The sequence below is a fragment of the Cryptomeria japonica genome, chromosome 3, assembly GCF_030272615.1.
Source record: "Cryptomeria japonica chromosome 3, Sugi_1.0, whole genome shotgun sequence".
Taxonomy (NCBI): domain Eukaryota; kingdom Viridiplantae; phylum Streptophyta; class Pinopsida; order Cupressales; family Cupressaceae; genus Cryptomeria; species Cryptomeria japonica.
Window position 1 is genome coordinate 417,440,063 of NC_081407.1, and position 144,179 is coordinate 417,584,241.

A 144,179-nucleotide genomic window follows, 5' to 3' on the forward strand; every position below is an offset into this window, starting at 1 on the left:
TCTCTCTCATGTTGACTCAAAAGACACGTGTTCCCTTCTTCTAGGTGACCTTCCTTGATTGGGGAATGAAGAACAATTATGCATACATACATATGATATATATATACATGACTTATCATACAGCATACTGACCCCGAGGAAAGCGAAGTCACCTCGTGCTTTGTGTTTGTGTTCATTATCCTTAGGTTTATCTCACACTTGGGGGCTAAATCCTTGCGATAACGTGCTCCTTTTTCCTTTCTCATTTCTTATGTGTATCACTACGTTAAAACAATCACCCCCGTTGAGGCGTGTGCGATCGCTTTAACGTAGGGGGGCATACACCCTGTCTATCCTTTCAAAGATACTTGAAAATTTCTTGGCAAACTTAGCTTTGTCTTGAAGATTTTTGGTATTTCTTTTGCATGACTCATAGCGAGGGAACCTTACTACTGACAGTCATGGTTCTTCCTCGTGATCTTCCCTTTTACTTTGTCAATCGAAGTTGTAAGATCCTTAGTCCACTGGGGGCTTGGTGTATCTTGCCTCCTTGATGTGGTGAAAGTCTTTCAACGTTGTTTCCTTGTACTTTACCGGAAGTATGAGCATACATACTACCGCTAAAGTGGGGGCTAAATGTAGTGTCCTAAAATTGCGACACTTGCAATTTCGACTGCATTTCGGTCTTCACGATGGCGACGCAACACGCAACCTGAATGGAGACCCCAAAACTCGCTCACGACACTGAAAACTGCATTTTTCAAGCACCCTGGCCTGAACCTCCTTGCACCCTGATGTCCCGGGAGGTGGGACTAGAGCGCCCAGCGCCCTGGTCCCTCAGGACCAGGGCGCCCAGCGCCCTGGTCCCTGGGTCCTATTTTGGGCCCGGTTCCCTAAGTGGTATCGGGTCTTTTCGTTTGCAATTTGGAAATATACTTCCCTGGTCGGCCTAAGGTCGGGAAAATCAGTCTATCAGCCCTAAATGACAAGTATATAAATTACATTTTCCTCTTTCATTCGATATGATGGAAAAAGCGTGGAAATTATACTCAAGCATTCAAGCATTCAAGCAATTGATCATTCCAAGTCTCCATTCAAGGCTAAGTGTTGCATTCAAGACAAGGATTCAACCATTGAAGAGGAGATCACATACTTCATGCTACAACATACTACAACATACAACATCTAAACCTTCGCACATAAGGATACCAACATCCTTAGAACAAGGTATTAGTACTTGTTTATCATTACAGTCATTTACATTTACAGCTCTTGCTCATTTCTTGGTTAATTCCAAAACCGGGGTTTGACCTAAAGGCAAACCCCTAATCCCTAACCCCCCAATCGTCTTCGCTTTTCTGTGTGTAGGTTGCAGGTACGCGGCTGAGATTGAAGATCTGGAATCCTTGTGCAGAGACGAACAGATCCCCCTTCGTTTCGCAGATTTTTCAGAGGACCGTGGCGCCGAGCGCCATCATCCCGACAACTTTTGCTCAAATTTGCAGGACAGCGCCGTATCGACATTTTACTACTAATTCCAGGTCCGCAACTTCATCCTATAACCCGAACTCAGTTTATAAGCGAATCTTTATGACTTTCTATGCATCCTTAGCTTAATTTCCTTAATCAACATTCTTTACAAAAGAGGGTAGCCTTGCTTTCCTAACCCTTGAAATTCATTTAGCATCCAATCTTGCATTACGTGGGATTGGATCTTATGAGTTTCAACCCCTCTTTTGAATGTAAAGTCTTCCCCCTAAGTGAAAACCCATCGAATCCTAGCGAACCTCCCTTCTCTCTCCTCGAAGTTAGAAGAGGGGAGACCAACTAGGGTTCGACCGCGATTTTCCGCTTTACAAGAACTATGCTTCTTTTTCTGGTCAAAAGGTAAATGTTGATAAGTCAAAGATTTTCTTCCTTAATACATCACCTCTCGTTCAACATAGATTACAGTCTTTTTGGGGGTTTGAATCTGGAAATCTTCCATGTACTTACCTTGGTATTCCCTTTTTTATTAAGCAGGATAAGTTTGATTTTTGGAATAAGCTTATTTCGTTTATTTCTAAGAGAATTTTGTCATGGAATCATAGGTGGTTAACTTTGGCTGGTAAAATTGTTTTAATCAAGTCTGTTTTGAATGTTGTTCCCATTTATCTTATGTCTGTTTTGAAGGCTCCAAAAAAGGCTATTGTTAATTTGCAAGATACTCTTAGAGCTTTCCTTTGGAATAATAATAAAAAGATGGAAAGAAAAAACTCCCATTAGTAGCTTGGGATAAGGTATGTGCCTAAGGAATTGGGGGGTTCAGGTATTAGGAGCTTGGAAAATCAAGATTTAGCCTTAGGTACTAAGTTGGCTTGGAAATTATATGACAAACCTAGTTCCTTGTGGGCACAACTTATGTTTGCTAAATACTTAAATAATGGACCAAGAGAATATATTTTTAAAGTTTCAAGTTTGCCTTCTGGTTCTGCTATTTGGAATTTCCTATGTAAGTGTAGATCTGTTATTTTGCCTCATCTTTCATGGCTGGTCCATAATGGTATGAAAACTAGATTTTGAGATGAAGTATGGAATGGACACACTCCTTTGGTAAATATCATAGATTGGTCTCCTCTAAACACTATTCTTTCTTCCCTATGGGGTGTATTTGTGGTAGATTATTTTGAGATTGTGTCTACTGGACATCTTAAGATAGCTAGATGGAAGTCTATTGAATTTTTAGATTTTGATCAAACTGTGAAGTCAGAATATGAGCAGTTGTTGGGAGAGAGAGTGGTAATCCTTTCTGATTTTGAGGATGAACTTATTTGGACAAGGAATATCTCTGGTAAATATTCGGTTAGAGAGGGGTACAAGTCTCTTATAGTTGCTAAAAATCTATCTTCTTGGCCATACAAGTTATTATGGCATGTGGCTTGTCTCCCAAAAGCTGGGGCTTTTGCTTGGTTGGTTGTTCAGGATAGGGTTCTTATGGGTATGAGATTGGATAGGCTTGGTATTAAGGTAGTATTCCCTTGTGTCCTTTGTAACAAAAATTTAGAATCTTCCTCGCACTTGTTTCTTCATTGTGACTTTTCTTTTGAGTATTGGCATTGGTTGTTTGAAAAGTTAAATTTATCCTTTGGTATTAGTAAGGATCTTATCTCCCATTTCCGATATTGGCCCCTTTTGCTTGCTTCTATTGTAATTTGGAATATTTGGTTAGAATGAAACAACAGGATTTTCAAAAAAACAAGCTCTCTTGTGGAGGATGTTTTATTGAGAATTGAATCTTCTATTTCTGAAGTTGCATTGTCTTATATTTACAAGAATCTAGAAAATCTTACCTCTTTTTCACATTGGGATAGTAGGGTAACTAGGATCTGGAAGATGTTGTCAGTCTTACCTGCGCATGGTTCAATTTTGAGTAAAAACTATGCTACATGTAAGAGAAATTCAGCTTGTTGGAAACCTCCTCCGCAAGGTCATTTTAAATTGAATTTTGATGGAGCCTCTTGTGGGAATCCTAGTCGGGATGGGGTAGGTATGGTGATTTTTTATCATAACTCAAGATTTATTCAGGCTCGGTGTCATGCAATTGGTTTTAAGACTATTAATTTTGCAGAGTTTCATGCTTTATCTTTTGGTTTGGATTTGGCAATATCTTTGGGAATCAAAGATTTAGTAATAGAAGGAGATTCCATGGTTATAATCCAATGTGTCGTGAAGAAGAAATTGAATTGTTGGCAATTACAGTATATTCTTGATCTCATTTTACAGAAGCTTGATTTTTTTGATTCCTTTTTTATTTCTCACTGTTATAGGGAGGTGAATAAAGTTGCTGATTTCCTGGCTAATCTAGCCATTGATAGTAATGCTAATCTACGAGAGGTATGCCTTGAGGAAATTCCATTGGGGGTCTTGGATTTCTGATTTTTATAGTTTTAATCTCGCTTTCCCCTTTCTTTGTAGGTAGTCATGTTCACCGACCTACGTGGAGGTGTTCAGTGTGCATTTTAAATGATGCCTATGTCCATCTTTTAAGATGTACGGTTTGCACCTGCCGATGGCAGTATGGATGGGTATCTGCAATGATTAGGGGTGGCAGCTTGGTATCGTAGTCATTGGGGTTTGTCTTGTCATTCCTACCTCGCACACTTGGTATTATTGCTTTGGTTTGAGGTAAGTGATGGGAGCTATCATTTTTTGATAAGGTCGGGATCCTTGGTATGTATTTGGGATTTTTTTCTATTGCTATGATGTTGGGTTATTTTTGATGTACTTTTAATCAATGGTTGGTATGTTGCTGGCATTATTGTGTTGGATATTGGCAATATTTGGTTTTTATCAATCGTCATTCTATGTTTTACATCATGGCTTGAGGTGCCTTCTTTAAAAGTTTTTAGTTTTTTACACGAACTAGTTATTTAGTGCTCTGGAAGGGTGGTTTTATCATGATTATTTGGATGGAGCATTTTGGGTCTATAGTTTTGTTGATTGTAGTTTTCCTTTGTTCTTTTTTTTCATCTGCATTGGCGGGGTCTTCTTGAGGTTCTGGTCTGCATCATAGGTAATTATTATTCATGTTGATAACTCAATGATGAACCAATAGTACCAAACCGGTACTGAGAGGGGGGGTGAATCAGTAGAAACAAAAATACAGTCCAAAACTGATTTGACAGCAAATACTCCAAATGACTGGCAAGCGGTGATACTGGCTGGAATAGAGTGCAACCGGTAAGACCCAGAATAACTAAAACAATCATAAACTAGTCACTCACTGAGCTTTCCTCTTAGCTTAATACTATAGTACCATTACACTCTCATGCATGAACAGATAAACTATCATCTAATCTTCACAATAGTTAGTTCAGTATGTTTTATAGACAGGCATAAAACACGGAACCATCATATGTTCAACAGGTAATAACAAAGCATCACAAGACAAAAGCATCACACTGTGGGGATGAATACCCACAATCTTCTTTTGAACTCTTTAGAAGTCTGCTCTGTTAGGAGCCTTGTCTAGTTAAAGACATTACAATAGGTTCTGCTAGGAACCGATCCTGTTAGGGATCACCCGGTTAAGGGATGGCTACAATACCCGGTTAAGGGTTAAACCCGGTTGGGGTTACCTTGTTAGAGGATTTCAAGAACTCAATAGCTAAAGGATCTCCAGAGCTCTATAGCTACCCAGAACTCATTAACTTCGAGTTACCCGGTTAAGGGATTTGAATCAAGCCGGTTAAAGCTACCCTGTTAGGGGATTTGTATCAAGCCAGTTAAGGCTACCCTATTAAAGGATTTCACAACTGTTGAAGTGGTTATAGATCAAAAGGAATTACAATGATTTGGTAACAGCACTCAATGCTAATGCAAATCCATTTTGGCTCCTCTTCACCTTTTGCACATTCACTTTGCAGGTATCTCTTCTCTTCTTTGGTCTGGCAAGAATCACGTATCACTTTCCTTGGATACACACTCACAACTTTATCCAACAACCTTAGAAAGAAACACAACATCGACCTTATAGGAAACATACAGGTCGGTAGCAAAAACCCTAAACCCTAAACCTGTTAGGTTAAGCAATTCAGGCGGTTCAATCCTGACCGTTGAATCATACTGCATTAAATGAAGCAATCTTGAATCAATCTCAATACATTATCCATCGTCCATTATCCGCCGATTTCATGGCGGCTAATAACCCATCACGTGTTATCACCGTTTGACAAACTTCGCACATTCCCGAGGTAGATAGGAATAGTCTTCTTCATGCAAGATCCTTCATGCACACAGAGCTTACGTGGCAACTCGACCTATTCTCCATTATACCGCTAACTCATCACATAAAGATCACCGATTGAGTCACACATGCTTGAGGTACTCCAACCGGAAATCCTGAAGTGGAAACTACCTACCAACCTGTAGTCACACAGTGCTTCCATGTGCTGGTTCATCTTGAACAAATATACTGCTTCACTTTGGCATATATGTCGGTTCACACATATGTCAGTTCTCTGTTCTCACATATCACATATGCCGGTTCACTTCATATCACATATTGACATCAATGACAACATACAATATCATTATGTCCTTATACCGGTTCACATAATGCCAACACATGTCTTCTTCATTATCTGGGTATTGCATTGGTTTTGTGTCTCCATTGGCAGAGGTAGTGGATGATTATAGGTATTGTTCTGAAAAACTTGCAAGAGTTTTTGTTTTGTATTCTGCGGAATCGAAGTCTGAAATTCGTAAGGTGGTGGGGAATCGTTGGTTGTGTTCTCATGCTTATATCTCTTTATCTGAAGTTGTGTCTAGATTTCTCACTATATGTTTTGATATGTTATTGGATAAAGTATTGGTCCGCCTTCTGGCAGCTAAACTCTTGGCTCCTACGTTTCATAATTTGGATATTATTGAGTCAGCTTTGGATAATTACATGTTTGATATGGGTTCTTTCCCTTATGGTGGTTTTCTTTCTGGTCAATATTTATTGGATAATGGGTGGTGTGGGGAGTTTCTCTTTGAAATTAGAATGGGTTTAATTTGTGACATCATTGATGATTCTTTGAAGGCTTTGGAAATGTTGAGAGTGTTTGTTCCTTCTCAGATTGTGAACAGGGCTCTTGTTGTGCTAAAGGCATTACATGTTTTGGTTAATTTCTGTTTTGTTACATCTGCCTCTCCTCTTCCTGCAGCTCCACTATAGGTTATTGTTCCTTATGTAGGTACAGGCATTCCTCCGGAGGAGAGCTCGAGCTCTTGGCATTTGGCATAATGTTATATTGGTGTTTTTCTCCATGTGTTTTTTGATATTCTCTTTTGCAGGACAGAGGATAATATTTAGTTTATGCTATTTGGAATGCTTTTTGTTTCTTTCGGTTGGTATCCGCTATGGGGTCTTCATTCAGATATGTATGGGCAATTTTGTTTCTACATTCCTTTTTGTCGAGCCAGGCTAAAGTATTGGTTAAAGCATGTGGGCTTCTTGGTGTCTTGGTATGATTTTCACGAGGAGTTTTTTGTTGGCATCCTGCTCTTCATTTTGTAGCCAGTTGAGCTTATGTTTTGATGGATATAATCATGATGTTCTATGTATCCTGAAAAGTCCTATGGGACCTTATTGTATATTCAAAAGATTGGGTTTGGATGGGTTATATGAACAATTGGCTATGTAAGGGTAGAATAGATTGGTTTATTTTGGGCGACAACCGGAAGTTTTCTTACGGGTTCTTTCCTGCCAGTATGCCCTTTGAACCCGTTGTAAACATTATTATAAATAATAATAAAAATAAAAATAAAATTTAGTGGCTTGTCCACTTTTATTGTATATATATATATATAATTTTAGAATGTTTATTATAAAAATATAAATATATTTAAAATCTTTTAGGATGGTAGCATAGAGTTGTTTCTAATTTTATAATATTTTAATATGATTTTTAAGTATTATTTTCTTACATGAATTTAGAAACTTAATCAATTTATTTATTTTAAATATTTTTTATATGAATATAAAAACTTGTCATCATAATTTTTTTTTTTTTTTTTAAGTACTACTAGTAGGGGGTAGTTCCCTATATTAATAAAATGAGGAAATACAGTATTGAGCATGTGCATGAATACATCTATAACATGACATCTCAAGTCATACAATTATATGTGAAAGCCAACCCATGATCGATGGAAAGAAGCCGATTTCACCATTAACAGGCATCCAATTGTCATCAGAGGCCAAAATTGTAGAAAATGCACCAAGATCATTTCACAAAACCCCTGTGAGCAATTCACATGCATTCTTCCTTGGAGACAAATCAGTTTTCTTTAAATGCGGACTAGTAGAGGATCCTTTTCCATCAACTCCCACAACCTTTTTCTCAGTAGTTTATAGGTCGCAGCCCATCTTGAAGTACACCCTGAGATAACTTGCCCACTTTCCATGTTCAATCCCCAAAATGGCATTATAGATAGCAGCGTGATTGTTGTCCACAATAAGTTTCTCCATCAACTCATATGCTCTATCCTTACATCCAAGGATATCAACTACATATTATGGTTTCATAAAAGAACCCATCACACCAATGACAATTCAAGCCCAGCCTGGCCTCAAGAACCGTGCATAGTGCTCTCTCTATGTCAGGGTCATTGGTGTTAAACCACCTCTCCCAGTGATCAAAGAGGGAATCATCCTACATAAGTAGCTAACTCCAAATCTGAGCACTATGAGGTAGTATGCATCTTGACATCCAAAATTATATAGTTTCTAAGTTCACTATATGGTATCGAGGCATAAATCCAATCTCCATAAGATCTTTGCTTCCACAGCCTCCAAAATGGTAATGACCAATTTATCCCCTATCCGGGCAACAGAGGAGGCATATCAATGATTGGAGGTCAATAATTCTGAGGACTAGGATAAATAGTTCCGATTCAATCCACAAGGTAATCGTACAGTCCAATTCCACTATGAGATATCAATCGACAATCCAGTCTTAGTCAAATCTAATCCCGAATCATAGATATTCTGTCAGGGACGCCAGTTGTTATTATCAACAATGCAAGCCTCCACAAGTGAAGGCCAGTACTCAATTCTGTCACTTCTTATGGTTTCACAATCTTGCATGACACCATGATTTGCTAAAATGTCCGCAGCAGTATTCACCTCATGGTAAACATGTTTGATAGAGTAATCATCAAAGTATGTGAGTAGATCTTTTTCCTTCTCCAGCCACCATTCCAGTTTCCAATTGGGAGTGGAGCCTCTAATTATTGCCAAGATTACGACCTGTCAGTCGCCCTCTATATCGACACATTTCACCTCCTTCACTTTACAGAGTTGCAATCCTGTTTTAAGTGCTATGAATTCGGATTCATTATCGGTTGTAATCCCAATGTTTTTTGAAACCGCCCCGATGCATGTTCCATTAGAATCCCTTAGTATACATCCTGCACCAGCAGCTCCCCGATTCCCCTTAGCAACACCGTCAAAGTTAAGTTTCCATCTCCCCGGGTTTGGAGGTTCACATTTTGCCGAATCTTGTTCTGACTTCTTTGTAGGAATAGTGGGCCTAATGAGCTCTGTCCATTTTCACTGGATATGTTCATCCCACATCGTGAATTTGGTTTTCCTCTTGTATTTCACCTTAGCTGAAAGATCCCTAATGGATCTTTTAAGCTAACAGGTTGTAATTTTTTAATTATTTGTTTTAAAATAAATTCTTCCTGTTTATTAAATGATCTTTCAGAAAGAGACAGAAGTTGCAGATAGGTTGTGTCTTTTGTTTTTGTTTGTATTTTTTCAGATATAGGTAAACAATGAATAACAATAGCAGCAAATATGAAATAGGCTGGAAAATAATGTGCAATAATATAATATTCCGCCAACCCAGAATAGCTACAAATCGTACTAGGCAAAATACATAAATGATATGCCAGCAAAGTATCTACCAACCAAAATAATGTTGCCGGCTGCAAGAAAGACCATCCACGCACAAAAAACGAGATGGCTGATGAATACCAATCAGTAACCCACATGCCAGCTGGAAGGAGGCCATACGGCTGCTGCAGTCACGTCCAGGCAGCCAAGGAACTCCCACATGCCAAGCAATATACCCAACGTCCAAATCCAAAGCTCTTCCAATGCTAAACTTGCACTCCAATCAAAGTTTGAAACCAAATGAAGCTATTGAAACCTTCTATTGGGGTTTGTGTCCCAATATCTAAGCCCTGGGGTTTGCGTCCCAGTTCTCCAGAAATCGCTCCTCAGAGCAAATTCACAAATGCCAAGTTTGAAGATGTAAAAAGATAATAAAAAATGAGCCAACATCTCCTTTTATCTCCCTCTCAAAGCTATTCGAACCCTAAAGGGAGAATATGCTTTTACCTTTATTAAATAATGGCATATTCTTAATTAAAAAGGCCTTTATGTATAGGAAAAACACCCCTTTCGTCAAATAACAAAACTCAAGGTGCCAAAAGGTCTCCGAATGATGAAAATAAGTTATAATAATTCAAGACCTTTCCAACGAGCTATAACACATATGCCTGCCTGACCAGAAGAAGCCAAAATCCCCTTATTACTCCAATTAGCTATATAAATAGCTTTATTTAATTAATAAGACGCTAACTTAGGAAATATTAAAAATATATCCCAAATAGTCGTATAATGCTCATCTGACTCCAAAAGTTTGAAACGGAGCCTGCCATTTGTCTGTGACTGTTGTCGGAAATCATGGATCCTCGAGCAATCTTGTCCCTAAAATCTAGGGATGCTCCTAGAAGCTAGGAAACATACCCATATCTCCTAAAACTAAACCCAAGGAAGAGTCTCATGGTAACCCAACCCTGGGTACTGTCAAATTCTCCTAAATAGTAGGAATAGCCTCCACAAAAGAAGGAAATGCCTCCTAAAATTAAGGAACTGCTCCAAACTAGTCCACTACTACCAGAATACCAAATCCCAAACACTGAATATCCTCACTAAGTCTCTATCCACCACTATCAGCCTACAACACCCCAAAATAAGCTGACTCACATGTCTCTGCTAGATAGAGCTAAAGAGGGGACATGACAGTCCTCCCCTCTCGGAGATGCTTGCCCACAAGCAACTACAAAGCTAGATGCTGCAAATTAGACTCACCCTCCCAAGTGGCATCCTCTATGGGAAGACCTCTCCAGCATACCAAATACTCCCAAATCACCCGGTTTCTCAGCCGTCGTTCCCTCACCTCAAGAATCTCCTCAGGAACCAGAGTCAATTTACCTTTCTCATCCGTGGGAGGCAAATCGGGTGATGTTGTAATATGTTGTCCAAAGGCCTTCTTTAGGCATGACACGTGAAACACATTATGAATTTTACTGTCAGGTGGTAACTCAACCTCATAAGCAGCCTCTCCAGCTCGCCTGAATACTCTATATGGTCTATAAAAATGAGGTTTGAGCTTTTCAGCTCCCCATAAGCTATTGTTATAACTTAGACCAGCATCATGAATGAGGTTGTAAATGTTATTATACCAATGCCAACCAAGGATATCAATCCCGATCTCAATGTCCATCAAGTAGTCATATCTCTTCACACTCCCATGCAACTCAAGAGCTGATGTAGACCATGATAAATCTGCAAGTGCATGGGAAATCGCAGTAGGATAGCCACTAACTACCGGAGAGTCAAGGAAGATTGAATCACCAACCAACAAACACATAGCTGCCATATCACATGAAATTTGTGACACATCCAAAGAAAGAATTGTAGATGCCCTTATCACCAAACAAAATTGTTTCTTGGGTGGTTGTTCCACTATGAATGATATCCATAAAGTCATTGTGCTCATCCATGATTGCATATCCTTCAAATTTGTGATCATCATGAAAATCCAATGATGCAATATGTGACTCCTCTAAAATTGGTTTGCAATCAACATACTTAGTTTGCTTATGCTCAATCTCTAAGTCTTCTTTTCTTGGAAGAAAGTGTGATTGAAGATATGCAACTCTTTGTTGTCTTGCCTGATTTAAACGTTTGTGGCACTCCTTGATTTGTTGTAAGTGCTGCCTTGTTTGAACAAAAAACAACTTAACCTACCATCCTCTTTCTAGACCCCCTTCATTCAACCTTCTAGACTGTTCTATCTGAGCTGCTCCAAAGCGCATAAAATCAGTCCCATGGTGAGATACATGATCAAGCTTATCGCACAACATGAATTCACCTTGTGTAACACCCATGGTAGAATCTCTAGCACTCATCTCTTCATGCTTAGAATTTGCATTAACTTGAAAAAGAAAAGGTATTTTACTGCTGTTATAAAAATCAGAATGACTGTCAAGCATTTGTGTCATGTCATCAACTCTTACGAGTACCTCTTTATTGAAAATAACACAATCATTTTGAGTGCTATCACTTATAGAATATCCTTCATTTGTTATTCCATGTATCATGGTGGAAAACTCTCGAGAATGAGAATGTACACAACTGTTGTCTCTAATCAGAATTTTGGGCTCCTCCTTTATACTTTCTTTCAAATCATCAAACATCACCAACTCTTGACTTGTCCCATGTCTATCTTCCCAAAATTGAATGCCAGCATTAGATGACTCGATAACATTGTCTTCTACATGAGTATGGGCTGCTAGCTCACTGTTATTACCTTGTGTTTCCTTTGAAGTCTTCAACACTAAATTGTACCTGCACACTCTTGGCTGCCACATCTTCAATAATAACCATTAGCTTCCTTGGCTCTTTGTTCACTGTTGATATGCCTATTGTCGATGTGTTATTGATTTTTCTTGTCTCAACTGAAGTACTGCTGTCAACATCAACTACAAACTTAGCATAAGATAAGTCTTGCTCCTCATTATGTATGGAGTAGTGTACGTCACAAACTTCTTCAGATTGATTTAATATTGTTGTTTTGATATAAACAAATCCAGTCCTCTTGGAAGAGACATCATCAAAATAACCATGCTTAACCAATGTATCATGTATACCAACATTTGCAAATTCAATTTCACTACTTGCTCCATGAATAGGAGCTGCAAATTCATGTAATTGAAAGAGGATGATGTTGTTGTCCTTAATCATAGACTTAGGAATGATTCTAGCCTTTCTTCCATTACCTTGGAAAACTTCAATGCAAGAGTACACTTGCATACACTTGGCAGTCCAATCAAGTAGCATATCAAGACTTGAGATTAGGATATCCTTACACTCAAGCCAAGTGTCAACATCATAAAGGTGAGACATCAACACACAATCTGATTTGTGTTCTTCTCTAACTGCTATTATAAAATCAGATTGTGGGCAAATAGAAGCCCCCACCACAACCTCATGCTTATTTATCATTTCATAAATGTCAACCATGCTATAGTTGTCTTCACTATCCTTCTTGGATTTGTGCCCATATGAAGTCAAAATATTTATGTCCCAATTTAGGAAATCATAATTATGTTCAAACCTTCCCAAGGTGTCTTCATTGCCATTCCTTGTATTGTTCTTGAGGGTAGGGACCCGGCTACAAGTAACATGGATTTATAGCTTCCATAGCTGCCTTTAATATAATCCATACCTTCACCTCCATGATTGCTATGCTTTTCCTTACCAATTGTCTCCAAGGTGTAGTATGCAAAACAAACCAAACATTATCAAAATGCAAGATCTTCTTAGTAGACAATCTCTTGGACTCCATAATAAGCTTTTTAAGATAAAATGCCTCATGTGACCTTAATAACTGTCCTTTCATTGTAGATGATGCATGATTAGCCAATTTCAAATGAAATATGTTCCATTCCACACAAATGGATATGTCACTTGTGGCTAGTCCATCAAGTGTGTAAATATCAGCATTAATGTTTTGAGTCTTCAAGGGGCTCTCTAAAAGAGGGAAGTCATAGACTTCATAAGGCAAACTAGACCAAACTGAATTTCTTGAATCATACCTCCTTTCTTCTTCACATAATGTAACATGCTCTTCTTGTGGGCTTACCTCAAGAAGCTTTTCCCTTGTAAGCTCTTCATCTACACATTCTTCCCTTGGAAGAAATAACAATCTAATGTATGACTCTCTTTGTCTTCTTGCATTATCAAGCTGATTGCATCTTTCCTTGAACTCTTGCAAGTGTTGTCTTGCTTGGGTAGCAAGCATCTTTGCTTGCATAGCTCTATCTAACCAATCTTCATTCAACCTTTGGCAATGCTCTATATCTGCTACCCCAAAGTACACAAAATCTGATTTATGATGGGTTGTTTCATTCATGCTAACCTCTGATTTTTCTTCATGTATGGAATTGGTCTCAATATTAGAGTCAACTAATTCACTAGAGAATGCATCTGTTTCATGTAACTCAACATTTATTCCTTCAGAGTTGTTTCTACTGTCATACTCTCCAACGGAATCCACCTGTAAGACACCTTGCAAGGATGTAGAAGTCTCATATGAATTATTCCCTAATGTTGAGATTTTATTTTCACCAATCAAATCTGCCTGGCTATCAAAGTCATCAACTAATTTTCTGCCAATCTCATTTGCAGACATCATTTCCTTTGCTCCTCCACTACTTCCTTGGTTCTCAAATGATTCATGTTGCCTCCTTGGTTGATGATGTGGACTCGAAAGCATCAAGTCCTCTTCATCGGGTATTCCCATGAATTGTGTGAAGGAAAAATAGTCACGTATCTTTTTTGGAAGGGAACAATACTTGTCATAGTTGATCATAACTGTATCATTCAATGTCTTTGCAGGAGACCTCCTCTTTGTACTAGTTGATGAAGTCATACCCTTAGAGTGTCTGGAACTCCCTGAAGGTGTTTGTTCAAATTTTTTCCCTGTTTGTTTATTCTTAGACAACCCTGTCATGATGACCAATTTGGTTTGCAACCAAGCTTCAATATAAAATCAAACTACTAATCTTCACCCAAAAGGCTGGCAAGATCAAGGCTCTGATACCACTGAAAGATCCCTGATGGATCTTTTAAGCTGACAGGCTGTAATTTTTTAATTATTTGTTTTAAAATAAATTATTCTTGTTTATTAAACGATCTTTCAGAGAGAGACAGAAGTTGCAGAAAGGTTGTGTCTTTTGTTTTTGTTTGTATTTTTCCAGATATAGGTAAACAATGAATAACAATAGCAGCAAATATGAAATAGGCTGGAAAATAATGTGCAATAATATAATATTCCGCCAACCCAGAATAGCTACAAATCATACCAGGCAAAATACATAAATGATATGCCAGCAAAGTATCTACCAACCAAAATAATGTTGTTGGCTGCAAGAAAGACCATCCACGCACAAAAAAAGAGATGGTTGATGAATACCAATCAACAACCCACATGCCAGCTGGAAGGAGGTCGTACGGCTGCTGCAGTCACGTCTCGACAGCCAGGGAACTCCCACGTGCCAAGCAATATACCCAACGTCCAAAGCCAAAGCTCTTCCAATGTTGAACTTGCACTCCAATCAAAGTCTGAAACTAAATGAAGTTGCTGAAACCTTCTATTGGGGTTTGTGTCCCAATATCTAAGCCCTGGGATTTGCATCCCAGTTCTCCAGAAATCGCTCCTCAGAGCAAATTCACAAATGCCAAGTTTGAAGATATAAAAATATTTTAAAAAATGAGCCAACATCTCCTTTTATCTCCCTCTCAAAGCTACTCGAACCCTAAAGGGAGAATATGCTTTTACCTTTATTAAATAATGGCAAGGGAGAATATGCTTTTACCTTTATTAAATAATGGCATGTTCTTAATTAAAAAGGCCTTTATGTATAGGAAAAACACCCCTTTCATCAAATAACAAAACTCAAGGTGTCAGAAGGTCTCCGGATGATGAAAATAAGTTATAATAATTCAAGACCTTTCCAACGAGCTATAACACATATGCCTGCCTGACCAGAAGAAGCCAAAATCCCCTTATTACTCCAATTAGCTATATAAATAGCTTTATTTAATTAATAAGACCCTAACTTAGGAAATATTAAAAATATATCCCAAATAGCCATATAATGTTCATCTGACTCCATAAGTCTAAAACAGAGCCTGCCACCTGTCTGTGACTATTGTCGGAAATCATGGATCCTCGAGCAATCTTGTCCCTAAAATCTAGGGATGCTCCTAGAAGCTAGGAAACATACCCAAATCTCCTGAAACTGAACCAAAGGAATAGTCTCATGGTAACCCAACCCTGGGTACCGTCAAATCCTCCTAAATAGTAGGAATAGCCTCCACAAAAGAAGGAAATGCCTCCTAAAATTAAGGAACTGCTCCAAACTAGTCCACTACTGCCAGAATACCAAATTCCAAACACTGAATATCCTCACTGAGTCTCTATCCACCACTGTCAGCCTACAAGACCCCAAAATAAGCTAACTCACATGTCTCTGCTAGACAGAGCTAAAGAGGGGACATGACATTAGCATTTGCCAACTCAATGATTTCGGTTTTAACTTTCTTGATAAACATACTCACATCTATCTCAATTCTTGAATATGCGCTTGTTTCTTTCTTTCCAAATGCACCATATGAGTTGGGCAGGAGCCAAGGTCCATATATCACCCCATAGTGAATTTTTGTGAGCACTTGGCCAGCTACTCAGAAATTTCAATAAGCAGTCCTGTCTAGCTCTAACCCAAGAGAATTCGTTAAGTAACCAATTCCAACAAGAGGAAGCCTACTCACAATTCAAGAATAAATGATCTGTTATTTCCGAATCATTTTTGCAAAGAACGCATCTCGAAGGAACTGCAATGCCAATTGTATTGAGTTTGTCCCCTGTCAAGCATCTTTTGTGTAGTGCAACCCAAAGGAATGTACGAGCTTTGGGTAGTATATCATGATCCCAACATAATCTAGGCAACCAATTACCATTTTCCTCAAGCTGCACCTGAATTTGGTATCCCATTCTTGTTGAATATTCTCTAGATTTATCACCACACAAGATAATTTCATCCTCCCTATTAGAAAGAATGATTCTTCTACGATCCAGTACTTCCTTGAGAATATTCCAAACATCCATTGGCAGCCCATACTCTGATAAGTTGATCCATTTCAATTTATCATCCCAAGTATTTTCTTTGATCACATAATCTGCAACTTTGGTGCCAACTTTCCTTCTCAAATCCTCCAAATAAGGCGAGATGGCATCGAACTTATCAAGTTTTTAATGGTCGTTCCAAGAGTCTACCCAGAAGTCTGCAGGCTTTCCATTATTGATCCACCATGTTAAATGATTAATAATCAATTTCCTGGCCTCCCACAAAAATCTGCAGGCCACCGAACCCCCATGAGAATTATCTATCATGAGTATGCGCTTTGGATCATCCACATCTAGGTAATTATGCTAAAAAATTCTACACCATAATCTTTCTGGGTGCCTATACATTTTCCAAGATAGCTTTGCATGCAAGGAAAAGTTTTGTCTGCATACCTTCCTAAGGCTAGCACCACCCTCTGATCTATGTTTGCACACCTCCTCCCATCTAATTAAAGGTATTTTCTTTTCCTATTTAGATCCCTCCCACAAGAAGCATTTGAAAATGCTTTCCAAATCTTTTTCCACTTTGTGAGTAATCTACATGCATGACATTGTGTATATCGATATAGCTGAAAGTATGACTCTAACCATTGTGATTCTACCCGCAAGTGTGAGCCAACGAGTTTTCCATGAGGTTTCCTTAAGTGTGCATCTATCCACAACTTCCACCCAATGTTTCAATTTGCATATACCATCAATAATAGGAGCCCCCAAATTTTTAGCAGGGAGAGAGCCAATTTTAATACCCAAGATTCTTGAAATTCTCCTTTGCATGCAAGGCTTAGTGTTGAAGAAATAAATAGAGGACTTTTCCATGTTCATGAGTTGGCCTGACATAGATTCATAGCTACGTATTGTTTTTTTAATCTTCTCTGCTTTGGTAGTCCTTGATGTGCCAAAGAGCGTAGTATCGTCAATGAACTGGGCATGCGTAATAGTTTCATTTGCAACCCTGATACCTTTCCAAACACCCTTGTTACTGGAAGCGTTGATTTCTCACCCCAGAGCCTCAACCATTATGACAAATAATGCAGGAGAAAGAGGGTCACCTTGGCGTATTCCATTTGTACCATTGAAAAATCCAAATAACGCTCCATTTGTGGATATCGAAAATCGAGCAGCTGAAATACAAAATTTGATCATATCTATCCACCCATGACAGAATCCAAATTTTTCCATGACTGATAGTAAGAATTTCCACACAACTCTCCCATATGCCTTCGAAACATCCAATTTAATCAGCATACCACTAATCCTTTCCGATTTCATTGTGTGGACAACCTCATTGATCAATATGATACAATCCGCAATCTCCCTCCCTCGGACAAATCCATATTGTTCCTCGGACACAATCATATGTAATATTTTCTTTAGTCTATTTGCAAGGACCTTGGAAATTAGTTTGTAGATAGTATTACATAATGAAATTGGACGGTAGTCACTAAATGAAGAACACGCTTGTTTTTTTGGAATCAACACAATGGTCGTGTTATTCAAATCTTTCACAAATTTCTTATGTTTGACAAAATCATCCACCAACTTCCAGAGGTCCTTCCCCATGAAATGCCAACAATTCTGTTTGGACCTGGAGCCTTGTCCAGTTGCATTTGAAAAAGAGCAGATTTTACCTCCACAATGGACACCGGCTCGCACAACATTTTGTTTTCTTCCTCCGATACCAAATTAGGAATATGTTCCAGTGACATGTGATAATCCAGAGAAGCATTATTGTTTCCTAGAATACATTTGTAGTATTCTACAACAGATTCACCAATCTTCTCAAGGCCTGAAATCTCCACCTCGTTGGAATCCACGATCCTCTCAATTTTTTTAATTTTTTTTGTATTAATAATAGCGAATAAACTGAGGTACAAAAATGAGAGTTGTAGATTTATCAGTATATCATTACTGTGTAAAATAAGATCTTCTTGTACATGCTACATCAAAACAAGTTCTCTACACAAAATACATGTCAGACTAATGATTGGGTTATGGACAACGGTTGTCTACTTATAAAACTAGGGATGTCTAATTACAAAAAAGATTGTCCATGATAAATGCCTGAACTAAATCCAGGTGATCCATCCTGTAGGTCCTTCCATCCATACTAGTCTGCGATCATCCAGCATCCTGGCAGATTGGATCATCTGTTGTCACACCAGATGGCCATTTCCTCTTATTTATTCCATGAGAGCATCTAGGGCATTCACAAATGGAGTTCTCTCAGGATTGGTTCTTCCCCATGTGTAACCATGTGATAGCTCGAAGATGAATACTGTAGTGTGTCCATCTGATAGGAATCTCTAGAACTTCTCTTTGTTTAGTCTAAAAACCATGGTGACCTACGAGCAGACAAAGTGGAGGGTGAGACTTCAAAAAGACTCAGTAAGGGCCCTTTCTTACCCTTGAAAATTTTCTAAATTCTTAACTTTCCATAAATACCAAAGGATATCACTAGAAAGTAAATTCCAGAACATATTAGTATCTTTCTTAAGGCCTTTAATGCACCCAATAACAACATCAAGAATACAACTATACAATGGAAGAGTAAAACCATTAAATATAAGCCAAATTTCCTTAGCAATAATGCAGTCAAAAAAGATGTGTCTACTGAATTCCTTCACTTTACAAATAAAGCACAGATCCTCTTTCGTATAATTAGATCTAACAGGGAGCTTATCAAGTAGTAAAAGCCATCTAAAGGTTTTCTTCCTAGGAGCCAGTGGAGAATCCTAGAAAGTCTTAAGAATATTGCTCCATTGAGCATGCGAGAGGTCAAAATAACAAATAGAGTTGAGATGGTTAAGGATGTTGAAGTTAGAGGAGAGGGTTTTATAAATGGAGATAGGTTTTAGGTTCCCAATCGGGCTTCCATCAATCCAAACAAAGGAGATAAAATGGTCATCATTAATAGTACAAGTTTTCGGAAGTTGAAGGAGATTAAAAGCATTGCACAAAATGTTATGTCCTCTTATTAGATAAAGGCAGCTTAAATTTACTAGAGAGATCATCCCATGGGATTAGATTGTTGTTAGCTATGATATCTTTAAGACAACAAATACCTTTGCTGGCCCACTTTTTGGCTATGCACCCTTGAGTAAGGGAGAGAGGCTTACCGTTATGGGTTAAGTTCCACCAGATTGACCTTTCCCCAAAGACTTGATTATCACGACTGATCCAACCATTGCCAACACTAGACCTAATGACTTTCCATGCTTTCCAAATGGTTTTAAAAATAGCAGAGCCTATGGTAGAGACTGGAAAGGATCCAGGTAGCAGATCACTAATGGGGAGGAACTTCCAAGATTTAGCTTTCTTAGGAACCCCCAATCTAATATTATTGCATATGAGAACTTTCCACTGTTCATTACCTTCAAGTGCATGAAAAATCCATTTGGCAACCAATGCAGTCCCTTGGATTTTCAGATCCTTAAGACCCGGACCTCCAATAGATTTATCCATACAACACCATTCCCACTTGACAAAATGAGTTTTCCTATGGCCTCTACCATCTGACCACAGAAAGTCCCGGATGGTTTTATGTATCTCATTGATCTGATAGTTGTTAAACATCCATACAAACGCATAATAGATACTGTAGGAGGAAAGGATCTTTCGGCACACTTGCATTCTTCCTGCCAATGAAAGATAGTGTTTATTCCATTTGGTAAGTTTGGATTCAATCTTCCCCTTAATCCATGCCCACATATCCTTAAGGCAAGGAGAGATAGCAAAGGGGAGACCCAGATATCTAACAATTGTGTCTGGACCTCCCCATTGATACCCATAGGTAGAGAGCCAGTCTGGAGGTTTCTCAGTCCATCCGAGCATGGTAGATTTGGATTGTGAGATCTTATCCCTTGAGGCATCACAAAAGAGAGAGATCTTGGATGATAGAGCATTCAAGTTCTCCTTTGATAATTCAAACAATAGAGTAGTATCATTTGCAAATTGAATGTTGATCAGCTTTGAGTCATCTAGGAGGGAGATTCCCCTAACCTTAGTGGAGAGAGAGTTATCTCTAAGAAGATAAAATAGAGCATCATAGGCTATCACAAAGAGAGCAGGGGCTAGAGGGCATCCCTGACAAATAGATCTATTGAGATCGAAGGGCTGAGAAATCAGACCATTTACTTCTACCTGGGCATGAGCATCTCTAAGAAGGACCTTAACAAACTGGCAATAAATATCAGGAAACCCAAAGGCTTGGATCATAGTGGATATAAAACCCCATTCAATCCTATCATAGGCCTTTTCAAAGTCCAACAAGAACATGGCCACCTTTTGATCCAAGACTCTAGCCCATTCCATGACCTTCCAGCTTGTAATAAGATTTTCCAAAATGTATCTCCCCTTAATCAATCTGGTTTGGGTGGAGTAGATAAATTTAGGTAAGATATTTTCGAGCCTTAAGGCAAGCATCTTAGCAAGAATCTTATAAGAAACATTGAGTAGAGTAATAGGGCGCCAGTTCTTGATTAGAGCCTTGTCTCCTTCTTTGGGAATAAGCTTGATCAACCCTCTATTGATGTTAATTCCCAGAGACCTTGTCCTGATGGCTTCATTATAGACCTCAAGAAGATCATCAGCAACCCATGTGATATTAGCCTTATAGAATTCAATGGTAAGCCCATCCAGCCCTAGGGCTTTGTCATTATGAAGGGAGTTAATGGCTTTAATAATTTCCTCAAATGAGAAGGGTTTACTAAGAGAATTAACCTCATCAGGTGATACAATCTTAGGAATAAGAGCCCCACATTTGACCCTAGCAGCCCTGGATGAAGGAGAGTCCTCAAAGGAGAATAGTAGCTTGTAGAATTTGAGGAACCCACTCATTATTTCCTCGTCAATAGATTTTTCCATGTCGTCCACCCAAAGCTTGTCAATCCTTTCCTTACATTGTTTTTGTTTCAGAAGGTTGAAGAAGAATTTAGAACTTTTATCTCCTTGAGAGAGCCAGAGAATCCTAGCTCTGGTCTGGGCACCTAGTGCTTTATGATCATCTCTAGCCACTACCACCAAGTGGGTAAGATGAGAGTTGCTTGGATCATTTTAAATGACTTGTTCCGTATTGTGCATATTAGAAGATAAGACAAACTCAACCTTCCTGGCATCCTTGGCCTTCTTTTTGCCAATGGTGCTAAGGATCTTCTACCAACTTTTAACCGAGGTATCCCATTTATTGATATAGGAGCCATTAGTGGGATTCCATTTATTAAAAATCCTCACAGTATGGATAGCAGCAAGAACGTCTTAGTCTTTAAGGAGATTGTTGTTAAGAATGAATTTACCACCAATCTTGCTATGGGGTTTGTTCATGCTCGTAGTGACAATCTCAGCAAAAATGGGGTGATGGTCAGAGAGGGAGGAGGGTTTAACCACCACCGGACAATCTTGGTGATCTGGGATAAAGGAGAAGGAATCTTTATTGGTGTAAAATCTATCCAATCTGGAGTAGATTGTGTTACCATCTTTCTAAAAGTTGCACCAAGTAAACCAAATGCCCTTATGAACATGTTTTAATCCCTCCAATGGGTCAAACAACCTCTTAATTTTTTTCATTCTATCCCAGTGAGGCTTTTCCCCTCCTTTCCACTCAATAGTGGCACCTCCTGATTTGTCTTCCTTATGCTCAACCATATTGAAATCTCCCCCCATAATCCATGGAATATCACGAAGAGAAGCAATCCACTTCCACAAATCAGATCTATCTCTATAGTCATTGGGGGTGTAGATGGTGCATAGCCCAAAGGAAGAGTCTCCATGTTGGAAGGTTACCCAAACAACTCTATTGCAAGCGGAGACTCATGAGCAAAGGATCGAGCTTCGCCAGTTAGGGTTAATAAGAATGGTAGCTCCTCCTTTGCCTTTCTCATGCTCAGTGAAGAATTTGAGTGAGTCCCTCCAAATAAAGTTCAGATTGACCTCCAATGCAAAGTTAATTGCTTTAACCTCCTGAAGCAGGACAAAATCCAATTCCTTATAATTATTAAGAAATCTTCTCACCATATATTTCCTGTCAAGGGATTCTGGCCCCCAGATATTCTAGAATAGGCATTTCATGGAGAACAAGCAGTTATTTATCATTCTTGTCAGCCTTAAAGTTGTTAAAGCATTTAGGGATACTCACCTTTCAATTAGATTTTGTATGCATGGGAGAGAGTTTATTTTTAGAGCCTAACGACCTCCCTCTTTTCCTTCTGGTGAGTGCTTCACCCTCAGATACTTCCTCATTTGGGTTGTCTGTATCCTTCAAATCCTCACCATTAATGGTTGACAAGTTGGATCTCAATTTAGTTTCCACCTCAGACTCATGAATGTCCACTGAGGAGGCATCTTTCGAGGAATCACCCTTAGACATTCCTGTCTCAGTAGAGAAAAAGGTTCTAGGGTTGTCAATCGTTGGAGCAGTCAGGATAATCTCATAAAGGACATTATCATCATCAATCAAGGAATTTACTTTCACAGGAACAAAGGTCAGGGAGGTAATGAGGATATATAGAATGAGGGGAGCAACCCTCATGTCTTGGGGGATCCAAAGAGTCATTCTGTACTAATGTCAGGTCAAATGAATTATCCCAAGCTTGGGATTGATTAGTTGCAAGAACCGATTGAGGATCGCAGAGGGCAGGGGGGTTGCAGCCCTACTCCTATTAGCATCACCCCCACAATCAATTCCTTCAAATTTCCTAACTATTGACTTGACATGAGAGTCCTTGCCAAGGCTAGTCATTGCCAAAGTCTCCGGAGGGGTTCTAGATCCGTCTACCTCTATGCCTGTGTCAACAGTATGAGATTTTTGGTGTCCTCTGGCCCTGATTTTTTTCATGGCCAATTGTTGGGCATTCTTCTTTTTAGACCTCTTATTTTTCCTTGAGACCACTTGAAAGCCAGAGTCTTTGATTCCATCCATCTGGGGGATGGTTGCAGAAACCGTCGAGTTGGGGGGGGGGGGGGGGGTTCCGCATTAAAGGACAGAAGTCGGTATTACTTTCAAAGTTAGGGGGATTGACAGGTTGAACCATAGGGAAACTAGCCATTGGATTATTGATGGCCTTGCTGAGAAAGTCCAATTTATATTTAATAGACGATTCTTCTGAAGGTTTAGAGGACGAATTGGGTGGAGCAGGGCCACCTTTATTAGAGATGGTTCTAGGTGGGTTAAAAGTGGGTTTAGAAAAGTCAAGCAGGTGAAGGATTCATCACGAAGTTTGATATCGAGAAATATAGGGATGTCAATTCCTGGGTTGATAGAAATCAAAACTCTGGCATCCAAGTTGGGGACAAGATTTGTAGAGTGATCAATTCTAACCACTTTTCCTATCGATTCAAGAACTTGCGGAATGCAATTCCAAAAAATGGGAGGTAAATTTTTAATTAGAAGCCACCGAGGGCAAGAAATAGCCAGAATTTCTTCATTAATCGCATCAAAGGACCATTTGAGGGCCTTGAAGGTGGTTTGGCCAACGACCCATAATTGTTTATGCAGAACCTCTATCTGAAATTTATTATCTTTAAAGAAAATAACAAATAAACCTTTCTGAATCATTCTATAGAAGGAAAAATTGAACCCTAGCTTTCTAACCCACACATTTTTCATCCAATCATCAAGATATTTCCTAGCCGAACACTTATCCAAATTAGTTGCTGCAAAGAAAATGGCAATGTCTTGGAGTCTTTTATTTTCAATCTCAAGGGCTTCAATCATGGTGTCGTTAGGAGAGATAGAGAAAGTACAAGACGCCAAGGCAGGGTCCTTACCTCGTCCTCCATCTCCACCACTGAAGCCTGCAGATGAAGCACTTAACAGAGAAAATTTGGCCTCTCACGAGACCTGCACGACGTCACCAACGATGGCATCTCAGAATGATTTACCATAAATCTCTTCCTCCATGGTTTTTTAAAAGGGCACATGGGTCGTGTCCAGCCCATTAACTTCCGCCTCCATCGAGCATTAATTGCTCCTGCCTCCACTCGTACCTATAATTACTACAACAAAGAGCCTCGGAAATAGGTCAGTAACAAAACAAGAAAAGTAGGAGAAAGGCTTACCACAGTGGAGGAGGTCTTACCCCTCCTCCACACGCGGGAGCGGGAAGCCCGATGCGAGGTGCGCGATGGGTCCACGTCAACCCTAGTTGCAGAGCCCCTCTGATACTTATTAGATCTTCGAAACAACGAAATCCTCTCAATTTTGTTGATAGCCCTGCGCTCATTGGAGGTAGCGTGAAAGAAATTAGTGTTGGCATCACCCTCTTTAAGCCAACATTGCCTGGACTTGTCCCTCCAATATAGCTCCTCCCTCTTGAGCAATTCTACTAGATTCTCCTTCAACAACTTTTCCTTGTTGAAGTCCTCCTTAAACATGCCATATTGTATAATCTTGTCATTAAGCGCCTTGAGCTCTTGTACATTTAAAATATTTTCTGTAAAAAATATTTCTGAATACATTTCTATTCCAATCCTTAAGCTTCAATTTGATATACTGTAATTTTTTGTGAATTTGAAAGCTAATTGAGCCCCCAAATTTTGCCTCCCGCCACCATAATTCCAGTTGTGATATTAAGTTGTGGTCTTTCCACCACATACTCTCAAATTTAAAGCATGTCTTAATGTTGTGAAAATGCCCATCAATATGCAATTCGATTGGAAAATGATTAGAGATGGAACATGGCAAAAATTTTGCCCTGACAGAGAAGTCGTCTTGTATCCATACTGGGGAAATCGGAAACCTATCCAATCTTTCAGAGATGTTCAGAAAATCTCTTCTTCGGTTGGTCCATGTGTAAATGCCATTTTCAATGTAGATATCCATAAGTCCTGAATTCTGAATGAAGTTTCTAAAATCCACCATTCCTTGAGTAGTGCAATTGTTGCCTCCCAACTTCTTAGCCACATCCAAAATTGAATTGAAATCTCCTCCAAGGATCAACATCCCCTGCTTCTGAAGATTTAAGAAGTCAGTAATTTGGCCCCAAATTCTTTGTTTCTCTTTGGTTTTAGTAGGCCCATAGATGCAAATCCCAATGAAGTGCACATTCAAGGACATGCTAAATGCCTTCACAGCCAACCAATTCTGGTGATTCTCGACTAAGGAGACTGAGAATTCACATTCCCTCCATAAGATGCCAATACCTCCATCCGAGCCCATTGCTTGCACAAACAAACCCTTCCATCCTTTGCAGTAAGTCAAAAAGTGTTCACCCTCAGCTTTAGACAGCTTAGTTTCCTGTAGGCAAACCATATCCCCAGTAAAAATTTATAGTTGACATTTCACCATATGTCACTTGTCAGGGGCCCCTAAACCTGTGACATTTCATGACAACAACTGCATTGTTTCCCAAGGGAGGCCATACCCCTTGTCATCATAATTGAAATAATATTTTATTATTAATTTTTAGAATAGTTTCTATTTTAGCTATAAACAAGATTTTTGAGTATGAATTTAGAAACTTGCATAGTAAATTTAATATTTTTCATATATTACAAGGATTTTCATTTCTTTTCATTTAAATCATCATCTTTTTTAAATTAAACTTTAACCAGAATTAAAAACTTTAAAATTATCATTAAATTCTTTATGAGAGAAAATAAAAAATAAATATTTTGTCTAAATTAAATATTTTTTTGACAATTACCATTTTTCTTAAAACGTCAAATGAAAGGCATTGCAGTGATGAGACCGTCATAAAAAAATCGTATGACAAGGAGGGGTGGCTGTCAAATTCCAGACCTGATTTTGACCATCAAATTTCAGGCCTGGCACCCACCAAGCTTTCTATCATTTTAATGACTAAACATAAGATAATTTTAAAATAAGTTAAAGACTTAAAAACAACTTCTTTTATTATTTATTAAATGAAAAAAAAACGTTTTTAAATCTAAATTTTAAAGAAACCTTTTTTTAGCATGAAAATCATTTCATATTATAAAATAAGATTAAATTCTAAATATTATATTTTTAAATCTAAATTTAAAAGAAACTTCTTGATGCTCTGCAAAAAGGATTAGAAAATCTGTTTGATGGCAACACACACAAGAGCACAAGAAACAAACGTTAGTGTTAGCAACAAAAGATTATCCTAAACAGGCATATCAAGAGAGATATTAAGCATGAAATAGAAAGCATATAAACATAGAATGAAATAGCTAATCAGGATGCTCATAGTTGCTCCTCCCTTGTTCCTCTCCTCTCCAAGTCCCAAATGAGTGTAGCTCTCAGCTTTTAGCACTAGCCATGGATGCCATATGGAGATTCAAGATGGTTGAATATGATAAGCAAATACTATGCAAGAGTAGATAGTGATGCTATGAAAAAGCTCTATGCTAATGCCAGTATAACAACAATACTCTAAATGCTTCTCCTTTTGCTTGAGGAGAAGGGTTCTATTTATAGAAGAAATAGGGAAATGAAGGGTTAAGATTGAATGGTTTAATCAAGGGCCAAGTTTGAAAGTTGGGGATCCATGTGCACAATTGGCACCAATAAAATGGTGACAAGTGTCAACATAGGATTGGGTTAAGAGAAGAGGTTGGAGGCATTAAAGGCCTGAGAAGACCTCATGGTTATCTAGAAGGTAAGGGTCAAGTCTAAATTAAGATTACCCATTGGATTAAGAGTTAATCCAAGGATAAACCTTTGTGCAAATGATTAAGAGATAATCATGGTCAAAGCATTAAAGGCTTGATGAGACCTTTGGGTTGGGTAGAGGTTGAGTCAAAACAAATGTTTTAACCATGTGGGAGGGTTTGAGGTAACCATTAATGGCTATTGGAGACTTTGGGGATTAAGTGGTTGAAGGTTGAAAGCCTTCAATGGTTATCAAAGACTTTGAGCCATTTAGTGGTTGAAGGTTGGAAGCTTTCAAAGGTTATCCAAGACTTTTAGGCTTTGAGAAGTGACTCCATTTTGCTTAGGAATGTGACAATAATTAGGGGATGGATTAAGCTAATTAGGAAGGGTTTAGAAGAATCTAGAAGGGGTTTAGGCATACAAGTGGATTTTGTAGGAAAATGCAAGTGGGAGAAATTTTGGTATTTTCAATTAAAATAAAATCATTTATTTCAATTAAATGGTGTAATTTGCATTTGGATAAATATTCAAATAAATATTAATTTATTTAAATGAAAAAAATGAAGATAAAGCATTAAAATGCTTGAAGACTTTGAGGGAAACCATTAAAGGCTTGAAGACTTTAAGGAAAACCATTAAAGTCTTAAGAAGATTATAGAAGGAAGCCATCAAGTTTGAAGACTTTAAAGCCATCAAGTTTGAATACTTTAAGGGAAACCATTAAAGGTTTCAAGTGGGTGAGGATAAATAGGATTTTAAATAAATAATTTATTTAAAATAGTTGTGCAACTTGCTTTTGTAGGAAAATACAAGTGGGTGGAGGATAAAGGTGATTTAAATAAATTATTTATTTAAAATAATTGTGCAACTTGTATTTGTAGGAAAATGCAAGTGGGTGGAGGATAAAGGTGATTTTAAATAAATGATAATTTATTTAAATGTGAGAGGTGGGATTTTGGGGGATTTAAATAAATATTAATTTATTTAAATGTGAGAGAATATTTAATTAAATAAATATGATTTATTTATTTAATTAATGGTCTGAATTTGGTTAAGTGAATTAAATCAAATAAATTGAATAATTTATTTAATTAATAGGAAAATAGGGTTAAGATGAATTAATTAAATATTAATTTAATTAATTATTAATTGATGGTTAAATAATCAAATAAATACTAAGTATTCATTTAATTAAGTGGACAGATTTATGTGACTACACTTCTAATTTAAAAAATTATGTTTATTACATCTAGATTTAAAAGAAGCTTCTATTTTTTTACATGCAAATTATTTATTTTTTCTAAATTAAGACTAAATTCTAATAAATATTAACCATATAAAAATAATTAAAATATCTTAAATGTAATTTTTTTTGAAATAATGTTAAATATCACTAAATATTCATAACTTATAATATTGTATATACATGTACATCTTAATTTAAGTTTCAAGTATATGATTCTATGAATATTGTGTATTGTCCAATGAATCATTATCAATGACTTGATTGTATTTTGGAATAAAACTTTGACTCCCTCACCTTTTTTTTTATAAAAGTTTTAAATTGTGATTAGGAAAGACAAGTTTCAATGACTCATTAGTCAATTGTGGATTCTAAGCATAGCTTGTCATAATGTCATCTCAAATTCTCAAGTACACATAATGTCAATGAGAGAATTTAGTGATAGTATTGATGTTTAGTTCTTACAAATTATGTGGATGGTTGGGGTATTGTGTATTTGTGGTATATATTGTAGTTCACAAGGTCTAGTAAACATTTATAATTGGTGTACTAGTCATTTGTTTTTGTATAAGATGAAATTATAGAATATTTTTTCCAACAAGTAAATGAGAGACGAAGTGTCTCATAAATTATAATTTAGATTGAATGGCACAATCTTTCTATAGTGGTTTTCATGTTAGTTGCGGTATTTTGAGCTATTATTAGATATCACATTCCAGATCAATTAAAGAAGCATTTGTTTTCTATATTATGCCATGGATATGTTGTAGGATGTCAACATTGTAAAGATGTTGGTTGAGGAATTTATGCATAAGAACTATATATTGAGAGTGGTTACTAAAAAAGATGAGTACAACATATAGATAATCAATGAAGATATTGGTGGCATCTTTCTTGTAGCTAAAATGACAACAAATGAAAGAATTATGGAGCATATAAAATCTAGATGGGAAGTGTTACTTGTTGGAAGAACAAACTTATTTTTGAAACTTAAAGAAAAAAAAGGGATGCCTATTCATGTATAAATTTGAGCAATTGAAACATATTATGTGAGGCCTTAGTTATCTTATCAAGTGTGCCCTTTCTCATAGTGGATACAACTCTCCCTCTAGTAGTGATGCGGATTAGACTTCAAAACAAATATCTAATTTTAGGTAAGTGATCTTTCATACAGTCAATTGTTCCATGCCATTTTATTTTTCTAGCATGCATACCAAAAGTTTTTATTTCTAAGGGCCTACATTCCATCTATAAAGTATTATCAAAGGTGATACAATAAAATGTTTTATTACTTAATAGAATGGGAGTGTACTATGTCATTAATAGGCAGAGGTTATCATAAAGCTATTTTTTAGATTTCTTTACTAATGCAAATGTGTTATAATGTGCATTCATTGTATTACTTCAGTTTCTTGAATCTTGATTGGTTAGTAAACAATGAAGTCACTTTGTAGATTTTAAATTCTATAATAAAAAAAAAATTTAAAAATTTAAAAAAAATTGAATAAAATTATAGTAATATGAAAAACTAAACTTATATTAAAAATAAAATTACATTACGAAAGAGTGTTCAAGAGACCAAGAATTATGAATCAAAACTTCCATTCCATTAGGAATATACAACCAGCTTTCATTTCATTTATAATACATATTCTTGAAACTTATTTCTCAAAGATCACTTATGTTTCTATGATCTTATAGAATCCATTTTCACAAATAATTATCTATAATCTAAAATTGACCTATTTATTGACAACGTTTGGGAGATATACTCCACCATATACTATGGCATAATGGTACATTTTTAGTCAAATATATGTGCTTTGTCCATATAGTAAAACTCAACTTTTGAATAATACAGAGGCCAATAAAAGAGTATTATGTGGACTAGCTCAATTTTTTAATCAAATATAATATAAAATATAGTTTAACCTTTGATTCTAATAATCAATTCTATAAAAAAAAATTGTTTTTTTTTTTGGCTACTAAGAGTAATTGTCCATTCATGATACCATCCATCTTTGTTTAAAATCGACAACATCAACTCCTAAAAGATGTTATTTGACTCTAACAATGATTTTAGTTTTTGTTCTTGTGTCTTACAAATAGAAATCATGATACACACTATAAATGATGCTAACATTTAAGATAGAAATTAAAATTATTTTGTATTACCATTTGCTTTCAACTATTTAACAAAAACAAAAATCAATTATTGCATTTAAAACATAAGATGTTTGTGTATACATCTTTAACTCTAAACTTAAAAAATATACCTCGTGCACTTAGATGTAGTCATACACACTATTTTTTCTATTTTTAATTTTATTCTATTCTCTTCTACTAAAACTATTAAAATGAGTGAATTTTTAAAATAATTCTCCAAAATGTTGTTTAGAATATAGGGACAGGCACATTATGTCACCATTGGATTTTTTGAACTTTCTAATTCATATTGTTTAAAGATTTAAGATTGATAACTAAAGTTCTATTTCAAGGCCCAAATCTATTAGGTTAACATTTTGTGGAAATTTTTTGAGAATCGACTATTACTAATTCAATCTGTTCAAATCAACAATGAGGTTTTTATGAGAAATAATATGTAATAGTTTCCATATTTTAACAAAGGTAATGACAATCATTTTGTTTGAATCAAGAAACACTGAGAGGGGGGGATGAATCAGTGTTCTGCAATCTTTAACTTTATTAAACTGTTCTTTCAACCACTTAATGCATATGAACAAAAGAAAGATGCAAGAACATAAAGCAAATAACCACAACACCAAGATTTTTGTATGTGGAAACCCGGTTAAGAGAAAAATCACAGTGGGGATGAGCCCATAATACAAGTATACTCTGCAGAAGTATAGAAATATTACAATAGGGAATGCACATGCATTCAAGCACAATGCCTAGAGCTCACTGCTCAAAAGACAGAGGCTCATTGTCTACAACTCAAATACAAAGATTACAAATCATTTGAATTGATGAACAACAACTACAAATGCCAAAGTACAGTTCCGGTTAAGCTCATTATACAGATTTCATACTCTGCTCACACTCCATCTTATACTGCTTTGTTTCATTGCACTATCATTGATCTAGAGCACTAGTCTCCAACCTGTACACGTGGAACTGCGCACAATCGATTAGTTCCAACCTTCGCATCATGAAAATGACCAAAACCATCGCTCTTATGTATTTGCAACAAGAAATCATATCGTCTATATGTCAGCTCAAGAACATTTAATTATTTTATGAACCGTGTACAAACTGGTGGCAAAATCCGAAAAATGTTAATGTGGACCAAAACAATCGAACACACGCTACCGCGTATGTGGACTGAACATCTTTGATCACAAAAACAATCGCCAAAGTTGCTCCACTTAATCCACATAAGGATTTATCATCCTAGTCAGGCATATTGGACTGTCAAACCAAAACCCGATACACTGGATCTTCTAACTCGCACATCAATCATCACCGGAGGTTAAAATCCTGAGATAAGGTACTCCAGACATCTATCAATCTTCCCTTAGATCCACAACACAAAATATTAACCCGAAACAAAATACCAAACATTGTTAAATGCTCTGTTCAAAACTTGCCAGACTTAAACCAATCTTCAATCTGACTTTCGGTATGAGCAAATCATCCACTACAAATGGGGACAATGACTTGGGTTGCCATCAATGACAACACCAGATAATCTATGCAATGTCTCTTGCCAACACATTTTCTAATGCTTACATTAATATGATAGTATGAGTTTATATTTGGTGTCGTTGGATGAACAATGATCACCGACTACCATTCAATTTAGGAATGCAAATATAACAATGAAAATATTTAGAAAACAACTTTTGGAATCATTTATTGATTTAGAACAACATTTAGATTTGTTGAAACTGAGCATGAAAGCCCCATCCTTCCAATCACATTAGTATTTATGAACATTGAAGTTTGAATAATTAAACATTACATGTCCATATACATAAAAATAATTACATTTTATTAGCGGCATCATTGAATAAAATAGAATTTCAAGCCATCATTATTTCCTTCCCAAAGTTGATTCCTCTCTTAATTTTAAGTTTTGTCATGTGTAGGCTGAATAATTGTAGCACTTGCCTCCAATAGAGATTGGTTTTCTTAGTATGAATAATTTTATGGAGGTAAGGTATACTTGGGTGATGATTCCCATTAAATTTGTTTTGTCCACGGTAGACTAAAAAATAATTTTTTTGATAGTAGAGTTATAAGAATTGGTGGTATTTCATATCCCTAGGTTAGCACAAATAATTTTATCTATGCGAAAATTAATAGAAATATGTGTACATGTTAAATATTTTTTGATGTAAAATGCAAGATTGTTAGAGGTGATATGGTGATTGCTAGAGAAGTTAGACTTGTTTCAGCTTGATGCATTCGTGGTTCAATGTAATAATACTTTCTATTAAAATCGAATCTTCATCTCTTATGTTGCATAAAAGAGTGAGATGCTCTTCAATGGAAGGTCATTTTTTTTTGGATATCTAAGGATGCTCTTTCTATAGAATCTAAGTTATTGGATAAAAAAAAGTTATAGCACCAAAGATTAGGCCACATTGGAGGTTGTATATTGTATAGACCATGAAAAATAAAAACCATGTTGAAGGTTCGTCTAATTGTATTGAGTTTATTTGTTTTGAACACACGCATATGGTGAACAAAAATTTGTTCAATTTTATTTGAGTTCCCATAACTCATCTAGGATTTTGAATATTGTTTATTTAGATGTGTTTGATCACAGTGATGTTCCTTCAATTATAGTTTAGTGATTATAGTACGATGTGGATTTTTTTTAAGTAAATCAAAACTTTTCAATCATTTTAAAGAGTTATAAGTTATGGAAAAAACTCAAACTAAAAAGAATTAGATATTTAAGGACTAACAGTGGTGGTGATTATTGTTCTACAGATTTCAATTTCTACATAGATTGTGGCATTCATAAGCCAATGAAAATTGTGTATTCGCCATAATAGGATGGAGTTGCATAAGACACTGATGGAGAAGGTTAGGAATAGGCATAGTGGAGTTATCTTGGAACAAAGGTTTCGTCCTTTGCTTGCTACCTAATTAACATGTCTCCTACACCAACTCATGTTAATAAAATGCTTATAGAGCATGGTTAGAAAAAAAGTCATCATTGAGTCATCTTTGTGTTTTTATTTGAGGCATATGCACATGTACCAAGGAAGAAGCCATCTAAATTGAAGAACAATGTTGTCAAATGTGTTTTCATTATAAAATATTTATGCTTTAAAAAGGTATAAGCTTTGGGATCCTATTGCATAGAACATATTATATGGTAGAAGTGTTATTTTTAGATAGATTCGACCTTCTTGTCTTATAGTGTAGCTATAACAAAGTGAAAAGAGAGATGTGATCCAACTTCATCCTATGTTAGAGAAAGTTGAATCGATGGCCCAAGTGAGGCCAAAAGTTGAGGAGAGATCATGAACATCCACTTTTGTGGTTATGTTAGTGGCAACATGACAAAATTATTGATGGTGAATCCATATCAACATCTAAATCAAATTCACAATCATGGACAATGGAACTTTAAGTTATAACAGATCAAATGTTTGTGATGTCTAAGGTTGTGAATTGAGTTGGAATACATCAAATCTTAGTAATGTGCGAACCTCACATATCTTCTACACTTTAAACAAGGAAATATATAATTTAAATTAAAATGAATGACCAATGATCTAGTTGTTGCAAATGTGAAGTTGATTGGTGTATTAGTATGGTTGTCATTCATGTCAACATATTGACTCAGTTTCAATGTTTAGTTTTTGCTCTGGGTGTTCTGACTTATTGTAGATATATTCTTGATATGTTGGCATGTTGTTGGATATTACTTTGAGATTCTTCTTTTGTTGTTTGGTGGTCTGGAAGGTGTGCTTTGGAAGTCTATGCAGTGATGATAATGATTGTTTGATAGAGTTTGCAGAGCACCGCATTGCTTTACATTTTCAGTTCTATTGTTGCATTTCTAGATTCATGCTTCTCATACATGTATCTTTGTTATTCTAATCCAGCACGCGTTGATGTGCTCCAGAATTGTGTTTTTGGCCATGTTCTTACCTGGTCCGGCTAAGTCTGATTAACCCCAAATGCTCTGTTTTCTTTGGTTTGGTGATTGCGGCGTTTGCATAATGTGTTGTTGCATTGTGATGTGGTCCACTTCTCATTCCTTTCCACCGCGAGAACGCTTAGTGAAGACCTATTTTGAATTGTGTTTTATTCTCTCCTTGGCCAACCCGGAAAATCTATTCTAGAGATCAATATATATATAGTATGTTGTAATGAAATATTATAAGAAGGATTCATAGAAGGAAGTTGATTGTAAAAGGAAGATCCATCTTTGGTGATGCAAAGTGGTTGATGAGTGTGGCTATTTGTTGATATTAGTTGATGTCGGTGCCAGTGAGCCTAAGGTTTCATTCGGCATTGCAGTGGTTTGGCAATTGTGTCTTTATGGTGGATTCTTTCTTTCTTCCTCCGAGCAGTGAGCCCTCCTTTTTCAAGTGGTTTTATCCAGGTAGTGAGCCCACCTACAGTGAGCCATCTTTATAAAAATCACCTTAACCAGTGTCACCCTAACAGGTATTTTCATATTGAGAACTAACATTCTTTGTGGTTTTTCCCTTCTTGGGTTTTCCACATCATATCTGGTGTTTCTTGTGTGTGTTCATTCATACTCTTATATGTTCATGGTTAAGTAATCTGAATTTAATATGTACCAAATCTGTTTCTGTGGGAAAAGTGATATAATTTTAATATACAACTGATTCACCCCCCTCTTAGCTGTTATGAAATATACAAGTAGACTTTACACAGAAATCTTATACTGATGCAGATTGGGCAAGTAGTGTTGATGATAGCAAGAGTGCAAGTGGTAGAGAATTTTTCCTTGGCTCTCGGTTAGTTGCATGGTTAAATAAGAAGTAGGATTATGTATCTTTATCAACCACAGAAGCTGAGTACATTGCAGATGCTTCATGTTGCATTCAAGTACATTGGATGAAATAAACATTAAAGGATATTGGTGTATTGTTTGATGAACCTATCTCAATCATGTGATAATACAAGTGCGATCAATATCTCTAAGAACCCGGTTTTGCATTCCAGAACAAAACATATTTCTATTCGATATCATTTCTTGAGAGAAAAAGTTTTGGACGATGAAGTAAAACTTGAATATGTACCTACAAAAGAGCAAGTTGCATATATCTTTACGAAGGCGTTGTGCAAAGATACTTTTGAGCATCTCCGACAGATGTTAGGGGTCATACCCCTTCCTAGTTTAAACTAAGTGCATTTGGTAGTGCATTAGTCTAGGATATTTCATGCATATTTCAGTCTAGATTAATGTTTGGGCTTCCTCTTAAGGAGAGCTATGTGGTTTTTGAGTTGAGTTGTTGTTACTCACCTTTGTCCTTGATGTCAAAGGGGGAGAAGTTTGAGGTTGAGTTTGAGAAGTTTGGAGAGGTTTTTGGGAAGTCTTGTTGAACATGTTGTTGGAGAAATTGTTTGTCATCAATGAATGTTGCCATCAATAACAAAAGGGGAGATTGTTGCAAATGTGAAGTTGATTGATGTATCAATATGGTTGTCATTGATGTCGACATACTGACTATGTTTCAGTGTTTGGTTTTTGCTCCGGATGTTTAGACTTATTGCGAATATATTCTTGATATGGCGGCATGTTGTTGGATATTAATTTGAGATTCTTCTTTTGTTGTTTGGTGGTTCGGAAGGTGTACTCTGAAAGTTTGTGCGGTGATGATAATGATTGTTTGACAAAGTTTGCAGAGCTTTGTATTGCTTTACATTTTCAATTCTCCTATTGCATTTCTGGATTCATGCTTCTCATGCATGTATCTTTGTTATTCTAATCTAGCATGTGTAGATGTGCTCCGTAATTATGCTTTTATCCATGTTCTTACTTGGTGTGGTTAACCCCAACTGCTCTATTTTCTTTGGTTTGATGATTGAAACGTTTGGATAACGTGTTGTTGTATTGTGGTCTAGTCCACTTCTCATTCCTTTCCACCGCGGGAATGCTTCGTGAAGACCTATTTTGAATTGTTCTCTATTTCTCCTTGGCTGACCTGGAAAATCTATTATGGAGATCAGTATATACATATTATGGTTGTAATAAAATATTATAAGGATTCATAAAAGGAAATTGATTGTAAAAGGAAGATCCATCTTTGGTGATGCGAAGTGGTTGATCAGTGTGGTTATTTGTTGATGTTGTTTGATGTTGATGGCAGTGAGCCTAAGGTTTCATTCGGCATTGCAGCAAGTTAGCAGTTGTGCCTTTTATGGTGGATTCTTTCTTTCTTCCTCCAGGCAATGAGCCCTCCTTTTTTTGGCAGTTTTAGTCGGACAGTGAGCCCACCTGCAGTGAGCAATTCTAGCAGTGAGCCATCTTTGTAAAAAACACCTTAACCAGTGTCACCCTAACGGGTGTTTTTATATTAAGAACTAACATTCTTTGTGGTTTTTCCCTTCTTAGATTTTCCACGTCATATCTGGTGTTTCCTGTGTGTATTCTTTCATGCTCTTATTTGTTCATGGTTAAGTAATATGAATTTAATTTGTACTAGATATGTTTCTGTGGAAAAAGTGATATAATTTTGATATACAACTAATTCATCCCCCTCCCTGTCAATTAATCTGAAATATTCAACACTAGTAAACTTCACTATTTCCAACATGATATCATTTCAAGCTATACAGTCATGGCATTGTCTTATTAATCTTGCTAATGTACGATTCATAGTTTTTCCCTTCTTAAGTGTAGCCACTACTATTCTCCCTTTATTCACCTCCTAAGAAACCTGGGTACTTTGGCAATTTTTATATTGAAATGTAAAATCTCTTATAACATTGAAATAGCAATCAATATTTTTGCATCTTCATAGGCTGCTCACTAATGTGAATATTATTTTAGTAATTCACAATACCTCGACAATTATTGAAACCTTAAAAGGTTTAAGAGAATGCATTCACTGATGTATATACACAAGAACTCCTTGTTTGAAATGCCCAAGCATTGTTCAAGCAAATTTGATATACATCTAGTTTGTGAAATTCCGAACTCGCAACTTTAGCAACACTCTTGTAGGTTATAATTTTGTGTATTTTTCATTTGTGATGTCTGTGATTCCTGCCCAGGCATTTTCAAACAGCCCTCGTGCCCTTGCCGTTGCGAATGGTGCAACTGTTGGGGATGTTGTTGTTGTTGTGGGTAGCGATGGGGGCTCCTCTGCGCCCATTACCGTTGCCTCCCCTCTCCTTTTTGTTGAGTGTTCTGTGCGAGATGCTCTCCTGGTGGTGAGTTGTGTTGGTTCCCCCACGGCTGGTGTCCCTGATCTAGTTTTGGATTTGGACGCCCTTGTTGGTGTTGTTGATGCTCGGGTTAATAGGGACTCTCCTCATACGGGTGGTGCTCCTGACGACCCTCCTGCGGCTGCTAATGCTCTGCCCAAGCCTTCTTTTGCTGGGAACCATAGATTTTCTCATGTGGCCAGATCTATTGCCCATCCTTCCAAGGGGTTTCGTCCTCTTCCTTGTGCCAAGACTTCCCCTGTTGTGGTCTGTGGCCACGAGGTTGTGGAGAATATCAATTTCTACCAACACATTGCTTTGGTCTGCAGATTTGCTGGGTTTTGGCCTTCCTTTCCAGACCTTCATCATTGGGTGAGTGATTCTTGGAAGCCTTTAGTTGCTTATGGCATTGAGCTTTTCCCGTGTGCTAAAGGTTTTTTCATTGATTCTTTTACCTCCACTCTTGACTGTGATTTAGTTTTGGGAAAGTTGTGGTCTTGGGGGGATCACTCTCTCTCCATTAAGCCCTGGTCTTCTTCGTTCAACCCCCTTACTGAATCTCTATCTATTCGTCTGGTTTGGGTCTTCCTCCCCAATCTCCCCCTCCATTTTTGGGAGCCTTCTTGCTTTGAGGCCATCGGTAACTCCATTGGCAGTTTTTTGAAGGTTGACGATGCCACGACCTCCATGGGTCACTCTACCTTTGCTCGCCTATTAATTGATGTTGACATATCTCTGGCCCTCCCTAGGGATGTGGTTCTTATGGTTGGGGATAAGCCATGGGCTCAACCGCTGGATTATGAGGGCCTCCCCTTTCGCTGTCGAAGGTGCTTCTCAATGGGCCACTTAGCTTCAAACTGCTCTCTCTCCCGCTGCAGAGGTGCTGCTACTTGGTGGAAGGACACTACTGAAGATCACTTGACAATTAATGCTTCTGACTCTATCTTGATTGAATCCTCTCGAGATGAGGTGCCCCTTACTGCTGATGATGTCTTTGCTAAGGTTACTACTGTTGTAGACTCTTATGTCCCCTTGGCTCCATCATCCGTTGCTCCTGATCCTCAGCTTCGCTCTTCTCCTACCAATGTTGCTCTTCTTCAGCAGTAGTCTACTGTGTTTCTGCAACAACAGTCTGTTGGTGTTCTGTTGCAATAGTCTAGCAGTGTCTCTACAGGGTCTCCCCCGCCTGATTTGTCTTTGAATATTCCTAATGATAGTGTTGCCTAGACGGTTGTTTGTCGCAGGTGGAAAGGAAAATCTACCCCCCTTCCCCAGCCCCCCCTTCGTCAAGTTGTGGATTCTCCCCACTCTTGAGTGAAAAATAAATTGAATGAATGATTCAATAATCGAATGATTACATTGAACGATAGACACACGTATATATAGAGGTTACAAGATGATGTTCTATAATTAGAACATAATGTTGAAGTAAAAGATTAAAGAGCTAAACATTAAATTAAGCATGAAAGCTAAATTAAGTGTGAAAGCCAAATTAAGCTTAAAAGCTAATTAACTAAAAAGAAAAAGCTAAATGCTAAATAAATCTTAAAAGCTAATTAACTAAAAAGCTAAATGAGTCGACAACTAAAAATAGAAGATGACCACTAAAAATAGAAGATGACCATTATAGAATATATTAATATTATTTTAACACCCTCCCTAATGGTCATCGTACTCAATACCCTACAGAAAACATTGCAGGTGTTATCATCACACATGCAAAGAACACTTTGCTGCTACGAAGACCCTCCCAGGATCTGCAGAATGTAAATGGCCAAGAGTACCAAAAGCCATCCAAGCAAATGTAGCCTTCACATGTGAATTAGAGATCTGGCACACGCAAATTACAGAAGCCTAAAACAATGATTTTGAGGAAAAAATCAGCAAACCCTTTTGCAGAAGAGTACCAACTCCAAAACTAATTGCAAGATACCAAGGTTGCAGATGTTCGCCCTGACAGGTGCGACCCAAACTGACTGCAACAAAGCTCGATTTTTTAGGAGAAAAATTGATCAAAACCAGAGAACTTCCGGAATCATAAATTTCACATAAACTTCGTGTATTACAAATGATTTTTGAGGAAAAAACCGTAAAAACCAGCAAACAATTTTTGAAGAAAAAATCATGAAAACCTAGAAATCCCACACAAGCTTTGTGGATGAGAGATAACTAAAATCTTACGCAAATATCGCGGAATACAGATGAGATAATTTTTAAGAGAAAATTATAAACCCTGCGAACAATTTTTGAGGAAAAAATCACGAAAACCCTCCCATGATTTTTTGTGGAAAAAAAAAGAAAACCGACAGACAATTTTTCAGAAAAAAAATCATGAAAACCCTGGGACCTGTAAGACGAGGTCTGGCCTAAATCAATCTGATAAAGGTAACGATATTCAGATATTGTGAACATGCATTGTTTCCAAGTGTTGTGGTTGAGGCCACTAAACTTCTAACTGTGTTCCAACATGATGTTGGTCAAAGATGCCATCATGAAAATGGAGGTTGAACGAGGTCAACCTAGTGAAAGCATGAGACAGAAGAATCTGACTCAAAATCAGAATTGAAGCAGTTGCTGAAAAAATTGAAACCTTTGGAGGAGAATTCTGGCACAAATTCTCGGGCACAAATTTCGAGGTTTGCAAGAAACCTAGAAAATAAGAAAAAAAATGCAAACTTAAAACAACATAAACGGTGCCTAGAAAACGGCAAAATTCCCAACGTCCACAAAATTAGCTGAAATTGCAAACTGTTTTTAAATTCCAAGGAAAATTCGTTGGCACAAAATTTGAGGCACAGAAAACGAGGCACCCATAAAAATCTGAGACCAACCCAAAAAAGCTCTCGAAAAACCCACCAAGAATCTGAAAACAGAAAGTAGATCCGACGGCTCAAAAATTGAGGCATGAAAAACGATGCACCCAGAAAAATATGACAATGACCCAATTGAGGTCTCAAAAAACCCACCAAGAATCTGCAACCAGAACAAAATTTCGACTTGAACTAAAGGGTCAAAACCCTAGTCAAAAATTGCAGAAACCCTAGGAAAATTTTCAACCCTGCAAAAAAAAACCTCCAGGTTGCAGGCCCGAAAATCTCCAGAACCCTAAAAAAACATGAACTGCTGCCCAGCACAAATAAATTCGCCCACGAACCAAAAACCCTCAAAACCCTCAAAAAGCCTTCAAAAAAGCAAAACCGTTTTTTTATAAAAAAACAATAAAAAAAAAAATCTGAAAAATATTCTAGAAAGAAGGCCATGAATTTTTATTAAAAAATTCACCAAACTTTAAAGAATCCCATTGACCCGCTCTGATACCATGAAAAATAAATTGAATGAATGATTCAATAATCGGATGATTACATTGAATGATCTACACGTATATATAGAGGTTACAAGACGATGTTTTATAATTAGAACATAACGTTGAAGTAAAAGATTAAAGAGCTAAACGCTAAATTAAGCGTGAAAGTCAAATTAACTAAAAAGAAAAAGCTAAATGTTAAATAAAGCTTAAAAGTTAATTAACTAAAAAGCTAAATGAGTCGACAACTAAAAATAGAAGATGACCATTATAGAAGATATTAATATTATTTTAACATTGAGTTGGGTTGGTTTGTTGATGGTTTGACGGGTGGGTTTGTTTGACCTGTCTAATTTTGTTTGTTTGGGGTTTACACCCTTGCTTGGTCTGTTTATTTCAGTTAGCCTGTTAGCTTTGTAAAGGCTCAGCACCCTTGTTATCGTCGTTTTATTTATCAAAAACACCCTTGTAGGTTCCAAAATGGAAGATTTGGAAGAGTGTGGAGACACATCAAACATGAAGCAAATTTTGTTAGATTTTCTTGTGTTCTAAACTAAGGAATTGCATGTGAAGTAGATGTGATAGTAAGTAAAATAGGAAATTTGAACACTTTTTTGTTTCTCTTAACACTAAAAATACCAATGAATATGAATTTTATATAAAGATTAGGCAATGATAGTCAAAATGTAAAGGGTGAATAACATGATATCCCCCAATGTGACCCAAAAGATGTATTACTCTAAGCTCATGGTCAAATTATAATAATTAAATAAGCATAGCCCTTAATATCTTATCGAATTGTGAAATAAGCAATATGGGTATCATACTATCACGTCATTTGGCATAAATGATAAAACCAATGATAAATTGACATGTGATCTTAAAATATGTCAATGAGTATAGATAGGTGTCATGGATCCATTTGTAATAATGTCCATAGATAAGTATGAAGGTATAAATAAGTTATATCTAAGGATGTAATTATTAAAGTTAGATAATGGTGCAATAAAGATTATAAATAATGTGGGCAAGGTGTGATGACTCCTAGTGTAAGATATAGCAATAAAGACATAAGACTCGTGATGCTCTCAAGTGTAATAGAAAAATGGGAGTGCTTAGCTTAGTGCCTCCAAATGAGATTGAGGGGGAGGTAATAAGCACAATGCCCCATGCAAATGCAATAAGAACACATAAGACATGAGGTTTAAGGCATTATGAACCCCAAGTGGAAGGAAGTGGCAATGAAAGTAAAACATGTCCGAGAAGACATGATGCCTCCTAGTGTAAAGATATGGCAAAGCAAGCTTAATGGTCTTGCCTATAAGTTTGGGCATGTTTCTTTTCAATTTTGAGGCATTAATATGAACAAAGGGCTACACATTAGTGACTCTTGGGAACCAATCATTCACATGCTCTAGGTTCATAATGAAAATAATTAGTAAGCACATACCAATAATTAATATGTTAATAAAATTTGCTTGTTAAAGTTAACTAGGCATTAGTTATTGGATTTTGATATCATAATATGTTTTGTTCCAACTTATCTGTAAGAGGAACCCTTGCTATAATCTTATCATTCATCTTGACATGTCTTAAAAAACATTCCATAATGCTCTTGGAAGTAAGTTAATGATATTATGAATTATGTATGTTTGAAGTCTCTAATGAAGATTTTGCAACAATATTATGTTATGGCATATATTAGTCTTCGTATTAGAATTTCATGTTTGTAATATTTATTTAGTAAATTCATTGTTATTCCCAATCAAAGCATGAATCCTATTTTCCAAATGCACTAGAATCATTTTTCACATCATCATTAACTAGTGGATTGAACAGTGTTATACATATGTGTTTCAAAACAATGATACAATTCTCATTATTGTTTATATGCTTATGATTATGTGTCCAACCACCTAAGAATAATTAGGACTAAAGCAGCGAATCACCTACCTAACAAGGATGTGGATTGAGTAGGAAAGAAACTATAATAATTTATACCTACATTGCTAATCACATAGCAAGGACGAATTATTCAAAATCGCTTCAAACTTCTCGTGCGTCATCTACCCTCATTGCTCAATCAGTGGGCTATGTGGAGATTCTTGCCACTAAACAAGTGGTGAATTATGTGCTACTTATGACTTCCTTGCGTGAAATTTCTTCATCATCGCTTGAGAAGAATTAGGACGAAGCAGTGATGGAAGGACATTTGCCTCTCTCCATGTTTGGTAGAGTTTGAAAAAAATGTTTTTGGGACAATTGTTCAAAGGAAAAAGAGATCTTCCTAAATCTGCTTCAAAATCCCATACCCAAGTTAAGGGTGTGAAGATTACAAGAAAGGTGTCAGGCATTGTGTAGGTTATTTCTTTGTTGGTGGTTTCCCCTTCTGATGCTTGGCTATAATTGTGTTATTTAGTTTTGTGTCTTGTTTTGGGTTAGCTAGTGTTCTACTAACATTTTGTTGTAATTGAGGTTCCAATAAAAGCTTTTTACCAATTAAAGTTGTGGGATGTTGTGGGGCAGCTTGGTTGTGATTTTACTATTGTATATAGTGTATGTGTTGGTTGACAATTGTTTTTAAGGGTTCCAAGGCCCTTTTAAAACCTATTTTACCCATATAATAAAAAACAATTCATACCTCCTATAATGGGGTGAAAAGTGAATGATGGAGAGATCAAGAGGAAAGCTTTTCTTCCCTCTGAGGAGAGATGAAAGTTACAGTGCAAATTTCCCTTCAAACACTTTATCCACATTACATTTAAAAGAGGGGGGGAATTCACTAGATCCAATCTAGGAGAGAGATTGAATACTAAATGAATTGATAATGGTGTGAAATGACAAGTTAACCCCTCTTTTGTAATGAGTAATGGTTGAATTATGTGTTTTGAGACTAAGTGTAAAAGTAGTAAGAACTGATTATAACTTGAAATGGAAGTGTGGGATGAAAATGTGCACCTAGATCTGGCTATAATATGTCGAGACGAATCTGCCCTGCGAATTTGAGGAAAAGTTGTGGGGACCGTGATGAAAGTGCACACGATCCTCCGAAAAAATCCGTGAAACAAAAAAAGGGTTTTTCCGCCTCTGTAAATGGAGTCCAAATTTGCAAATACAACTGCGCACCTGCAACCTACACACAGAAAATAGAGGAAAAGGGGGTTGGTATTGTGGGTTTGCCTTCTACTTGCAAGTAAATGTAAATGGAAGACTGGAATGTAAATCACCTCAAGGGAGGTTGTAGATAGAATTGCTTGTGTGAAATTGAATGTTGAAAGGGATCTCCTCTTCAATAGTTGAATCCTTGACTTGAATGCAACACATAGCCTTGGAGGGAGACTTGAGAATGCTCAATGCTTGAATGCTCTTGTATGCTTGATTGCTTGAACTTATGCCCACTTTTCGCTTATTGAACTCATGCCAATGAGAGGAAAAATGTGACACATATATTCGTCAATTAGGGTTAATTGATTGATTTTTTGTCATAGGCCAAAATAGGGAAAGTTTTCCTAGTGAAAATGCAAAGATAGGACAGAGGAGGCCCCAAAATAGGGCAGGGATGGGCGCCACACCCCTATCTTGCCCTTATCTCAGGACAGGAAGCAGGTTCAAGTAGTGCGGGGGGCAGAAAAAGTGCAGTTTTCGAGGATTGAGCAAGTCTTGGGTCTCCTATCAGGCTTGGGAATTTGATTCACCAACGTGAAGACCCTAATGTGGTCGAAAATTGCAAGGGTCACAATTTTATGACACTACATTTAGCCCCCAACTTAGCGGGAGTATAAGCGTACGCCAATACTATCGGTAAAGTACAAGGAAACAAGATTGAAAGACTTCCATCACATCAAAGAGGCAAGATGCACCAAGCCCCCAATAGACTAGGTATCTTACGACATCGATTGACAAAGTAAAAGGGAAAATCAAGAGAGAGAACCATGACAGCAAGTAGCAAGGTTCCCCTCACTATGAGTCATGACAAGCAAGGATACAAAAAAATTACAAAGCAAAGCCCAATTCACTAAGTAACTTTAAGTATCAAGAAGGAAAATATGAGCGGAATGTATGCCCCCACGTTAAAGCGATTGTGCACGCCTTATCGGGAGCGATTGTTTTAAGGTAGGATACACCCAAGAGAAAAACAGAAAGAGGGAGCACGTTATTGCAAGGATTTAACCCCCAATCGAGTAATAAACCCAAGGATAATGAACACAAAACACGAGGTAGTTTCGCTTTCCTCGAGGTCAGTATGTTGTATGATAACTCATGTATATCATATATGTATGTGCATATGATAATTGTCATTCCCCAAAGAAAGGACACTACCTTGGAAGAAAGGGAATAGAGGATGTCTTTTGAGTCAACATGAAAGAGACCAAAAGAGATCTCAATGCTTTGTATCGTCCGCAAGTAGACACTAAGGGAAAAATAGAAGAACGGGGATACACAAAAGAATAGTTACAAAAAGCAAGAGAGGAGAGAAGGAGAAGATCTACAATGCTAATGTTGCTAATCTAGCATGTCATCCACCTCTCAATCTTCTTAATCATTATTTCAGGAAGGCGAGCAACACGCCAGAGGAGTAACATCGAGCATAACAGATGGAGCTATCACAAGATCCAAACAAGGACTATGCTCATGTGCTAAGTAACTTTGTTCGATTCTAGGATCTAGGATTAGGGTTTTTGAAAATTCAGCTGATAAATGCTTGTCCACATCAACATATTCATAGTCACTATTAGAAGCATTAGGAGTTGTATTGCCATTATGAATAATATTTTCACTCATTTCTTCATCAAGATTTATAGAAAGAGGAGCACGAACACGAATAGGAGTAAAACCATCACATGTTTTTGCAATTTATGATTTGGAGATGTAGGTTCAACATCTTGCTTAGGAGAAAAGGGAATCATGTCAATTGCTGGAGTCTTGGGAGATTGGATGTTTTGAGGAACGGCTTCACCAGTTCGAGCACGACGCCTTCGTCAACGCTCTCTCGCACAACGATTTCGTTGAGTCTTAGTGAAAGACTGAGAAGGAGGAGCATTTGTTGAAGGAAGAATAGTATCCTCTTTGATAATTGAAGGTTTAGGTTGAGGTCTTTTAGGTTGGACAAGAGGAGAGGCGGGCCTCTTCTCTCTATAAGAGGAAGGAGGTGGAATTGCACCATATAAAGGAGGAATATTAGGTGTAGGAAAGAGATCTGGTCCATCATGGGGAGGTTGTACAGGTCTAACCTTAGAAGAAATATTGTTGTTCATTTGAGAAGGCATAGTTACATCCATAGGAATAAATTGAGAAAGATTAGTCCTATTCGTTAGGGGAAGGATTTCATCTTCAAGAAGGATGGGAATGTCAATTGTTGGGGATCTAGGTTGACTTAAGGATAAGATCATATCTTTCTTCCATTTTTGATAAGATTGGAAAAGAGCAACGCTCCTTTGTGACGCTCCTTTTGTGGAAGAGATTTAAATTGCTTAGGCCAAAAGAAATCAATAGGAACACTAGGGCTTATTTCGAATGGTCTAAATAAGTTATGGTTAACAGTTATGATTTCTGCATTGTGGAGAAATCTCAAACACTTATGAATTGGAGAAGCAATAGCCTTCATGGAAGATAGCCAAGGATAACCCAACTTCACACGAAATTGCTTAGAAGGAATGATCACAAAGTTGGCATCCATAGATTTAGTATGAGCTTCAATAGGGAGGGTGATAGAACCAATGGTAGGACGAGAGAATCCATCAAATAACTTCACAACCACATCAGAGGCATCATAAATTGGTTTATGCAATCGTAAAGTGAAAAGATACTCCTCAGTGATGACATTACCCATGCAGGAGGGATCAACAAGAGCACCACGGCAAGGTATGTCCTTAACCTTCACAACTATGTATAGAGGCCCATCAAGTGCTCTAATGGTCTCACTAGGGTCAAATGTGATACATAAGTCCTTAGATTTCCTTTATTTCTCTACCATATTCAACAAATTCTGAACTGTAGTAGTCATATCAGAAGGAGAGAAAGAGGTACGTTCAGTTTTGTGTCTTGTTTTGGGTCAGCTAGTGTTCTACTAACATTTTGTTTTAATTGAGTTTGCAGTTCCAATAAAACCTATTTACCCACTAAGGTTGTGGCTGTTGTTGTGGGGCAGCTTGGTTGTGATTTTGCTATTGTCTATAGCTTTTGTGTTGGTTGACATTTGCTGAGCCTATTTTACCCATATTATTAAAAACAATTCATAGCTCCATGCAAGGCAGCTTTCTTAGTAATCTATAAAATGAAGAATTGGGTAAAGGTGACTATACAAAAGAAAGGATTGCATGCTCTACAAGGAGAAAGGAGATGAATAAGGAGATTATTTGGAGGTAAACTACTTTTTGTAAAGGTGTTCAAAAACATAATCATGTCAATCGTTTTCAAAACCTATTATTCATTCCATTTGTATTGTCTCCAAAAGGTTCCCAAATTGTGGCCTTTGAAGGGCTGCCCTTTAGATGCTTTGGGTGAAATAAAATTGGGCATAAGGTTGTTGAGTGTCATTCCCTTAAGATAGTTGTATCTTCTTGTTTTCATTTACATAAATGGATTCCAGAAGCTGTTATATCAAATGAAGACATTGTGTGGAGGAATGATACATGTTTTATGGGAAGACATAAAAAGGACTGTTGAATCCGTTTCAGCCTCTTTCTAGAATTTCTCAGGGAGATTTGGCTGAGGGCTATTCATATTTTTAGTAGATGCAGGGCATCTTGGAACACATGTCATTAAGGTGCAATAGCCCTTCCCTTGGATAAAGGTGGTTTGTCTCTAGCAGATCTTCAAACCGCTTCAAGTTTTTGGGAGTTCCTACGGGGTTTCAATTTAGGAGCTTATATTTTCAGAAAACCCCAAGAAGTGTAGAGGCTGGAAATCTCAAATAGAGAAACTACAGTAGAGAGCTATGAAGACAACTAGCACATCTCAATGGACTATGGAGTATCTCTTAACCTGCAAGGGTAGGTGATCATTGATTGTTGCCTCCTGAGTTGATTTTTTATATTTAGATGGATATTTCCTATCTTCCTTGTAACTATTTAGTAAGTTCTAATCTTGTTTGAGTTTGTGAGACCTTTTGTTGTCTCCTTTGAACTTCAAATTTCTAGATTTTGTCTTTTTAGGATTGGTTATTTGGCAAATTCTAGCTTTTCTTACGTATATCCCTAGATGGTTTGTTTCCAGTAGCATGGGCAGTTCTTGACTCAACTAAAGGATCAGAGCCTCAATAGTCTGTTTCCCTGTGAGAGTTTCAGGATGCTGCTACCAAAGACACATACAAAGAACTTCAGTATAACACATGATAGCGTCTCCCCCTTGGCTCTAGCTTGATACTATTGCTTATATCCGAATCTGCTCTGTTGCCACATACAGATCCAATTTTGGGCTTATATGTGAATAGATCTAGCAGCATGCTAGTCTTTACTTTCTATGCTTCGATGGCAGATAAACAGATTTACAGTTTGTAAGCTTATAAAATCACTAATAAGACGATGGTTTTATAAATAGAATCTGAGGGTTGTTAATTCACTCTAAATTTCAAATTATGATTTCACTTCTTTGTTTTTATATAAACAACTTGTTCATAGAAACAAGTAACTATGATTCTCCCATGGTTTACAGTAGTTGCAACCTGTGAGCTATCTGGCTTTACAATTTACTCTTTATAGTTAGAAGATAGTTTTTCTTTTCAATTTAACTAGAATAAATTAGTTACAAGGGCAACATATTGTCGTCACTAATCCTTTTAATTTATGTATATAATATATGATCTTATCTAAGATAAGCAATCTATTATTTTCACTTCTGTAATTAGTCATTTATAAATCCTGTTGAAAACTTGTTCATAATATCCGAGTAAATACACATTTTGTGCCTGTTTATTAGTCAAACTCAATTCAACAAATTAATTACTAGACATTTTAGCTTTACCAGATAATTAGGCACTTTATCAAAGCTTAATCAAGCGCTGTACTTGAAAGGAATAAAAATGGTAGTAAGAGTCGTATTACTCCACACACCTAGATTACAATGAATTTGAAGATAGTCAACACAGGTTGAAGTTTAACTGTAGTACAAAGAATAATATGGTCGCAATGTCAGACCAAACCATTCATTTGGAAATTTGAAATACAAATCCCATTTTCCTTTTACCTTTCTTCACAGATTCTTCAATGATAAAAGCAAAAATACACCAACCCGTTGGCTAGTGTGGTAACAATTTTTTTACAAAGCAAAAACCTTTGCGTATAAAGAAGAAAAGAAAGATTAAATAATGTAGCAAATGGAACCACTATGATTGAACATCTGCAATCCCATTGTCAAAGCTAATGAGATTAAGGCTGGAACGCTACAAAGTGAACATGTGGAAGCCATAATATTTGTACATGCTATAATACAAAATATGTTTTATTTGGTACCTCATCCTGGGAAGATACAGAGCACTTAATGTTGTTGCTAGTACCTCTCCACAAACTCATTTAATATTTTCTTCAGGTTCTGTGCACAAATAAAAAATATTTCCAGATTTCTTGATCAATTTGCGATTCCAAATATGCACAAAGGTATATATGAAAAACAATTTTAAAACATTTGTGATATAAAATAGAGTAGTTCAAATCAAGCTTCTGAAATTCCATATAGAACTTACTTCCAATTCTTCATGGAGCACAGTGAATACCTTCTTCATCCTCTTATGCCTCTGCACACAGAAAGTTTATGTGGTATCTATGTCATTAAAACATCAAAATTTTAAATAACTCCTGCATCACACTTTAAAGAATAAGATTGAAATGTCCATGATTTATGTGTGGGTTCCCAAATTTCAAATGAAAAGAAATTCAAAAGTTTCAATTTTAATTTTAAAATGTGAAGTTATGTTTTTGATTAAAAAAGCAGCAATAACTAGGGCGCCGACCCTTTACATAGTCAGAGACTATCAAAAAATACAAATGCAACAACAAAACCTCACAACTCAAGGAGGGGTAGGGACACCCGCACCAGGAGGGGTTTGGGGGGGCGAGGAAAATTTCCCCCTTCGCCTGCAACAAACAACAGTCCAGGCAATATTGTCCTTGGGACCATCAAGAGGGTGATCAAGTGGTAAGGTCCCTGCTTACCACAAAAATGTGAAGTTATGTTACAAATTATGTAAACTATTTAGGTATTAAAACCAGTAATGGCATTGTTTGCTTTTTGTTTATCCCCAAACTCAAAAAATTTAGGCAACTTAGGCAAGTATAGATGCAACTGTATACACCATAAATAAGCATATACTCTTTTTGTTGCAAGGACACATAAACTTCCCATTGATCTTGGCTAAGCCTGAGATCAAGGCATAACAAACTTGGAGACCTAGAGCCTATTTGGGGTCTTAGAATTCTTTTAGGACTTTGCCCCCCCTGCCCTTCATTTCATCAATTCATGAAGTCACATGTCAATTTGGTCCATATTGAACTACCATTTGACTCACTATGACCCACTGGACATATTCGTAGAGTGACATACATGTCATTAAACCTTATGTATAGCCAACATTTCCATCAAATGAGATACATCATCCCTAACCACAATTTAAGGGCATATTGTAGGAGTTGATAGGTGACTTCCCAACACCCCCAAGATCCTTGCAAGAACGAAATAACTTCCACAAGAGAATGGCAAGATATCTTGTATAACAATACATAGATTGATAATGGTTGAATATGAATACAAATGTACATAGGCCTTGCTTATATAGGCAAGCGCATGACGTAGGAGTACACAAGATCTTGACATGTGTCTTAATCTTATGTGACGAAACAACTACCCTTGATACAAACATTAAATGCATGATGCAATATTAAATGACCTATTTGCAAAAAAAAATAATGAGGCATCGCCCCATTATAACTAACTTCTAGAAATGCCACCTAGGATAACTTAGGATGATGCAACCTAACTTAAATGCAAGCTAGGACCTAAGTAAATTTAACATGTGAATAGGTTCTAACTAAGAACTAGCTATAGGATATAACCACATTCACACCAACACCCCCCCTTAAGTGCAACCTAGCGAGTGAAATTATTATACAAATGATGCAAGATGATGATGCACTATACAACATGATGCAAGATGATGATGTACTATGCAACATGATGCAAGACAGTTCCCAGACTCGGACTCGGCTCGGACTCGGCTCGGACTCGGCAAGGCTGACTCAGCAAAAAAAAAAACCCTTGAAATTAAGAGATTTTTAACAATTTAAAACTTGTTTCATACACCCATTATTGAATAAAGCCCAATTATAATGTGTGCTAGCTTGTTATGCCATGAAAAGCATGCTTGTAGAGTATCTACTTGTTTGGGGCTTTTGTTTAGTATTTTCTTCGGCCAAATTGAAATTCTGGGAGCACCAACATGAGGCATCATGAACATCTTCACTTGGAAACTGTAATGAGTGCTTGTGTATGGTAGCATTAAATAGAGTGCTTGTTGAACTTAGGTTTTACCTTGGGACTATAGTTGACCTTGGTATTTCTTGGACCTCTTAGTTTTTAAGCTATATATATGTTGGATGGAAGGGGGAATTGTGAGGCCAAAAGGGTTTGAAAATATGCTCCTCAGAGACATGTCCCTTGCCAAAAATAACCTTGTGCCCCATGGGGGGATTTTTTGGGATGTGGGGACAGGTAGGAAATGTCCCCAACTCACCCCCTTTTTTCAAAATTTTAAGAAACATCCCCGTTGTGAGGTACTCACACATCGCCCCATTGCAAATGAAGACCCCCACTTTTTGCTTTCTAGGGTTAGCTCTTTTAGTTTCTTTGTTGGTTGTTTTATTGTCTTAGCCTTTGCATTGAAGGGATTGAGTTTCTCAAAGGTCATCAAGTCAGGTGGATCTCCTCAAGGTGGAGTGAAGGAGGTTAGGTCAATTGAGTGATTAGGGGTTATTTAGATCATTCCTAGGGTTTTTGTGTATTATCCGGTCACGCTTCAAGTTGCTAAATCAAACCTTGGTTGAATGCAGAGTGTCCTCCTAGGTCCAATCCCTTACATCAAGGTCAGAGTGAACTCGCCTTAAAAGTCTGGAATGTCATCCTGATCCTGAAATGGCCTGAAATTTGACTAAGTCTGGAAATTTGAAGGATCCTCCAAAAACTAGATTTTGCATTATAACTCATGGAGATCCGAAACCACTCTCAAACATCCTAACAATATATATGGAATATACCTTAAAGTATAAGATAGAGAAAAGACCTAAGGAAATGCCACTTATACTTAAATGTTATATTCCATATATGAATCCTGATGAAGAGACTAACTTGTCAATTTTGTTTTTTGCAAGTCAAAACATTGACCTGTCGTGGCCGAGTCTTGCAGCTCGGACTCGGCAAGTTTTGCCATAACTCGCCTAACTCGCGAGTCAGGCGAGTTGTGGTCAAAACTCACCGAGTCCAAGTCTCGAGTCAGCAAAACTCACCGAGCTTGGCTCGACTCACCTGACTCGCGGCGAGTTTGGGAACTCTGATGCAAGATGATGATGCACTATGTACAAAGCAAATGATCTCTCACAAACGGAGAAAAGGAGAAAACCTTGTGGGACAAAACTCCTCTCCAAAAAAACGATAACGCAAATAAAATCACATGATAAAATGAGTGATGTATGGAGGCCTTAATATTAATACCCCCCAACAACTACATCCATCACAAAGATACAATCGATAGCCCCCCCATAGGAGGTAAAGAGAGAGACTATATAGACCCCCATAATGAATACTCTCCTAGAAAATAGTGTCTAAAAACATGATGCCATGCATACAAACAACTTGTCACCCAACAGAAGAAAAAAAACCAAGAATGAATACAAGGATGCTCCCCAATCCGGATAGGAATTAGTAGGAAGCTAAATCCAAATGTAGGATCATGATGTCTCTAAACAACACTCATTTCTCCTTGTCCATGTTGATGAGGCCACAATCTAATCGGGTACATGCCCAATCAATGAAGACAGTGACAACCTGGAACGATGCGAAAATGGATATAGAACAAGCTCCAAAGACAAATAGGACAACTAGATCGGTCATCAAAGAGGAGGGATATCTCCTCAAATATGAATGTCCTCCATCACATATATGAAAGACAAATATATCCATCTCAAGTTCAATCAATCTCCCTTCATACAAAGGACACTACAAGCACTCTATGGAGTAAACTCTGGAACCCTCAAATCTCAGCAATCAAAGGACCGGATACATCTATCTGAAAACACTCAAGAACTCTTGATCAGGGAGTCTCAAAGGAATCATGATATGCAATTAGAACTAGTCCTTCTGTAAGGATCAACTAGAAAATTCTCAATCTAGCACAACCCTGGAATCTATGATGCAACACGTGATTTACTAATGATCTAAAACTGAAATGACGTGCAAAGATCAAAATAGCACCTTCTCAAGTGACAAGATATGCAAGTAACACATCTAGGACCCATTGGGTGATATCTAATACTAAAATGTACTTGGGGCTGAATCTGGAAAAAGTGCATGGATAGAATGATAGAGCTCCTCAATGCCTTTCTAACACTGCAAGAATCACGAAAATCATGGCAAAAAGCCATGAGCTCGAGAGTTCAAAATGAAGATCTAACTTCAACTGATAAAAAAAGGCAACAAAAAAAACCTAGCAAAATAACATGATCCATCGCAAAGGTGGCGAAACCAACTTTCCAACGATATCTTGTTTGTGAAAAACTAACGCCATATGCCCAAGTAATGCTGATTTTCCCATTGAGAATCAACTGCACAAATACGAAAAAAAAATTAACACCTAGGAGTCGGCCCCCTAGGTGCCCATATGACCATGTCGCTAGTAGAGGCAAAAAAATAGCCTGCCACCAGTGACAAGGGGTGTCGTCGAGGCAAGCAGCACTAATAGAGGCAATTGGGTGGCAAGCCATATAGGTCATGCCACCTCAAGCTATAAGCTCATGCATATGCATGAAACCCTAGTAATAATATATGTCAGCCATTACAAAAAAACATTATAAAATGTATTTTGTACCGCCCAATGAAAACCGCCAGCCAAGCAAGCACACTGCTCAAACAAGGCATAAAATGCACCATGCAAGAGGAAAGTTCGCGGGTCGACCCAAAAAACCACACCAAGTATGCGTGCAGCCAAGAAAAACTCCAATGCAAGCCTCAGATATGGAATGTGCCCTTCATATGAATGGTCACAAGCAACTCCACATGGGCCAATAAAAAATGGACTTGTGAAATAAACATCAACCAAGGCACAAATCATGGAGACCAATTTGTGGTACAGGCTCAGCAGACAGCTGATGCTCCATCCACTCAGCAATGAAAGCCTACAACTCCCAAACAGTGATGACCAAACACATGCGAGCAAATAAAGCATCGTCGAGCAAATCAATCGCGCCAGATCTGACCACACAAAATATAAACCAAAGCCAAAATAGCATCTGTCACAAGTAATAAGAAGAAGCCCACCAATCATAAAAGAAATCGACCAATAACCAAGAAGTTGTTGCAGTCTGCAATCAACCAATGGATCCACCACACATAAACTCTGATCCCGATAAGACAGACAGGCTTGCAGACAACCATGGCGGAGAAGAATTGCCCCCCGAGCTAGGAAAGATCAAATCCAAGTTAGTTGTGGAAACGGGAGCATAGGTTTAGCAATTAGCACCACAAAGCAAACATGCAGCCAGGTAGACATAGCCACGAACAAAATGTACTGTTGAAAAGGGGACACTCGTATTAAAATTACCCCAAAAAGGTACAAATCCACAGACCAAAGACAGTGCAGATAGGACTCCAGTGAGGTACAATGACATCAGCCAATTGTAGAATATGACAAAAAACAAGAGAATATATGACTGGGGGGCATTTTTCTGCGGCAATCTACCTAGAGACATGAGGATTCAAGTACCACTATTGTTGAGACATGGACCAGCTAGGACTCGAACCTAGGACCTTCCATACGCTGCTGGAGTGCTCTACCACTGAGCTACTGGCCCCTGTTGGACCAGTCCATCGTCGGTCCGGGTGTGGCTTATTTCCAACACCAACACCCCCCCTTAAGCCACACCTCTCGTGTGCTTGGGGCTCCTAGCCTGGACCTGGCTCTAATACCATGTTGAGACATGGACCAGCTAGGACTTGAACCTAGGACCTTCCATACGCTGCTGGAGTGCTCTACCACTGAGCTACTGGCCCCTCTTGGACCAGTCCATCGTCGGTGTGGGTGTGGCTTATTTCCAACACCAACAACTATGGCTAGAGACACCATTAAAATTTGGAGAAATGAGTAAATGAATAAGGATACTATATTTTAAGTAAAATTTTGTAATGCCCCCCTTTTGACATTAATGGATCATGGGTCCACTCCCCTAATTGGTAGCTTTGAGTAAGTGGATATCAACATAGGATTAGTAGATAGATATATAAATTATAACTTGCAAGTGTTGTTTAATATAAATATAAAAATTACAAAAAAATTGTTCTTGGAGTATTTCTGTGTTTAGTACTTGTGCATTTAGTTGAGGTTCTTATAGTGCCATCAACGCCCATACCTAGATAATTTGAGGAAGTTATAAGAAAAAGGTTACTATATGTTAGTGAGTATAGAGAAACCAAATATCAACTAAGGCAACAATGGAAATGAAGTCACAAGAAGATAAGGAACTAAAGATTTTCAACATGATGAGATCCTTGAAGGTTGGCCAGCAACAGCTCATCAATATTTTTGCTTGGGGAATGCAGATGCACAGGCCAAACAATGCCAGCATGCACTCACGAATACCAAACCTACTGAGAGCCACTTTCTTGCAGAGAAAAGCCATACCACAGGAAGAGGATATGGACAACCAATAGGAGGATAACTTGGATGCTCTCCATGTTTGAATATGAGGCAAAAAGAATTGGGTTTTAAACAAACATCTGCTTCGTGAACTTTTGTGCATTGAGGCCAAAAAACAAAACCAAGAATGAAAGGAGAAACATCTCAAACCAACCTCACAAAGATCTACAGGGCAAATTGGGGAAGCTCACCAACCCCTCATTTGATGGATCCAACAAAGATTCAATCCAAGCTTCGATCAAAAGTTGAAAATCCACTTCTAACTGAGTCCAATTATTACTGAAAATGAGCAAGATAAATCTAGAGACCAAAAAAAAAGATTAGAAATGAGTCAACAAGACGAGAAGAAGATGAACTACAATTGTAATTCAAATTCGAAGCTGAGGAAAGAAAGTTTAAGGAAACATTGGATTTACAAAGAAAATTTGAAGAGGCAAATCAAAAGTGCCTTGCAGAAATAAGTAAAAAGCAAGTGGAAGAAGAAAGACAATGGTGTTTGATGAAAGAGTCCAATTCAAGTATTACAAAACCTTATCTCAATATACAGGAGATAACAAATATTGTAAATGAGTCCATGGATAGCTATTCTTATCAGCAGAAAATGTTAGTGGATGCCAACTCTATGCCACCAGGGAAAAAAATATTTTCTTTTGGAAGTTATCCCAGAGTAGCATCTACGTTTATAGAGGGAGAGTCTAAGAGTTATTCTAGACATCACGAGAAATGTGTAAGTGTTGGAAAAGATAAAATTTTATATTGGTTCCTTTAGGCAACAAAACGACCAGGCAATGAAGATATCTGATCACATTGATAAGGGTTCATTGAGGGACAACAAGAGCAGATTGACATGAACACAGACAACAAAATTTCAGGGGAGGTTGTATTCCTTGAAAGCATGCTGGTGAAACAAAGAATCAAGAGGCACAGATTGTGGAACTTTAATTAGCATTCTTATCCTAGGAGTGGTGGAAATAATTCCCCATAGGAAACAAAATGTGACAGATTCTCTTCAATTGGGTAAAAGGCACGAGGGCACAGAAGTAGGCAAAAGCTTGTCATTCAACTACTAAAACATGGCACATATACATACATCCCTAAGGTCTCTTCAAAACATGTAAATAGTTAAGTTACTAAGAATAGTGTAACAAAAATGCCAAATTCACATCCACATAATCCTTTACCTATACCTATCTCCAATAGACACAAGGTAGACAAACTAATGCAACATAGGCAATAATAGCCTTAAAGCAATGTGTGATGCTTAATGAGAAATCTAGGGTTGCTTCAAGACTTCAAGTAAAACCCAGTTGACGACACTAAGACAGCTTAATGTTAAAGAAGAGGACAAAGAACATTTTCAAGTGGACCTTGAGCAAGCAATTTACCAAAGCCTTGATGCCTATAATACCAAGCACAATTCTTACAAGCTTTTGCTTTTCCTAATTCATCTGAATTTCATATTCGGATCTTTTTTTCTACCTTTTTCTTGGCAAGTTTCTTTCCCTATTCAGTGCATAGACTGACTTCAAATTCTTTACCTCTAATCTTTAGTCATTGCTTTATTCCTTCTCTTCACCCTTTTGAGTGAGTGCTAACCAGAAACATCCCTTCCCAACGCAGGAAACGGATAGGAAACGCTCAGGGTACAGCAAAATAATGTCCCCGTTTCGTCCCCGGTACAGGAACGGGGGTACCAAGGCCAGGGATGCATCCCTGTAGAACATAGCCTATCACTGATGGCATTGTCCGGGGGTACCAAGGCCGGGGATGCATCCCTGTAGAACATAGCCTATCACTGATGGCATTGTCCAAAATGCAAGTGGTTTGCCTCTAAAAGTACTGATTGAAGTGGAAACTTTTGAGAAGGGTTCGCAGAATGAAGCTAGTACAATTGTTTCTTGTATGTTAGCATACAGACACACTATGACACATACTAAGATTTTGGAAGGAGTTTCTTGCACTGTCAAACTCCCAAATGTCCATGTGGGTGATCCTTGTTTTGTCTGTGCACATATTTTTGTCACTTTTAGCTCACTGACCATAGAAGCAACCTAGGAAGCTGTTGCATTTCTTTGAGAATTGCTCTCAATACACATTACCTTGAAAGTAATTTATTTTAGTGTGCATAGATAAATGATGCATCTGAAGTACTGACTGCAAATTTCAAATTTTTAACTACCTGCATCATGCATTGCACAACTTCAAATTGGGAGACGGTTGACATCATAGATAACATTGCCTTGTCTTGCTTGAGGGGAAGCAAATTTGGGGAGGGGGTACTTGCAATATCCACTTTTGACATAAATGGAACATGGGGTCCACTCCTATAATCTGTAGCATTGAGTTAGTAGCTGGCAGCATAGGAATAGCAAATAGATAGGTTGCAGTTACTTTGGTTAGGAAAAAATTTAATTAATGGATAAGATGGTTGAGATAGAGTGTGCACTCCTTGCTAGAACTGACTGTTATATGGGTCAAGTTTGGTTATCTCAGACTTGTCAGTTAACTGAATTGCCTATGATTGAGAAATGGATTGAATTTAGTTATCTCAGATGTCAATTTGAATTAACTAAATGCGATCACTGATGATTGAGGAATGGAATGAGAAAAGGATGAAATATAAGAACCATTGAAGGAAAAGAGAGAGACATATCAGATTAAAAATAGAATTAAAAAACAATTTTATTCTCAGAAGAGTTAGGGCTGTGTACAGCAAATCAAGTTTCAGAGTGTCATCAGGATTATCAAAGGTGTTATCAGATTTGCATGTAGATGTGCATAGTGATTTGTAACAGAGTGAATATTTGCACACGTTTCCTGAAGTAAATATAAAAAATACAAAATAAAATATTGCTGGCATATTTCTTGGTTTATTATTTGTGCATTAAGTTGAGGTTCTTACAAATGTAGTTACCAAAATTTACAGGTACGGGACAGGGATGATGTCCTCATTCATATACTGGAGTTTCTGATAGGTACGTCAATCACGTATGTGGATTTACAATGGTATGCATCCAGTAGGTGCTAAAAACTCGTATTATCATGTCTGTCAGATCCATAGTCAAGCTAGAGTTGCTGTGCAATGGCTGCTATAGGAATCAAGAAGTTTATCTTTCCATGCTATAGCAGTTACTGATTTTTGAAGGCATTCATTCAACATCAGAACACCTACAATGAATAAGGAGGACCAGAAGATATCTGACCTTTTATAAATTATATATTTGTGTTCTCCCAAGAAAAATGTCAGTTACTCCCCATGAAACCAGAGACTCATAATGTAGAGCATATGTTTCAGACATAAATAAACATCTTAGAGACAAGGAGACATCTCTCACAGGCAAGAAAGCAAATATTCATCTTGGAGATGAAGAGGCTTGCAGTAGACAACTATAGCAGGCAAGAATTTAACCTAACATCTCCTTACATGTCAAAAGACATCTAATGCTACAGAAAATGACTATATAAAATTACCCCAATCCCTTGAAGTTCAAAAGAAAACAGCCCTCCATTTCTCACAACTTCAAACAAAGAACTAATAGAGTTTGTGAACATGCAAAACATGTCGATAGGATTTTAGAAATAGGAGAGTGAGTTATATAAAAAATTCAGAGTTGGACCAAAGAATATTAAGAAAGTTGAGAGAAACACACTCATTTAAATCATAATTTTATTTTATTTTTGACATTTGTCAATGTGTAGTATAGACACACATGCACATATACACCCCCTTGCACACTTTGTATGAAAAAGGCATCTTCGTCCTTGTCACTGTTGTCATTTTATGACACCCTTGGTCCATCGGTAAGATCCGATCAAAGATATGTTCCATGGACCAGCGCTGCCCCAGTTGATCAAAGAGAAAAGCAGTGGAATTAGTAAGTGTGAAGTGTTGTCTTGTTTGGAGGAAGTTCTTTCCTTAGCTTTTCTTTCCTCTCCCTCGGAACTCCGGAACCCCGAGGTTTCGAAGTTCCTTCCCTTTGCCTTCGCTTTCTTCCCTTCCCCAGAACTCCAAAACCCCAAGGTTCCAAAGTTCCTTCCTTTGCTTCTTTTTCCCTCTTCCCCGGAACTCCAGAACCCCGAGGCTCCGAAGTTCCTTTCTTAGCCCCTTTTTTTTCCAGTTTCCCAGAACTCCAGAACCCTGAGGTTCCGAAGTTCCTTTCCCTTGCCCTTTTCTTTTCCCGGAACTCCGGAACCCCGAGGTTCCGAAGTTCCTTGCTGCCTCTCCTTCCCTTCCCCAGAACTCCAGAACCCCGTGGTTCCGAAGTTCCTTTCCTTAGCCTTTTCCTTTCCTTGTCTCTTCTTCTGTTCCCCGGAACTCCGAAACCCCGAGGTTCTGAAGTCCCTTTCCTTTGCTTCCCTTCCTCTTTCCCGAAACTCCGGAACCCCATGGTTCCGAAGTTCCCTCCTTGCCTTTTTCCAGTTCCCCGAAACTCTGGAACCCTGAGGTTCCGAAGTTCCTTTCTTGCCTTCTCTCCAGTTTTTCTGAACTCTGAAACCCCGAAGTTCCGAAGTTCTTTTCTCTTAGTCTCCTTCCTCTTCCCTGGAACCCCGAGGTTCCGAGGTTCCTTCCCTTGTCTCCTTCTCTCTTTCACGGAACTCTGGAACCCCGAGGTTCCAAAGTTCCTTCCTTAGTCTTCCCCGCTTCAGGAACCTAAGTTTCCGAAGTCTTCTGACTTCCTTCCGGCTTGCAACACTTCCGGATGGCGTGATCAACACTCAAAGCTTTAAATGCTCTGACGACTCTTGTAACTTGTGCACCTTCTTTTGTGGAGCTACAGGGGTGCATTTAATGATTTTTGCAGGATTTCCATCAAGAGAGGTACAAGGCCATGCTTATTGTGGTTACTTGTGTCATGCCTGCATGCTCTGACTTTGGAATGTCAATCAATCCACTTTCTATAAGTACCTTTCTTCTTAGGATTGCATTTTCAGGGTATGGCCAAGTTGCTTGCACGTACACAATGTCAAGTGCATGCACTTCCTTGCATTCCCCAACTAACATTTCCCTGCACACACAAGGGTGTTGACATGTCTGAAATCGCATTGTTGCAAGCTCCATACGGCCAACACAAAATAGAATGTGCTCGCTGAGTATCCTATCCTCTCTTGAGATAAAGAAATCCCTAGTGATGTTTCTCACGTTTGATCAAAAGGGACAACCTCAAGGTTTCGTTTGTCAAGTCTTGACTGCAGGATTACTCAGTGGTTTGATGTGTTTTTGCTGCAAACACAAGGGGACTTACAGTGAAATAGGCAATTGTTGGATGAGTTCCCTAGAACTTTAATAGTCTTGCTTATCAAATGGTTTAAGTTGGGTTGATATTGTTTTCAGCAAGACTGTGGATTCTCTTGGTAAAAAGGAAAAAGGGGGGATAGAGAGAGAGACAGACAGACAGAAAATATGAATTATTTAACTAAGATAGCAGATTCGGTAAACAAACAAACACCTCCAAATAACTAGATTAAGCATTACTAGCCATTTAAGCACAATACTTGCATTAGTCTAGTGCGATCTTCAAGGGAAAATTGAATTTTCATGCTATTAAATACAACATCAGAACTTTGACATTCATTCAGTGAGCATTCAATAACCGAACTAAGCATATGAAAGGTTCAGATTAACCATGCAGAAGGAAAGACAATCAGCCATTCCCTAATGGTATGAACAGCGAGGATTCTATCAGATGTTTACTTAGAAAATGCTATATAAAGGAAAGAAAAATAACTGAAAATTCTAGATTAATGAAGAAGGAGACCATGCACTCACAAGGAAACTTGAAACAGTCTTAACTTTGCATTAAATCCTGTAAATTTCGCCAAAGCTTCAGCAACAATCTATGAACTTCTTACAAAATGAGGGAAAACCAGTCCCTTAAATAGGCTTCAAAAATGGATGAATGGCCAAGATCTAATCTAAACAAATGGCCCAGATTCATCCTTAAAAAGAGAACCCATACCCATAAATGAAGGGTAAATATCAGCAACTACCCCAAAGGGAGTAATAACTACCCAAAAAAGGTAATTAAAACTTATCCAAAATAATCCAAAAAAGTGCACACACATAAAGTTTACATTTAGTTGACTTGGAAGTCAAATATGACCCTTTGGCCAAAAAGTGCACTTTTCAAAATCAAAAGGAAAAAGGCACTTTAGGAGAGCACTTTTTCTTTTTCAGCTTCACATCCCTTTTCCGGGAATTCATCCTCGTCGTGCAAATATTCTTGCCAAAGGTCCCGACCTGCTGTACATTCCTCATTAACATATTCCTAGAACCTGAGGCACAATTGGAATAGCAAACTGAATGGAGGCATAGGAGGATGACGAATTTTATACTGCATGCCTTCAAGGTATTGGTCTACGTGCTTCAAACCATCTTTCCAGCTGGAACGATTACGCTCGAAGCACAACATGTCTGACTGGAATTGACCAGCAAAACTCAGGTCGTCGTGATCAAAGCATTTCCTTGGAAAATGCTCTTATAGGCCATAGGAGGCTAGCTCCGCAAAGGATTCCTCCACCTGAGATGGGGTCTTTAGATGGACATCTTGGTTGCCTATAATCATGGGGAATGCGAATCTAGCCTGCTTGCTGTCTCTAAGTAAGCTACCAGTCGGACGTGACTGTCTTGCGACCTCCATAAGAACTATCTTGTCAGTTGGGTACCGTGGAAGCCGGAGAGGGGCACCATCAAAGCCAGTTATCCGGATATAGGAGAACCTTGGGAACTGGATGAACCAGGCTTCGTATCTCTGTACTAAAATAGTAGCTTGCTCCGAGAGCCTTATGTGTAATCCTCCTTGCATAAGCCTGACCATGCGCGTCATTGACGCACTCATACTGGCCAACTGCATAAGTCGGGCTATTCTTTTCTCTCTGAGCTATATCCTAATAGTGAAGCTGTGGGTAACAATCATATACCTTTACCTGATCAGGTCCATTCCCAATTTCACCTTTCATTATTAAACCTGGCAGTGGCTGGTTCCTGACGAACATATAGACCAAATAGGAGGTCATAGTGAAATACTTCTTTGTCTCGAGTTCGATTAGCTGGGTGTGGATGTTGTCGCTTATGATCTGGGCCTAGTCAAACTTGGACTTCCCAGCGAAGACTTGCTCTGTGAAATAAAACATCCACTCTTCAAAGTAGTTGGATTTGGGAAGTCCCATAACCCTGCTGAGCAATGTGACCATGTCCCCATGCTCATTGTGAAAGTCACTTCTTGGGGTCTTTTTCCCAATTCTAATGCTTGGAGATCTTCTCTCCTTGTACCACTCTTCATTGATTAGTGTTCTGCATCTGACAGGATTCATACCATATGCCCCCTACGCTTCATCTATAGTTGTGGATGTGGGATTGTTTGGGAAGGGAATGTCGAATGCGTCACCAATGGCTTCAAGAGTGAAGTTAGCGAGGACCATGTCCTCGAGGAGCACCAATCTGGAACCTGGTTGGTAATGTCGGGCGGCCTCCACTACTAACTCATAGTTTTGCACTGCTGGGGGAAATCCTGCTGCTTGGGCGATGCCACTTTCCATCATCTGCCTAGGCCTGACGTAGGCATTAGGGGAGAAGACTCGGCTCTTGAAATCTTGGATATCGATATGGCCTAGGTCAATATCACCGACATTGTCCCAGACACTCTGAACTTTTGACTCCCTCAATCCCCCTCTTTGATACTGGTACTTCATCCTTTCGACTTGGCGAGGGATATCTGATTTGGATGCTCGCGATGTCTCGGCTGTAGCAAGCGTCTTTAATGATTCTACCGCCGATTTAGGCATTTATCCTGCACAGTCGGGCGCGGATTATGAGGTGATAAAAGGAAGTAAAGCGGGTTAGATAAAGAATATGCTAGCGTTCAAGGATCAATTCAAAAACCGAATCAAAAGAACAGCATGATTTCGTTAGCTAAAAGCTTGATTGATTTAAACATAAATATTTATGAAGCTTTTCGATTGCGGATTTACACTCGGGCATTAATTTCAAAATGGACAAAGCTTGTGAAATTTTCCTAAGTTTTGAAAATGCATTTTCCAACTGATTCTTTGGAGTAAGTTTTGATTTCAACCGCTTTGCATGACGCCTTACAAACGTAAAAAGATGCGATTTTGAAGACTTAAGCATTTTAATCAATTTTTTGCACAGACATCCATCCAATTTGTAAATATTTCGAATGATTTCAAGAGAGGTGAAGCGGACTTACCTAGCGAAAATGGATGGCACGAATCTGCACAACTTGCAAATTTGAATGGAAGAGTTCTGCAATTTGAATTTCAACGATTAACTTTTAAATCCAAATTCGCGCCTATGGTTTGAAAAGAATTTGCAATTTTATACAATCTTAGTGATTTCATCACCTTGGTGATTTTGGTGGTTTATTTAAGCGTGATTTTACTTTGCGTGTTTTCCCTTTATGGCTTCAAACTTGGGCGATTTGTGAAAGCTCCTACCTCCACACTTCTACGTTGCTGCTTCTTGGTGAGATTTTCGCGGATGGAAAGGGGAGGTTTCCGCAATTTTGAATTTTACGCCTCTTCAATCTAAAAAAACGCGACTCATGCCCTATTGGAAAATTCGGGGTTTTAGAACCTTTTGCAAGTTTTACAAATTTATAACTTCGCCATAGCTGTCGAACTTCGGCATTCCTAGAGGATATGAAAACTTCAAAACCCTAACACTTCGCAATAATTGCGATCCACGGAGCTTTCATACGATTTGCAAAGTTTACCTAAATCGCGACTTCTCCTTGGTATGTAAACTTCGAACTTCCAATTGCCTTTGCGAGCTTAAACTTTGAACTATCTACCACTGCCTCCCCAAATCGCTCATTTTACCTCTAAATAGCGAACTTCGGGCCTTGCAAGGAGTTTGCAAACTGAAAAGAAAACTTTCAACTTACCCCAAAGCTCCGAATTTCGGCGATTGGGGACACTTTGTCAACTTCCCATTCTTTCGCGTTTTTACTCCTTATGCGATTTTCGGTGGTTTGGGATTTTTTTGCCAAGTTCAGACCTTTGGGGGCCTTTGTCGATTTCCACTCTTTCGCGTTGTTTACCAGAAAGTGCGAACTTCGGCACTTTTAGCCTTTTCACCAACTTCGGACTTCTTAGGCACTTTGCAAACTTTCACATTTTCTAACATTTCAACTTAGAGGTCCAAAATTCAGCCCTTTTGGTCATTTTCCCAACTTCCCAATTTTCTAACATTTTGGCTTAAAGGTCCGAGTTTCGGCCCTTTTGGTCATTTTTCCAACTTTCTTCTTTTCTTGCATTTTGGCTTAAAGGTCCGAATTTCGGCCCTTTTGGTCATTTTGCCAGCTTTCTTCTTTTCTTGCATTTTCACCAAGGAGTGCAAGCTTCAGCACTTGGGTGAGTTTTGTCGATTTTGGCACCTTGAGGCACTTTAATGATTTCGCCCCTCTTTTACCTCTCAGCTGGCGAAAATCGCCGTTCATACAAATCCCGCAAACTTGTAAAAAAATACCACATAATCTCTCCCATTATTCTTATGCGAAAATCGGCGTCTTTGGGTCCTCATGCGACCTTCAGACGCATTGTCCTTTACTTGTCGGATTTCGCCAATCTCTAACATCCCACGCCTATTTAAGGTGATTTTACAAGCTTAAACAATCTCTTGGAATTCGTGCCCGAGGGCTCGACTGACCCAATGGAATCACCGGCTCCTTCGTTCAACATCATCATCTCATGGAAATACCTAACACCTGGATACTTTGAATTATATAAAATGAGGATGGCTTCGCGTTCGCGGGAGGTTGCAAGTTTCGAGCTAGGGCATCCGAGCCCTAGCTCGTGAGTGCGGTTTCTCTGTCTGTGCGCGGTGGGGAGGGCAGTGTGGTTGATTGCAAGGTGGGGTGGTTCCTTTGGCCGTTGTGGCTAGTGCTGGTGGCTGCGGGGTGGCTCGTGCTAGTGGCTCGTGCTGGTGCTGGGGTGGCTTATGCTGGTGGCTGGTGCTAGTGGCTGCAGGGTGGTTGGTGCAGGTGGCTGCGGGGTGGCTCGTGGGAGGAGTGCTGGTGCTGGGCGCGGCTGGGGTTGGCTTTGCGGCAGCGTTGGGGGGAGCCTGTGGGACGAGAGGGGTTTTTATCCCATTCATTTTTGTGGTTGCGTTTGGGAGGGGGAGGGTGTTCGGTGTTTGTTGCGGTGGGGGATCAGTGCTTGCCGTGGTGGGAGATCTCGTTGCCCTCTTTTGTTAGGCGTGTGGTTTTGCAGTTGGGTACGATCTTTGTTGCTGGCGGTGATGCCTCAAGGGTTTCTCCCGGTATGGATTTTCCAGTAGCGTTGGGCTCAAAATTCCCATCCAAAGGTACTAAGACCTTTGTTAATAAACTTTTTGATTCAGATCCGCATATCGCTAGTGCAAGTATGTCCAATGGTTCTCGGATTTAGAAGATTAATGGTTGTCTTGAGAGATGCAAAGAGAGGCCAAAACTGGTGATTCCGCTTGAGATGATTGCTGATGATGTTGAATATTTTTCAAAGCACTCGCTTTACTGCAAATTTTTGGGGATGAAGGTTTCTCTACAGTTTCTGGAGAATTGGGCTCAGAGGACTTGGGCACCAGAAGGGGAAATGGATATTATGTTGTTGGCCAACAATTATTTCATGGTTACATTCAATTGCATGGAGGATCGCAATAGGATCTTTGAGGGAGGCTCGTATTTTCATAACCAGGTGGGGTTGTTCATCAAACCGTGGCATGCGGGATTTAACCCTTCAAAGGAGCTTCTGAATCATGTCCCAGTGTGGGTTCGATAGATTTCCGGTGGAATGTTGTCTGGAGGATGTGTTGCGAATGTTAGCTTCGTTGCTTGGGAAGCTTGTTGGATCCTCAACGCAAACCTTGGGGAGAAAGGTAATGACTTTTGCTCGCATCTATGTTGAAATTGATCTTAGTAAGCCTTTGCCAGATGCTATAGATATGTGTGTGGACTCTTATTCTTGGGTCCAACAACTTGATTATGAGACTTTACCCTTCTGGTGTCGTCTATGTCATGAGTATGGTCATCTGCAGCGCAAGTGCCCTAGGTCCAAACCGACAGTGCATCAACCTCAACAACCCTCCTGTAACCTTGATGGGGCTGATAAAGGAAAAGCCTCCATGTCTGATGAGGTTGTTGGTGCAGATGGTTTCATCCCAGCTAGGACAAGGAACAGGAACCGAGGTCAAAAGAGGACTTTGCAGGAGAGGCAGGAGGAGGATACTTTTAACAGATTTGAAGCTTTGGATGATCTTAGCCAGCAAGAGGTGAATCTGAGAATGCTTCTTTTGGATCAAAGTATGGTGGGATTGGTTCCTGATAGTGCAAACTTGGATACTCCCCAGGCCCAGCAAGAGGTTGGCAGTCAACATATGGATACAGATCAGCGGCTAGTGGCTCAAGAGAGACACATCTCTAGTAATGAAGAGAAGAGGGTTCTTGGGGAAGTTCTCTTGTAGCACAGAATTTGGGCTCTGTTGGGGTTAAAAGTAATAGGATTTCTTCGCATCTTGGCCTTCTTCAGAAGGACATCAAAAAAAGACCTGCAGGGAAGATATCGAAGGCTGGCAGAAAGGACTTAGATAAGATCAAATTGATGGGGGAGAATTTAATTGAGTCAGGGTCAATAAAGACTCTGGATTCTCATTTTTCTAATCCCCCGAAATGATTGTTCTTCATGCAATGTTAGGGGCTTGAACAGTGGCCCTAGACAAAAAGTTGTTCGAGAGTTGATAAGGAGTCATTCTCCTGATGTTATTTTCCTGCAGGAAACTAAATTATTTGTGGAGAGTATGTTTGGTCTGGTGCCAAAGTTGTGGGGGAGAGGCGAATGCCAGTGTATTGGGGCATATGGCTCCTCTGGAGGTGTGGCTTGCCTTTGGAACCCCTTGAGGATTCGGTCTATATGGTGGGTTTCTTCCAAATCATCCTTATCCGGGATTGCTTCTAGTCTTGAGACTGGGGAGTACGTCTTGCTTACTAATATGTATGCCCCCACTGATCTTCATGGTAAGCAGAAGTTGTGGTCTCATATTACCTTTATGTGTAGGTTAGTTCCTTTCCATCCGTGGATTATGGTGGGTGATTTCAATGCTATCTTAGAGCAGTGTGAGAAGAAGGGTGGTGTTAAGCGATTGGAAATTGATGGGGGAGTATTTAATTGAGTCGAGGTCAGTAAAGACTCTAGATTGTCATTTTTCTAATCCCCCGAAATGATTGTTCTTCATGGAATGTTAGGGGCTTGAACAGTGGCCCTAGACAAAAAGTTGTTCGAGAGTTGGTAAGGAGTCATTCTCCTGATGTTATTTTCCTGCAGGAAACTAAATTATTTGTGGAGAGTATGTTTGGTCTGGTGCCAAAGTTGTGGGGGAGAGGCGAATGCCAGTGTATTGGGGCATATGGCTCCTCTGGAGGTGTGGCTTGCCTTTGGAACCCCTTGAGGATTCGGCCTATATGGTGGGTTTCTTCCAAATCATCCTTATCCGGGATTGCTTCTAGTCCTGAGACTGGGCAGTACATCTTGCTTACTAAATTGTATGCCCCCACTGATCTTCATGGTAAGCAAAAGTTGTGGTCTCATATTACCTTTATGCGTAGGTTAGTTCCTTTCCATCCGTGGATTATGGTGGGTGATTTCAATGCTATCTTAGAGCAGTGTGAGAAGAAGGGTGGTGTTAAGCGATTGGAGCCTTCTTCCATCCTTCTTGGGGATAGTATATCAGACTTGAATCTTGTTGACATCAAGCCCACTAATGGTTTATTCACTTGGAACAACCGGAGGATAGGGGAGGATTGGATTGCAGAGAGATTGGATCGCTTCTTGGTTTTGGGTTTTTGGGTTGGTGGGGGATGGTCCACATGCTCTGAGATCCTAGATTGGAGAGGATCGAACCACTGCCCCATTAAACTAGTGTCTTCTTCTGCTCGAGTGGCTCATGCTCCTTCATGCAAATTCCAAATTATGTGGCTGCGTGACTCTTCTTTGCAGGAACTTGTTGTAGAATGCTGGAGAAAAGGGAGGCCAGCCTATGGCACTGCTATGTACACTTTTGCTAAACAGCTGCAATTTGTTAAGTTTCAGCTTAAACGGTGGAATCGTCAGAGCTTTGGTAATATTTTTCATGCTAAGGCTGCTGCTCAACTTGAGTTAGATGGCATCACGAGAGAGATAAGAGAGCATGGATTGTCTGATGCCTTACTTAGGAAGGAAGACAGGGCAGTTAAGGATCTAGAGGAGTGGGAGCTTAGGAAGGAGATCTACTAGAAACAGAGAGCTCGAATTGATTGGCTTCAAGGAGATAAGAATATTGCATTCTTCTTCAATTCCGTGAAAGCAAGAAGACATGGTAATGCCATTCCTAATCTTGTTAATGATAGAGGTGAGCAATGTTTATCTTTGCATGAGATTTCTAGGGAGTCTATGTAGTACTTTCAATCCTTATTTAGGGAGGACTCTCAGGGGGAATTTGAAGAGGAAGCTCAGGTTCTGGCGTGTATTCCTTCTTTAGTTACTCGGGAGATGAATGGGCATCTTATGGGTCCTATTTTGTTGGATGAAATTGAGAGGATTGTTTTTCATATGAAGAAGGGGAAGGCTCCAAGACCGGATGGGTTTCTGATTGAATTCTATCAAGAATTCTGGGATATTATCAAATTGGATTTATTAAAGGTAGTCCAAGAGTCCCAGAGGAATAAATAGATGCTTTGGGCGTTGAATGCGACTTTCATTACTCCCATCCCCAAGTGTGATGGGGCTGATCGGTTAAGTCAATTCCACCCTATATCTCTCTGTAATGTGATTTACAAGATAATCTCTAAGTTGATAGCGGAAAGGCTGAAGAAATGGCTTGGGGGTCTCATTTCTGAGGAGCAGAGTGGTTTTGTTGAGGGTCGTCAAATCTTGGATGGAGTGGTCATTGCTACTGAGACCATTCACTCTATGGCTACTTCTAAAGAAAAAGCTATGTTTATCAAGCTGGACATGGCAAAGGCTTATGATAGAGTCCGATGGTCCTTCCTTCAGAAGATCCTTAGGGCCTTTGGTTTTGTTGTTGAATGGATCCATTGGGTGATGAGTTGTGTTTCATCTACCTCGTTCTCTGTGTTAATCAATGGAGACCATACTGAGTTGCTTGGTGCTTCCAGGGGTCTTCGACAGGGGGACCCTCTTTCCCCGTACTTATTTATCCTTCTGGCTGAGGGTCTGGGGAGATTGATTAAGTATAATGTGGACATGGTTATTATTCACAGTTGGAGTTGGGGTAATGATATTCCTCCTCAGTCTCACTTTCAATTTGTGGATAATATGGCACTGATGGGAGTGGCTAGGATTAGTTAAGCCATAAATTTGTGTAAAGTCTTGGATGTCTATCTTACTGCTTCTGGCCAGCTGATCAATGAAGATAAATCTTCCATCTTCTTCAACACACCGGGGCCTATTCAGTTGAGGATTGCTCACATCTTGAGATTTCAGGTTGGCTCTCTTCCTTTGACTTACTTGGGTATTCCTATCTCTACTAGCAATCCTCCCAAGGAATCTTGGCAATGTATTCTAGACAAATTTCGCATGAAGGTTGAGCATTGGACGCACATATGGCTATCCTTCGCTGGACGGGTTCAATTGATCAAGTTGGTGGTTCAAGCTCTCCCAATTTATAGGGGTATACTTCAAGTGGCACCAATGTGGTTTGTGAAGGAATTGGATTCCTTGGCAAGGCAATTTTTATGGGTAGGCATCTTGTCCTCCTCTAAATGGTGTCTTATCAAGTGGGACTTGGTGTGTAGCTCGAAACAGTTGGGTGGGCTTGGCTTAAGGCAATCTTCATTATTTGGGGTGGCTTTGGCGGCCAAATTGTATTGGAGGTGGTGTGTGGAACAGGACCAATGTTGGGCTAGGATTTCATCTTGGAGCACACTTAAGAAAGGGGCTACTCTGATAAAGGAAGGTTTATTTTGGATCTGTAAGAAGGGGGAAGAGGCGCTTTTTTGGTCAGATTCTTGGGATGGCTACACTTCCATTATTAATCAGTTCCCTAATTTAATGAATCTTTGCCAGAGGTTCCTTGAGGCAAGGTGGTCTAAAGTGAGTGACTTTAAATCGGGTTATAGGTGTGGACAATTGGAGATGGTGCGATGGAAGGTGCCTGATGAGTGGTCGGTTGTTGGTTTGGAGGAAGACTGCACTGAGCTGCATGGCATTTTGGCTAGTAGACACTGCAGCCCTCTCAAGGATAGGGATAGACTTGCGTGGTCCCCGAATCCTAAGGGTGTTTTTACTATTGCCAGTGGATACCAGGAGTTGTTGACCTGTAGAATGGAGGGGAGGGAAGTACACTAGTGGAAATATGTCTGGAATAAATTCTCTTGGCCGAAGTGCAGTTGTTTTGCTTGGACTTTGGCTTTGAATAGATGTCTAACCTGGGACAATATTCGCAAGCAGCGCTTTCATGGTCCCTCCATCTGTGTTTTGTGTGGTAATGGGGAGGAGGATTCTTCACACTTGTTCTTCAAATGCCCCTTTTCGATGCAGATCTGGCATTACTGGTGGGGGGTGTGGAAACACCCTTGTATTCAAGCAGATTCTTTGGTGGATTTTTGGAGCAGTATGGGTAAGCCTCCTACTTTGTCCTCTTTTCTCTAGACTGTGTAGCACATAGCCCCCATTTTCATACTTTGGCAAATCTGGTTAGAGAGGAACCGAAGGATTTTTCAGGAAGTCTGGCTCATAGTTCAGCAAGTGTGGTATAGAATAATAGAAATGATCCAAGAGACGATGGAAGCTAAATGTGAGGTGAAGTTTCCTCTGGAAAGAGGAGAGGCTGAAATTGTGAGTAGGATGGGTTTGCAGGAGTTGTCTCCAGCTTTTGCTTGTGTCAGGAGAGGCAAACGCGCAATGAGAAGGTTCAAAGGGTGGGAAGATGGTTGCCACCCCAGGATGATTCCTTAAAGATCAACACTGATGGCTCCTCTCGAGGTAATCCAGGTCTTGTTGGGATTGGAGGTGTTGGTAGGGACCGGTGGGGGGAGGTGGTTCTCTTCTTTTCAATGCACAAAGGACAGCAGGCTAATAATTTTATGAAGGGATTAACAATTCTCTATGCTCTAGAGCGATCTTATGCGTTGGGGTGGCGTAAGGATATATGCGAATCGGACTCATAGATTATTGTTAATTTGCTAATTGAGCAGAAGGTGGTTGGGATTAATTGGCAGCTAGAAGGGATTGTTCACCAAATCTTGCAGGTTAGTGCCATGATGGATAAGGTGTCTTTCATCCACATTCCTCGTGAATGGAATAGAGCGGCTGATTGTTTGGCTAAGTGGGCTTTAGAACATGATGATGAATGGAAAGTTAAGGGTTGCGGGCATCTTTCCCAAGAATACTGTCAAGATTTGCATAGGATCCTTGCTGAGCATATGGTTAGTTATGAAGTTGGATGACGACTTTATTTGCTTGTAGTTCTTCCCTGGATCCTGGGGACTCTGGCCTTCTTTTGTAATGCTTGCTTCTGATTATTAATAAAGTTTTTACCCCTTTATTCAGAAAAAAACAAAAAAAAATTATATAAAATGAGGAATATAGATCACTAATGGTAGATGCTAAAAAAATCATCTTTTACATTTGCGGTCCCCAATTGTATGCCATTAATTAAAAGGATTTGTAAATTTCAATTGAGTAATTTGTCTAGACCACGGTGCTGAAGAATTACAGATTGTAAGATGTAAGGACGCATAAAGCTGATGAGCAACCACAGACCACTCGTTACAGAGCTGCTTATAAAAGGAACATCATTAAGAGATGACAGTTAATCGATTCATAATATTACCATTTACTATTCCGTTCATCTTTAATCATATAGAATTTATTTTTCCTAAATCACTAGAATAAATGGTTGGCATATTAGAAGATGATGGAGATATACTCTTTACTGCACATGCATTCAAACAGACTCCATATATTTAATAAGTAGCAAGAATAAGCATTCAATCTATCTAGAGTAATTCGGTTGGATGGGGAATGCCATGATTGCAGATCCAATTAAAAATATAGAAATGTGTTTTACTACTTTGTTCATATGACACACAACCAAAATGCCCAACCACTTGATATAAGTTCAGAGGCACTGAACTAGGAAAGCATGAAATTTTGAAATCCCAGTGCTCACAAGATTGGTGCAGGGTCATGATACAAAAGGATAGGATTGCAGAATTGGCCCTTCAAAATTTTTAGTCAAAGAGTTTACATAGTCCAAAAGGAAGCATATCTATATTCTCTGTACAAAATGAGATTGACAGAGAGAACAGACAAATCAAATCCAATATATGTTAATCATAAATGTCACATAATAAATGGAAGTAACATACTGAATGTATATTTTTATAGGCTTCAAAGACTAGTGAAAAAATTAAATAGTTAAAGGCTAAAGGTGGCAACAAAAAACTCATAGTAACACAAGTAAAATTGGAGAAATCTTTCATCCACTGACTATTTTATTTATAAAATTTACTTTAAGTAGTAATCAAGCTCCCTCTTAACAAACTTGCCTTAGAAATAAGGCACTAGACACTTGTTAACATAGTTGCAGTAGTAGTCTCTGGAATATATCTTAACTAGTGTGCCTCAGGGATCTGTCACCAGGATTTTTTAAACATACCCGTCTGGGGATATTTTGGGGACAGGGAGATGCAGACAGAACATGCCTTCCCTATCACCATTCTTTTTGCATTCTCTCTGGGACGTTTCATCAATTTGGGGGCCATTCCCTGGGATGTCCCTCCTCTGTAGAGGACTTTTGAGGACAGCAAGCTGTCCCCAATATCCTTGTGACATGCCAGGGTCATCAGAACATCGCCCACCCATCACATAATGCTACTAATAAAAAGAAAAAATAAATAAAAGAACCTAAACATTTGTTATTTGACATCCAACCGAGGTACTCACTACTAGCCATGAAGGTCCATGTAGCCTCAAAAGCCTTAAGTTGGATATGGCAGCAGAAGTGGATGCAGGGGTTCCACCTCTTCACCCCATCCTATATCACTAAAGGGAACGCACTGAAGGCGCTATCGCTAGATCTCACAAGGGCACTTCCCTGCAATGTGGCTGCCATTTCCAGACCTCAACTCTGGTTTTAATAAACAAAAAATAAGAATTATTCAGTGAAGCACCAGATGGAAAAGCGACATTTTTTCCCAAATAATTGAACTCTACTTCTACTTTTGGTTTGCCAAGTCAATCCCAATTTAGAGTAACGCTGCTGTGATACAAAGTTATAACCCTTTTGATTTATCTTTAACATTTATGATTTGACAATTGACATTGAATTATCAATTATTGGCTGAGATCTGAACTGTCTTTAATTCTGTACATTTTGTGCAAATTATGGTTATTTTTGTATACCTGTAATATAATATATTAGCTATTGCCACCCCACCATCCCCAAAATCTACAAAAAGATTTGCTCTCCTCGGAACCCCATTCCAAAAAATTAGACAAACACTGATCTTCACAAAAGTTGCATTCTTAGTAGCTAACAACCATATACCTAATAATTAATTTAATAAACAGCATGAAGAAAATAAAGGGATAAACATTACCGAACTACACTGACTGAAAATTTTCTTCACTTTTTCTGAAATAGTAGCATATGATTTTGTATCACCCCTATCTTTTGCTGACTGCAAATCTCTCCCCAGTTTTTGAAAGTCCTCTCTGAAATGCAAGGTTGAATATCAGAAACGCAAATAAGAACATCAGCAAATGCAATATAGTATTAGAATTCTATTCCTTTCAAATCAATGAACTTCATGATAAGTTTACTGATTTCACAGTTCCATGCACCTGAAACGCCATCTTTACAAAACAGATAATAAAGTGAAGACCAACATAAAAGACCTTGTATATATGAAATTTCCTGAACAATTTCCCCAATCTGAGATCAATAATAATAAGTTATCGGTAGAGCATTGTAAATCTTACTTATCACTCTCAAGGGATGTGTTGAGACTCCGATAGCAACTATATTTCTCTTTAAACTCCTGGGTGTATTCATTGAACCTGGGATTCAAATTTCGTAAGAGAAAAATATATATATATGTCATTCAGAAGAGAAAAATATATATATGACATGCTGATGGATTTGATAGAACCAGAAAAGAGGGTAACTCACTGTGAAATGTTCTTGATGGGACCTCTTAGGTCAGCTTTAGCCTTCTCATACTTCGCATAGAAAGGTTGCTCTTCATCGGATGAAACAGATTTTTTTCTCACTGGTACCAGGTTGTTGTCTTTAGTATTTTCTTTACGTTTTTCATCTATTTTGGTAATCCCCCTGTCCTCATTATTCTCAAGTGTTGCTGCCTCTTGCACTCTTTCTTTATATTCTGGCTTCTGCAAGATGTTGGTAGGACTCTTTCTGTAAGCAGTACTGCATTGAACTTCCACACTTTGATGTGGACTTGTCTTTGTTATCTCAGCATGTGTAGCTTTCACTGGCATTTCTGCCATTTTCTCTACTCTTGTCAAAGGATCCAAATCTGTATGCTCTGAAGGTGGGGATTTTCGAGATTTCTTAGAAGGCCTTATCAAATTGGGTATTCCCGTCCGTCCATCATGTTTACTGAAGTCATCAATTGGCTCAGAAGTTGATGATTTTTTTGATTCAGGAGCTTCTTTTCCAATGACACGCCCCTTGGTAATGTTAGGACTTACACTTCTCCTTTTACCTCCATTCTTTACTTTAGTATCTATAGGACCTCTACCAGCTTGTAATTTATCAAGTCTAGCTTTCAATTCTTGAGGTTCTTCTTCAGACAAGGGTTCTCTGAACTCTCCCAACTCCAAATCTGAATACTCTCTTTTCAGGACACTCTCCCTACCAGAAGGTAATTGATACTTGTCAAACTCAGTTTTCTTGGTGTCCTTTGGCGCATTGACCATCAATAATTGCCCTGATGGTCCTACATCTCTTGATTGCCACCCACTCTGATCTCCAGCTCTTTTACATTGTGACTCAGAGATCCTGGAGTATTTCTCTGCATTTTCAATTTCCTTTGAAATTTTAGAGGAATGGTTGGATTTATCTTTAGTCAATTCAAAATCCTCAGATGCAGTCCTTAAAGCTGCTTCATGCTTGGACTTTTTTTCTTCAAAAACTGAGCTTTTGGCAGCCGAAACATCACTTTCATTAGCTATTCTTGATGCTCTGTTGTGTGGCTTAATTTTATGATCCATATACGTTCCAGGCCTCTGCATTACATCTGGAGCCTTTGATCTTGAATCAGGATCAGAGTACCTCTGATATGACTGCTGCCCATCAGAATATTGGTCGAGTCTTTCATCATCCAAATCTTTTGTCGGAGCAATCTGGCTAGCTGCACTAGACTGACCTCCAGACCTTCCAAGATGGGTTGCATTTTCAATGGATCTCTCAGAAATGGTGTCTGTGAACCTCGATTTATTAATTTCTTTTGAAACCTGTCTTGCCTCAAAATCTTTTATACTAGGGCTAATTTCAGGCCTAGCTGGAGATTCAAAGCAGGATTGAGATGCCAAATCTCTAATTTTTTTTATATCTGGATCCAGCTCCTCTTTCTTTTCTATTTGTGCTCTATTTTCCTGTTTATACCTATCTTTATCAGATCCACTTTGACCTTGTTTCCTACCATGTCCTTGCTTAGGAATTCTTTTATGCAACCTTTCAGTCTTATGTAGACTTTCCTCAATTTGGTTCTTCTTTGATTCAATTTTCCTGTCGTCAGGTGTGTGAAGGAATCCACCAGTGGCATTGGGGCTATGATTATTTTCTTCTTTACCATTCTTTGTAAAAATAGTTGTTTTTTCTTCAGGTGTTCTGATTTCACCCTCACAATTGATCACATCAACATCTACGGCCATTTCAGTGTCATCCTCAGCATCAGATGTTAAATTCCCAACATAATGCTTGGCAATATTGCTGATAGCTTCACCCTCACCTATATCATCACAAATATCAACATCTTCTGAGTTCCTAGAAGAAATTGGAAGTTTATCATCATCCTTTTCTTTTTCTATGCCCTTTTGCTCGTAGCTTTCACCAGAACCATCTCCGTCAACTTGTGATGGGGTTCGCTTGGAATCTTTGAGTTTTTGCTCTATTTCTTCTTCATTGATAGACTTATCATCATCACTCATTATGTCCACATGCTCATCAGACCCTTCATTGTTGCTAGAACTAGCCTCACTCTCAGTATCACTGCTACTGCCACTATCACTTCCACTATCACTGCTTCCAGTGTCACTCTCACTGTCACTTCCACTATCACTTGAACTGCTGGAACCACTACCATCACTATTAATTGTGTTCTTCTGATTGGCAGCTGGACCTGGAGATTCATGCAGATGCTCATGTATTTCATCAACAATATTCAAGTATGAATCCTGTGTTGGAGTAGAATGCATCCGCTGTTCGTCACTTGGCTGTCCAGCTTTTTCTGACATCGGTGATGAGTCCACAATTGGAGACTCGTTAGGATGGCATTCAGGAGAGCTGCAAGGTAAATTTAAAATAGAATAAGAAGTCTAGAGAATTAAGAGCCTATTACAAGCAATTGATTCCTAATGACAAGCAAAACAATATGTAAATCAAAGAGCCATCAAGTTCATCTTATAAAGGGATGGTGTTGGAAGGTTTAAATTCTCTAAAATGCAAGATCTTACATAGGAAGGTTCCCAAAAATTCATAATTGACAATATAAGATGATGCAATATTAAAAGCAAGGGTATTCAAGAAAAATTTACAATAGAATCTTAATTATCAAAATGACAACTAAAGTTTTTTGAAAAAAAAAACAAGTAGAAATACAATTGATTTCCATGAGCCATTGTAGAAAAGCCTGTGTTCCAAAAATCCAAGAGTAAAGCAGAACCAAGTGTACCCTCACAAGCAGAATGTGGGAATCAAAACCCTGAAAAGTCTCAGATATGTAAAACACATTAAGGCTGAGAAACAACAATGGTTCTCTCACCTCCTATTCCCAGGTGAGAGTCTCATAGAGCTTTCTTTCTCCGCCCCTGGCTTCAAAATGTATCTACCTGGAGCCTGGTATGTGGCAATCTGAAACCAAAATAATGTCACATCTGTGAGTTTTTACATTTAAAAAATCAAATAAGCATCTTACACCTCTCCTCATCCTCAAAAAACAAGGACAACTAAAAGTATTGCATAGTACTCACAGTCTTAATCAGTGGCTCAATCCTTTTTCCAGGGACTCCAATTGCTTTCTCAATAGCCTATTGTTAGACAATAATTACAAAACAATTGAGAAAGCAATCAAAACTAATATTTCTGGAAGGAAACTTGTTATACATTCTCTAATATAAAATGCTGCAAAATTGTATTTCACAACTTTGTTAGAATAAAAACAATTAAATAAAGTTTTTCAAATGATTAGCTTTTCATATGCAATTTTAATAGCCCTGAATGGGCAGTTCATTGATGAAATTAGAAAAATAAAAGTGTGGGGGCTATACTTTCTATGATTACCATCTATTATACTAAAAGGAGAACAAAATTTAACTAGCTTACCTTTATTGTCAATCCCTTAGGATTTTCTGTAAGTTGTGTAATTAAAAGGTTGCGCAACTCTGCTGTTGTAAGCCCTGCAACAGATTTCTGGTTCCCAGCTTCAGAGATTGGTGTTGAGGCCATATCTGGGGCCTTATCTTTACGTTTGCCAACATCTGGCTTACTGGAATGGTGATGAGTAACAGCTTCATCTGTAACAGAAAGCCCCTTTGAAGAGTGCCCACCGGCAGGTTTCTGCATTAATGTAGGTTGTGGTAGAGTAACTAGCTGCTCAGATTGAGATGGAACAGGTGAATTGGCAGATTTAATGTTCTCAGCAGCAGTAAGGATAGATTGAGAAGCAGCTGGCTTAGCAACTGCATCAGAAGCCATTGAAGCTGCAGCTGCAAAGAAAAATGACTGGCAAACAGTTTAGAACAAACAAAAAGATTAAATATTTTGCATATTATGTGAACAATAACCAATAAATACTTCAACCAAATATGACAATAATGTTTAGTCATCTTTGCACTCATCATTTAGTATAAAATATCAATTTTAATTTTGCTTTACAGCTGTTGTGTCCATGTATGGTATAGATGTCACTAAGATTTATGAACACAATGACCATTATAAAACCTAGAGTTGGACCAACAGTAAATAAACTAAGCCTCTGACAACAAAACCCATTATTGTTTGTTAAGGTGACTATCAGGTTTTTTATTAGTAGTTCAATGAATATATAAACCAGTGTTCCATGGAGACACATTCCCTGGAACTGAGTAACATCCCAAACCCCTTAAAGACATCATCAATTTTTTGGTATTTTTGGAGCCTTCCTGATGTCCCCTGCCTGTTCCCTAGCCATCCCAAAGACTTTTAGAGTGTCCCCCAAATCAAATGCGAAAAAACAAAAAAGAACAAAAATAAAAACATTATAAAATGAACTAAACACTAAAAGGAGGGCCCACCAAAGCCCCCAACCTCAAAAAACTTTTAAAACCCATGGTCATTGCTGATTTGCATTCACCAAAAGAGAGGACAAGGAGCACATTGAGCTATCAATCACATGATGACTCTGATTTTTGAGCTTGTTGCTCAATGTACCTGTGTACCATGCATGTATCAACATTTCTTTTTTTGGCATGCATTGATAATGTTTCATATTATGCCTATGATTATCAGTCTTATCAGATCAATTATGGAATCGGTGATTTTTTTTCCTGCTTGAAGGAACACTTTCTGAGATATCAATCAATGATCACTCTGATTTCTGGGTTTCTTGCTCAATGTAGCTACGTGCTATGCATGATGCACCAGTTCTTTTATTGGCATTACTCAATTTAAATTTTAAATCATGTTTCATATTATGCCTATAGTTATCGGTCAATCAAATGGACCATGGAATTGGTGAATTGTTTTTCTTCCTTTGTTAAGTATGGATTCCATTAGCGCCCACTCCCTTAGAGAAAAGCTTACAAAGAAAACCCCAGATGATTCATAAAAGCAAGATTAACATAAAGGCTGCCAACAAGGCAACATTAAGATTAAAAAAAAAAACTTTCTACATCAACCTGCAACTGCAAACGAAAGAGAAACTATCAAAATGCACACCATGCTAACAAAGGAAACCAGAAAATCAGATTACGGCCTGGGCTCAAACATGACCAGCCTTAAACCACACACATTAAGCAACATATTGAGCCTTAACACTTTTAAGCCTAGAAGTCAAAGCTTAATGTGTGTGATTTAAGCTGTCTGCTCAAACACAGCTTTGTGGTCAACTTTGACTGCAAGCTCCAAAAAGCGGTGGTACTTTGTTTTGACCAAACCACTAATGGAAAGCAATAGGAGGGTGAAGGCAATCAAAATTTCCAGCCCTACATCTCTCATGCAGACCATCAAATTTTCTCCACATAATGCCAAGTCCTAGCAAAAAAGAACCAAATTCAAGTGCTTTTTCAACAATAAGTGAGAGACAAAGCTAAGTTGGCAAAATTCCACCAACGTCTTGCACGAGGACTTCTTCCTTAACACAGCTCATAATCCAGAGTAAAGCAGCAGCATGAGTCTTTTCTCAAAGGCTGCAACCATTGAAGCCCGTGTATGTAGGGACCCAGAATTTGTAGTTCCCTCCTGATCCAAAAGAGTCTTTATGAAATGCATTTTAGAGGCAGCACTTGGATACTGACCCAACATATGGGGAATCCTAACTTGAGGTGCCACAAAGTAGAAAAGTTGTTTTGAATCTGTCACCCAAGCCTTCCTACAAAACACAACTCTGAGAAGATTAAAAGAATGGCCAATAATGTGTAATTTCCCCTTTTGGGATATACCTGATTTTGTCCAAAAATAACAATTTCAACAAATGCTATGTTAGGAAATAAGGTTTACATTCAATAATCTAATTTGTTTGTAGTTAGGTTAGTTGGGAAGTTCATTCCCATAAGTTAGTTTTGTATGGGAAAATAATGGCTTTATGAAGCCAATACATTGGATGTAATGGTTGAACCAAATTAATCTATTGAATATCAATTTCAGATTATTGATTTTTTCTGTACACTGGTTTGATCTTTAATTGCAGTATGTTCACCATTCTAACATAGGTATCAGAGCGAATGGATCATGTACTGTGATATTAGAAATGAAGGTCTTGTTGGTGCCTAGTGTTCCATAGAGCAACAAGTTGCAGGAAAGGTCAATGTCAATCTGCTAAAGGAAAGTTTTACCATTGTCTCCTTCAAAATTTTGTGTGGCCATTCATATTCATATCTTGTGATACATAGTGTAGCATTTGAAAAATGGTGTCAGCCGGATTCAAGCCCATCATTTTTGTGCCTTCAAAATCACATGGAGGGGAATGTTGGTTGTTGCAGTGGGAGATTAAAGCGAAGATATTTTGAAGGCATTGCAATATGTGGAAAATATATAGGCCTTCCACCCACCGTGTGGATGCCTCTATTGTTACACTTGGGAAGCCACAGTTGCCAACCATTTTTCCCCGTGATCGCTGGACTTACACTTGTTCAATCTGGAATAAAGACATGATCAAGTTATGTTTTGGGTTCTTTTGTTCTGCGTGCATTTCATATTCATTAAAATAAATAGAAGAAATAATTGCCTGCATAAAAGAAGCAGTTAACTACCATCCTTAAGTGCGTGTAGGATGTGTAAGTTCATTGTCTCATTTTGATGCTGAAGTTTTTATTTAATTGTGCATTAGCTAGTATACTTAATGGTAGAGTGGATGGCTGTACAAAGGAAAAAGTTGCACATAAACCCTAAATTTTAATCAAAAGCCTATTTTGGGTAAATTTTATGGTGTTTTATAATTCATGAGTTGAAGTGGGGTTATAAGGTGTGAAAAGGGGAATTAATGCTCAAGGTTTATGCAGAAGTTTCTCATCACAAGACAGAGAATGGTCATCCCAGCGACACTAATTTTTTTTTTTGTAATGGATGCATTATTGGTATAATCCAACATCCCTCCATATGTTCACTTATTTAAAGAAGCCCTATTGGAGGTTGGAGGAAATGGAGGCAAGAGAATATCTATCATCTCAAGCTAGTTTCTTGCTCAAGGAAGATTAATTGCATGAGAAGCAATAGCAGTTTTATTGTTTGAATCCCTTCATTTAGAAAGAGGGTGGAACCTAAACTTTTCTGTCTAGGCAATTATCTTAATCATCCAACAATACCAGTGAATTGAGACATACTCCATTATCCACAAGCATACCACTCCTCCATTTCTACAAATCAAGGAGTTTGGATTTATGTGATCCAAGTTGCCTAGACCACAAAGTTTAGGTTGATGCTGATGAAGAGTTGGAGATCCAAGACATTTGCCTGGACCAAGAAGTTTAGGTTAATGCTGATAAGAGTTGGAGATTCCAAACATTTGCCTCGACCAGGAAATTTAGGCCAATGCTAATACAATTTTTTTTTCTTGTTTTTCTTCATAATGTAAACCTTAAAGGGGGGTTTTGTTAGGAAATGAGGTTTACATTCAATAATCTAATTAATTTGTAATTAGGTTAGTTGGGAAGTTCATTCCTACAAGTAAGTTTTGTATGGGAAAATAATGGCTTTATGAAACCAATACATTGGATGTAATGATTGAACCAAATGAATCTATTGAATAAGAATTTCAGTTTATTGTTTTTTCTGTATGATGGTTCGATCTTTACTTGTAGTATGTTCACCATTATAATGCTATTCATCTACAAATAGAATTTCTATAAAATTGCATAGTTGTAATGCTAATTTAGAGAAAATCCTAATTTTGGTCTTATAAAGAATATTAATTAACATCAAAGCATTTAAATACTTGTTTACAAATAATTTCTATTAAAATCAAGTATCCTAAAATCATTCATATCTGTTTCGTATCTTATAGTTATTACTTATTTTCCATAGTCAATGATATTAGGAATCTGTAGAAAAGCTTGATAGGACGTCAGGTGACTGTCTTCCTCAACCAAGCCCAAGGGCACAGAATGAACCTCCAAGTCATTCGGCCCCTTGTCCCACAAGTATGGCAAGACCTTCAGTCCATCCATCTAGGGGTGACATGCTTGATGAGGTAAGAACGGTAGTGCTGCATCTTCCTGTGTTTTGTGTTAATAATAAATTAAAGGAGCAGTTGGAAAGATGCTCATATAATCAACACATAGAGCAGCACAAAGTTTTGTATATGATAATATGCACATGCTTGGTGGCTGTGATAGCTTTGAGCTTTTCTTAGTAGTATCAGTGGACAAAAAGGTTGGTGTAGTCTATATATTATGTGATTTTTTTCCTTTTCAGAGTCAGTTATGCGCAAAGTAAAGAATGTACCCATAATTTTTTTTAAATGTCACAACAACAATTGCTATAGACTATAAGTATATTTCAATTTTCAAGTCTGAATAACCAATAGCATAACTGACTCCTCTAATAATGATATAAAAGAGTTTTCACCCTCCACATGGCTACTGTTCATTTGTTTTGAGCATGTATTGAAGAAATTAATTTAAAAAATGAATGATAAGTATACATGATCAACACTTTTTTTACTAAGGCTGTAATTTCTAACCTCGAGTAATCACATTGCTTGGGAAATTAGATACATCACAGAAAGGACACAATATAACAGATACCTGAACTTCCTTCAATCTTCCGTTTTTTAGGCGGAGGCTCTTTCTTAGTTTTCAGCAGTAGCTTACGTGCATTGGCTGCAAAACAAAAGTTATTAATATACATTTTGACAAAAGGTAAAAAAATATGCACAAATGTTCAACAGATTTGCATTATAGACTGAGGCTCTCAAATTTTGAACAGAGCAATTGTGCAATAATTTATATAACATTTCACCTGAAAAACATTAAGCTTTAGCCTGAAAATAATCTCACATATGATGGCTACAAGAGAACTTCCCATTACAGCTGAAATTTGGTTAAGTTGATTACACATCTGTGGATCTTGGTGAAGATATGAAATTCTAGCATACAAAATATAACCCACAGGTCCGGGGATCGAAACCTGGCTCTGATACCAATTCTAATGTCCCCTTTTTGTAAATGCCCTAATTTTTACCCTAAAATCATAATTTCAGTTGAAATAAGAAATGCAATATAGTTATCAACATAAATCCTGGTTTAGGTCCTGAAAACATGTTAGGTAATCACTGAAACATAATCCATAAAATAGATCTTTCCTACTAGAAACATTATCTTAATCAAAAGCATAGGTCTTTCCTACTAGGGTTAGGAACATTATCTTAATCATAAGATATATCTAATTCATTAATGGAATTCAATCATAGGAGAGTTAAGGAGGCATGATAACTAAAATGATCCTCTACCTGTGTAATGTCCCTACTTTGAAATATAATTTAATAATAACTAATAATTAAATTAAAATACAAAAGAATAAATATAAAAATCAAAATTAAAATACAAAAGAATATAATTAAATATAATTAAAATTTGATTAAAGTTAATGAAAGGTCAAAAGGCACGAAATGATAAGTTGTGACTCCCTCAAACATGAGATATAAAAGGGAGAAGAGAAACTCATTTGAGGGGGGGAGAATTTGAAAAATGAGAAGTGCAGATCTGAATTAAATAAGAAGTGCAGATCTGATTGTGGAAGGTTGTGTCCCTTTCAAAGGGCAGAAAGAATGAAGAGTTGCACTCTTTCAAAAGGTGCTAATGGTGAAAGGGTGTGTCTCTTGTCAAAGGACATACATGAAGAGGTGTGACCTCTCCCTCACATTGAGAGATATAAAGGGAAGGAATCAAAAGCATCTAGTGACATCACCATGGATCAGATCAGATGAGAACTGTTATTAAGTTACAGGCAGTAACATCCATGTTCTTGGTGGTATGCATGGGGATGTGTTTAATAAGTATGCTTAATATATGAAGCCCGATAATGTTCTTATGCAGAATTTAGTAGTAATATTAATATAGACTGCAATATGTATGACAGTCATACTTAATTTCACATATATATTCATAATACATAAGAAATTAGTATACTTAGAGTCTAAATCATGTTATTACTGTCAATATTTAAGTAGATGGGAATGAGATGTTCCAAAGAGGGGCAGTCTAAATCCAAGCAATAGGTTGAGTCCCAAGATAGGGTGGGGATCAGCAACCCATAAGCCTTGACGGTATAGACCCAAGATAGGTAAGAGCTTGGATATGTAAACTTTGAGGGAACCTATTGTATTTGGTCTATAAGTGCTTTGGTAACATACATAAACCCTTCTCCCGTAAAACTGAAGTTGTAGCAGGGTATGATATCTATATTGAGAACTAAAAATAATGAAATTAATCATCTAATGAGGAAAATAAATCATAACTTGTTAATAACTAATTGAAGAATATCAATCAATTTAAGTAGTATTGAAATAGATCAAGTAGGGTACATTACAACCTGTTGTGACCTATTTCACACATCACCCCATTGCGAATGGGGACCCCTGTGGTTTGCTTTTTAGGGTTTTTGGTCTTAGCTCCGCAATTTCTTAAGTCTTTTCCTTGAGAGTTTAAGATTAGGGTTTTTTAGAGGTCATCCAGAGACAAGTAGAGAATTTGTGCTCAGAACGCTATCAAGACGTTGGCAAAGTGCTTAGAAGGACGAGGATTGCAATTACTTTGGGTCATTTCTGACAACTTTCTATTTTTAGAAAGTCTGCTTTTTTGCTTTTGCTTTTTTTTTTGCTTTTTGATTTTTGGCACTTTGGGACCAATCCGAGAAGCGGCTTTTTTGGCTTGCTTTTTGCTTTTTTGCATTTTTCTGCTTTTCGAAAGTAGATTTAGGGTTTGGTTCTTCGGGTCATGTCATCAGTGCCCATGTTGTCAAAATCAAAAAATTATATCTCTTAAAGTGTAAAAAGCAGGGTGAAAATCCTAGTCTAGGGTTTTGTTCCAGATGATCCAGATATGAACATGGTAGGTTAAAATAGCAATATGGAAGATCAAAATAGATGGCATGAAGGTCAAATTCGCCCCAAGGCATGGTGAAAGATGTCCAAACAAGCCTAAAGTTCGCTCGACCTTGGAACAATGTCCAAATGCTCATGAAGTCCGCCCAAGCCAAAGGAATATGAACTCCGCCCAGCCAAAAGGAAAGATGGTCAGCCAATGGCAAAGTCCGACCCGCCAAGGGAGAAAGTTTTGACATGGACAAACATAGTGCCAACTCCGCCAAGCATAAGATGGATGTCCAAACACCTTCCAAAGTCCGCCCTAGGCACTTGAAAGACTATCCAAATAAGCTTAAACTCCGACCTGCACATGAAGAATAATGTCCAATGAACTACAAAGTTCGACTTGCAATATAGAGAAGAGTGGCAAAACTATCTTCAAGTTCGCTTGGCATGAATCCGCCATGTCTAAACTACCTCCAAGTCCGCCCTACCAAAGAGGTTGACAATGTGAAGTTCGCTTAGCAAGGCAAAGAAGCAAGATGGTCCAACATGCTCCAAAGTCCACCTTGGCCTATGAAGTTCCAAGTCCGCTAGGTTTCAAAGCATGGCATGAAGAGGTGTCAAGTCCGCTAGGCACAAGAAAAGATGTCCAAACATGTGTGAACTCCGCCCTCTTCTCAGCATGGCCAATGAACCTTCAATTCCGACCAAGGCACATGTAAAGATGGTTCGCTAAGTCCAAGATCCCCCAAAGAAGAAGTTGAGATAAACATGGCAAGAACAAGAGCCAAGTCCGCCCAAGGACAAGGAAGATTGAAACTCAAGTGTCTAAACTATGCCCAAGTGCATGGTACAAACATAGACAAAGTCCACCCATGAGGAGAGGAGGTTGGCAAAAACAAGGTTGAAAGAAGATTGCCCAAACATAAGCAAAGTCCGCCTTGTCCAACATGGTGTCAAGTCCACCCCAAGCAATGTCTAGATACTAATGAAGTCCGCCATGTCAAGACCAAGGCAAAGTCCGCCTAGGAAGTATGTGGAAATGGCAAGGAGAAAACAAAGTTTGCCAATCTAGACACTAGCCAAGTTTGCTTATGGCATTCAATTTAGACATAAAGATGATAAAGTTTGTCAAGAAAGATAGCACATAGACCTTCAAAGTTCGCCTAGGCATAAATGGAATATGTGAAGATAGCTAAGCAAGACGAAAGTTTGCCAAAGGGTTACACATGACAATGACCAACTTTCCATGATGAAGAAAGAAAAATGGCTAGAAGAATAATAATTTTGACAAAGAAACACATGAAATCAAGGGTCAATTAATTGAACGGGTTGGGAAAATTAATCTTGACACAGAATATTTTTAAAATTTTCCAACACTTGGAATTATTTTCGAAGGCAAAATAATTTCAACACTTAGGAAAGATTTTCGAAAATTCAACACTTAGAAAATTTTGGAATTTGAGAAAAGAATCTAGAAGATTCCTTGTTTTTTGGCTAAGGACGAAAAAATAAAAACTTTCCATTTTGGAAAAGTTAAAACAAAGACAAGTTCAATGAATGTAAAGTAAATCAAAAAAACGAAGAAAAACAAAAAAACATGGAGCTTCTAAAATTAAAACCCCCTAGCTCTATATCTATTCAACCAGTCACTTTCAAAGTCATTAATCAAGTTTGAAGATTGGAATTCGATTGTGAGGAAGCTCCCTCTCTCTCTCGAGCTTGTAAAAAATTGATGATTGAAGAAGAAAGTTTTAAGTGAAATTTTCGAAGTGTTGGAGGCAAGAAATAAAGTGCTTTTTCTGAGTTTAAGACAGAATTTTCAGATTTGAAGGTAGATTTTCAGTCACGAGCAATTTCGAAGGTTTAGAATCGAAGTCTGACTCATTGATTACACCCTCTTCTGTCTTACTCACTTATTTTCGTGACATTCACCAAGTACTTGGCCAAAATTCTTCACTTTCAGCATGCTTTTTCACAAGAATTTAATCTTTTGACAAGCTGAAAGTGAAATTTTCAAGTAAAATGTCCAAAATCAGAATTAAAACTTTGAATTTTCTTGAATAATAATGTTAAATTTTCATGTGTTTCGCAGGCTAATGACTACCAAGGGAGCACCTTCGAGAAAAGCACAGATAAAGTTCGCTAGTAAGGGATTGCAACCGGGATCAAAGATCAATTTAAAATGGAAGAATGTCACAGACACCAACCTCGAGCACGTAGATTTCAAAGAATTCAGAAAGAGCATGTATGGGCAAGATGGATTGTTGCCAACACCTATTGCTCGCCAAATGATGAGAAATGGCATCATCCAAGCAGCTAGATTTCCACCAGCCATGGAATGTGCAGAACTAATGTTCGAATGCGCCTTACACTGCAATGCCCAAGATAGAGAAATTGTTGCCCCAAATGGAAGAGTCTTGGCTCATCTCAAAGAATTGACCATTCAAGAAGCCTTCAAGATTCCAAGCTATAATCGAAATTCATATAAAACCGAGTTAGAAACTAAGAAACTCTATGTGTAATGTCCCCTACTTGATTAACATAATCAATCTATTGGTTGAGAGACTAAACATGGAGCCAGTCATTTATTAGCTCTTAACAAGTACTTATGTATTTTCCTCATTAGACAATTAATCTCGTTAGTCCTCTTATTGACTATTTCCTAAGAGTTCTTTCTAATTTTTTATTGATCTAATATTATTATTTTTCTGATCAAAACATCTTTATCTATATATATATATATATATAATATATAATTATATTACCAATTATTAAGTATTTGGCTTATTACCTTTTGTATCAATCATTAATACTACCACTTCTACCACTGCTTAAAAGACATTAATTATTAATATATTAGTAGCTGATAAAGGCAGACAGATCTGACACACGTCAGATCTGGTCTGCCACTTATGAAATTATGTATAACTACAATACATAATGCAGTTTACGTTAATATTAAATTCTGCCTGAAAACATTATCGGGCTTCTTATATTAAGTATTCATATTAAGCTTATCCATACATACCACCCAGAACAAGGATGTATCTGCCTGTAACTTAATAACAGTTCTGATCTGATCTGACCGATGACTCCTCCATAATATATATTTCCTCTTTTTTTTATATATATCCTCCTCCCTGTCCTTGGGATAGCCCATGATCCTTCCCTTATAACAACTGAGTGGGTGTGAAACGAAGGGTCATACCCCTTCCATTCATATTCCTTTCAATGATTGACTTAAATTAAATCGTACTTAACTATTATTTACTAATAATCCTTATTGACGAACTAATGTTTGCATCAACTGAACGATATATTTATTGCTATCGATTAGCCTTCTTACTATTCGTTGTCTTCATGATCATAGATCCCTGTCCCTAACCTTCTTTAAGATCGATGTCTGATTATCATGAATAATTGTCCGATGAATTCATAATATCATGCCTCTTTATAGCCGATATCAATTACTGGATGGTTAGCATCTCTGTCTTAATTGTATTGTAATAGTTAGCATTCTTGAATTGATATTATTAATCTTGTACAAGTCGTTATTCCTTAATTTGGATCCTTCACTTATCACCGATTAAGAGAATCGTAGTTCCTTAGAGAATGTTGACTAGTGTACCCCCGATAGTCTCATTCTTTTTTGAATCGCTGGAATAATGGACCGCTGCTTGTCTATGTTATCGATGTGTGGCACTAGTTAATGTTTGTCTTATCGATGGTTACCGATCTATACGTCTTCCTCAATCAACTAAAGAATTATTGATGACTTATATTAATCGCTATTGTATTAATAGCTCATTTACTAATGACATCTTATAATGAACCGTTGATTTTGTATAAACAATTTGGAATCCCAATCTTATCTTTGGTGCTGCTTTGTTTGGGTGATGCTGATATAAACTTGATACTGATTAATTCTTCATGGTGGCTGATATTAATCATATAACATTAATTTATTGTTATTTGAATATTTCAAGAATATTATTAGTAATAAATAAGTATTAATTAAATAATAATATTTAATGAATAAATAAATTCCAAATAACTATTCGTTGCTAACTATTATCTTAATTAATAATAATAATTGCTTCATTTAGGATATATATAGCAATCAAGGAGGGGACATGACACTATGAAAGTCAGCCCGAACTTTGTATGACAAACATTAATAAAATATGGCTAGAAAAACTAAAACCCAGCCCCAAGAAGGTGTCAAAGAATTTATTCTGCACTGACTTCAAGGAAGACTACGGCGATCTCATCCTACTCCTGAATAGAGTAATGGGCAGCCCTCAAGGTGTGCCATTCAAGATATGGATGTATTACTTCATTGATGAGATCACTTCCGGAGTCGGGATGTTCAATTGGTCTAGAATAATCAGCGATAACTTGCACGAACAGCTGAGAAATTTGGCAAGGACAAAGTCCTTTTATATGAGCTCCTACATTGTCTACCTATTGGCAAGAGACTGTAGATATACAAAACTGATTTGCAGAGGCACTGTTGGCAATGGCGAAAATGAGTTCAAGTCCTATGACTGCTATCTGCAGCTGCAGCTGAGCGAAAAGGCCCACTTCAGGCGAGCAAATGATGCTTTCTTGATGTATATCACCAAAATACTGCAGGAGGAACCCATCAGAGGCCAACTCCACAAGCCAAAAGTTTAATAAGCAAGTATGGATCCTGGTTTATCCCTGGTTTATCCAATTTCCTAGGTTTACATACATAAGAATTCAAGGTTTTACTAGTTTCCCTTACCAACTTCCAATCTATCCTACCAACAGAATGGTCCTGCTTGAGGTCATTAGACAGTTGGAGACTTATCAAGGCTTCCAAAGAGCAAAACAAAAGACAGCTATTCCATTCCCATTCTTTGTCGAAGATATGCTAGAGTCTTGCCCAACAGCACAGGCAACAGAGAGTGCCAAGCTGGAGATGCAATGGTACCCCTTCACATTCTACCGATCCAGAGCAAATTACGACCCTCACAACAATATTGGGATGGTAAATGGGGAAAGGTACAGACATAGAATAGACTTGGAAGACTTTTGAGCAAATGTTGCTGATGAGTTTGACATAAAGAAAAGAATATGGTCTAGACCATAGAAGTATTAATTGTTTGGGGAATTAATCAGCAAAACATAAGTATAAGATTTTTTGAAAAAATCAGGAAAAAATCGGATTTACAAAAAAACGTAAACAAATGCAGAAAAACAATCAATTTTTTTATATAGATATATTTAAGGGCATTTCCATACCATAGAAATATTGTTGACAAATAAAATAGAAACTTCAACACATGAATTGTAGAAAATAGATTTTCGTTGTTTATAATTAAAAAAACCTTTTATTTTTCAATTTAAAGGTATTTTAAAAGCATAAAGATATATTTAAAAAAATAAAAATGAGAGCATAAATCTAGGGTGGCAGCTTCTAGCATGTCCAAGGCCTTTTGAATAATGTTCCAAATTAAAATTAAATAATTTTGAAATAAATTAAATTCTCATAAAATAGTTTTGAATAAAAATAAAATAAATAATATAATTAAAATAAAACTATTTAAATAATTTTAACATAAAAAAAACAATCCATATTTTGCATGGATGTATGTAAGTTTCTATATTAAGTTTTATTTTACTTAAAAATATTTAATTCTTATTTTATTTTATGTATATTATTTACTTTTGTTTTACTGCAAATAATTTGAAGGTATTTATCATTGTAATTAATAATGATGTCAAACTAACAAAAAAATTTCAATTAAGTATTGTAATGGGAAAAACATTGATGGCTAAATTTGCCTTATGTAAATTTGATTTTTTTTTAAAATAAATTTTAATTTTAATATAAATATTAATAATTGTTAATTTTTATATTTTAGTAAATCAAAATTATTAAGAAAATTAAATAAACTATAATAAATTAGAAATATTACTAAGTTTAAAATTGAATTTAAATAATTATGTTTGTTAATATCAAAATAAAGCAGACTATATTTCTTAAATTTAATTGAAAATTTTATATCCTAATATTTTAAAATTAACTACAATACTTTTAAGAAGTAAATTTTTCTTATTAAACAATGATTTTTTAATGTATAAAAATTATATTAGAGAAAAATAAATGTAAATGTTTATTGTATTGTAATAAATTTTAAAAAATTAAAAAAATAATAAATTTAAAATATTAATAAGTTTAAAATTTAATTGAAATAATTATCTAATCATTGTGAAGAGTGGAGAAATCTAACGCAACAAAAGAAAAACCCTAGGGCACATGGGCCTGCAACAGCATCGGGCAATCGGGCAATCGGGCGAATAAATCACACAGCCCCACCTGTAACAGGTTGAAAAATGGTGTGGGTAAATCGCGTAGGGTAACCTTGGTGTTTTCTTTGTGATTTTCCACCATTTTAAACGACTTTACATGCCAACAAAGCGAGGTGAAAAATGTAGTTTAAGATTTATTTTTAAATCGCGATTTTTTGGGGGGAAAAAACGATTTTTAAAGATTATCGCAATTTTTTCACGATTTTTGCTTCTTTGGTCTAGACTACCAATAAGCTTGATCAGAACAACTGAACTTTTCCATGTGCCCGATCAGTTGGAAGATAATGGAGAATACACTCAACCTCACTTCGACGAGAATGCACCTCTTCCTCCTGTGAGATGGTCTGAACCAAAGCATGCCGATTTGACCACCTTGATGCGGCCAGTGGTAAAATAGTCAAAATGGTGGGTTGATTAGCAGGTCCATGGGCTAAGACGAAAGAATCTAACCTTGACCTATGACGTGATGGGAGAAATAGCAGCATATTCTTCAAATGCCGAAGCGTCTCAAAATGTCGGACCCATTGAAAGCACTAATTCTAGGAAGAAGAAGAAAGAGGTCGGAAGCTCTTCAAAGACAAAGGGCAAGACAAATATAAATGAAGAACCCACTCTGAAGAAGCAAAGGTAGGAACCATCTCGTTCTGCCGCATCGGGGAATATAAACAATATATTGACTATTGATGAGTCATTGGCAAAGATACAAATTCCTTCTCCGGTCCATGGAGAAAATGTAGAGTCAATCCATCAGGAAGATGAAGAGCCTCCGTCTCCTACAGGCACAAAAATATGTCAGATAATGAAATGGATATTCTGGGCGATGAATTTCAGGAGGGAATGATTTCCGCTCTTCGAGGAGGCCAAAATATGCCATGTGAAGAGAATGATCCAAATATAGCCCATGTGCCCTAGGGTTTTTCTTTTGTTGCGTTAGATTTCTCCACTCTTCACAATGATTAGATAATTATTTCAATTAAATTTTAAACTTATTAATATTTTAAATTTATTATTTTTTTAATTTTTTAAAATTTATTACAATACAATAAACATTTACATTTATTTTTCTCTAATATAATTCTCTCATTCAAGGTTCATTGTCTCACTCAAGGTTATTAAAGAAATGGACAGCACAAAAGCAAATACAAAAACCTTGCATGGATCAGTTATCCTGCATATTAAGCATAGTTACTCATATACCATACAGTCTAATAGGAAATGTTTTTATCAGACAATTTGCATATCTAATTTTCAAATTTCCAAATAGATATTAGGTCAGGTCCTTCTAGCTTTGTCATATGTATTATGCAACTCTTAACAGTATAAAATTAAATGAAAAAAATTGCATGGATCAGTTATGTTGCATTTGAAGGATAGTTATTTGTACACTAGACAGTTTGAGATATGTTTTGTTATCGTGTCTTGTCACACAATTTAACCTACTATTCCTGATTGGCTAAAGGAAAGGTTAAAAATGAAAACACAAATAGAAGTTCAAGAAGAAGAAGATGACACGACCGATTTCTTGGCCAGATTAGGAGAGGTTGTTGCAAAGAAGCCAACCAAGAGGTTTTCCACCATCCAAAGAGATGAGACAGGTTGTCGTACAATCCAGATTGTTGTACCAAAAGTAGGCAAGGCAAAGGAAGATATTGGTCCTCATGAATATGCAATCACTACTGTCAATTTGGGACCAACTACAAAAGGTCAGGAGGCTGAAGACTTAGACAATTCAGTTGCTTCCATGAAGGTAAGAATAGACAAGGAGGTAGGAAAGAAAAGAGAATATAAAGAGGAAGTTGAGAGCCTACAGGAGTACATTCAACACCTCACCAAGCCACTCAACCAAACCAATCCAACAGCTCCTCCACTTTTGAATTCTTCACTAAAGACAGTCAAAGATTCTAAGGAAGAAATGATAATGGCCGGAGAAACTAAGGAATGGATGGAAAGCGTAAGGAAAGAGGCAGCCACGTTTATGGAAGGATTAGCATTGGCCTATGGACAAACTTCTTCGTTAGTTTCTAGGATTGCAAATATGGTGGAAGCATGGATTGATCTCCAGGACATTCAAGGCAAGATTATTTCGTGCCTTAGAGAATTGAAAGGAATTCCGAAGCAAGAATAAATTGATGGAAATGTGATTGCAGCAAAAGTTGCATATGACTTCAACAGTTGGCACTGGACATTGGTTGCACGAAGTGAAGTCTTGGAAAAAGTGAAGGTTGATAGTATCAAAGTTGAGGAGCAGATAAAAGACATTCAGAATAAGATCCTCCTTGTAGCTACAGACATGCTTGAAAAAGAAACAATTTGACAAAAAGATATGCAATTGGAAAGTTTAAAGCTCAGGATATAGGAAATCTTCTTTGCCAACACTAGACCCATCCTGAAGCAGAATTTGACTAAGGCATCGAATCTCTTGTCCATCCGAAATGCCTTCCAAAGATAGGAATTGGAGAGGGAAATTGCTTTTGCTGTATGTGCAAATGATTTGGATGGATTGGAATTTAGGATCAATATGCTGCCACGTCACCATGGAAGAGGTCAACATGATTGTATCCAGGTTCATTGAACACACTGCCAATCAGCAAGAAAAGAGTGCCTTCCTAGGAAATAGCTATTCGCACCACTTGTCTCGCATGCATTTGTCTCTAGTTTTATTTTGGGAAACCCTAATTAGGGTTGTGGTGTCTTAATCTCATCCGTTGATCTTAGATCGATCTCGACCACTCATTTGTTTTTCAGAAACTCTATATAAACTCTCAAACTCTCATTTTCATTTTGTTGTGGAGAGATTTACGAAATTGTTGCTTAGAGCTACTTGAATAATAAAAATTCATTTGCAAGTGTTTGCATTGAAATCTTATTGTTATTAAGTGGTTGCATGGTTGCATACTTTCTTCAACAATAGAATAGATTTGCTTAAAGTAGATTTGCTTTCAAAATGTTAGATGAATGAAGGATTTAATAGTTTAGATTGGTGAAACTTTGCTCATACTTTCTTTGGATAGATGATTTTTGTTCAATGTGTAAAGTAAGCTTGAGCTTGTGACGTGAATGCTTTAACTTTTACATGGAGTAAATATTGTTCAATTGATGATATTATTCACAAGTATAAAATCTTAAGCACAAACCTAGAAGATTGTACCCGCTTTGCGTAGTGTCCTAGTGTGGTGAAACAAAGTGTCGTTATTGGTTTCACCCAGTCTTTACCGTCTCTTGAGTTCATAAGAATAGCTTAGAAGTAGCATAGGACTTCTAAACCTTTATCCTTTTATCCCTTTTTGAGGAAGTCCAAAATTCGAAAATCCAAAAACAAAAAAAAAGAAAGAGAGAGCATTCATTGCCATATGCATCTAAGTCCTAGCTTGTGAATGACATCTTTGAAGTGCAAGTCCCCCTTGTATTTCAGCATACATAACCAAGGAAGCTATCCCACATAAAGTCACTTGTTCATACATACAGACCTTGGAGTCGCCTTGTGGTCTTTCTCGCAATCTTGGCACAAGTACTGATTTTGTTCAGGAGAGGATAGAGTATCCTTGGATATTTTATTCTAATGTTCGGTATATGATAAAACGTACACCAACACTACCCTTGGCCCAAGAGCGGATATAACATCCCTCTTGGCCTCACGTGGCCCTTTGCCATACATATGAGGGGGTGTACCTAGTGAGGAATCCTATAACTGTTCCCCTTCTTGCCATCCTTATTCGCCTCCCTATGATTGGGGTTCCTTAATCCAATAGTCAAACATGGTAGATTTGAGGTGAAAGTACAATAGGGTGTCCAAAACATCCTTCCCTTCTAAGCCCAAGGGCGGGGCACTCTTTCCACCCCCTTTGCCTCATGGGACCATCAATCGTCCACCATGAGGTGGCATGCTTAGAAGAGGACCTCATAACTATTTACCCTCCTTGTATTCCCTTCCTCACCTTCCATGATTGATTGTTGCTATTTAGAAATCCATATTATTACTTATGTCTAATATATATGATATCATGTGTCAAATATATTATCCTATATTAATATGTAAAGAATTATATTGCTGCATATATCAGGCATACATATTTAAACACATTCATGAATCCCACAATGAACAAGAATGTTACTGCCTGCAACAAATAGTAATCTGTGATCTGATCTATGGCCTGATCACTGATATATTATGGATTGATCTGCTCTTTATGAGCACCGATACTAATTCAATTGCTTTCCTTGATTAATGGATTGTTGTTGAATAATTGATATTCAAATGTGTGATTAATTCAATGAATGTTGATTTGATAGAGTGATGCTTGAATGATGAATTGATTGATAGATAGATTGATTCCTTAAAACACATTTGATGCTTGATTTCTGATTTCAAGATGTGAATTGATGATTGATGATGTTTTGATTGCCTGTTTATCTACTTTGTTGAATTGATATTTGTTAATTGATAGATTGTTTGATTTGACCTTTGCTGATTCATAGATTGCTTGATTTCTTGATGCATTGATGAGTGATGATTTATTTTGCTCTAAGTGATCTCCCCTTTATACTTAGGTTAAAGGATCATAACCTTTCATAAGATTCGAGTCACCGCTTTTCATTGTTGCCTTTGAGAATAATAAATCATTCTCCAAACCCGTTAATAGGTCTCAAAGGGTAAATCCTTTCATATCGCCAGTGAGACTTTCTCATTGGAACCCTTCAAAACCAGGTTGGATAAAAATCAACTTTGATGGGGTGTCTCGTGGAAATCCGAGACCCTCTAGTGCAGGATGTGTAGCCAAGGACTGTAATGGAGTTGTCATTGCTAGATGTAAACAACGACTAGCCCCAGGTACTAATAATGAAGCCGAGGCAAAAGCGGCTTTTTTGGCGATTCAAGTGGCGAAAAGGATAGGTGTGGAAAAACTCCATTTGGAAGGAGACTCCCAAATCATAACACGGGCTACAATCAAGGGTGAAGCTCAAAACTCGAAGATTGATAGAGATATTCAATGGATTAAAAATCATCTCAACTCTTTCTACGGTTTCAAAGTGTCTCACGTCCTCAAAGAAGGAAATAATGATGCTGATTTGTGTGCGAACCAAGCCTTTGACTTAAAAGTTGGCGAATTAATCTTAAACACCTTCCTCCCCAACGGCTAGATCATGGAGTGATTTGAATTTGCCTTGTAGGCAATGTTTAGGGGGGCAAATTTTGTCAATGTACTGAAGTTGCTCAAGGGAAGTAAATGCATGTCAAATTTAGTATGGCAACTACCTACTTCAGGAGCACGAAGAGATGAAATCTTTCCAAATCTTGGGCGGGTTGGTGTAATTGAAGGTGGCGACCACAATGGATCAAGTCGGCGGCACATCTCTATACCACTCGTGTGTGATCTCCTTGCAGTGTCATCTAATAAACACTGCCAATTTTGAAAGGTTGAGCGCATTAATGCCCCCCCTAGCAAGGACGATGATATCATAAATGCTTGGCTTCCTACACAAGCTATAGTAATATGAACGTGACTGCTTCACAAATGGATACATGTTCACTAGAAGCTTTTGATGGTTTGCACTTCAAATCGGAGCTATTTTGACACGGGAGAGAATGGAGCCAAACTTTTCCTTTCAAGCTTCGAGACCGATGATGGCGTTTTGGGGGCAAATTTCTAACGAAAGGCTGGCGAACGTTTTCCGTTTTGAGGAGAAAGAATTCCTTACCCGAGTTAAGATTGTCTTTGGGGAGGAATACCTACGGGCGCAGTTCAAGTACCATACAAATGTTGAAATAGCATCCATGTTTGCATCTTGGTGCTTTGAACTCGAAGGCAAGGAGCAAGTTGAATGGATTGTGAGTGGTTGTGTCCGCAAGGAGTGGTGTGGAGGCCTTGACATTTTTTTGAAGATGACGTGTGATGGTGCAGGCTTTGTTTGCCCAAATGGCTCTTGGCTCCATGTAAGTGAATTTTGGCCTCCCCTTCATCCATATCTCCTATGGAGCACAAACTACAACAAGGAGGTCCGTCATGCATCTATGCAAGTTTGTATGCTCGGGGTCAAAGAGTATATGAAGACGTGGGAGAGGCAGGAGCTGAGACTAGAGCTGGAGAAATGGGGCCCGAATGAGATGAAATCTTTACACTCTAGCAGGTCTACATCTTCCAAACACAAGCGCAGCCGCCCAAGGGGTTCGAAGAAGAAGCAATGCCGACGAACTCTGTGGATTGGCTTTCCACCAAAAGACAATGATAACATTGAAGACTCGAAGGAGCAGATGGAGCTAGGTGGGGATGCCAGTGGGAAAGGCAAGGAAATTGGCGCTGCAAAATAGTCAAGCATGTTAATTATTTTGGTTTCAACTTTTGATAAACTCTTCATTTTTGTTATATATTGCATTGTAAAGACATATCAGACGTTTACAAGGGATGGGGAATCTTTATCTTTTTGAATTAGTATGTATAGCGATGGGGGAGTCTGATACAGTCTCTGTTAATATCTTTGTATGGATGCTTCGAAATGTGTTTTTGATGTGCTGAAGATGTAATTTTCTGATATTAGCAATAAAATACCATTAACCAATCAAAAAAAAAATCATTCTCCAAATTAATCTCCCTTGGATGTCCTCAAATGAAACCTTCTCCTTTATATGTTTCCCAATGTAAGGAAGAGTCACACCTCTTCACCATGTCTTCCCTTTGCACTAGTCACAACCTTTCACAATTACCACCCTTCGAAAGAATCACAACCATTCATCACATCTCCCCTTTGAAAGAGTCAGTTCCTTATTTTCTTCTCATTCCTTTCTTCTTCCATTAATCCTTCCTAAATTCCTATGTTCCCTTCTTCCTTCTTCCATTCCATATCTATCTATTATATCCTATTTTATTGAGAAGACACATCTCTTTGGAAAGAGACATCCACTTAAATAGTCATGTCTACTTATTGTTGTCTTATTATTCAAATCAGATCTGCACTTCTGATGATTGATTAAAAATGCCCCTTCAAATGAAGTTCTCTTCTCCCTTTTATACCTCATGTTTGAGGGAGTCACAACTTTTCATTTCATGCCTTTTGACTATTCATTAAACTTAACTAAACTTTAACTATTTTAATTTTATTTTTACTCTTTTATATTTTAATTCTATTGTTAGTATTTATTATTAAATCCTATTTCAAAATGGGGACATTACCACAAACCATAGGCTTGTCAGCCTATCTTGCATTTCCCCATTTGTGAGAGTTCTAGATTTTATTCATGAGATTTTATGTTAAAAATGAGACTAATCAATATGAAATTCATTAAATATATTTGCCAAATATTAGAAAGCTGATAGCAGAATCATGCAGTTATAATATAAATATAAAATTTTGGTTCATAATAATATTCAGTAACATTTGAGTATATTATTACAGAATTGTCAAGAAAAATATTAACATGATAATTGCTTTCCAAGGGTTGTACTAAATTGTATGCTAAAAGTGCATATTATATGCATAAAAACACATATTACAGCAACTGACTTATAATTCTCATGGTGAAGTAGTTAATCTACATAAATGCTTAAGTAAGTCAAATTAGCATAATTAAATATGAGTTTCAAGTAGCCCAACATCATAAAGATTAAGATATTATAAATTCTCTAAAAATTTTAAAATTTTGACTAAAAGACAAAATAATGGTGAGCAACGCAACTTTTAGATGACTAGATGCACAGGATTATAGTCTAGTACTTTTTTCTAGTGATAAAATTTAACAATCATCAAATGCTATCGTCTTTCAAATTGTCTTCCAATGCAGATTGCTTGGTAGACACAATGGAGATGCCAAGTTGCAAACAGTGGGACAAGAAGAGTCTAGAAGAGTCTAATTTTTTAATGTGTTATTTTGAAAAATCCCAATAATTTAATGTGCGTGCATGTACATGTGCACAGGTTCATAGCTAAAAAAAGACAAGATAGAGTTCTAACTAACTTGACCATCCAAATAACACGTCAGATGGATGGAGGAATAGGAACATTAGATTTTCTGTAACTTCTTATATATAGACTTATAGTTATAAATAATATAATTATATAAGCAAATATGAACCCTTATACTTGCTAAATTTAAACTCATAAATAGATAGCACAGTATGAAAGTAAATGAAAACAACTTTACATGGATCAATCATCTTGGATTTGACGCATAGTTACTAGTCGACCAAGCAATATAAGAGGAGATGTATTAATCATGTTTTGGTTGCATAATTTACGTATCCAAATTTCAAATTTCCAAAGAGAGTGTTAGCAAGGTTCATTGTCTCACTCAAGGTTATTAAAGAAATGGACAGCACAAAAGCAAATACAAAAACCTTGCATGGATCAGTTATCCTGCATATTAAGCATAGTTACTCATATACCATACAGTCTAATAGGAAATGTTTTTATCAGACAATTTGCATATCTAATTTTCAAATTTCCAAATAGATATTAGGTAAGGTCCTTCTAGCTTTGTCATATGTATTATGCAACTCTTAACAGTATAAAAGTAAATGAAAAAAATTGCATGGATCAGTTATCTTGCATTTGAAGGATAGTTATTTGTACACTAGACAGTTTGAGATATGTTTTGTTATCGTGTCTTGTCACACAATTTACATATTCAATTTCAATTTTTCAAAGAGATTGTAAGTGAGATCCGTGTAGCTTTGCTCTATTGTAATCTGACCAAAGTTATCCAAAAACTGATATGGGAACAGAAAACACTGTTTTTTCAAGTAACCCCAAGAAATCAAGCTAAGTGGAAACAATCATACAAAAGAGAAATTAAGAAATGTGTATAAACTAAAAGTGAACATATCTTTTGGTGTATATAAAATAATTAATCACAGAACAAATGTTGATAAAAACTAACTTTCAAAATTAAAACATACTTTATAGGTTGAAAATACAAACCAAATCTGAAATCACATTGATTTCAGTATATTAACCATCTAGCTTCCTGCCTGTTTTGTGAGAGAAAGTCATGATTTTTTTGTTTGTTTTATGTTTAATGTGAGGGAGAATCAGGTTTTGGGAAGGCATTCACAGGAAGGGGGAGCAGGGTTGTTGGCTGTTTACTGCAACTAAAAGCCAAACCTTGTTTTAACTTTGTTTATGGGCAGTGCAGGTTGCCCCAAACAGTATAGCATCTCACTGTTATCCAGTCTTTGAAGAGATTGAAGACCCTCTATCTTATCCGATTTTTGTTTTCCAACTTGTTTTATTTATTATGACAACACTCCTTCCTAATACAGATAAAAGGATACCAATTTTTAGCCATCTCATCCTGCTTCTCTTTTATTCATAGGACATAAGTTTAAATTCTTTAATTTATAGTGATGTCATGTCAACACTATGACTATCATAGATTTTTAGGTTCTATTATTTCATAGTGTTATGCCTGAAATATAATTGAATTTCCACAATATTAGACCAATTTTCCTTCAACATACTACTCTATATTTCTTCTCACAAACCATATGATAATATCAGAACAAACAAAGTTAAAAATGGTGCTTTCTACTTTATAATACCTAAAATATGCATGCAAATTTTTTCCATTTAATTCTGATGTTTCTGTCCTCCAATAATGTAATTTTCTATTTGTTAATTTAATAATTTTATTTGAAGTTTCCTAATAAGTTGGTAACAAGCTATTTATATGTTGTAATCTTTTCTAATGTTGGTACATCGAACGTGACATCCTAATACTTTGGAATATAACTTAACAATCATAATTTAAGTTTCATCTATGTTTATGGTTGGTCTTAATCTGCTTGTTTCTTTCATATAATAAATTACAGGGAATATATCATCCATATGCAGGAGCAAGACTTTCAAGTTTACTAACTGAAATAATAATTGAATATTATTGTTAAAAAAGGAGAGAAATACTCCTTATATAAGTAGTTACAAAAGATCTTTCCATAACAGAAACAATCGAGAACTAAAGGCAGAATAGAAAGATTCTAAATACTAACTTACAGAATAGTAAGTTACTAAAAACTAACTAAATGACTTAAATGACCGTTATAAGATAAATATTACAATATTACTTTAATATCCTCCCTTAATGGCCATTCTACTAACTACCATATAAAAGAATTGTCATAATTTGTTAGTCCTTTGGCCATGAATGCATAGAAGGCCGACCCCTTCTCCTCTAAATGCTCTAGGACATGCGCTTGTTGTTGAGACCCTCCATGGTTGGATTTTTCATCAGCCAACCACTTACTTCTTCAAATGACCAAGTTTACCACAATAATGACATGTGATAGATTTTGGATTCTTTGAAGAATCATCAAGTTTGCTTGGTTCTTTCTGCTGAGTGGACTCACCTTTGCCTTTGTCCTTGGTACTAAAAGCCTGTTCCACACTGGTTGTCTTGTTGCTACTACCAAAACTGCTTCTTCCACCTATCCTGTTACAAAAGCTTGTTGCACAATTCATCAAACTTCAAGTAATGTTGAGAGTTTCGATGAAGTGCTCATAGGATCTTGGCAAGCTTTTCAGCATGATAACCACCATATCCTCTTCCTCCATCTTGCCACCAACGGCCTCTAGTTGACCACGAATGTCTTTGATCTTCATTGAATGATCCTGCAAAGACATCTTGTCATCCATTGTAATCAAAAACAACATATTTTTACGGAAGAAAGCTTTGTTTTTATCTAATGTCTTGTACAAATCCTCAAGTGAGTCCAAATTTGTGCAGCAGTCTTGCCAGATGACACCTCTAGAAGCATCTTATTAGTGACTGATAATGCTATCAAACTTGTCCTAATCTTTGTCTACCACTATGGAATGAGCAGAATTACCCAGAACAATCTGATCTAGGCACCGATACTAAAAAATGATGAGCATCCTCTATTTCCAAGTATTGTTATTCTTGTCATTGAACCTCTGAGTGCCTTCCAACATGGTGTTGGGTAACAAAGCCATCCCTCCCGCTATCCAAAGACACAAAAAACGAGATAAAAAATCTGCTTCTCAAATACCTTTGATTTTTGTTGATAAAAAATTGAAAAAAAAAACTGAAACCCAAGATTTGTTTTTTGTTTTTAAAAAATCGTGCAAAAACACTTGCTGAAGCAAACCCAAGCCTGATAAAAAATAAAAAAATTTGCAAATACTCTCGTGTGCCTTAGAAACCCTCAGCACACAAAACACTATTTTGTGAAAAAATTGTCAAAAACCCTCCCACTACTTTGGAGAAAAACAGCAACACCCACGATTTTGTAAAAAATCACGCAAAAACTCAATCCTAGGCATAAGTTGTTGTTTTTATTGGACCTTAGATTCGAAAATAAAGCACATTTGTGTTGGGTTCTAATGTTGTTCTAATTGCCAGTAGGCAACATTAGAACCCAACTAAAGAGGTCGGGCCCATGTTGCCTTTACTTAGCGTGTAGCACCAAATTAAATGGGGCCTATGCATTGTAACGTGTGTGGTTGCTATTTAAAATATGGCGCCAATACTCCTCTCAGCCGACTCAATCTTGGAGGCTATCCTCATGTATATTGAGCACCATTTGATGCATTCAATATACAATTACATTACATGCAATAATCATTTTGCAAGTGCGAAAATCAGAAAGAAAGAATTCTAAATGCGAAGTGAAGGAAGTGTGCATTGAGGCGATTGTTAATACAAGGGTGAACTTCAATAGAAGATGCGAATTGCAAGACATATGTGAAGCCAAAGACAATTTCCAGATCTGTTCATCCGAAGGTCATCTTGTTGTTACATGCAAAACAGATTCAAGAGGTGTATTGCTGTGTGAAAGGCTTAGACAAATTGGTGTGCCACATCAAAGCTACCAGCTAAGTAATGTATTGTTACAATTGGATATAATTCATAGTCAGATCTGAGGATCTTTTGGCTGGGTTTTTCCTCCTAGGAGGTTCTCCCAGGGTATTTGTGTGTCGTCTTCATTTTGCTCAATTTATGTTTATGTCTAAGTCTGAAAGTAATTAAACTAAACAGCAAATATATTGATTTAGTAATTAACTTCAATTTTCTAAGTATAGTTTAAATCTGAAAGTCTAAAATTCAACATAAGCACCTGCAAGCAGAACCCTAGTCGAGCAAATTGTTGTAGAAAAAACGCCGAAAAAACCACAAATTTTGTTTGAAAAAAAAATGTGCAAAAAAAACCAGAAATAAAGATGCACAGCCCTAAAAATCAAGATTTGCAAAAGAAATGCATAGCTGTGCGGCGCTCAGAAGCAAAACAACCATGATTTTGTTTAAAAAATCATGCAAAAACACTAAAGAAGGTCACACGAACTTGAAAGCAGCAAAAACACCCCAAAACACCCTCAACTAGAAGCAACTTAAAAACCCTCACCAGAAAACCACATTTTTTATCAAAAAATCGTTCAAAAACTTTGCTGGTAAAAACTCTCGATCTCCAACAGAAAAAAACCACAAATTTTATTCTATAAAAAATCCGCCAAAAAAAACCCACAATTTTTGTTTTAAAAAGACCAATCAAAAAACTTCTAAAAATTTCTTCAATAAATGGACCACGAATTTGTTTTATTTAAAAAAAGAACCTATGCTCTGATACCATGAAAGAATAATTGAATGTTATTGTTAACAAAGGAGAGGAATTCTCCTTATATAAGCAATTACAAAAGATCTTTCCATAACGGAAAGGATCGAGAACTAAAGATAGAATAGAAAGATTCTAAATACTAACTGACTGACTTCTAGAACAGAAAGTTACTAAAAACTAACTAAACGACTTAAATGGCCATTATAAGCTAAGTATTACAATATTACTTTAATACCAACAACGCCCTTAAACACTTATGCCTTAAATGACCATTATAAGCTAAATATTACAATATTACTTTAATAACAACAATGCCGCTAAACACTTATGCCTTTTTCATGCATAATTCTAGTTTGCCACTGTAAGTTCCAACAAAGCTGAATATAATGAGCAGTCTTGATTTGAAGTTAATTTTGCAAAGTTTATCTTTCATCTTAAAACATCTATACTAATACTTTGAAGAATAACTTCTGTGTTTCTGATATTTCAGAATTCAATTCTTTTATAAAGTTAATAAATACTTAAGTTGCAATACAAGTTGGGATCCTTTTCAATTTTCTTTTGTCAATAGTTATTGTTAAGGTAATTAAGAAGTCTACAATCAAGGTCTAAATCCTACATGAACTGATCATGCTAGTATATTTTTGCTCCAAGTACCAATGTTTCTCCAAGATCACACCCTAAAGTTCTATAATATGATAAAGTTCACTTGTCTCCACCTATGCATTAGGTCTTAGTTAGCTTGCTTGCCAACATTGCAAAAATTTATTTAAGATGTTCATGTGGTCAGCATGTCTTAAATATGTCTATCCATTTTCATGTCTTCTCAACATACAAAAAAGGTTTCCAGTCAACTTATATTTTTCCAACCATGTTCCACGTTGCTTGAATATGTTTCTAAATAACCTAGAACACATTTTCTATTGATTTTATGGTAGTGCTTGTTAACCACAGACAAACATCAGATCTGTTGCCTTCCCAACCATAGACGATAAGCTCTTATCGTCACCCCCGAGCACACTACATGTCCTTCATGTTATTGAATTCATATCTATTGATGCAATCATGACCTTGCATATATATGAATCAATACCTCCTAATAGACCTCAAGTCGGCCATATACTTTTGGCGCCAAGGATAGGGTCAGACCTATATATTACAAGTTACATATGAGTCTCCCTTAGTTGCGAGTTACATTTAACTTAATTACAAGTTACACACAAGTGGTTCGCCCAAATAGGGCATGCCCCAAATTAGACTCAATAACTGAGATATCCAAATGCCAAGGCCAACAGGCCACTTGGCATTTTGTGCACTAGGTCAGCCCTAGAAGGGATCCGACTTAGCTACACAACAACATTTTCCACATCAGATGGCAGAGCTTCCTGCCACACAACTATCACCGAAAATGCTCTCCTCAAGGAAACCTACAAAACTTAACGATATGGAGACTAACCTTCCAACTCACAACAATGCCATAAAAATTGACAATGGAAAACATGGACCCTAAACTTAAAAATAGTGGTCAGATTTCAACCATGTTAGATTCATCCAATAAAATCCAAGTGACATTGCTTTAATTTACAGCAGGGAATAGGAAAGTAGCACAAAACTTAATAGAGAGATCTTTCTGAATCCATTTGAAATCACATTATATAAATTTCACATAATAAAGAAATTACTGCCAAAAAAGTTACAAACAAAAGCTAAATACTTACAATCGTTTGATGTGTTTACCACAGGCTTTGTTTGATTTTTCACCACAGGATTTCCATGATCCAATATTATTGCCCTGTCATCAATTAAACAATGATAGAAATATATAAAATATGTTATTTTCATCATCAAAACTATAAAGCAGAAAATACATTCAACTGCCAAACAATAACAAACAGAATAAGATTGACGGCAATATAGATGAAGGAATAGATTTCCAAAATGATGATAAATTTGAGATGCAAAAGAATTATTGAGAAAAAACCAACAATGGTGATGATTTCATTTTCATCCATGGAGGAAATGAGAAAATAGAAACATATTTCAGAATTTAGAAATCTTGTGCCATCACTATTAAATAAGTAAACAAAAATTATGTATAAGCCCAACAGCCATTCTAAAAGTCAGAATCGTACTTTCTTGATTTCTGTTGGCGCTCTGCCTCTGCTGAACTCATTTTCACACGATCTCTTGCAGATTCATTGAGGATGCGTTGGACAGTTAGTTTGCGCCAAGAAGAACCAGATTCAACAAGTACACCATTCCCATCCTCACCACTTTGTTGTTCTTCATATATGTCACACAACAAATTACCTGGCTCTTGTGCCCATGTGAATCTAAATTCTTTGCCACCCACATCAATAATCTGGGGAATTAAATAGATAATCCTTGTAAATATAATTAGTTGTAAATTTTGAATAGTGCCTATATATATCAAAGGATAGCCACAAAGCTTCACAGCATGCCTCCACCATGGCCAATGCATAAGACCAAAATACTAAATCACTTGAGAAGACAATGTGATAGACAATATTGGCCAACCAAAAAAAGAATTTACAAAGAATAAGGGTATATTACAATGTCATATTGATTTTCAATGCCAGGACCAGGAGATTATGAATTTTGAAAAAATGGCTGATGCAACAAATATATTGAAATATATCATTGAATGTCATTTACAAAGAAAAACGTGCACAAACACAAACAAAAACAATGGATAATGTTCAGGACACAGATTTTGATCAACACAATTTAAACATTCTTGAGATTTACCAAAAAATGCATATTATATACAATAATTAAAAAATGACTTGGAAGGTGAAAATCACTGTTTTGTGAAACCAAAATTTGCCAATTTCTTCCTGTATTCTGTCTTCATATTTTTCTTTTTATTTGAGTTTGGTAAAAATTATGAAACTTTTATTTGTTGAGAAAACTTGAGATAATTCAATCAATATACTTAATTGCTAGTTTATTCAATGTGGTAAACTTTTCATTGCTAGCATATTTAATGAATTATCCAGTTTTTTGTTTTGCTTCTAGAGGTCCAATTTATTTTCCCTGTATCATTTAGGTTAAGCTAAAAGATGGCAGAAACTCAAAAAGATTGAAAAATATATGATTTCATTATTTAAGGTTTGGATAGTTTGCAGCGAGACATATATTATTCACATGTTTATAGGATGATTGTGATATTTTTCTGATTTCTATTTTTTTCCAAAATAATAATGCAGATTATTAGTTTTGCAATTGTTTTCACGGGAGCAACATTTCATTGTATGGAAAACAAACACTTTGAAGAAATCGCTTTCTTTTTTTGGAACTCCAAGTCATGCATTTAGTAGATGAGAAGCAGTTTAACCTGACACTTGGCTTTGAAGAGCCTTTTTTGCTTGGGCTTCATTATTCTAGGTATAAATAGGTTGATAGTCATTCTCTTATAGAGAGTAATGGACCTTGGTTGTACAATCATTTAGGTTTGGAACCTTCAAAATGGAATTTTGGTAGTTCTACATAGGGTAAGTCACTTGTGGTGAAATCTCTGAGTGTTTCTTAGTAGATCAGTAGTAATTCCTCTCCAGTAACTGCACAGTTCCTAAATTATTTGAAAGGCATATTTAACAATTTCCCTGGGATTCATAGCTGTTTCAAGTTCCTAGTTCCCCAAGGTTACAGAAAGAAAAGTTTCTCTAATTGTTCTAATTTCTCAGTGATTGTTTAAAAACTTTTAATTTCTCTAGCATCCACTCTACAAACATCACATCCTCTGGAAGAAATGGCACACTTGAGATGGTCCCAGGAGATATTCCTCACTTAAGTTTGTGAAACATTACCATAAACATTTTGTAAATCTGGGCTACATTGAGATTTAGCTTTTACCTTACCTTTACATACACAACAAAGAATTTTTTATTTACTCCTTGAATCTAGCTTAGGGAATCCTATCGCACCTAACAAATGATCTAAAATCATCTATTTGTAAAGCATACCAAAAATTTATGTCCTTAGCTAAGACAATCCTCCCAAGTTCTCAACTACTCCATGTCCTCCTCATACAAGTTGCATTTAAATAAATTCTTATACAGCCTCTCTTTCTATAGGGTAGCATATTGTCCAACAATGTAGAGTAGGATCAGCAAGTTACATTTTAAAAAACGTATACACCTCTCTTTCTATAGGGTGGTTTATTGTCCAACAATGTAAAGTGGGTTTAGTGGATAGTTTCTTATACAATCTCTCTATCTAACACATGGCATATTGTCCAACAATGTAAAGTGAGTCAGCTTCAAAATAATGTTGTAAAGACCCTTTAGTCATTTGATTCAAGGATTAAAGAAAAGCAGTAAGAAAATTTAATAATATTTTATAGCTTAATAGCTAAGTTACTGGATTTATTGTACATCCCATTGCTGAACAGAATGGGAGTAGGGAGCGCAAACAAGACAGCCAGGGCACAGCCCTGCCACTTTTGATTCTCCCTGGGGTGCCATGCTCTGACTGAATCCCGCAGGATTTTTTTCAAAAAAATGTCAAAACAGTAGTCGTCTCCTTGAAAAGTCAGTTTGACCTCTGTGCTCAAAGATGTTCACCTTGAACACTATGGGGAAATCTCTGCATTTGCCATCATTAACCAGCTTGGAAGAGTATGCCATAGCATAGGAGGAGCAGATCCTGATATATATTATGAGAGATCTCAACCAAATACAACCCTAAAGTCTGGTGAATGGCAATGACTGGAGGCACCCTTACCCCAAGGATCACCAGGTAGCAGCTTTCTGTTGAATGGTATCACCTGCCTAGTGAAAAGGTTTTATGTCTGATGGTTCAGCCTGATCTCAACCAGTCGGAAGTTGGAAGTCACAGGTTCCCCAATCCTTCCCTTTATGGAAGAAAAGGAGCAATATATGTTATAATTATTAATATATATCATTAGGATGTATATAATATATGCATGTAAACAATCGTACTCGTATCTGGGAAGGGGGTGGGATTTTTTTTGCCATACTGCCATACCTTAACCCCAAATGTATATCCACTCCCATACCCAAAATGACAACTTAGCCTATTAGTATCACAACACAGTTGATAATATCTACACACAACTCCCTAGTGGATACAAGTGGCCCACTAGTTGTTGGAGGTTGCAAAGATGATTACGGGTGTGGCTTTCACCACTCTATCATTTCTGCTCAGATATTCCTCCTGATCCTTCTAGAAAAATGTTTTTTGGCTAGGTACAAAAGGGATTATATCAATTTACCAGGAAGAAACCCAGACATCATACAAAACAGGAGGTAGCAAAGTAAATTGAAAATCTAATCATTCAGCTCAAACATTACCATTTGGCAAAAAAACCAACCTAAGTTGGCATATTATTTGTATACAAGTGGTCATAAGATTTAATTAGTGTGAATTTCTGATACCAAAGTGACCAGAAAACAGAGTAGGCAACACTGTCATTATAAAAAATGTCTCACATGACTGGAACTGCTTGCAACACTGTTAAAGCCATAGGTTGGGGAACCATGGCCAGACTGGACGAACTATCTTAAGGAAGAAATTGTTAATTGAGTGGGCAGGTATTCAATAATTTATGTCAATGGAAAATTCTTTGGATGAAGAAATAAGGACAATGATAACAATGGAGAATCTATGCAAAGAGCCATTCATATATTTTGCAAACTGAGTCTAACATTTCTCAAAGCCCTTAAGTTCACATCCTATGGTACTTTAAAGGTTGATAGGTTGTCCTTGAGACTAGAACAAATCCAACAGTCTTTCATCTACAATGGAGAGTCTTCCATCCACCCATTTTCCAAATGCTGGTTGTGCTTTGTGTACATTTATAAAAAATCAAAAGTAATATTGTAGGCACTTTTCCATGTGGGCATCAAAAGCTGATGTAGCAACATCATTTGTCTCAAAAATATATGGGAGAAGGAACATTGACGGTGAAACTCCGCATGTGGGCATCGAAAGCTAATGAAGCAGATCTGGATTTTTGAAGAATTCTGATATCAATCATATTCCTCATATATGCGAATGCATAAATAGTCCAGCAAATGTTGGCAGGCATATTCTGCAGAGTTGTAGAAGCCATGATGGCATGCTTTTAGGGCAAACTATAACACAATGCAATAGACTGAACATATACTACTAATAAGGGTGATCTTGGTGTTTGGCATCCCAGACTGGATGTGATCGAGGGAAGTGTGAAAAAAATATGGCATGTTGACTAGAAACTTCCTTGGTGCAGAAAAAACGTCAAGGTTTCAAAGTGTATAACAAATCAAGGTTTCAAAGTGTATAACAAATCAATTCTCACCTAGTGAATGTGACTGAAAATAATGGATGAAAATGGCATTGTAGAGAGGTAAATGCTACAATGTCCAATGAAGCTCAAGTTGACAGATAAAAATCATTTAGCAGGCAAATTATCACCTACAAAACTCCAAAATTTAAGAGTTTAACCATAGCCTGGTAAAATAGGAAATTTGTGTAATTTATAGAACATTCAAATTTGAAATTGCTATCTTAATTGCAAACTACATGTTGACATCACTCTCCCTGTTAAGTACAAATGTCACTTGTGCCAACTTTGAAGGGTTTAACTTTGATCCTCCATCAAAGTTGAGTTTATAACTATGATGAAGGAGCAGTTTCCAGATTGGGGTACTTAGATGATTGATAACACTATTCAAATATCTAAAATTTCAATAAAGTAATTTATGAGGATCTTATAACATCATAGGTTAATGGAGATGCAAGGAAATAGTCACTTGATAAAGGTTATACAACAGCCTATTGAGAAGAGATTCCAAATTGCTTCCTTTAGAACATGATATTTGCTCACTCCAAAGGGTCCAACAAGCAAAGGGAAGAATCAAACCCCAAGTTTACCATTTTAGCAGTGTAAAGTCTTAAAGACCAACCTGACAGCTGCTTCTTACGTGAAAGTGCTATACAAATGAAAAAGGTACTATTTGAAAAGCCTTACTTAACTAAATGTAGAACCATATTCACTTTTATCCCCAACATATATCACTAGAATGTTTTAATGTGTTAAAAGTTAAACAGCATTGCAGGTCCTATATAAGCAATTTAAGGTCTGGTTGTATGTGTTCAGTTATTCAATGAAAAAAGACTTAATACAAGTCCTGATTGCAATAAGAATATGTATGACGAAGGTGACAAGTAAATAGACAGTAACCACAAGAAATGCTGAATAGCCTCTCATTCATGACACTGAGTGGAGGGAGGAAAGAGCTGCCAAGAATAGTCCCGCTACTAGTCCTTACTGTGATGCTTAATCTCTCAGAAATGATTGACAAATCCAATATGGCTCTAGATGGAAACTCCTGATGCAAAAAAAGGAATAAAAACTATTCATTTGGCACAATCGAGTGGTGTTTGTATGGTGTTTTTTCTTGGACAATAGTGCTCCAAAAAGCTCAAGGATTGGAATAAGGTTACAACGGCAATTTGATTAAATTAATTGCTTTAATGTTAATAATTGAGAAACCATTACCTCCTCCTGCCCAAGCAGGTCAAGCCACCTCCATACAAACAAACAAAGCAATTTTCAGGTCATTAAGGGTAGCCCACCAGAGAAAAACATTTTGGAGGCACTCAATAAAATTACGGATTAAAGGAGACACTTGAAGCAATGAACTTATATTCTGAAGCATTGCTTGCAATAGGATAGTTATAAACTGCATCCATCCTTCTAGGAAACCTTCAGTTAGTAAAGAACTAAAGTTTCAGTAATTCTATAATTGATCTTAGTCCAAAGTTGAAGCATGGCAGTAATTCTACCATTAATTCTTGTTCACAATTGAAGTTTAATAGTGATTCTACCATCAATCTTATTCCACGCTGGAAATTTGGAAGTCATTCTACCTTTTATCTTAGTCCACAATTAAATTTAGCAGTAATTCTACCTTGTATCTCCTACCAATATTGAGTCAAGTGCCTCCTCTCCTCCTTGAATTTCCAAAAAACATAATAGGCAATTGTGCATTAAAAAATTGCAATATTCAGGTTAGCGTTTGATGTTTGTCTCAATGAAGTATAAAGGAAGTATAGTATAGTTTTAATGTACTTAGTTTCCTGCATACAGCATAAAATAACTTCACTATCAGGAAATTGTAAGAGTGTTAGGGTATTCAGAATAAAGAGCCCAAAAAGGTCAAAAAGCTAACAATGAAGCTTAGCAGCTTTACAAGGTCTGACCTAGAATTTCAACCCCCAAATGGCTGACAGCTTATTTTTTTGAGGCAGAGAAAAGCTATTAGCTGCTCCCCAATTGGATGGATCTATGTGATAGCAGCTTGGGATAGATATGTTAAGGTAATACTGACATCTTAATATGATTGCCATGGGAAAGTAAGGGAAATATCAAAAAAAAGTGTGGTGGTGCTAGTGAATAGACTTCAAAGAGGAATCATTTGTAATATATAGAAATCAATTTTGTAGATCAAACAAACTGAAATAAAACAAATAGTACTGGACGAGATCAGAAACAAATAATAAAACAAGAAAGGGATAGAAAATAACTGATTTATGCTGCAACACACTGCAGTCATCCAGTAGAAGAAGAAAACTCAATGGAAGCTTTCTAAAAGTTTCAATGCAACTATCATTCTGTTCATAAGATAGGGTATTTCAATGTGTCTATCAGTGCATCATAGAATGTGCAGTTTTCAGCTTCTGGCTTGTAAGGAAGGTCACCATAATTGCATACTACTTCCCTCGTCTCCAAACCTTTGAAATCCTTGTTCAATGATTTTATAATGAATTTCAAAAAAATAGCAACTCGTGACATTAGAAAAGTGGGGATGCCTATGAAGGTAATAAAGGGAAAGGATTACATGAATCTTTGGATACCTTAATGTGGAGCTGGAATGGTTGATAATTCATTGGATCATTCAAAATAATAAAACAAAATATGCTTTGCTTGGAACCATTTTAACACAGATAGAATAATCAAAGTTAAAGGGATCAATCTGAAATGTTAAAATTTGATGACAACTTTACTTCGTTCAGAAGTTTCAGATGACAACTTTTGCTCTTCAATTAAGTCTGAAAACAAACTAGCATTTAGTTAATTTGCTTACTTAATCAGCTCTATGTATACGATGAAATGATACGAACTCTCCAACCCAATAAAAATGAACTTCATTCCCCCAATGAATTACTAAGTAACTGATTGAAATTGTTTTCCGTGGGTGAAAAATTCAGAGATATGCTTCCTCGAAATACAAATTTGGTGTTTTGAGCAAAAAAATTCTATGAGGTAGCTAAGGTGGAGAAATAACTCAGGACCACACAAGTAAAAAATAAAGGGCACATATGACATGTTTTAGGAATAGCTCTCAGCGCTCCTAGTGAGGAATGCTTGTGATATCAGCAAAAAAAAAGGTGTTTATGAGATGCTTGGCACACGTTCTCCACAGTTTGGTTATAAACTTGATCCTGAGGGTCTCTCGAGGTGAAAAAATTATTGCCAAGTAAGACGAATCACACTAGACACTTAGTGGCAATCTATGCTGGCAGTTGCACGCGACTACAGTCCAGCAGCTTAGATTGGGATTACATCAAGACTAGACATTTATCAGCAACTTAGGCTGCGATCACCTCAACACAAGACACTTATCTGCAGCTTCGGTTGAGAGTACCTCAAGACTTCAAAGGTATGGGCAGCTTGCGTTGAGATTGCGTCAAGACTGGGCATTTATCGCCAACTTAGGTCAGGAATACATCGTGGTTCTTTCAGAAGAAAACGTGTCAATCATAATAACCGTAGTGACAGCAACTTATGGTGATAGTAGCCAAATAATGTAGTGGGTGAGAGCAGTTCAAGGTAGAAAGCATCACAAATCTGGCAATTCAGAGTGAGTGTTAAAATGGCAACTTATGATGGGACTAGTTCCAGGCTTTCTAGGTTGGAAGAAACTGGCAATCCTGCCAAATCAACAATATACTGGGCTTTATGACTGTTCATACTGGTAAGCACCGAGACATCATTTGTTGAAGCCAATTGAAGAATTAAAAAAAAATGCCAAAGCAATAAACTCGTGAAACAAAAATGATTTGTTGGGGACTTTAAATTACGTTATCACACAGTGGCTGCAAAAAGATGAGGAATGGGTTTGTTCGGGTATATGCTTGAAATGGGTATTTAACTCACATTTCCTGAGGAATTGTTGGCTTGGGGTCCGAATTTGATTTGGACCTTGGAGCCCTGGGCCTGAGCGCGCTTGACATCTTCCACAAGGCCTGGAATCAGCTTTATAATCATCGCAAATGGCAGTCCCCTTCCTGGCTTAAGGATGAAGTTTTCTTCCGTGCCACCACCAGTAGGGAGAGGAGGAGGAGGAGTGGCCTTCCCATTGCCACTACCACCGCCGCCATTGCCATTGAGAGGTCGAGATGAAGGGAAGCCTGCGCGAGGATTTCTCGGGCCAATGGGCACAACTGCCCTCGATGGCGGCACCATCCGGCCAGGTCCTCCTCTGCCCGCCCCTCGCCCTTTGAATCTATCTTTGAACATTGCTCCTGTCAACGATGATATGAAATTGATTGTTTGTATTTTGGGGTGCCCTCAATTCAATTCAATTCAATTCAATTCGTGGGAATTACTCTTTTCTTCTGCGTTATGCGGCAGCGTGTTGGGATTTTTATATTGGGAGAATGCATGAAAATTCTCAGATGTGAGTGCACCTATTTTTAGAGAATATTTTGATTTGTAATTGTAATGGAAATAATCGTAACCGTAGAAAGTTTTAGTTTCCAATTTTGCCTGTTGCCAAAAACAGCGAAGGGTTATCGAAGGTTGCCCTCGCTCTGATGACACAACATTTTGACGGGTCTTGCATAGGATTTCTAGTGCCTCTTTGTCTTGGTTTTCAAAAGGTAGTTTTCTTGATTTGATGTTGTGAGTTATTTAACTTGATATATTCTTTCTTGGGATACAAATATTTGAAAAAATATATATTTTTATAAAAACTTAAAAATTATTTAAGTTTAAAAAATAATAAATTATTTATGTTTTTATCTTTGTGATAAAATTAACATAAAGTTTAATAGGAAGTATTCATTAAAAAATTAAAAATTAAAATAAACTATTAGAAACAAATTTGAAAATATAAAATGTTTAGTGAAATTTTAAGTAAAAGAAAAAAAAAATTATGAATCAATCAGCCTATTATGAAACAACTGTATATACAAATTAAGAATATATTGGAAGAAGAGAAGAAATAAGGTTTATGATGGTAAAATCACACATATATATGTACATTTGACTATTTGGATTATCATTGAAACGTAGCATTCATGTTTAACTTCAAAATTTATTGTGTTAAGGTATAATATCAATGTACTTTCAACTAGGATTAGACAAAACTGAAATTTATGTATTATTGTTGAATTGTTTCTAATTTTGTTATAATAATTGACAATATTATTTAATGAAAACTTTCAAATAGTGTGCTTTTGATAAATCAAAGTTAGTTATTATGATTTATGTTGAAAAAATTGTGAGCCCAAAGTCATACAATATTGTAGCATAAATTAGCTGTGAAGCAAATAGATATAAAATAGTATAATAGAATAATCAAACACATCAACAACATAAGGATATATGTGGTAAAACCCTAGTAGAATGTCAAGGAGTCATCCATAAGGCAAAGTATCAATATTCTTATTGCTCAAAGAAAATAAAATATTGTACAATCTCCATGCAGCCACCACATAAAAATATATTATTTTACACATGTTTATCATCATAATAGAGCTTTTTATGAACTTGCCAAATTTACTCTTTAAGAAAGGTAGGATTTTAATCATGAAATTTTGTTATGTGGGCTATCATCCTTGAACCCCTATTTTGCAAGGGTCCCAACCCAATGACCCTTTGTTACCCCCTTAGAATCCCCAAGGTAGGTTGGTCTCCAAACCACACTGCAAACACGTCTAAATACAATTCCAAAATTTTGCAGTCACCATTATAAGATTTTAATCACCATTCATGAGCTTTCTTATGAGGTATAATATGACAAGCTATGACTTATTGTTATAACATTACTAATGACATTGTGATCTTCTTAATCAATATCAAGATTTCCTACAATCATGACCATAATAGTATGCTTTGTTTAGTGTGCAGTTACATGTTAGGATGTCATTAACAATATTGTATGATATTGTGTTTGCCCTTGTGGGTTTGAGGATAAAAGTTGATATTATGAATTATTGGCATTGGTACTTGAGAAAAAAGTTAATTTGACTTCAATTTAATGTTTTTTGATTAATTATGTAGTGAATACATGAGTTGTATTGGTGGATAATTAGGTTGACTTGAAAAGTACATGTAACAATGTATAATGTTTTTATTCACTTAGAGAATATACGTGTCATATTTCTCTCAAGAGGGATGCCTACTATGCTCTTTTGGTTGTCAACCTATTACCTATTATTCAATAACTATTTCTCAACCCTTATGAACACTGGATAGTGTTTATGCTAAATTTTGAATCTATTTGTAAACCCTAATGAGATCCAACCAAATCCTAAGTCTACAAGCTAATTCAACACAACATCAATAAAGATCTATCATGCATGCAAATAACAATGAAATAACAAAGATCATACCATTCACATGCAAAGTAGGCTTGTCTTCATTATTCTCCTATCCTCCATGATCTTGTATTTGATATGGTTGCTCTCAGATTTGTGTTGCACTTGCACAAGAGCTCATGAAAGAACAAATGTGGTTGTGATGATGCAAAGTAATGATGCAAAGATAAAACCTAGAATGGTTTTTGATGGAATGTAAGTATTCTCAAAATGCTTTATTGCTTGATGTAAGATAAAAGGGATAGACTCCTTTTATAGAGATCCTCTAAGAAATGGATGGTTAAGATTAAGAGACAAAAAGGATAAATGAAGGGCCATGATCACATAGGTAAATATGACCTTTAGGATAAAGGGTAGGTAAAGATGAAGGGAGGAGATTAAGAGGTGGAAAGATAAAAGATAACGATGAATAAGATTAAGAGGTTAATTAAAAAGGAGGGTTAAGATTAAGGAGTAGGTATTTAGAAAAATGTGTTGTGTGGATAAGAAGAAAAAGGTAAATGAATTAATTAATTAAATTAATAATATTTATTGAATTAATAGAAGAATGGCCACATAAATTAAATGAATAAATAAATAAAAAATTAATTTGGGAAAGGGGGATGGAAGCATTAAAAAAATAATAAATATTTATCTAATTTATAAAGAAGGGGATAATGAATTAATTAAGTAAATAAAAAGATCCATTTAATTAATAGAGGAAAGGACCACATAAATTAAATAAATAAAATATTTATTTAATTTGAAAAAGAAGGATACGATTAAATAAATAATAAATATTTATTTAATTTAGAGAGAACAAGATAATGAATTAATTAATTAAATAAATAAATTCATTTAATTAATAGAGGAAAAGACTAAATAATTAATTAAATTAATTAAAATATTTATTTCATTAATAGAACACATTAGGATAAAAAATAATTAAATTAGTATAGATATCTTAAATACATCTATCTCAAGAAATGCTAATAGATATCAATTGAAACTATTAAATTTACCTTAAAATTATTTTATTTTATTTAAAATTATATTTGATACTTTCAAAAATATTTAAAGTATCTACATTATTTATTTTTTCTTTGATGCAAATTTTTTATTCGATAATTGATATTCTAGTTTTTTATACTTCGATTTTTATTATTATTTTAAAAAATCATTAAAAATAAAAAATTATGAAATATAATATTTTAAAAAAATATTATAATCATGAAGATGCTAAATTATATATTATATTTATTTATTTATTTATTTTATATTTATATATCTATCTAAAACTTATAATTTTGATGAGGGTATATTTTATTTTATATGGTATTTATTTTAAAAATATTAAGTTTATAATTAATATTAATGTTTTGACATGTAAATGGTTGTCAAATTTAAACTAAAAGATAAAAGTTAATATTTACACACTCGCATCATTTCACTCCATCCCTTGGTGCCATTGGAGAACACCTATCGACATTAATAAATAATAAATATTAATTTAATCAATGGATAATTTTAGGTGTCTACATCTTGCCCCTCTTTGAGACAATGCAGTTTATCACGTTGTTTCAAGGAATAAAAAATTTAACTAATACGTGCCCCAGTTTGGAAAGTGATATATGCCTCCTTGAGAGATTGGGTGAAAAATTGGAAAATGATTCAGACAATCTCTCGACAGAAAGAGAGGATAGAAAAGACAAAATGATAAAGATGTGGGTGAAAGCAACAAATGATGGACTAAGATTAGGTTACTAGGGTTACGTGGGAGCGTGACAAGGTAGCACAAGCAACTAGGGTTTCGACACCAATAAATAGGAGCTTGGGGGAAGGAACGTGTGTGTGATGCTAAAAGCACATGCATGATTGTGATGCCCCAGGCGCATGCCTGGCAAAGCTGATAAAAATCAAGGATAGAAGTTGCAAATGTGATAGACAAATGTTGTTGATGAAGTTGAAGCAATGAATATGATAAACAAATGCAATTGATGAAGTTAAAGCAGCAAATGTGATAGACAAATATGGTTCATAAAGCTGAAGCAACAAATGTGATAACAAATGCAGCTGATAAATTTGAAGCGGCAAATGTCATAGACAAATGTTGTTGATAAAGATGATTGTTAGATTGATAAAATAATAGTTTCCCCAATAGCATAAGTTGTTGATGTAGGGATTTTTATTATTGCAAGTTGATTTAGCACCATTGGAGTCACAAGAGAGGTTCCTGCAGACACAACAGTTGCAACCAGAGTTATCCAACATTGAGCACCTTGTTCTTGGTTAGATAGGACTATGCTACGTGACCTTTATGCCCGAGATCAAGGCAAACTTAGGGATGTTATCTGCACTGACAAATCAATGGTATAGAGAGCATAGCTCGTTTTGTCTACATACAAGAAAGATGTAAGTAATTTTGGAGGACGTCTATAAAATATTATGGGTATCGATTACTGGGGATCTCATAGTATATGATAGGGACAATGATCATGATGCTCTGCATTGAGTTTTTGGAGATAGCAGAGGGGTGATGGGTCCACCACAAGCACCATCAGGGGCAAAAGGATCCAAAGCAGCTAGAAGGGGACCACTACTAGCAGGGACAAGAGGAACGAGACCATCAAGAGCTTAGATAGCTTTGAGACCAGCTAGTTCCAAGGGTGGGAGTACATCATAGCTCCTTCCCATCTAGATTTTGTATCAATTTTTGTATGATGATATGTAGATGCCTATGGGGCATGATGATGAGGCTCCTAGTAATCATTTTGTGATTTTGACATTATTGTACCTGACACATTATTTTTTTATTATATATAAGATGAGATGATTCCTAGTGGTAATTATATGCATGTGTTCTTATGTGATGCTCTTATGATGTTCTATATGATGCTATGATGCTTATATTATATGATTTTATAGTTTATGATGTGATGATAATGTATGATTTCTATATGCATGTAGGTATTATCATGTTATATTTATGATGCATAATGATTTTATGTTGGATTTATGCTACTTATATATGCAATATGTATGGATGATGATGCATATTATGGTATGATTACGAGCTAACACTTTGTGTATGCAGAATGTGGTGCTATATGAGATTCTTATATAGGCATACCTAATATGTAGTGATGCAAGATGGATTCTAATGCAATGCATGCACCTAGTATTTTTTGGTCTGTAGACATACTTAATTGATCGATGCGGGACTATCAGGATAAAGGAGAGAATGATGAGAGATTGGCTATAGAAGAAAGGATAGATGGAATGATGAGAGATGAGAGATATACAATGGATGAGAGATATATGATTGATGAGCTCTTGTGTGAATTTAAAGTGCTTATATCATCATTGAGCTTATTATGGCAAGTCGAAGTGACTATTTGGATATGAGTTAGACCCAGACTATCCACATACCATTTGCATGGAGAGAAGACAATCATATATAAGGAATCCCCCTATTCACACTAGACTTATTAGGTCTTCAGTGGTCATAGGCCACCATATCCTCAGACAAGCCATGGTGTTCATAGTAAACAATCCACAAACAACAATTAGGTGATCATGCCCCATCTTGGCCACTTTAGTTCGTAGATGTCCTTAAGAAGCATAGTAAAAATGTCACGAGAATCAAATTAAAGCAAAAGAAAGACCTAAAACCAACAATCAATGAAATTGTCATCCTATGCATATTTCTTGTCACAGAGTTCTAAATTTTGATCTAGTCATAATTTTGATACTATCCCGATGAAGGACAAATAGTGCTTAGGAAAATAGGATCGTCAATCATGTTAGAGTCTTGGTCTACTCGAAATATTGATTTGGTTGAAGCACAAATATCACTCATGTCTCATCTGAAAGTGCCTCACTCCATCAAATGAATTCTTTATTGCAAAGGAAGATGGAAAATTTATTACGGATTGGTGATGGAAGTAAAACTTTATTATGGATTGTAAGCATAAGAAGGAAGGTATAAAAGAAAAGTTCCTCAAAACGTGTGGTGCCAAGGATCCAATTCCATCATAAGTTGAGGATATGCCCCTAATTAGAGATATGAACTGATTATTATGGATGAAGAAAGGGTGTCAAATTGTTATTGTGAAAGGTAAATACCTTAGGAGAACAATACTGAGCTCTGTTGGGGATGGAAAATTTATTATGAATTGATGAGAGTGAGTGTGTGCAACGTGAAAGGATGACATGTAACTCTAAAGGAGAGAGGAGAAAAGTCCATAAACATGGTGTCGGTTGCTCGATTTTCACCATGGTACTTGTCCAGGGCACCATCGAAGTGGTTTTCACTGTTGGATGAATTTATTTCCTTTTACTTTTTTTCTTTATTTTTTTTTCATTTTTTTGTATTTTTGATATTTTTATATTTTTAAGGGATTCTCAGAAGGACTAACTATAGATAGAACTTGCGAAGGTGCATGTTGTTGATAGGATCATCAATTAATTCACCTTCGGGAGTAGATAGTTGATATGCTCCCGATCCATAGATTGTTGTGACAATGTAGGGCCCAAGCCAAGGTTCAAATTTATCCCTTTTTTCTCGAACTTGTTGATTTTGAGGATTTTCTTTAATAACCAAGTCACCTACCTCAAATGTGCATGGTTTAACCTTATGATTGTAACTAAGGCACATGCATTGTTGGTATGCTCTAAGATGATTGAAAGCATTCTATCTGCATTCATCCAATAATTCAAGATCTTAAAGTCGAGAGACTTAGTAATCCCCATCACTGATAAGATCGTGCAAGGCGGCCCACAAAGATGGTAACTCGACCTTGATGGGTAAGATAGCTTTGAATCTATAGGCAAGTGAATATGGTGTATCTCCAATGGGAGTGAAAACACTTGTATGGTAGGCTCACAAGGTGGATTATGTTGTATGCGCCAATCGTGACCAGCATCATTGACTATCTTCTTGAGGATCTTTTGGATAGTTTTATTAGATGCCTTGGTTGACCATTGCCTTGAGGATAGTAGGGGGAGAAATGATGTTAGATATGAAACTTCTCATAGAGTTCATGAAAATCCTAATTTTTAAAAGGATGTATGTTATCTGTGATGATTGTAAAGGGTAGCACCATACTGACATATTATGTAGTTAAGGACATATGTGGTGATTTGTTTTCCAATAACTTGTGTGAGGGGAACAACTTCAATCCACTTTTGGGTAAGTGCACCAAGATGGTGAACAAAAAGGGGGGTATAAGTGGCCACTTTGTTTTCCAAAACCAGGTAAACCTGAACTTCAAAGAGATATTTGAAGGTCATGCACTCAAAACTAGGAGTTGAGAAAAGAATAAGAATTGTAGTATTCTGAATCTAGTTTCTAAACTACTATTTTCAAAAAAATTTGTATAAGATTAAGAGGGTTAAACCTTTCATGCACGAAAAAACCGTTCCTGATTTTTTTAGAAAAACATAACATAGTTGTTTTCGTGCGCTGCACAAAATATATAGTTAGATTTAGTATTTTGCAAAACCCTTTGGTAGGATGATAGCTAAGAGTGAGATCTAGAAGTTGTGTATTTTTTTGTAATTTTCCATTGAGTATTTTTTTTAATGATTTTTTGAAGTGACCACATCCTGAAAATTTGGTACATGTTCATGCGCTGGGCATAACTTGCATCAAAATAATAAAAAATGCAAACTTTTTTTTAAAAGTATATAGAATCTAGTGTAGAACAATAATATGTCATTTATTTTGAATTTGGTCAAGTATATCAAAAGTTATTAAAAAAATGGTAGACATATGTCTATGAGGACTGTCAAGGCACTGATAAAAAAAATTAAAATTTACTATGCTAATGTTGTCCAAAAATAGAAAAAAATATATGGTCAGAAAACTGAGAAGATGTGTGATATTATGGTGGTAATTTTAGAGATACCCACTTGATCATTTGTAAACCTAATGATAACAAAGTCGAGAAATCATGTTGGAGGATGAAAAACGTGTAAAGGGACAAAAATGGGGGGAAAATGAGCTTGCAAGCCTTAGGGTCATTTTCCAACCCTCTTACCAAGCCAAAAACCGCACGGGTTTTGAAAAACAAAAAGTACTATTCGCAGTTCTAAATAACCCATACGGGTTATGTAAAACTAAAAACATTTTTTTGTGTTTCACAAAACTTGTATGGGTTATGTAAAACTAAAAACATTTTTTTGTGTTTCACAAAACCCATACGAGTTATGAAGACATAATAATGTATGCTTGTAAACTTAGCATTTACTACACATATGTTAGACATACCTATATAATATGTGTTTATGTATGTATATATGCATATGTATAGTTATATATACATATATTTATATAGATATATGTATATATATATTTCTATACATGCACGCATCTCTTCTTTTCCTCTCTCTCTCTCTCGTCTTCCTTCCCCCATCACCGTCTTTGTCTATTCTGAGCCCTAATTATCCTCCTTGAGCTCTCTCTCTCTCTCTCTCTCTCTCTCTCTCTCTCTCACTCACTCACTCTCTCACTTCTCTCTTTTTTGATTCTCTCACCCTTTTCTCCTTCTCATTCTCTCTCTGCCTCATACCTCTCACCCTCTCCTCCTCCTACTCTCTCTCCATATCCCATTCTCTCTCTCTCATTATCCTATTCTCAACCTCTCCCCCTTCTCTCTCTTTCTCTCCCCCTCCCTCTCCCTCTCCCCCTTCTCTCTCTTTATCTCCCCCTCCCTCTCCCTCTCTCTCCTCTCCCTCCCCATCTCATTATCTCTCTCTTCCTCTCCATCTCTTTATCCTATTCTCCCCATCTCTGCCCTCCCTCTCTCCCAATTTCTCCTCTATCTCTCCCCCTCTCCTTATCCTATTCTCTCCCTCTCTTCCTATCTACTACTCTCTCTCTCTCTCCCCCTCTCCATTTCCCAATCTCTCTCTCTCTCTCTCTCTCTCTCTCTCTCTCTCTCTCTCTCTCTCTCTCTCTCTCCTCTCTCTCTCTCTCTCTCTCTCTCCCTTTCCTTTTCCTAATATCCCTCTCTCTCCCTCTCCATCCATCCCCCTCTCCTTATTCCACTCTCTTCCTCTCTCTCCCTCTCCCCCTCTCCTTTTCCCAATCTCCCTCTCTCTCCATCTCCCTCTCTCTCTCTCTCTCTCTCTCTCTCTCTCTCTCTCTCTCTCTCTCTCTCTCTCTCTCTCTCTCTCTCTCTCTCTCTCTCTCTCTCTCTCTCTCTCAATCCATCCCCCCTCTCTCTCTCATTATCCTATTCTCTCCTCTCTTCATATCCCCTACTCTCTCCTCTCTCTCTCTCTCTCTCTCTCTCTCTCTCTCTCTCTCTCTCTCTCCTTTTCCTAGTTCTACATAACCCGCAATCTCTCTCTCTCCCTCTCAATCCATCCCCCCCTCTCTCTCTCATTATCCTATTCTCTCCTCTCTTCGTATCCCATATTCTCTCTCTTACCCCCTCCCCCCCCCCCTCCTCTCCTCCTCTCTCTCTCTCTCTCTCTCTCTCTCATCTCATCATCTCTCTCTCTCTCTCTCTCTCTCTCCTCTCTCTCTCTCTCTCTCTCTCTCCTTTTCCTAGTTCTACATAACTCGTACGGGTTATGTAGAACTAAGGCTAAAACTTCTAGTTCTACATAACCCGTACAGGTTATGAGAAATTGTGAACATTCACATTAAAGGTTTCCATAACCCATACAGTTTATGGGAAAATCTTAATATATTTTAGTTCCCACGATGAACAAACAAAAGATGCACTAGTTTGCCACCTCTCACTGATGGTTTTTTATGCGACAAAAAAAATCTCACCACAAGAAAATGAAATTGATTTGTCCGAAACCGAGAGAGGATTTTTTAGGCAGCGAAAACACAACCCCATAGGTTCAAATAGATCATCCGTAAGTGCCACAGTCTTTAAGTTACACGACGTCAAAGTTTGATTGTTTTCCCACTTTGAGCACTCAAGGGAAAATGTCGCTACGAGGTGGCTCAAAATGATCAGACGTCTTGGGGAGCGAGACAAGGGAACACCTAGCATAAACCCGACCACCCGGACGCACTCGCGCTGACGGTTCGTTCCCACGATGAGCAGAATGAAAGATGCACTATTTTGCAACCTCTCACTAACGATTTTTGATGCAACAGAAAGAATCTCACCACAAAAAAGCAGAATCAAGTTGTCCAAAACTCAGAGGATTTTTTAGGTAGCGACAAAACGACCCCATAGGTTCAAATAAATCATCCATAAGTGCCACGCTCTCCGAGTTACGCGACGTCAAAGTTTGACCATTTTTTCCACTTTGAGCGCTTAAGAGAAAACGTTGCTACGAGGTGGCTCGGAACGATTGGACATCTTGGGGAGTGAGACAAAGACAGACCTAGCGTAAACCCAACCGCCCAAACACATTAGCGCTGACGGTTTGTTCCCACGACAAGCAGAACAAAAGATGCACTATTTTGCCACCTCTCACTGACGGTTTTTTACGATTTTTAATGTGACAGAAAAAATCTCACCACAAGAAAATGAAATCGAATTGTCCGAAACCGAGAGAGGATTTTTTAATAAGCGACAAGATGACCCCATAGGTTCACATAGATCGTCCATAAGTGCCATGGTCTCCAAGTTACGCGATATCAAAGTTTGACCATTTTTTCCACTTTGAGCGCTCAAGGGAAAACATCGCTATGAGGTGGATCAGAATGATCGAACGTCTTGGGGAGTGAGACAAGGGAACACCTAGTGTAAACCTGACCACTCGGACCCACTTGTGCTGACGGTTCGTTCCCACGATGAGCAGGACGAAAGATGCACTATTTTGCAACTTCTCACTAATGGTTTTTGATGTGATAAAAAAAATAACACCACAAGAAAATGAAATCGAGCTGTCCGAAAACCGAGAGAGGATTTTTTAGGTAGCAACAACATGAACCTATAGGTTCAAATGGATCATCCATAAGTGCCACGGTCTCTGAGTTATGTGACATAAAAGTTTGACCATTTTTTCCACTTTGAGCGCTCAAGGGAAAATATCGCTACGAGGTGGATCGAAATGATCGAACGTCTTGGGGAGAGAGACAAGGGAACACCTAGTGTAAACCTGGCCACCCAGACGCGGGTCACACTAACTGTTCATTCCCACGACAAGCAAAATGAAAGATGCACTATTTTGCCACCTCTAACTAACAATTTTTTATGCAACAGAAAAAATCTCACCACAAGAAAACATAATTTATTTGTCCGAAACTGAGAGAGGATTTTTTATCAAGCGACAAGATGACCCCATAGGTTCACACAGATCGTCCATAAGTGCCACGGTCTCCGAGTTACGCGATGTCAGAGTTTGATTGTTTTTCCACTTTGAGCGCTCAAGGGAAAAAGTCGCTACGAGGTGGCTTGGATCAATTAGACGTCTTGGGGAGTGAGACAAGGGCACACCTAGCATAAACCTGACCACTCGGATGTGCTCATGATGACAGTTTGTTCCCACGATGAGTAGAACGAAAGATGCACTATTTTGCCACCTCTCACTCGCGGTTTTTTACGGTTTTGGATGCAACAGAAAAAATCTCACCACAAGAAAATGAAATAAAGTTGTTCGAAACCAAGAGAGGCATTTTTAGGTAGTGACAACAAGACCCCATAGGTTCACACGGATCATCCATAAGTGCCACGGTCTTTGAGTTACACGACGTCAAAGTTTGACCATTTTTTCCACTTTGAGCACTCAAGGGAAAACATCACTACGAGGTGGCTTGAAATGATCGGACGTCTTGGGGAGAAAGAAAAGGGAACACCTAGCATAAACCCTACCAGCCAGATGTTCTCACGGTGATGGTTCATTCTCACGATGAGCAAAACAAAAGATGCACTATTTTGCCACCTCTCACTGACGGTTTTTTATGTGACAGAAAAAATCTCACCACAAGAAAATGGAATTGAGTTGTCTAAAACCGAGAGAGAATTTTTTAGGAAGTGACAACATGACCCCATAGGTTCACACAAATCATCCATAAGTGCCATGGTCTCTGAATTATGCGACGTCAAAGTTTGACCATTTTTTCCACTTTGAGCGATCAAGGGAAAACGTTGCTACGAGGTGGCTCAGAACGATTGAACGTCTTGGGGAGAAAGAGAAGGGCACACCTAGCGTAAAACTGACCACCCAGATGTGCTCACACTAACGGTTCATTCCCACGAGGAGAAAAATGAAAGATGCACTATTTTGCCACCACTCACTTATAGTTTTTGATGGTTTTTTATGTGACAGAAAAAATCTCACCACAAGAAAACGGAGTCGAGTTGTCCAAAACCGAGAGATGATTTTTTAGGCAGCGATAACATGACCCCATAGGTTCACACAGACCATCCATAAGTGCCATGGTCTCTGAGTTACGCAACATCAAAGTTTGACCATTTTTTCCACTTCAAGCGCTCAAGGGAAAATGTCGCTACGAGGTGGCTTGGAACGATCAGACGTCTTGGAGAGAAAGACAAGGGCACACTTAGAGTAAACCCAACCACCTAGACGCGCTCGCACTGACGATTTGTTCCCACGACAAACAGAACAAAAGATGCACTATTTTTGCCACCTCTCACTAACGGTTTTTGACGATTTTTTATGCGACAAAAAAAATCTCACCACAAGAAAATGGAATCGAGTTGTCTGAAACCGAGACAGGATTTTTAGGCAGTGACAACACGACCCTATAGGTTCACATGGATCATCCATAAGTGCCACAGTCATCGAGTTACGTGACATCAAAGTTTGACCATTTTTTCCACTTTGAGAGCTCAAGGGAAAACGTCGCTACGAGGTGGCTTGGAACGATTGAACGTCTTAGGGAGAAAGACAAGGGCACACCTAGCGTAAACTCGACCACCCGGATGTGATCACACTAACAGTTTGTTCCCACTATGAGCAGAACGAAAGATGCACTATTTTGCCACCTCTCACTAACTGTTTTTGACAATTTTTGATGCGACAGAAAAAATCTCACCACAAGAAAATGGAATCGAGTTGTCCGAAACCGAGAGAGGTTTTTTTAGGTAGCAACAACACGACGCCATAGGTTCACATGGATCGTCCATAAGTGCCACGGTTTCTGAGTTACGTGACGTCAAAGTTTGACTGTTTTTCCACTTTGAGTGCTTTAGGGAAAACATCACTACGAGGTGGCTTCGAATGATCAGACATCTTGAGGAGTGAGACAAGGGCATACCTAGTGTAAAACTGACCACCTGGACATGCTCACACTGACGGTTTGTTCCCACAATGAGCCGAATGAAAGATGCACTATTTTGCCACCTCTCACTGACGATTTTTGACGAAAGAAGAGATAATTGGTTTGATTTGATGTTAAAATGATTGCTTCAACTCTTCTTTTATAGGCGATTTGGATGAATAGGTGTGTCTCTTATCCTAAGTTTGACTTGTTATGGAATATAATTTAAATGAAAACCTTACCTAAGCTGACTCATCCTTAGATAATTTTCAAACCTGCTTTGTGCGCTCAAATCTTGTATTGATTGGTTCTTGAAATGATGAACTTCGCTCCATAAGCATGAGTTTATGAAATAATAACTTCACTCCAATTTGTTCATGCACGAAGGAGTCAAAGCAAATTCACTCAATCAAAATACACAATATCAACATTACTAGGTCGATACTTGGGTATACACAATATGAGCAATAGATAGTTTAAAAGTATATACCATATGAGTTACAAGTAATGAACAAATTGGATTACATTTCAAGACATATACACAATGAACAAGTTTGATCACATTTCAATAGCAAATAACTAAGTTTCAAGAATATCAAGTTTCATATATATCAATGAACAAATTGGATCAAATATCAAATTTCATATATATCAAAATGAACAATAATCGTGTACATATCAAAAAATGGCATAGATGCCAAATCAATAATAGATACAAAAATGTGGCATGTGCCATGTCTGTCAAAGTCGATATATACATATACAAATATCGAATATATAAAATAATTGGTCCTTCAATGACCACAACTATAACTATATGTCTCTATCGGTATCTGTAGACACCTAAAAATGGTCAACGCTTGCAGGGTCATACTTTAACATTTGCGCATTGCCTCATTTTAGGTTTTTGCGTCGCATTAACATTTCTCCTATGTCACGCACTTGGTTTTTATCATTTGCGAGCATCGAGTCATTCTTCAATTATCTCGTTCTCGGATTTGGTCTTGTCGACAACACTATCCAATCATGATTTTGATCGATTTTATCCTATTGCATCAATGTGCGTGCTAATTTGTTGTCATTTTGGACATCGTAAATCCTAATTAGGGTTTTGTCCTCTTATTAATCTTATCATCAATCTTATCATTTTGGACATCGTCAATCCTAATTAGGGTTTTGTCCTCTTATCGATTTGTCATCAATCTTTATCATTTTCAATCTTGTCATTTTGCGATCGATTTGTCATCGGTCGTTGTCATGTTTGATCTTGTCATTTTGCGATCAATTCGTTATTGATCGTGGTCATTTTTAATCTTGTCATTTTGGATCAATTTATCATCATCTCTTGTCCTCTTGTCAATCTTGTCATTTTGCGATCGATTTGTCATCGATCGTTGTCTGTCTCAAATATGTCAATTTGGATCAATTTGTCATTGTTCCTCGTCAATTGGCGCATTTTCTCAATCAAATCATTTATCACATTGGTCATTTATCAGTCCAAAATCAAATCATGATCGAGTCAATTATCTTCAATCAAGACCTAATTGTCATTCTCGCATTGCTAACTCGTCTTTTAAGGTTTCGTGATTTCATCATTTAACCTTGTGTGTGTCATTTTCTTCCTTTAGGATTAATAAATTGTTTATTTATCCTAAGTCTTCTCATTGCAATTAAATGTTCATTTAATTGGCTACTTATTCCTCTTTGTGAATTAATTAATAAATGACAAATTATTAATTAATTTACCTAATTTCTAATTTCTATCAAATTTTCCTAATTTCAAATTCCTAATTTTCATCAATTTCAATTTTCTTAATTTTCTAATTTCCTAATTTCAAATTCCTCCTATTTCTCTCCTAAATTCATGGAAATGACATAGAAATTTGTCATAATTGACAATCAATCAATCCTTGCATAGAAATTTGTCATAAATTCTTGACATAGAATTTGTCATAAATTGTCATAAATCCTTGCATAGCAATTTGTCATAGACATGTCATAATTTTGCTATTCTTGATTTGAATTTCCATTCGAATCACTATCATGCTAATTTGTTCATCTCTCCAATTCTTCTATAAATTGGATGATCTTCATCAATCAAGGCTAATTGGTAATTGGTAATTGATAATCAGGCTATCAAATCTAAGCTTCTAGTACTCTTGATCAAGAATCCCGTCTACTTGCTTTCAATTGTGTGTGCACTTATAGGTGAGATCCACAACTATTTGAAGAGGAAAGAAGAACAATGGAGCCGCATGGAAGGAGCATTCAAATCGTCATCCGGTTTGCATAATATTTAGTTTTGTATGCTTCGTTTTCATGTCTCTATTGAATGTGTCTTAGGATAGATTCATTGCAATGAATGCACTTGTGATTGATGATTATTTCTATCTTGTCTTGTGATGATTTCCTATTTCCTAACATACAGTATCTATGACTGTGGTGGATCATCAAAATTGAGCCTCTTCAAAGCAATGCGTGGCTCTGCAGGTGGCTACACAAGGACAATTCAAATGTTGAACAAATATATTTTCTCAATATAACATCAAAATAACTAAATACTGAACTCTTATTTGTTTGAAGTTGAAATGTTGATTACCTCATCTTTGTCTTTTGCAATTAGGTGAGGTTGAGGATCCTTGGGATGTCTTGAAGGGGGCTGTAACTAGTAAAACAACATTAATACATGTTAATAACATATATGTCAAATAACACATAACTAAAAATGAATAGACTAAAAAACTAAAGCATACCGGAGCCTCAGATGGATGTGTTGTGGTCGTAGGAGGCAAAGTCATAGATGAATCAGTTACAACCATTCCTATATCCATGGTAAGTGATCCAAAAGGAGTTAACTAGAGGGTTTCAACTCCGTTGTGCACTTAGTGAAAGGAGTTGATCTAAGACAAACATACCTTTTCCCTTGGTCGTGTTGGATCCCATAATATACGTGTAGGACTTCTATTGAAATGGAATGGTAGAATAACAGTAGGAAGTTTGGAAGGGGCTTGTAATAGGTTAAAGATAATTATACAAGTTAATAACCCAAAGTTGTTGACAAACTAGATAAAACAAATATTTTTAACATATATAGAACAAATGCACACGGAAGCCTCATATAGATCTCCTATAACCTTAGGAGGCCTAGTCGAATCTGATGCAGCTATTACCATTTCCTGTATGAAAAATGATAACATATGATATAGACATAAACGGATTTAGTTATTTCGAATAAGAAAGAATGCAATCCAAAGTGAATATGAAGATATCACCTCTTCCCTCTGCTAAACCTCATTGACATCAGGTGCATTCATTAATTCAGTAAACCTCATATGTTTCTGTATATAGAACAAATAAATTAAGTGCATTTATCAATATCTACATATACATGTTTAATCATAATACATTTCAACAAATGAATTTAAATTGTACTGAATTATCTTCTGTTGTTTGGGTGTCCGAGAGGATACCTTTTTCTGCCTTGGAGTGCTAGAGGATGGCTTTCTCACACGAGATGTCCTCGAGGCAAGTGGGGTAAACTAATAGAAAAAATCAACATAAGGGAAAAGAGCATGTATTTAGTATATCACTTAAGTCAAAAATATATAAATCTAAATGGTACCGCATAGCTATCTTGGCCAAAGTCAATAGCTGAAAGCGTGATATCATCAAGTTGGGACATCTCAACCACTGATAAGCCCTATAAAACACCAAGTAATGATACATATAATTAACAAAAGATATTTTGAAACCAATGTATTATTATATTTTTAACAAATTTACAAATCTTTACCTCTGGTGGCGAAACTACTCGTGACCATGGAGTCGATTGAAAAGTATGTGGTGTACTCCCACCACCTATTGCACCCTGCAATGCATTTTATTTATATGTCACTTTAAATTGTTTTAAAAATAAAAATTCATTTATTTTTATAAGATTTAGTCACTTAATTGATAACATGTCCTAAACAGAATTAAACGCACCTGTGTTTGATAGAGAGGGTACAACATATTGATCAGTTTGTTGGTGAGGGCCACATCCTCTACAGTGGAAGCATGGCATCTACTCCCGCAACATGTACACGAATGAGATGTCAAACCATCCTCGTTTGCGTCAGTGTCTACACTAGAACATACACCCTGATAGGTGGGGCACATATGTTGAATGGGTTGGCTCGTGCCAAATGATGCATGAGGTGACGTTGATGAAGGAGGTGTTGCTGATGAAGGAGGTGCCACAAGTGCTGGTACATCCTTTGCTCCAACCAACTGTGTGCCATGTTGAACAATGACATCAATCAATGATGCAACCGCCTGAAGAGTCTGTAATTCCATAGACTCCTTCAAGGATATAGGGACACTGACATGAACCATGGGTTTAGGAGTTGTACGCCTCCTATGTTGTGGCTCTACCACCCTATCGGCCTCAAGTCTATCCTGCACATAGCCTATCCATCTACCTTGAAATTATCGGATGTGAAAGTAATTCGACTTCTCGCTGAGGATAAACTCACAATACAACTTTCTCAAAAAATATAGAGGCACCTCCCAATTATTACAAGGTGGTTGATCAAAGACCATATACCACCTATCCCAAAAAGCTTCTTTCAGCTTAGCATGAACACACAAATGTATAGGAAACTGAGTCGTATTTAGTTCTAGGTTGTTAATAGTAACAGGATCGGTGAAAGGAGCACATATGTCAACTTTACCTATGGCCTTTTTTTTTCACTTGATCATATGACAACCCATCTGCATAAAATGTTCGACATCTATCCCTCCATGAACCCCATTTCGTAACCTCCCTAGATACCTCATTTGCACTTGTACACAGGAAAAGTAGTCGATGAAATGGAAAATGTGAAAATATTCAAAGACTTGCCCACACACCCATGGGACTCTTGGTGCAAGTTATGGAGCCATGAGGAATAGCTCAACTTCCCAAGGAGTGTTCCATGGTTCTCTATCTCATAAGGTCCCTCAAGCCAATGCCTTTGCTCTCAAATCACTGAGCAAAGTGACTTAGGGATGACGTATGCAAGAACGAGGGATGCTTTTGATTGAATTTAGTATGAATGCATCCTATTTATGCATGATTCTAGTAAATGAACTAAACTGAATGATAAGATGACAAGGTTAGTAAAAATACTATCCTAACATGATATACTAGTTATATGATTTAAGCTAAGATGATAGAAATACTCTAAAATGCTTATTAGATTAATTTCTATTGCAAAGAGAGGCTAAATGCTTGTTTAAAATTAAGTATACGTATGATGCTAAAGAATTGGATGATAGAAATGGAGGAATGAGAGCTCTATTTATAGAAGAAACTAGGCAATGGATGGTCAAGATTGAAGGATCTTATCAAGGGCCATGATTGAAAGCTATCAATCCATGTTTGCAATTCTCACCAATGAAATGGTGACAATTGTCAACATAAGACAACTCGAGAGGAGAGGTAAGAAGCATTAAATGCTTGAGAAGACATCAAGGTTACCTTAGGAGGTAAGGTTAAGGTTAGGCTAGAGTCATCCATTGGATAAAGCTTTTACCCAAAGGATAAACTCTTGTGCAAGGGTTGAAGGGATAACCATGGTCAAAGCAATGAATGTTTGATGAGACCCCTAGGTTGGATGAGGGTTGAGTTAGGCAAAAAGTCTCTAACCATGCTACTAAGGGTTAGTTAATCATTAATGGTTTGAAGATTTTGGGGACAAATTTGTAAGAGTCCTTCCAAATTTGGGGATTTTCAACAAGTTAGCTTGTTGAAGGCATAAAGGCTTTAATGCCTTTGGAAGACTTTACTCCAAATTTGAGAAGTGACCTCCTCAAATTTAGGGAAAGGGATAATTGATGGGTTTAGGTTAATTGATTAGGATTAGAGGTATTCTAGAAGAATTTAGGGAGAGGGTTTAGGAGGCAAGTGGGAGATGTAGGAAAATGCAAGTGGATGAGGGATAATAGGATTTAATTAAAATAAATTGTTTTATTTCAATTTGGTTGCAAGTTATGGATTTAAATAAATTAGATTTATTTAATTGGGGTGAACTATTTAATTAAATCTAAATTTAATTAAAAAGTAGAGAGAATGGATTTAATTAAATAAAATGATTTATTCAATTAAGTGATATAAAGGGCTTAAGTGAATTTAAATAAATAAATTGAATAATTTATTTAAATAAATAGAAGAATGTGGGTGATTTAATTAAATTAGATTTAACTAAATAGAGGAATGAGAATAAAATGAGCATTAAATATTCATTTATAAATATGGTCATTTTTATACGTCTACATTTTACCCATCTTTGAAGTGACATGTGTGCACATGTTGATTCAAAGAAAAATGATGTGTCGTCAAATTTTAATTATGATCAGTGTGATGTCATGTCGAGATGTTCATGTCGTGCCCCAAATTTGGTAAATGATGCCCTAGTTTTGATAAATGATGTTGATAATGCCCCCTCGGGAGATGAATAAAAATTTTGAAACTTTGATTTGAGTTGATAAATTTGATTGTATTTTAAAATTTTGCCTCTGTTGAATGCGTTAATTTGATTCATCTCCCGATAATGATGTTTGTTAGGGTTAGAAGTGAGATCACGAGTAATTTACGTGTTCCACTATGTAACCCTAATTTCTATTTACCCTATAAAAAGGTAAAAAGTGATTTATTTTGTCTCATTTGTGCTTGTTGACTTTGGAGAAAGTGACACTTGGAGAAAAAGACAAAATGTCGATTCCCTTTGCTTCTCATCGATTTGAGTGCATTCGGAGATATCAGAGCCCCCCCATGTATGGACCACCGGTAAGTCATCATTTTTGACCCCTTTTGAATTTTTATTTTGTCATTTTTAGTTAGGTTTTTCATTTTTTGACGCGGTAATTGACGGTTCAGCGCGTCTGGTCAAAACCGTAGCGCATAGTGTCCTAAGAACTAGGGTAGCATCCAGGTATGCTGGGTTAGCCCATAGAGGGGTTAGGATAGCACAACGGGTGCACAAGGTAGCGTGTAGGGGGAAGTGGGTAGCGCATCGCTTAGACCTAGCGCTTAGGGTTAGCCGGGGGTCGCATGGGTAGGTTAGGGTAGCGCGTAGGTGTGACCTAGCGCATCAGGGTAGGTTTGCAACGTAGGGCTAGATTAGGATAGCGCATAGGTTTTTTAGCGCTTAGGGTGTTTTGGGTGGCACATCGATAGATCATGGTAGTGCATAGGTGCATTTTAGCACTTAGAGTGCATTTGGTAGAGCATGGAGATTGTTGGATAGCGCACATAGAGCAATGTAGTGCATGGATAAAAGTTTTTAGCGCGTGGGTAGAAAAAGTTAGGGAAAGTATGATTTTGGTGAGGATTGTGAGATGAAGAAAGATAGGTAGGTGTTTGCCAGTTTTGTCAGGATGGGTGTGATAGTTAGTCTGCGTGTCTGCTATCATTTGTTTTGATAATTTATCCAATATGGTGTTTTTGATATTAATTTTGGAGATAACTTGATTTGATTTGCAATGATTCAAGTTGATGTTGATTTGATGTTGATATTGACATGATATGATGTGGATTTGATATGGATTTGTGATGTGATATGAACTTGATTTGATATGCATTATTTCAAGTTGATATGAATGTGGGACTTGAGTTGTTTTACAAGTTGATATGATTGTGGAACTTGAGTTGTTTTACAAGTTGATATGATCTGATATGGATATGGATTTGATATGATGTGGAACTTTGATTAGATTTTCAATGTTTCAAGTTGATGTTAATTTGATTTTGATATGAATTGATTTATTGAGGAAACTGATATTGGACATGTTTTGTTTGTGACATGAGCGACTTCGGGTTGTTCAGTCGCGAGAGCGATTTTCGAGACCGTGGTCGTTGATACCACGATTGACACAGGCAGACAGGGATATTATTGAGAGGTGTGGATTATCCTCTTTGTTAGAGATGCCCCGGTATATCATTAACCGGGGTTTATTGACATCTTTGGCCAAGAGGTGGCATAGTGACACCAACACCTTCCATTTGGCAACAAGTGAGATCATAGTGACACCTGAGGATTGCTACCAGATTCTACGGATTCCCGTGGTAGGTGCACTTTTACCCTATGAGCAGACTGAGGAGGGCGGGACAGAGGCACTTCGCTGGATTCTACATGATGAGCATATTTGTGGGCATGAGATCCCATGGCAGGAGTTTATTGATTTGGATTATGCTCCTCTACCATCAGTGCTGGCAAGCTTCATAGGTGGCTTTTTATGTCCCGACCATAGGTCAAAGGGACTAGCAGTAGGATGGGGGTTGGTTTTGGAGGACATGGTGACACAGGGTCGCCGATTTGCATGGGGGTCAGCTATGTTGGCTCACCTATATAGGGATCTTCATCAAGTGGTTTAATTGGGATACAACAGTCTATTAGCTATGGTCACGTTGCTATTGGTATGGGCGTGGGAGCATATTCCCGCCACTAGACCACTTGCAGACAGAGATAGGCCAGCCGGATGCGCTTATGCATATGGATATAGAGGGATAGTTGTCCAGCGTAAGCTGGGCAAACTAGAGCATTGGAGGCGAGTGCTGGATGATATTGATACGGTCGTCTAGAGACTGTATATGAGTTGCAAGGTGTGGGCAGAGGATGGGATGGAGATGCCCTATGTCTACATGTCCCGATTTGTGATAGGGCAGACGCCCTTTGTTATTGAGAGATTCCTGCACAGCTGAGTGTTGCAGCAGTATGGTCGACAACAAGGGATACCACGGGGAGCATGTTTGTATGCTCGATGGAGGCAGGATGTACCAGAGTGGGGACTCACTATTGATAGCGTGGTGGCAGTTGAGGAGTTCTTTCACCTAGTCGACCAAATATGGGACTATGCCTACACGATAGTGGATGCGAGGATGACTGATGAGTTTGCAACGCTCTTTGCAACTCATGATGTGGCCAGGATATTGAATCCAGTGGAAATGATTCTCGCTTTTGATGATGAGGAGGATGAGCAGCCCAAGAGGCTAGGGAGATGGGGCGAGGAGGGAGAGGATCTGGATGAGGGAGGTGGAGATGGTGGAGGTGATGACGGTGGAGATGGTGGAGGAGGTGGTCAAGTTTGGCATGGGGATAGGGGGAGATTTGATCGAGGGAGGAGAGAGGATAGAGGTGGAGTTGGTGGTGATAGAGGGATACGGGTGGAGAGAGTAGTGCAGCGGGATATGGAGGATAGAGGGAGAGGAGGTTTGGCTATTGGAGCTGGGGGTGAGGAGCAGGTAGGAGAGGTGATAGCAGCGATGGGAGGGATAGATGAGTTTAGATGGCCAGCCCAGAGGAGGAGGTCAGATGTTTTACCCCACTAGTGCCAAGGACAGGGAGAGGGATGGGGGGTCCTACTACACAGGTACCCCTCTAGGTGCGGATTTGGACTCATCGGGAGGACGCTCAGATTAGGTCCTTACAGTTATCAGTGCAACACTTGCAGACACAGCTACTAGCGCATCAATGATAGATGACACAGCTGACCACTGAGTGGGATACAGTTTGGGAGCGATTGGGTTGAGCCGAGGCTCGAGTAGAGACTTTTGATAGAGCTGTTGCGGGTGGCTCGATGAGAGACACCCTGAGGGAGTTGTCTTATTCAGCCAAGGAGGTTGAGTATTATCAGAGGCATTATGAGGATGTGGTGCCCCGGGAGCGCAGAGTTTCAAGTTTCACAGCAACGAGATCTAGTCGATCTAGGCATACGGGGTCGAGGACAGAGAGCAAAGGCGTGACATGGCCTACTCGTCATGTGAGATTTTGCCAAGATCAAGGGCACAATAAAAATTATTAAAATAGAGACAAAAGAATGACAAGAACAAACTGTATTCTCATCAATATGAAAATGATCAACTGGATTCCCCAATATAATGAATATAGGCCTTCAAATATAGGCAAGGCCATATGGATGTACGAGCACACAATCATGACGTGTGGCTCAATGAGAAACAAGGGTAGGTAAGAAATACTAGGGGTAGGTAGGAGAAATAATATAATATTGCACAAGAGGTGGATAACCCACCGAATGTGGAGTGTAACAACAAAACAAGACCACAAAAGGTGGAATTTCTCCTACAAGCTCTATCCCTATGTGCACACTTCCCTAAGTGTCTCAAATCCAAACTACGAAGAAATGCATTATCCTAAGTTAACTTAAGTAAAGTGTAATAATATCCATAATGAATATTTATTTACACCAACACCCCCCCTTAAGTGCAACTTAGGGGAATGAAGACTCAAGTCAACAATGCAAGATGGGTCCCGACTACTAGGCCATGATAGGTACCCATGTACAATATGCAAATGCAAGCAAAACCATGCAATGCAATCTCTCACAAATGGAGAAAAGGAGAGAAAAGGAGAAAACCCAGTGGGAAAAAACTCCCCCCCAAAAGAGAGATGAAAGTACAAAAGACTCTCAAAGAAGGACAAAACCTCAAAGAGGAAAAAGTCCCCCCCCATAAGAGAGGAAGGAGAAGTCATCTGACCCCCCCTAATGACACATCCTACACCCCCAAGAGAGCTCGCAACTGCTGGAACTTATTCTCAGTGAAAGGTTTGGTGAATATGTCAGCAACCTGCTCTGCTATAGGACAATACTGCAAATCAATGACCTGCTCCTGAATGAGCTCTCAGATATAGTGCATATGAATCTCGATGTGTTTGGTCCACTGGTGATGGACCGGGTTCTTCGAGATTGCAATAGCACTCTGATTGTCGCAAAGTAGAATTGTCGGCCGTGGAGTGGTGAACCCAAACTCTGTGAGAATCTGCTGGAGCCAAATGGTCTTAGTCGCTGTGTTAATAGTGCCTCGATACTCAGCCTCAGTCGAAGAAAGAGCAATAGCATGCTACTTCTTGCTTTGCCAACAAATGGGGCCTGAACCAAGGTGAAAATTGTAACCGGAAGTAGACTTACGATCATCAAGATCGCCAACCCAATCGGAGTCTGTGTAACCAACTAGGCGAAGTCCTATGCCTGCTGCATAGTGAATCCCATAGTGATGTGTACCCTGGATGTAATGAAGGATGCGTTTGGCGGCTTTCCAATGAAGCTCATGTGGTTCCTGCATGAAGCAGGAAACCATGCCAACTACAAATGAAATATCAGGGCGTGTATGGGTCAAGTAGATGAGACTACCCACAAGCTGACGATACAAAGTGGCATCAACTAGTGGAGAAGAACAATGAGCCTCAAGCTTGACTCCTAAAAGAAAGGGAGTAGGGGCAGGCTTACAATCAGCCATATGAAAGCGTGCAAGTAGATCAAGAGCATACTTGGGCTGTGATAGTGTAATCCTAGAAGGTGACTATGAAATCTCTATCCCGAGAAAGTAGTGCAAAAGACCCAAGTCAGTCATAGCAAATCTGTCATGCAAAGCAGATTTGACCCTGCTAACGATGGATGCGGTACTCCCTGTAATGATCAAATCATCAACATAGAGCACAAGTATCAAGTGAGAGTCATCCTGTCGCAAAATGTAGACATTCAGATCAGAATGACACCTAGTGAACCCTGCGGAGAGAAGAAAGGAATCCATCTTGGCACACCAAGCTCTGGGGGCCCGCTTAAGGCCATAGAGAGATTTCTTTAGTCTGCAAACCAAGGAAGTATTCTGGATGAAACCCCGTGGCTGCTCCATATAAATCTCCTCATCAAGATCACCATGAAGAAAAGCACTCTTCACATCCATCTGATGTACAACCCAACCATGAGCTGCAGCAATAGCAAGTGTCGAGCGAATGGAGTTCATCTTGGCTACGAGCGCAAAGGTCTCAGTATAGTCAACACCTGCAACTTGAGAGAAACCTTTCGCAACAAGCCGAGCCTTATACTTATCCACACTACCATTCGTAGCATACTTGGTCTGATAGATCCACTTACATTGAACCATCTTTCTCCCCTTGGGGAGATGAACTAAATCCCATGTGTTGTTCCTCATCAAGGAACTATACTCTTCCTCCATAGCTTGGTCCCACTCAGGAACCCTTGATGCTTCCTTAAATATCTGTGGATCGGAAGCGGTAGCAATGAATGCATGTGGAAGATCCTGATGTTATGATCGAGTTCTCCGTGTATTTGAAGGATCCCCAACAAGAGAACCCGTAGACTCAAGTGTTTGTCAAGCCCAACGAGGTCTAGGTGGAGGTGGAGAACGAGGCTCCTCAACTACAAGTGGACCTTGCGGAGGTGTAACCCTGCGAGTCAGAGTTGAAGGAGTCTCATCATCTGAATCACTAGCATCACTATCCACAATGGAGGAAGGTAGAGGAGGTAGAGAGGCTAAGCTAGGAGAGCTTTCCTCAAAGTGAACACTCCTCTCAATGAACACCTCATGTGTCTTAGGATCCATCAATCTATATGCCTTAACACCCTCAGGATATCCAACAAATATGCAAGGTCGACTCTATGGTTCCAATGCCTTGCATTTCTACGGAGGTATGCATGCCCATGCTGGACACCCAAAGACTCTGAAATGTCTCACAATCAGTTTCCTACCAGCCCAAGCTTCAAAAGGAGTAATACCTTGCAAAGCTTTGTGAGGAACCCAATTCTAGATATGTGTGGCACAACTGATAGTCTCGGCCCAAAAGGCGGGATCAAGAGAATGTGCATGAATCATACAACTAGCCATTTCTTTGAGAGTTCTATTCTTGCGTTCTACAACTCCGTTCTGTTGTAGAGTGTATGTGACAAAATGCTGAAGATCAATCCCCTCAAATGTACAAAAATCCTTGAGTATTCTATTCACATATTCCCTTCCATTATCTGTGCGAAGAATCTTCACCACTTTCCCGGATTGCTTCTCCACACAAGTCTTGAAGTCCTGAAATCTGTCAAATACTTCACTCTTATGAATAAGAAAGTAGACCCAAGTGAAGTGGGAGTAGTCATCAATGAAGGTGAGGACATAGCAGGCCTTGCTAAATGAAGGTGCTGGAAATGGACCTGCTACATCGCTGTGAACAAGTTGAAGAACTTCCAAAGCTCTCCAAGCTTTCCCTTTATGAAACTTTTCCTCGGGATGCTTGCCCATGGAACAACCTGAACATACACCCTCTAAAAAACTGATTCGAGGTAGACCCATGACCATGTCTTTAGTGCTAAGCTGCTGAAGATAGTGGTAGTTGAGGTGACCAAACCGCTCATGCCATAGCTTACTTTTTGAATTTGAATGAGTAAGCAAGGCCCTAGAAGGTGAACTTGGCACAAAGTGGGAGAATGAATAAAGCCTTGAGTTGTCATTGACTTGTCCCACTGCTACCAAGGCATCATCATCAAGTTCCTTTACCACAACTGAATCTGGTGTAAACTCAACCTTTTTCCCATTCCCATAGTGAGTGATTTGGTAGATAGAGAGAAGGTTGGTAGACAAGTTAGGAACATAGAGAACATTCTCAAATGTTCCATCATCCATGTCAACTGAACCTTTCCCTTCAACCTCTACTTGTGTATCATCACCTATGTAAATGTAAGGTACCTTAGATGGCTCCAATGAAGAAAACTGCTCCTTTGTAGAACCCATGTGATATGAGGCACCTGAGTCAAGTATCCATTGCTGTGAAGAACTTGTTGTAGCCACAAATGCTTGCCCTTTTCCCTTAGACTGTGAGGAAGAGGAAGGAGATGAATCCTTCTTTGTGTAGGCGGATGGCAAGTTGATGTTGTTTTTCTTAAGAAGATTAGTTAACTCATCAACTTGCTTTGTGTGGCATCGATGCTCATCATGACCATACTTCTTGCAATATGCACAAGTTGGCTTATCCTCCTTAGGTGGTGTCCCCTTCTTGGAAGAGGATGAAAAATCACCTTTTGATGGAGAGGATGATTGTCCTTTTCCCTGTTGTGGCTGTGACTTAGATTGCTTCTTCTTCTTGTTGGAATCTTTGCCTTGACTTCCTTGATTCCCTTGATTAGCCACCAAAGCCTTGGACTTTGAAGACTTGAGAAACCCCATGTTCAACAACTTAGATTGTTCCAATATCAACATTTCTGTGAAAGCATCAAATGAAGGCATAACATAGGAACTCCCCACTATCAAACGATGAGTTTGGAAGCTAGACACAAATGCTGCATATTTTGGTGCAAGCTTGTCCAACAAGTTGAATATCAATTGAGCATCATTTTTGTCAATTCCACAATCCTTAAGCTTTGCTCTTAGCTCATTTGCTTTGGTGACATAATCTTGGATTGTATCAAAACTCTTGGGATCCAAGTTGGTGAGCTCATTGTCAATCTTATAACCTCCGATTTCATCAACTTGACCATACAATTTCTGAAACATATCCCAAGCATCTTTGATTGTAGTACACTTTTCAATATGAAAGATGAGGTCATCTGATACATACTTGCACAAAGTTCCAAGAGCCATGCAATTCTTAGTGAGCCATTCTAATTGAGCATTAGAATCAGCCTTAGGATCAAGTGGTGCTGCTATTGTTCCATCTATGTAATGCATGAGACCTTTTTCCATTGATTTGCTCCATACTTTAATTTTCCATGATGCATAATTATGTGGAGTTAAAGGTGAAAATTTATGAAGACTCATTGCAACAAAAATGAAAGAGCACAAGGAAAGAGAGGCACAATCACACAAGACACCCCCCCAAATTCACTCAATCAAAGAACCCCCCCAAAAGTGATGATTTGACACTTTATACTTAGTGCATGTACAATGGGCCACTTGCAAAAAATGGCAAAGTGCACTTCTGATTTCAATTTTACAACTACCTCAATAAGGCCAAAAGAAACTCAAACTAATAATGCAAGAGATCTAAACTAAGATCCAAGCAATTTACAAGTACCAAATAGGCCAAATAAGACCAATATCTGAAAGTACAAATTCTACTTAAAATCTCTGAAATCTGATCATAGATTATGAAAGTAGATGAAAACAAATGCATTTAAAAAAACACACACCTGAAAAGGAGGTCGTATGAGCTCAAACAAGGCCTTTGAAGTTGCAGAATTGAGGATTGGACAGGTACAACTGAGAGAATCTGAAAATTCCTAAAAACCTGTGCACCAAAACTAGAAAATAACCACACCACTGCAAAGAGCACAAAAAATTAGCCCAAATAAAAAAAAATTGCACCCAAAAAGGAGCAAAATTGAGCAAGTTATGGCCTCCAAAGTTGACCCAAAAATCCAAACTACTCAACGGAGAGGGGTCTAAAAATTTCCAAAGAAAATGCTGACTAGGCACCAACTGGGCGCTGACTGGGTGTTGTTAACTGTGTGCTATTGACTGGCCAGAAGGTATGGATCCCAAAAATAATTTTCAAATTTTTTATTTTTATTTTTTTTCAAAAAAAAATTTCAAACTGGAAAATAATTTTCAGAAAAAAAATATATATATATATTTTTTGAAAAAAATCCGAAAATTTTGTACCGTACCGCCCGAATTGGGCAAAAAATTTCCTCCACACCCAAAAATTGATTTTCGCCAAAATAGGTCGAATTTATACTCGATTTTTATGGAAACGGCCTCTCGAACACAATGGTGAGGTTGAAAACACTCTGAGATGCCTCTAAAAAATGTAGTCCCTCAGATCCAAAAATAGAAGCCTTCCACGATGTCTCCAAAAA

At 37.5% G+C, this 144,179-nt stretch overlaps 2 protein-coding genes across 2 annotated transcripts; both read right to left on the minus strand.

Annotated features, from left to right (window-relative positions):
- Positions 1-24,882: 24,882 nt before the first annotated feature.
- Positions 24,883-25,737, minus strand: LOC131070400 (uncharacterized). Its single transcript, XM_058005907.1, has one exon. It carries the CDS (start codon positions 25,735-25,737, stop codon positions 24,883-24,885), a length of 855 nt encoding a protein of 284 aa, XP_057861890.1.
- Positions 25,738-49,005: 23,268 nt separating this feature from the next.
- Positions 49,006-115,527, minus strand: LOC131070464 (uncharacterized). The gene is made up of 12 exons (XM_058006026.2): positions 114,936-115,527; positions 106,882-107,111; positions 106,468-106,541; positions 83,569-83,643; positions 78,452-78,834; positions 78,100-78,156; positions 77,892-77,980; positions 75,056-77,413; positions 74,866-74,943; positions 74,484-74,598; positions 49,681-49,731; positions 49,006-49,529 (listed from the first exon to the last, which is right to left on the minus strand). Exons 1-12 carry the CDS (start codon positions 115,296-115,298, stop codon positions 49,488-49,490), a joined length of 3,915 nt encoding a protein of 1,304 aa, XP_057862009.1. The 5' UTR covers positions 115,299-115,527; the 3' UTR covers positions 49,006-49,487.
- Between the last annotated feature and the right edge of the window lie 28,652 nt (positions 115,528-144,179).

Bases quoted from the DNA above. Each gene is read 5' to 3' on its own strand.
- LOC131070400 (XM_058005907.1), bottom strand. From the start codon at position 25,737: ATGGTTTGCCTACAGGAAACTAAGCTGTCTAAAGCTGAGGGTGAACAC.
- LOC131070464 (XM_058006026.2), bottom strand. From the start codon at position 115,298: ATGTTCAAAGATAGATTCAAAGGGCGAGGGGCGGGCAGAGGAGGACCT. The intron at 83,644-106,467 runs GTAAGTATTTAG...TTTGTTTTGCAG, and splicing joins GGTAAACACATCAAACGATT to CCAATGCACGTAAGCTACTG. The intron at 77,414-77,891 runs GTGAGAGAACCA...TTTACCTTGCAG, and splicing joins CTCTCACCTGGGAATAGGAG to CTCTCCTGAATGCCATCCTA.